We start from the raw sequence: 108191 nt of genomic DNA, 5'->3' as shown, positions 1-108191 counted from the left end.
CCTAAAACAATGGAATTATTCTGAAGTGAAACCAGTTTAAGTGTGAGGAAAAACAGCCCTTCGAAAAACAGAGGTTTCTAGTTTGGAAACAAACTTCTGCTGCATTAATTCAAAGGCCATTAAAACTGCATTTAATGCAATCTCTAAAGAGGCATCTGTTCTTGAAGATTCCCCAAGAGATAATACAATATGGTATACGGGAGAATTTGTAATTCCAGTTGTTGAACTCAGGAGAGTTTCCTTTCCTTGTTATACCTGAGCTGGCCTTCAAAAAGATCTTCCAGTGATTTATTCTGTTGGTTTCGTTTTGGAGCCTTTATAAGAAAACAGAATTAAATTACCCCCTCAAAACTGAAACCTAATAACCTTTCACCAAATTAAACAAGGTTGCCTGCAAAATCTTACACTTTTTTACTTCAGGGGGTAAACTATATTAATTATAACTTGGTTGTTCCAATTTCCCCATACATGTTGAATGGGGTTTAGAATCTTTTAACAAGCAGAAAAATGCATGCCACAAAAATATTCCAACAGCTGCTGCAATGAAGGAGGGTGCAACGTTAGTAATTTAAAAGAAAAACCCTCATGGGTGTAGAGAAAAGCTTAAAATGTGAACCCCAAAGGCTCAAAACCCAGAAGGCAAACAAAACAAAACAAAACTTATTTTTTAAATCTCATGATTTATTTTGGAGGCTTGACTTGTGATTTTTGCATCTTGTGGTTGGAAAACTAGAGAGGCTAGCACCATTGCTTCCTGCTACAGGACAGGAGTCTTCTTCATTTACAGGCCTCACCTTCCCCTTGGAAATCACAGGGCCATAATGGGAGGCAGCTAGATCAGCAGGCACTGCTGAGGGCAGGGAGCCTTTGCTTTCACAGGGCTCCTTGCCCTCTGCAAGCAGTGCCCTGGAGGCGATTACTGAGGGATGCTAGAGCAACACGCCCCAGCTGAGGGCCTTAAAAGGAGAAATCTCTCAATAGTGCATTGATCGGTTTATTTTTCATGAACAGTTCAACTATATTAGTGCAAGCTGATTTTCACTGAATTATGGCAGAATCTGCTCTCTACAAAACAATGGCATATGAAGGCTAATTCAATACCGCGGCAATTTGTGTGTGTGTTGATCCTATGACAATGGGCTTTTTTCCCCCTTCTGCTCTTCCATCTGGGGTATAGTTGTTGTTCCTCTTGTTCACTGGTGAAACTTTTAAATGTCTGTATACATTGTACAGCTAATATATGCTCTAGCAAAATTCCATGTGCAATAGGATCCCTGCCAATGGAAGCTTTTACTGCAAGCAGTAACCATAAATTCCATGTCCCTTTTGCTAGATTTTACCCCCCTGACAGATTAGACAAATAATGGGTGCAGGTTTTGTTACTCTTGAAAGATGTATGGGCAGCTCATTGCCCTGCCTGGGCCTGCTTAGTCCAGGACACAGACTGTTGGTTTTGCCTTTCTGGTATAACAAACAACCAAGGATTTTCCCGTGGCCTGTGTGCTCAGGAAAGGGTACTGGATAAAGTGACTTTTAGCAGTATAGGCACCTCGGTCTTCTTATGCAGCGCAGTATCAGTGCAGGGTTACATCACAGTGGTTTATTCACCAGCAACTTAATTCAGAACTTCTGATGAAGAGGTCTCTGCAATAATTGTATGATAAAAGGTTTAGATCAATTGGCTGCCTTCGCCAATCTTCTCAAATTTGAGCTCCAAAGTCACAATGACTACCTTGCTGCCTAGCATTTCTCTGAAGCAAAGAGCTTCAAACAATGCTCATCTGAACCAGAATCTCCATGACCCAAGGGCAGATGCAGATTGTGCAGATGGCCTACAATCAAACAAACAACCAAGTCAAGTCGGAGGATATGTCTACACTAGAAATGCTAGTGGCAAAGCTGTAGTGTAGACACCTCCTACAGCATCAGAAGGGGTTCTTCTGTTGTAGTAAATCCACCTCTCCAAGAGGCAGTAGCTAGGTCGAGGAAAGAATTCTTCTGTTCAAGAGGTGTCTAGACCAGGGCTTAGATCAGCTTAATTCCATCACGTAGGGGGTGAAATTTTTCACAGCCTTTAGTGAGGTAGTTAAGCCCACCTAACTTGGTAGCATGGACCAGCTCTGAGGAAGCAGTTTACAGTTCTCAAGCTCTTGACGTCCCACCTGTGCTCTGCGTGGGTACTGTACTGACATTGTCATAATCACTCAGGCCCAAGTAAGTCAAATGAAAAGGAATCTTCAGAGAGATCCCCGGCCCCGAGTCATCCCAGTGCATTTTCGTCTCTCTCCCTTCGACTGTATTTCATGTTCTGTTGCTGTTACTCTCACCCTGCCAAACTGGCTCTCCCAGCACTAGAAAAACCAGTCTCCACAAATGAATCCGCCACAGATGAAATCAGCGGATTGTTGTGTAAACGCAATCGGCAGAAAAACAGAGAGGGATGGCCAGCCTGGTCCGGATCAGCAACCCACCTCATCCAAGGCCAGCGGGAGAGGCAAGACCCCGCCCCCCCAAACCGGGCACGAAACGTTAAAAAGCCCTTGAAGTGGGTTGCACATTCCGCCCCCCAGGGCAGGGTCCGATGCGGGCGCCCGCCCGCGCTGAAGTGCGAGGAGTGGGGCTGTGGGAGCCCGGATAAAAGGACAGACACCCCCCATCCCCCGTGCTTCCCGCCCCGGGGATCGCTGCTCGCGGCCAGGCTCCGCAGTCGCGGCGGGGGGCAGCCGCGGCAGGCCCAGCGGCGGGGCGGGCCGGCCCCAGGGCCCGGCGGCGTTAGCGCGGCCCCAGGCCCGCTTCGCAGCCGGCGCGCCACCTGCCGGGCCTCGCCCCGCTGCGCCCCGCCCCAGCGCCCACGAAGCCGAACCGCGCAGCAGCCTCCCGCCCCGGGCAGCCGCCGCGGGGGGCGGCGCCTGGGTGCCCGGCCGACCAGCCCCACCCCCCCACCGCGCACGCTCGCGTAGGCGGAGAGGGGCCGCCCGGCCGCGGCCGTCTCCCGGTCTCCTCCCCGGCAGCCGTGCGGGCGGTGTGCGTGCGCCAGCCCGGCCCGGCCTCCGCTCTCCGCCATGACGAAGTGCTGCCTCTCCACGGTGGGGGTCCTGTCCATGACCCTGCTCATCGCCAGCGTCTCCTTGCTGGTGGCCCACGTCCTCCAGAGGGTGGTGGACCTGCAGGTGAAAGAGGTGAGAGTCCCCCGCCCGGAGCCCGCCGGGGCAGGGGGGAGACCTGGTGGCAAGCGCAGCCGTGACAGATCGTGCTTGGCAAGACGCCGGCGGCCTTTTTCCCTAGCTCTGAATATAGCTGGGGGGGGCGCTGGGGAGAGGCCGGGAATGGAGCTTGGTGGCTACCCTGGGGGCCTGGGTAACCTTCTGCGAAGCATCGCTGGATGCCAGGTAGGGTGGGGAGCGGGGGGCCGTGAAATCCGGCTCTGGAGGAGATCTCGAGAGGCTGCCCCTGAGCGGCCGTGAGAAAGCTCGAAATAAATGCGTTGAAAATAAAGGCTGGTTGTAAATGTCCTATTGAAAGGCAGCAAAAAATCCTTTGAGACTGCAAGGGCTGCCTTTAAAATAAAACAAAAAACATTCTGTATTAATAAGGCCTCCCCCCGGGGAAGCCTAAAAATGTGAGCTGTGTGATTTTAAAACAGTGTAAAATGTCATCAGATGCAAGTAGCTTTCATAACTGTAATTAAGGGACACGCTCCAAAGCAGCAGTAAGTAAGTGGTGAAAAGCATATAAAGCTTTAAGTACCTGCTGTCTTACAGTTCATGTTATATAGTCCTGGTGACATTTATCTTGAATAATTTTGCCTTTGTGTTTGCTGATAAATTTCTCTCCGCTTTTCCTGACTTTTGTATGCATCAGTGCTTTATTTGTTGTCAGGCTAGGATATTAATGGTGTGAGCCATGGCTTTCAGTATTTTTTTTAAACCTCATAACAACAGATGGCTATCAATTTTTTAAAAAAAGCATTTAAAATTAATTCCTGGGTGTTATTTATCATGTTTTTTTTTTTAAGCCATTTGTTCTCCTATCTGCCCTTTGTTTCTGAATGGTTGTTATCCAGAGTTTCTAGCCTGGAGTCAAGATGGGTCAATTCGATTAGCATTAATGGTTACTTTTAAAAAATGTTTATAGTAGGAATCATTATTTACTGATATCAGCCCTAATAGTAAGTGCAAACTCTTCATGCTAATCATTAATAATATTTGGTTATAATACAGTGCTGTTCAATTCTAGATCACAAAGCAGGGTGGGTATCATCATCCCTGCTTTTCAGATGGGGAAACTGAGGTGCAGAAAGATGAAATGGTTTGGCCATATCCATATGGCAGTGGCAGAGCAGGGAATAGAAACCAGGTCTTCTGAAGCTCAGACCAGGCTGCCTAGCGCTGCGTTGGTACTTTGTGTGTAGACCAGGCCATAGTCTCCTAGCATAAAGGGTTAATGGTGGGGAGGAAGAAGGAGAAAATCTGGCCTTGATCTTGCTAGTCCTTGTGCAGCACACAGGAAGGAGTGCAAAGAGATGCGAAACTGTGAGTAGAGGGTAAGCTTCGGCACAGGTAAAGTTTCAAATTTTCAAAAGCACCTAAGTGACTGGTGCACCTAAGTCCCATTGACTTTCAGTGAGAATTAGGGATCTAAGTCACATAGGAACTTTTGAAAATTATGACTGTATTCCTTTGTACTAAGCAGAAGTTGATTGCACCACCACTGCATGTATTCTCCCTCTTACCTCAAAGGGTGTGAGGTACAACAGAGCTTGGGATGGAGAATGGGAGTGTCTGCGGCAGACATGGGCTTAGTTGTGATTGTCCACATGCTGATGAAGCCCTTAGCTACACTCTCTCTTCTTTGGCCTTACTCCTGTATTAGGTAAGAATAAATTGGTACTGGCGCAATGGTGCTCTCACTAATGGATTGGGTTCCCTTGTGGTTCTCCTGCTCATCACTTTTTACTTTGTACTTACTATGCAGGGTCAGGTTCTCTCTATGCTTATCTAATGCACCCCTCATGGTCGGATCCAGGTGCCACATGCACAAACCGAAAAAAAAACCCAAAAGATTTTCCTTGCTATCATTCCATTGACTCTGCTATTTACTTAGTGGGGTTGTTCATACTTGTTTGCATGCTAGGGAAAAAGCTTCTGGCTATATGAGGTAGTCAGTGATATTTTAGGACATCATGTGCAAACAGATTAATCTTGCATTGCATTTGAAATGTGGCAAGATTTGGGCTTTCCCCCATCCCTGATGGGGAAGTTGCACTATTCAGTCTGTGCCAAAATCCCTTAGCTCCAAGTTCTCGAGTTTTATTCTGGTCTCCGGCAGCTGCAACAACCCCATCTGCTCACAGCCATTGAGGTAGGTTGCAGAGGGAGAAGCTGTCTTTGTGACAGATGGACCCTAATCCATTGAGGGCCTTACAGCAAAACTGGAATTGCAGCCAGGTATGATGATATGCTATGATGAGCTCTCATCAGTCTGAATTGTGCAGTAGGAGGAATGTCCAGACCTAGAACAATCACAATTGCTGTAGGTGATGAAGCTGTGGATCACTGGGGGTGATGAAGCTGTGGGTCACTATGGTCAATGCAGATAATAACATGCAGGGGTATAAGACTGAATGACCAGTTTAAATGTTACTTTAGAAGTGAGTATTCCCAAGAGGATGGGGAAAAATATAACTAGACTTGAGTCAAGGAGTCCTATTCAGGGTGGTTGAAGAAGTTTACTCTGCTGTTCAGTTGTACTCAATCCAGGAGTGTGGGCATCTTGAAAAATCACAGTGAAACCTTGCAGGAGGGGAACATAACTATTCCCAGGTGTTACAGGTTCTTTGGATCTTTGGCGCGCCTATGGGGAAACAATGAATATTTAATCCAATTCTAAGGAAGGATCAGTGGGGCTCCGCATGGGTACGGGAGTCCACCTGCATGGAATGAGTTGCAGGATCAGGGCCTAAGACATCAGGACCTACAGGAAACAAGATTTCAGAAATACTGGGAGTCCCCATGGAATTAAAAAAATAACTCCCCAAAACATTTCTAAAATAATATTTCTGTAATACGTGTGGCATATTCAGAATAGATTATTTGAAATCCTTTTATGAAAAGCACTCTGTAACTCCTGTGTATTACTATGGTTATGATGTAGTGTGCTACAAGGGGTTGATTTGTCACTCATTTGACACAATGGGCCAGATATCCTGTCTCAGGGCTGTATGCCACAGACTCTACATCCTTCATCTCTAGATGTCCACTCCCACCTCCTCTATATCCAGAGAGGACAGAAATCCACTTGCTTTGGTGAATCAGCAGAACCCATTTAATTTAGCATTCCTCTGCAGTGGAATCTCTCAGTTGGGTGTTCCATGCAAACACCGTCAGCCTGTTACAGGCCCTTAACCCTTTGTCCCAGATACCAGTGGGTTTGCCTAACTCCCATTGGTATCAGCGGGAGTTAGGTGCCCAAATACTTTGGAGGATCTGGGCCAGCTTACTTTCCCACTCAGAAATATTGTGGCCATCCCAAGCTCAATCTAACCACTCAAAAATCAAAATGTAAGTGGAAAGAAAACCGAATCTGAGGCTGGAGATCCAGAATGTGTCCGAGAAACAAATGGTATTGATGAAATTAAGACCCTATAAGCACCAACCAAGAATTGGCAGTTCTCTAGGCCTTTCTGCTTTTGAGCTTGTGTGTTTACAATATTTGATGTGTTTTCCAGAAAAATAAAAGGAGCGAATGGAGATGTGATCGATTTAGTTGCAAATTATTTCCCCCTCTTCTGCCTCCTGGTGATGTAGCATTGACGATACGGTTTTCTTTGTGCTTTTTCTCAAACAGTTTAACTTAGTGGGTCAGATTTATCCCTGAATTGACTGTAGTGGAGCTGAAACCATTTTCCCCAATATCGATTTATTTTCTCTTTTTATAGCACGGCTGCATCATTGTTGTAATGTCATTTTCAAAACAAAATGAGCACTTTGGGAATGAGACTTGTATATCATGTTTCTAGGGGACATGTAAAAAGGTGGCATTCTGACCTTGAGCCTGCAATTATAGATAAGTGATTCTGCAATAACAGGGATTTATGGACATTCTTATATAAACTTCTATAGAATGCAAGATGAGCTGATAGCAGATGGATTTGTGTGCATTTTGTGTTCTCATTTTTTTGTTAGGAAAATCTTTAATGGGGGTGGAAAAGGAACCCAGGCCCAGCCAGGGATTTTGCTAAAACAGCTGTTAAGTCCTGGTCCACGTAAATGTGAGGACCTCCAGTAACTTGCAGGATTGGAGCCTGAGACTAAGTGCTCTTGCCAGTGTGACCTAAAATAAATTTCACATGCTGCAGAGTCAAAACGTCACCCCTTTGCTGGAATTGGGTTTATTAGCAAAGAAATTAACAATAACACAAAGCTCAGCTTCTCTCCTAGTTTGAGCACTCCTAGGGTGCCTGCCTCAGGGCTGTTTGCCACACACTCTACATCCTCCATCTCTAGATGTCCACTCCCTCCTCCCCTATATTCACAGAGGCTAGAAATCCACTTGCCTGGGTGAATCAGCAGAACTCATTTAATTTAGCATTCCCTGGCAGGATCAACATCTCTTGGGGGGGGGGGGGGGTGTTCCATGTAAACACTGCCAGCCTGTTACAGGCCCTTCATCCTTTGTCCCTATTTTTACAAGTGCAATGCAGTCTTCAGAAATTGTTCCAAGTTAGACAAAGGGTTTGAAAAATCCCAATGCAGCTAGCTGTTTCCGTTCCTGCTCCCCCGCCTCCTGCTCCTGGTTTCTATGAATTAGAGAACCCAGGACCCCAGGGTGCATACTGGTGGGATCCTGTCAGGTTAAATCTGGTCATTTATAACAGGATAAAGCTTAAAGCACGTCACTACCGTATAACTACATCTGACTTATAATAAGATGACCGTCAAAGATAAACCTCCTGCAGTTTATGTAGATTCTAAGTTGTATTTATATGTATACAGACAGTTACATTCACCTCTGTGCAACACTCTATGCCCTACTTAAGCATAGTGGTCCCAATCCTGATCTTACTGAAGTTAATGCAACAAGGAATTTACAGTCTAAGCCCTTGATTTTCAGAGGGGCTGAGAAATGCCTAAGGGGTTCAGAAGTGTGGAGGGGTGCATTTCACCCAGAATTAATATAGGGACAGATTCTGATACCCTGACTCTGGTTTAGTAGCATCTTACACTGGAAGAAACCACTTGTGAAGTAAGGCCCAGATCTTCAAAGTTATATAGGTGCCTGAATACCTTTGAAGATCCAGGCCTAAATGATGATTCATTGTGAGTAAGGCATTGCTGTACCTCTGTAGCCAGTATTGGCTGGTATGGACATAGTTCATTGTGCTCTGGCTGGTAGGTCTACATGCCAGGGAATTTAAGACACAAACATTTGAGGGAAATAGAATGAGAATTTCTGGAGCGCTAGGCCCCGTCTTGCAAAGGCTAATGCACGCATTTGATTTCAGTGGGGCTACTCGTGCTTAAAGTTAAGCCCATAGGTAAGTATTTGCAGGGCCCAGGGCCTCATCAGCTTCAGTCCAAGGGCAACTCACGAGTCCGTTTCTTCTCTCTCATACAGTGACTCTTCACAGAATGCCCAGCAACCATGTGATTTCTTTTTTTGTTGTTGTTGTGTAGGGAACAGTATTAAAGAATGGCACAGAAACATTTGACCTCTGGGAAGACCCTCCTCCACCAGTCTACATGCAGTTCTACTTTTTTAACGTGACCAATCCTCTAGAAGTGGTCAATGGAGACACCCCTTCTGTGGAAGAAATAGGGCCGTACACTTACAGGTAAGTCTATATCACTCACTGTATTTGCAAAAATAAAACTTGGAAGCGTTGGTTGGGGCAACCATGACAGGTTTTTTAGCAAAAAAACCCTGTTGATATGTTATGTGCTGGAGAGTTTACTCAAGGGAGGAAGGATCTTTTAGTGACTAAGGCACTGGATTGGGACTTGGGAAACCTGGGTTCAGTTCGTCGCTCGGCTCCAGATTTCCTGTGTATGATTCCGGACAAGTCACATAAACTACCTTGTGCATCAGTTCCCCTTTGTAAAATGGAGGTAGTACTGTCCTACCTCTCAGCAGGGTGTTGTGAGGAAAAAATCTGTGCAAGGCAGTGAGATTTTCAGATATTATGGTGATGAGGGTCATATAAGTACCTACGATAGATAGAATGTGTCTTCACACTGGCTAGAGCAGTGGTTCCCAAAATTTTTCCATTGCACCCCCCTTACCCGTAATGGAACCCGCCCTGCCCCCCCGGATCCGCAGTCAGGAGCCACAGCCAGGAACGGTTCTGGACCATGGTTCTGAGCCAGGGCCAGGAGCAGGACTGCGTCGGGGCCAGGAGTCAAGAGCTGAGGCCAAGGCCAGGGTCAGGGCCAGCGCAGAGCTGGAAGCAGAGTGGGGCTGCGTGGTGCTCCCTCTCTGCCCTCTGTGGAGGCTGTTCCAGGCCCCTCTGCACTCCCCTTAACGTTCGTCTGCCCCACAGTTTGGGGACCACTGGGTAAAAGGGAATCAGACCCCTAGTGTTTGAAGGGATGCTAGAGAATTGAAGGGAGAGCCTGGTTTGTTCATGTTTCAAAGCCATATTGGTCTAGGCACACGCCTTTCCTACCCATGTTATTTCTCTCCCTCTGCCTTTCTCCTTCCCCACCTCAGCATCCTCGTTCCCTCACTGCCGTTCCTGCTATTCTCTCGTCTTCCTTTCCCCTCCTGTAGTCTCTGCCTCTCCTCCCTCCTTATTTCGTCACAGTGGCCAATCTGGTTCCTTCCACATATTCTCCCTCCAGCCCTTCTGGCCTCCATCCCATGGCATTGGAAGCTTTGCTCATACAACACCCGTGCCGCTTGGAACCACTGCTGCAGCATCTCTGTGTGAAGTGTTCTGGCAGAGCGTGGCACTTACAACTAATCAGAGGGGCTCTCCTGTGTGTCAGACAAACAGGGCTCCTAGTTTTTGTAGGCCCCTATGTGAAGTGACACAAGCAGAGTCCCCCACCTCATGGTACTCATGACACATCCCTGGGTGGCTCCTTCCTGTCATCCTTCTCAGGCTGTGATTCTTCCCCTCCCCCCCATACCCTTCCCCAACACACATTTGTGAGGCTGCACAAGTTAGAAAGCCAGCAGGTAGAAATGAGTGGAAACCTTCCAAGTGGGGAAAGGGTACTGCGAGAATTCAGTCTTTGCCAAGGCCCACTGGCCCCAGAGTCAGTTGGGATGGAAGAAAGAGAATCAGGGATGGGGCTGTGGCTGGTGGATCACGTGTATGAATGTGGCGAAATGTAGCATGAAAGGCTGGTGTGTAGATCCCTTGGCAAGAGCTCTCCCATGACATGTAATTTTGCAGTCAGCGTGCAGGAGGCGGGCTTGGTGGTGCAGGCTCGGTCTCAGTTACTTGTGTGTGACGTGAGTAAGCCAGGGCTGCATGTTTCAAAGGTCTGTGATTCTCTCTTTTGTTTGGTTTGCCCTATTTTGGCTGGTCTGTACAGGACAGGGTCTGTCTGATATAGAAACACTGGAAGCCGAAGTTCTGTTTTCCAACAGATTGATTGACATTTCCAGGGCTGTGTGTTGCTGACAGCACCAGCTGTGTCACATAGGGGCCATTTTAGGCTGCTGCCCACTGGGACGGAGGAGAAATATCAAGCTCCTTGCTCAGGCCACAAGCCAGCAAAGCACAGAAGTGCATGCTTATCTTTAAACACATGAGTGCTTAAACCATGCTTAAAACGAAGCGTGCGCTTGTGTTTTAAGGGGGGCAGTGCAGGCTGGCTTGGTAGCGGACATACTCTGAAATTGGGTGGGGGGAGAACAGTGTTGTGACTGACGTAAACAAGATTGGACAATACTAAAGGGCTATTTATAAACTCAGCATGCTGGACAGATGACGTAGCTTTAAACAAATCATGTTTTTGATCCACAGGCTGTAAACCCAGTAAACACCGGGACAGTCAATAGGACTGTTGTAATTGCAGAGATGGGCATAAGCTGCAAAATTCAGATCTAGCTAGAGCCAAAAATTGTATTAGTGCATGTCTCTCTAGTCACCTGAAGCCGTATTTACTGGTTTTACAGGATGGAGATCAAAAGAGTAATTTATTGTAAAGCACAGTCTGCTCTTCTGTCCAAACTTGCTGAGCTCAGAAACGCTCTTTAATTTTGTGTGGTTGTGCCATATTGAAGATTTTCCTCTTTCATCTTTGAGACTCAACCCTTGGAACCCTAAGGGGTGAGTTTTATTTTCTCCTCCAAGCCTTTTAGGAGTGGGAGATTTCTCAGACTGATTATGGCATAGAAATTGGGAGCCCTCTCCAAGTGCTTCTGCCCCCTCCCCTCCAATTCAATTCCTGGCTTCCAGGGGTGATTATTCCGTGATAGTCTGTTACCAAGTGAAATGGGAAGTGTTGCCATCCCAAAATGTTCCCCAATAGTGAGGATGCTGAAATGTGGTGGATCTGTCATTTATAAACATTTGGGGCAGAGGGAATGGCTGGTTTCTAACTGGAATATTTTCCATGGAACATAAGCATCTCTCTGAACAGCTTAGAGGTTGAACCAGTTTCTTGGGGAAAAAAAAAATTGAATGCAAATATAGCTGTCTGTTCATATGTGTGGATTAGAATGCTCTGAAGATTCTTGTATGCACTGTTCTTGTACCTGTATTGCTCCCAGGATACTGGAGAGACAAAGTGGGTGAGGTAATACCTTCTGTTGGACCAACTTCTGTTGGTGAGAGAGACGAGCTTATACAGAGCTCTTCTTGACCTGAACAGGAGCTCTAAGTAAGCTTGAAAGCTGGTCTCTCTCCAACAGATGTTGGTCCAATAAAAAATATGACTTTACCACCTTATCTTTCTGAAGATTCTTGTGCAGTTGGCATAGAACATGGAAGTTGAAATGTATGAAATACAGCATTGATTATGTTTGCTCAGGAAGCAACCCTTGAAAAAGGCAGCATATGATCCTTGTAACTCAGGAGCTGGTGTGGAGTTAATGAGATGTAACCAAATTCTTACACAGCTATAAAGAAATCCTGGCAAAGCATGTAACCTGACATTTATATCTGTCTCTTTTGCTTTTGTTTTGGAACAGTTCTAGGCACAGTTAATTTGGAAATTGGGCGAGCCAGCTCTGCAGAACTTAGTCTATATTTGTGAAATGGTGGCTGTTAAAGTTTGTACGAGGGTGGGGCATACACGTCGAAGTCATTGAAAACTGGAATTCTGATCAGATCAGCTGGCAGAATTCCACCCCTTATGCGTTAGGCTTGTTTATGAGCAATCCTGGGACATCTGCTGCTTGGGATGGTAAACAGTATTATAGAGGTGAAATCCTGGCCCCACTGAAGTCATTGGAAAAAATCCAGTGGACTTCAGTGGGGCCGGTGTTTCACCTGGCATATTCAAGAACCTAGGGTGAAATTCATCCCTGTGCAGAGAGCAGCATAAGGCCTGTTCCACAGTCTTGTCTCACATAAACCCATAGGACCTGATCTAAAGTGCACTGACATCAATGGAAAGACTCCCCTGTTGGTGTCAATTGGCCTTGGATCCGGGCGATGAGGCTTAAGTGGGGCATACACCTTGCACTGGCCTTCTGCACAGGAGGAGTGAATTTTTCCCACAGTGAAGAGGCAAAACTATAGTTTTCAATCCGTATTTCATGTGCAGAACCTTAGATTGGGCCTTTAAATCCTTTTGTGTTGTCTTGGGCTATAATCTTTCTTTTCCCATTGTCATTTATAAAGCAAAAAAGTAAACTTCACTAGACTGCATTAAGAACATTGGTGTGTGAACAGGATTTTAAAAAGTGCTCAGCATTGACCTAACTCTGCCCCTTTTGGACCCAAAGGTATCCAAACTTCAGTGAGAGCAGAGTTAAACCAGTGCTGAGTGCTCATGAAAATCCCCCCCTTTCTCTTTATGCACTTAAAGCAGGAGTTCTGTAGCCATAATAAATATTATTTGTATCATTGCAAATTTCCTTAAGACCCAAATTTTCTGTCTCCCAGAGAGTACAGGCCAAGAGTGAATGTTCATATTTTGGACAACGGCACCAGAGTCTCTTCTGTGAACCCAAAGACCTATGTATTTGAACGAGAGAAGTCTATTGGAGACCCTGAAGTTGATCTGATCAGGACAGTAAATATTCCTGCAGTGGTGAGTTCTGTTGTATTTGTGGCTGGAATACTACTGACATGTGGCTGGAATACTACTAACAAGTGGCTACTACTGACACATGGCTACAGCTTGTACTTATATGCATGGTATTTCTCATCTTCAAAGCGTGTTAATTGCCAACTCATTTCTTCTTATCCCAACTTCTTGGGATAGGTAAGAATTATCCCCATTAACGGACAGGGACTTGGCGACAGAGGTTAAAAGGCCATCAAGGCAGACCGTGTCAGAACAGAGATTGGAAATCAGGCATTTCTGGATCCCAACCCTGTGGTCAGACCACTGGACCATACCACTCTCAGTCCTTTCATAGGCTCTGTCTCATTTTAAAGGATGCATTACCCCATTTAAAAAAAAAGAAAACTTGATCTCTGAACTCCTCAGATACTTTTAAGTGAATTGAGCCTGATTCTCCGTCACCCTACACTTTGTGTAGTCATGTCCACCAGTTCAAATACGTGTAAAATGATCCCAGATCACAGTAGTAGCGTTTTACACCCCCTTTGCACTGACATAATTGACTGCACAAGGTGCTGGGTAGCAGAATAGGGTCCACTGTCTGATTCTGTTCTTCAGCTCTTGGCTATGCCCATAAAGGCAGGACTTGTACTAAAGAAATATGCAAAAGCCAGATACAGTGGTTAATATTTTAATGGTTTTTTGACTAAAGGTTGTGTTACAAAAATATTGTCTCTTGTCTTTGTGACAGATAGGGCAATTTCCTGTAATATCTTTAAAAGACCTTATTTTATTACGTGTATGTATAAATGTGGGCTGGGATTGTATATAAGTTGCCTCTGAGGAGGAGGTGTGGCGTATGCAAGACCTGGGAATACCAGAGATTACTGAAAATGTGCCAGACAAGTATGGACTTTGGGGACAATAAGTGTTAAGTGGATTTCCTGGGGAATCCATAGGAAGAGGTTAATGCAGATCCCCTGCTCCAGTTAGGCAAAACCACAGCCTTTTAAGCTATGCCCTGAGCAGAGGGTCATTGTCTGCTGATTGCCTGTTACGGAAGGCCAAGATCAAAGGCCCAAGCTGTATAAAGAAGTGGCTGATCAGCCCAGTCTCAGTTGTAGTTCTGGATTTAAGACAAATGAACTTGTAATCATGGGGAAAACCCAGGTGTAGGTTTTGACCAGAGCTCTAGGTTGGATCAGGACCTCTAAGCTTTTTAGCATGCATGTAGGTTCTTCTATGGTTTTAATGTTTTGTCTGTAGTACTTTTACCTTAAGAATAAATGTGCTTGCTTAGAAGGAGCTGTGTGGTAACTTACAATACTCTGGTCGTAGCCCTTGGAGAGAAAGCCAAGTGCAGGTGCTGGCCTGTTTAGGCAGTCTGGCTTGCTGGGGTATCACAGTGTAAGGTAGGAAGCTATGCAGCCTGGAAAACCCCACCAGGTTAAAGATGGAAACAAACCTCTAGAGACAGAATATGCAGAGAGCCTGAATTTATAATTTGTTGTTTGCAGTGTTGTAACCATGTCAGTCCCAGGACATTAGAGAGACAAGGTGGGTGAAGTAATATCTTTTACTGGATCAACTTCTGTACACCTAGCACTGTCTACACCAAGGATTAGGTTGGTGTAAATGCATTGCTCAGGGGTGTGGATTTTTCACATCCCTGAGCTATGTAGTTATACTGACCTAATTTCCTAGTGTAGACCACGCCTAAGCTAAAAAGCATGTCTCTCTCACCAGCCAAAGTCAGTCCAATAAGAGAGATTACCTCACCCACCTTGTCTCTAATATCCTGGGACCAACACGGGTACAACAACACTGCAAACAACAAATGATAAGTTGTGGCTCCCAGCTTGATTGGGCACCAGCTCCATCTTGTGGCTTTCTGCAGAGCCATATTCAAAGGTTTGTTTCAATCTTTAACCTGGTGGGCTACGTTCTGAAGACGAGGCTGTGTTGCACACCTAGAACTGTTCAGTGTGCACATAAGGGGGTGCTCACTTGCAGCGTAGGTACCTGAACATGTAATGCGTGACAAATTTGTTAATGAAACAGTGTCATGGCTAGCTTCTCTTAGCTGAAACCAGCCATCACAGATCTTTGGGGTTCTCTCTAAAACAATTTATACTGTGTGAGTGTGCTATCCAATCCCTATTTTGTGCGGTCCTAGTGTGCATACTCAGGCAAAATGTCCTATTGACCTCAATAGTAGTTTTGCAAAGTCAAGCATTTTTTCAATGTCAGTTACTTAAGACAAAGGGTGCCGTCTCCCTGACCCACCTGCGATAGATTGAACAGAGTGGCATGCCGTCTAAAAATAGCACTTTTAGACTAAACCATACTACTAATAATCCCTCGTAACTCAATCACTTGTTTTTATTTTTTGTTCAGTTTGTGGTTAAGAAGCTGGGTAAAAGCAAATTACGTGGGTGAGGGGTTGGCATAAAAAGTTTTTATTGTTAAAAATAAGATTTGAGGGTTTTGAAGTTTTCTCCTTGTTTTTTAATGTAAAAATTATTTTATGTAGAAGCGGATCATTTCTCTAAAAAACCAAACAACCCTCAAGTGAGTTCATTTGCACTTACATTCTGGCACATAAGCTGAAAGTCCAGCTGGAACTTCATTAGGTTAGACACTAATTCACAATACAGGGAACTTGGGTGACTGCTAGCAGCAGAAGCTCAGGCAGCAGTATTGTTGTGGTGGAGTTGGATGCTCAATGATTAGGGCCCTACCAAATTCACAGTCCATTATGGTCAATTTCACGGCCATAGGATTTGAAAATTGGTAAATTTCATGTTTTCAGATGTTTAAATCTGAAATTTCGCAGTGTTGTAACCATGGGGGTCCAACCCAAAAGAGGATTGTGGGCAGGTCGCAAACTTGTAGGGGGGTCATGGGATCACCCTTGCTTCTGTGCTGCTTTCAGAGCTGGATTTGGAAGGCAGCAACCGCAGAACTTCCTGCAGCCTCAGGAGGTTCCTGGAGTTGGAGGAGAGGTCTGATCTCCCTTTTCCCCCTTCCCCCCCGAGCAGCTGTGCAGGGGATGGACAAGTCCTGTGCTTCCCCAGCTGGGGCACTCCCAGCAACGCAGGGAAGATCGGACCCAGCTCCACAAGTCTCCTCCAGCTGCAGGAACCTCTGAGGCTGCTGCTCAGTCCCAGAGCATCCTGCAGCAGACGGAGGTGGGTCTGGTCTCTTCTTCCCCCACCCCCACCAAGCATCTGTACAGGGGATGGATAGTCCTGTCCCTCCCCAGCCCAGCCGGAGCTAGGATGCTGAGACGCTCCTAGGAACAAGGGGACATCGGATTTCATGGGGAAGGGCTTATTTCACGGTCTGTGACGCATTTTTCACTGCCATGAAATTGGTAGGGCCCTATCAATGATCATCTGAAGGCACTGATACATCAGTGTAAAACATACTGCCGCAGAGCTTCAGTGTAGACACTCATCACAGCAACAGGTGGGGTTCTCCCATTGCTGTAGTTAACCCACCTCCCTCAGAGGCAGTAGCTAGGTCGGCAGAAGAATTCTTTTAACAACCTAGAGATGTCTACCCGGGGGGTTAGGCTGGCTTAACTACATCACTCAGGGGTGTGGATTTTTTCATAACTTTTGACATAACTTTTCAGCGTTGACCAGCCCAGAGCCTTTCATTTAGAAGCTGGCTATCTGATGGCCAGCACTGAATATCTGAGCTGCTGGCTAGTGAGTGGCACAACATTATTTGCCAACTGCACAAGTAAGAGTGCAGCCCATCATGTGGTGAAACGTCTTAAAATTCGGGCTTGGGAGGAGTTTAACTCTAAGAATGAGAATTGGATTTGGAAAGGTAGAAATTGCATTGTTTTGGAGTATTTCTAGCCATAAAAACATAGTCTCTCATAACATTGAATGTGCAGCATTGTTGTAGCTGTGTTGGTCCCAGGATATTAGAGAGACAAGATGGATGAAGTGATATTTTTTATTGGACCAATTTCTGTTGGTGAAAAAGGCAAGCTTCCTACGGTCCACAGCGCCAAACCAGAAGTGCTCTGTGTAAGGTCAAAAGCTTGCCTCTCTCACCAACAGAAGTTGGTCCAATAGAAAAATATTACCTCACCCACCTTGTCTCTCTAATAACTTTGAATAATAGTTGCAAAGAGAAATAAAATGACAGGTTTATTACTATTTCTAACACTCAGCATTGCAGTCTGAGTCTGACCTGCAAACCCACTGCAGTAATCTCATTGACTTCGATCATGTGGGACACTCACTTCGTTTTGCAGCTGTATCAAGCATGGTAGAAGTAGGTTCTTGTATGCCTGGCTACATAACTGTGGTCTAATGAAGGCTCTGTAAAAAGTTAATTTAATCTGTGGTTGCAATTGTGTGCAATGCAATTGTTTCCCCTGTGTCTCCTTGCTACCACATGAGTGTTTTTAAACATTACCTCTTCTTAATGCTATCAGCTATGACAGATTGCCAGAAGTAATACTGCAAAGACTATAGCTAAGCTTGGAGGAAGGATAAGTATTTTATTGGCAAAGAGTCAATTTACCATACTCACACAAGCCAGCTTAAAAGGACTGCTGCTAATTGAGCATCCCCTCCCGACCAGGGGTATCTGGAGGCTCCCCGCCTCTGGCTTTTTTTTCTTCCCTCTTCCGGGTTCTCTGTGTATGTGGAAGAGAGCTTCTTCGCCTGGGTCGAGGGACTTGCATTAGAAGGGCATGCCCTAACGCTCTAAAATTAGCTGTGTTACAGCACTGGGAGGCTCGCTTCCGCAGGCTGTCTAGACCAGGGGTGGGCAAACTTTTTGGCCCTGAGGGCCACATCTGGGTTTGGAAATTGTATGGCAGGCCATGAATGCTCACAAAACTGGGAGTTGGCATGTGGGAGGGGGTGAGGGCTCCAGCTGGGGGTGCGGGCTTTGGGGTGGGGCCAGAAATGAGGAGTTCAGGGTGCTCCGGGTTGGGACCGAAGGGTTCAGAGGGGGATCAGGGCTGGGGCAAGGGTTTGGGGCGTGGGAGAGGGTCAGGGGTTCAGGATCCAGGCAGTGCTTACCTCAAGCAGCAGAGACTCGGCCAGGTGGCTCTGCGTGCTGGCCTATCCGCAGGCATCGCCCCTGCAACTCCCATTGGCTGCAGTTCCCGGCCAATGGGAGCTGCGGGGGCAGGGCTTGGGGCGGGGGCAGCGTGCCCCTACGGGTAGGAGCTGGAGGGGGGACATGCTGCTGCTTCTGGGAGCCGTGTGGAGTGGGGCAAGACCCTGACCCCGCTCCCCGGCTGGAGCTCAAGGGCCGGATTAAAATGTCTGGAGGACTGGATGCAGCCCCCGGGCCGTAGTTTGCCCACCCCTGATCTAGACATACCCTTTAAGAACTCACAGAGCCTTTCTGTGGTTAACAGTACCCCTGCCTGGGGGTAGCTTAATACCAGAACTAGTTTACAACAACCCAGAGTCCCAAACTAAAGCGCATACCAACAACACTAAGAAAAAGTCCATACTTAGCTCTGGCATTTTCTCTCACCCCTCAGGGCTCTTCTGTCTGAGTCTGATCTCCTAGCTCTCCCTCACTGGGGCTCTGACTTCCAGTCCCAAACAGAGTCAGGGTTTCCAGCTCCCTCGCCCAACAGCCCTGCCATACCCCAGCCTCCTGCACACTGGGCTTTACTCTCCAAGTTCCCTGGTGTCGTGATCCTGCAGGAGCCTTTTTTCCCCTGCAGCGTCTACTGACATTGCGACAGTTCTTTGGGCTTCCCCTTTTACTTTATAGGGAATTGCCCTATTCCCCTCAGTGGAACTCATTCCATAATCAGGGTTGGCTTAGCCCTATGCTCTCCAGATCGTGGGGCAAGCCACCCTCTTACCCCAACGAAAACGATTTCCATCGATAATCAAAATGTACAGCTAGGCAAAGTAAGGAAAACGCTGTGTGAGAACATATTGGAGTTTGATTTGAGGATCTTTACGATGTGCATTTTGACATGCGATGTAAAGCTTTAACTTTTAGAATCTCAGTGCCTGCTGTCATTCAGTAGTTATGGTCTGATCATGCACACAAGTTCCCACAACTGTGAAAATTTAAATTGATAAAAATTGAAGAAAATGTTTGAAAATAACCACTGACATTACCTGTCAAAATGATTAAAATAAAAATCAAATTCTGCCAAGCCTAACTCTAGCCCGGTCCACACAGGGGTCGTTCCTGTTAGTGCATTTAAATGCAGCTCTTGCAAGCATGGTTTCTCTGACCTGGATGAACTAAGGTTTCTTTTTCTGAGGACAATGGTACAAAAACCCTATTGTGGACTACCTAGGGAAGTAGTTTCTTGCGCTGTTTGACTAACACTGTTCCCTGAAAAGAATCCCTGCCCACACCTGTCTCGGAAATCAGGGTAGAAACTCACTGGGAACAACCAGGTTTCCATTCTGTTGTTGATGGCATGATTTTGATGCCATAAGTAATCATTAGCCCTGCCACGAGTGCAGGGGACTGGACTAGATGACTTCTCGAGGTCCCTTCCAGTTCTGTGAGTATTTGATTTGTACCAATCTGTTATGTCAGTTTTGCTCTTTTTTTTTTCACCTATCTGTTTAACTTCACTTCTTCTACTGAGCTGTAGAAAGTGCAATGTACCACAGGTTACAGGGAAAATAAATTCCATTCCGTTCAGCATGTGCTGTCTTCACGGAGTAGGTGATGCAGCCAGTCCATGCATTTTGGAGAAGCGGCCACCTTTTATAGCATTCAATCAGCACTTGGGTTCACAACTCTGAGCCACATCTCTTTTTAAACTAAATTTCAAACTCTTCTCTGGGTAACAGGCTTCTGTGCTTCAGCAAACCCCCTCTGTTTAGCAAAACGTTTTTGCATGTACTTTGGTTTAATGCCTCAGAGCCACAACGTCTTGAAACGTAAAATTCAGTCACTCAGGCCAATAGGTTACTGGGCTTAAGGACCATCTCGATTCAGCAAATCACTTACACGCATGTTTAACTTGATGTACATTCTTAAGGAGATGCTTAACTTAATGGAATGAAACTTAAGTGCTTTACTGAATAGGGATGGATTTAAGCAAGTGTTTAAATGTTTAGCTGAATTGGGGCCTGTGAAAGCAGATACTGATACGAACATATCAAAAGAATCCCAGTGACCAGTAAATTACCTGTTGTTAAGTCATAAGGTTGAAAATAAGCTTCATGCCTGTACCCTGTTCTGATGCTTATGTGTGTATAAGTACATTTTATTTTAATACTGTATCAACTTGTTCTTGATTCCTCTCTCATATCAGACTGCAATGGAATGGACCAAATCAACTTCTCTTCGGCTACCCACGGAGATTCTCCTAATATTATACCAAGAAAACTTGTTTATGACACACACTGTCCACGAATTACTGTGGGGCTACAAAGACAAACTTTTGTCAACCCTTCATATGCTTCATCCTAAGATTGATTCAGAGTTTGGCTTATTTAATAAGGTAACTTGTCGAGATTGCAGAGTTTCCTTAGTCAGATGTGGACCGTATCACTGTTGCTCATGCCTTACTCCCCCATAACGCACTGTTTGTGGGACTAGCCTTGAAAACCACTGGGAAAATTCAGCTGAGACAGAATGTGGCTGCCCACTTATTTAATAGCATTTCATTGCAGAAAATATCATAATATAAATATCTGGGCCCTAGAGAGACTGTATTGGCTGCCAGTTTGTTTCTGGTTGCAATTCAGGGTGTTGATTTAGTCTCTAAAGTTCTTTATGGCTTGGGCCTTAGATATCTTGGATACCCCTTCTCTCTCTCCTTGAAATCATCTGGAATACTTAGGTTGATGGTCCCTCTCTGTCAACAATTAGCTTGCAGCCCCCAGCTAAGTCCAACGCATGGTAACAGGGTGACACAACAGTAGACACCTTCCACCCTCTTCTAGTGCATCAGCCAGCTGCCCTAGGGAGTGACTGGCCCCGCACTGTGCAGACGAACTCTTCTGTGTTTCTAGATGAATGGAACAGATGACGGTGAATATGTTGTTCTCAGTGGGAAAATGAACTACCGTAACTTCTCGAAGATCGTGGAGTGGAGAGGAAAAGAGTAAGTTGTCGAACCGGACGGTGTGAAACTTCTCCCTTCCTTTGAGACCTTTCAGTCAGCAGAGACAACGCCTTTCATTTCTGACATTTTTACAAAGAAGCCAGTTTAGTGGCAGGCTCTCTACTCACCACAAATCCCACAGCAAGTTCGCCTTTGCCTGCAGAGGACAGAGGCAGGCAGAATGTGCTGAGGGAGCAAAACACCTTTACATGGGTTCCGCATCCACTCCCTCCACCATTGCCCACAGGCCACCAGCTAGTGCCAAAATGAGGCTGGGTTGTGGCCATGCCCCCACACAGACATATTGCACCCTCTTTGAGGGATGTCATTACTGCTGGCATTTCAGATGCTACAGGGATGGAAGCAGTATAAGTACCTAGGTGGATAGATGGGGGGAGAGAGAAACACTCCCACAACTTGCAATTGCTCAGGAGAATCCCCAGGATTTTAATAGCTGCCTGCATGAGCAAACCCGCACCCTGGGCAGCCAGAAGTGGGAGGGGTGGATGTTGGAGCCGATACAGTTTTAGTGAGTGTAACGTCTCAGCAAACAGGGCTGTTTCTATCACAAAAGGAGAGTTTAACAACTAGACCAAGTCCATTCTGTCTGGGCATTTGTCTTCCCTGGGAGAAAGGTGAGTTTTTAAACATGTGTTAAGCTGTCCTGTGTTCAGCTAGCTCATGTTACAGTCCTAGTAAAGAGGGAGAAGTTGTAGTTTTAACCAGTGTTATATGGCCAAGGAACATAGGTTAAAACTGCAATTGCCTCATTGTCACTAGAATTGTAGCAGGGGTTAGTTAAACAAATCATCTTAGACCATTTTGCGCAGTGAAGACATAACCTGTTTGTTCGTTGGTGCGGTTGTTGTAAAAGCCTAGTGGAGACAAGGCTCTATAGTTTTGACTGTGATGTAGCTAGACCAGGTCAACTGCAGGTGGGGTCCCCCCAAGGGCTTTCTTACTTGGTTAGCATGCATGGGTTTAGTTTGTGATTCTTTTGGCTTGATGTCAAAACTCCTACTGAAAAACTGGGGACTATAACTACAAACTCCATATAGGAACGGACGTATTTCTCTGCATACTGATTTTACAGAATCGGCTTGAACTTTTTAAAACTATTGCCAATTAACTGCTACATCATATTCACTGAGCATTTAGCAGTATTGTAGGCTACTACTTAATTTTCCCTTTGATTTTATTACGTATACAATAAATATTAAGGGTGGTGGAGCTTGCGTTAATGCATTCAAGCTGAAGATTCGCTCCATTTGTTTCCTGCTAGTCAACATCCATCCGTGTACTCTTGCAGATTTCTATAATACAAATGACATTTATCTTTATTTGGAGTGAACATACTTGGATCCTGCTTCCATTTGCTGTTTCCCTCTATTAAATTTTCTTGTTAGTTGCTGTTTTCTGGTGGGTTTCACGCAAAGGGGTAGATTAAGAATTTAAGGACAGCCATACTGAGTCAGACCAAAGGTACATCAAACCCAGTGTCCTGTCCTCTGACAGCGGCCAATGGCAGGTGCCCCAAAGGGAATGAACAGACAGGTTATCATCAAGTGATCCATGCCCTGTCACCCAATCCCAGCTTCTGGCAAACAGAGGCTAGGGACACCATTCCTGACCATCCTGGCTAATAGCCATTGATGGACCTATCCTCCATGAATCTATTTAGCTCCCTTTTGAACCCATTATAGTACTGGCCTTCACAACACCCTTTGGCAGGGAGTTCCAGAGGTTGACAGTGTGTTGCATGAAAAAATACTTTCTTGTGTTTGTTTTAAACCTGCTACCTATTAATTTCATTTGATGGCCCCTTGTTCTTGTATTATGAGAAGAAGTAAATAACACTTCCTTATTTACTTTCTCTACCACTCATGATTTTATAGACCTCTATCATATCCCCCTTTAGTCACCTCTTTTCCAAGTTGAAAAGTCCCAGTCTAATTAATCTCTCCTCATACAGAAGCCATTCTATACCCCTAATCCTTTTTGTTGCCCTTTTCTGAACCTTTTCCAATTCCAAGATATCTTTTTTTTGAGATGGAGCAACCACATCTGCACACAGTATTCAAGGTGTGGGCGTACCATGGATTTATATAGAGGCAATATATTTTCTCTTATTATCTATCCCTTTCTTAATGATTCCCAACATTCTGTTCGCTTTTTTGACTGTCGCTGCACATTGTGGATAGTTCTCTGAAATCATCCACTCAGTGACTCCAAGATCTTTCTTGAGTGGTAACAGCTAATTTAGACCCCATCATTGTATGTGTATAGTTAAGATTGTTTTCCAATGTGTTACTTTGCATTTATCAACATTAAATTTCATCTGCTATTTTGTTGCTCAGTCACCCAGATTGTGACTTTGTATACAGTAGTTAGCAAGGGATGGTGCATAAAACTGCCCCACCCAGGAGACATTGCATCTCCGATGAGTCACAGTCATCCCCTGCTTCCTTGCTCCTGGGGATAGCTCCCCACACCCTGCAGTTGGTCAGCTACTCTGGGTATCAAGTAGTGGGGTGGAGCCTCTAAGGCAAGGCTTGGACCATTCCCCACTGTTCCCAGCAAGTAGCCTTGCCTACTCCTACTCCTCTGCATCCAGACCCAAGGTTTGGGGAGCCTGTTGTTGGCACCAGGGGGCTACAACCCCTGAATGGATCTTTAATGGCTCCCAGTGGAGCAGATTACCATTATACCAATTAAAAAGGTCCACAGTAATTATCTTGCATACACATCAGTTTATTTGAGAAAGAATTGCACAAGCAGTAAAGGGCTACGTTTAAATACATAACTCCTATGTTAGACGTTAAAGAACTATACAGTAAGAGCTATACATTCCTCTTAGCAAGCCTCTCTTTCACAAACATACCCAAACAGGCCCTGTGCTAGTCTCACACAGTTCCTGCTTGGCAAACAGAGGTGGTGGTTACCAATTCTATGGATGACTTCTTCCCTCCAGGTCTGGTCTCCTCAGCCCTCTAGTCTCTCGGATTCCCTCAAGGCCAGGCCTTGGCTGCCTGGAAACCCCTCTGGTCACAGTCCTACTTGAGCCCCTGGAGCAGAGTTTTGGCTATTCGGTCTAGCAGCTTCTTCAAGCTAAGCATTCCAGTTAAGGAATTCCCCAACAGTAATTTAATTTGCTTGATTTTTATAGTCTTTCCTCAAAGGGGTCACATGTCTTAAAAGCGTGTCTAGTGGGCGTGTGATTACTAATTTCTACCTGGTTAGTACTTTCGGAGGAGACTGCAGAGCGATGCCAACTGAACATTACCCCACATTCACTCCCTTATCAATCATTCACTTCAGCCCCCTGCGTGATGTCCTTCAACAGGGTCGAGATGCCCCGGTCAGCCCGTGCTCCATTCAGGACATTCTACACATGTTGTTTGCTTTCAAGTGGACATATTTGCTGACCCAAAGATCAGTATTGATCCTACACGCAGCATGGAGCCAGTCAGTTTCACCTCTGGCATCTGCCTGATGCTAAGAGAAGGATTCTGCTCCCAGAATCCTCTTTTGAAGTTCACTCATGTCAAGCCATGTTCTCACACCATTCATTCAGTACGGCCATACCAATTGGGCACCATCCCAACACCTGTCTAGAAGCAGAAGAGGGTTCGAACACACTTTCTTGACATGTGGTCTGGCTCGTAAACAAGCCCAAAGTGAATAACCCAAAACGCTGTGCTGCTAATTAAAATGTTTGCCAGCAACTTCTTGCTTGGGAGCCAGATTCTCAGTTACACTACGGCCCCGATGTAAAGGGGATGTAAGTGTAATTTATGTGCATTTTCAGCCCCTTATACGCTGCCAGAGCTATTTCCATTGCACTATGGGTAGGTCTGCACTGCAAACAGAGGTCTGATTAAAGCGCAGGTAGACACAGTTGCACTAGCTTTAATCTAGCTAGCACAGCTAAAAATAGCAGTGAAGTCACAATGGCATAGACCCCAGTCTGGGTTGTACAAGTCCACCCAGAAACCTGGGTGTGTATTCACATTCCTAGCCCGCGCTGAAGCCTGTGCCACCGTGTCTTCAGTGCTATAGCCATGCACCGTTACCCAGCTACAGTCACACCTCTGACTGCAGTGTAGACATACTTTCGGTGTGAATGAGAGTCAGGCTGTCACGGTCCTTCCCACACCAACCAAGCGGTATTAACTCACCATTGCTCAATAATTCTTTGGCTCTTTTGTTCCCTCTCTCTGCTTCTTTTACTGCAGGTCACTTAACTGGTGGACTACAGAGTCATGTAATATGATCAATGGGACAGATGGAAGTGCTTTCCACCCATTGATAAGCACAGATGAAACAATTTATGTCTTTTCTTCTGATTTCTGCAGGTAAGGAGAATAATTCCAAACGTAACATATCAAACTGTTCACACTGGATCCTTCTGAGATTTCAAATCTTTTTCCCTAATGTTATGTTTTACAAGCTCTATTCCTTAAGTACATTTGTCCTTTATTAGGTTTCAGAGTAGCAGCCACGTTAGTCTGTATTCGCAAAAAGAAAAGGAGTACTTGTGGCACCTTAGAGACTAACCAGTTTATTTGAGCATGAGCTTTCGTGCGCATCCGATGAAGTGAGCTGTAGCTCACAAAAGCTTATGCTCAAATACATTGGTTAGTCTTTAACATTCTACCTAGTATCCTCCTTCCTCCTAGGTTTCTCTGCCATTTGAAAACAAAATTGACATGCCATTTTCTTTTTAAATCAGGAAAATAACCCCCCTTAGATGAATCCAGGCAATGTTGGGGGTTCAAGAATTGCCCTCTTTGGGGCCTGCTGGTACTGTCTCCCCCATCCATTCTTTTCATTGTCACTTTTGTGGTTGAGATCTGTGGCTTAAACAGCTGCAGCATCACTGAAATCTTATGGCTGAAAAGATAATCCTGAGGACTTGAGAAACCCTTCTGAGGCCAGGCATCTGTGCCCCAGACCTCCCTTTTTTTTTTTTTTTTTTTTTTTTTAAAAGGCTCACCCTTTTCATGCAACACCACAAGAAGGCGTATAGGACCTGATCCAGAGCTCATTGAAATTAGTGAAAAGGCTTCTGTTGATTTCAGTGGGCTTTGGAGCAGGCTTGTAGCGTACTGTAAATCCAAATGGGCATGTAGATGCCACTTTGAAGGCTGTACAGCATAGGCTAGTAAGTCCTTGTGTCTATAAATTCAGATTCTTGCTTTTCTTCCCCACAGATCTCTGTATATAACTTTTGATAGCTTTGTGAGTGTGTCTGGAATCCCTGCCTATCGGTTTGTGCCCCCTGAAAAGGTCTTTGCCAATACGTCAGTGAACCCGGACAATGCGGGATTCTGTGTGCCAGCAGGAAACTGCCACGGCTCAGGGGTCCTGAACGTCAGCATCTGCAAGCAAGGTATGTAGCCAGGGAGCGTGGGAAATACTTCTGGGGCAGCACATTTTGATGTTTAACTGAACCACGTTGGGGCAATTGGCTCGATCCTGTGGGGTGCTGAGCACTTTCAATTCTACATGAAATCATGGGGAGCTGAGAGAGTCCAGCATCTTGCCAAATCAAGCCTAGTATCACCCGTTATTAAAAGGCTACAGGAGTGAAGAAAACAGATCTGAAATAGCATTCCTGAAAGATGTCGTCTGCTCAAACTCTAGTTTTACATCTTATGAAGACTGGAGTCAGAAGCACATCCTAGGAGTGGGACTGTAAAGTTAAAAGCAGTCACAGCCAGCCATGCTCTACGCAACACAGTCACTTCTTAGTAGGCAAAATTCACTACTGGGGCCTATACACCACTTGACCCTGGTGCATAGGCCTCAGGCTGGCTGGCTGTACTGGGTGAATTTCCCCTCCATGAAGATGGGGCACCTCTGCCCAGGTGACCCCTTATGGCCTCAAGGCAGCCCTGCCAGCAGCTCCTCTCCTCCGGTTCCCCTTTTGGTTCCTCAGTAAACTCAAAAAGAGGCTTTTACAAATCCAACAACAGCTTTCCTCAGGTTCTGGTTTATTAACTTACATTTCAAAAACTGAACACAAGAGCCTTGCCTCCACCATTAAACTGGGCACAGCCCCAAACTCCTCTGGTGTTCAGGGTCTTCCCTGCTTTGGCAAGCTACTCCCAGCCCTTCCTAGCTGGAGCTGAGCCTTTCAGGCTCTGGCTTCCAGGCCCCAACCTTTCTCCCAGTTAGGGGCTCCTGCATTATTAACTTCACAACACATTCAAAATATAGTTTTCAAGACCATCCATTCTCCCAGGCCGTTCCTTGCCTGTTGCCTCGCTCATCCAGCTTCAGCTTCTCTGCTAGAGCCGAGTCGCTCCCAGCCACTTCTGTTCTCCTTGAGAACACCTGCTGCAGGGCCAGGTGTTTCCTGCTCAGGTATGCCTCCTTACTAATCAGGGTGGGCTGGCCTAGCGCAAGTTCTGCTTTGGTAAATGTCACTTCCCCAGTCAGCGTGTGAAAGTCGTGTTCTGTGCTGTCTTCAGTGCTTCATTGGCATGACATTTGTAATCACACCTCTTTAGAATGTCCTTAGACCCAGTCGGTGTTGGGAATACAATAGTCCTAGTAGAATTGCTTTTAATCAGTGCAATGAAAGTGCTCACATACTTAAAGTTACACAGGTGCCGAAGTGGCCAGACTGTAACATGAGCGACACCTCAGAAGTGCAGTGTGCTCACAGCATGGATGACACGAAGGGCTAGATCAGGGGTGGCCAACCTGAGCCTGAGAAGGAGCCAGAATTTACCAATGTACATTGCCAAGGAGCCACTGTAATACGTTCCCCAGCAGCCACCCATCCGCTAACCTGCCCCTCCCCCAGCACCTCCTGCCCACTGGCAGCCTCGCCAATCAGCACCTCCCCCTCCCTCTCCACACCTCCCGCCCGCCGCGGTTAGCTGTTTTGCGGTGCGCAGGAGGCTCTGGTGGGGATGGAGGAGGAGCAAGGGCATGGCAGGCTCAGGGGAAGGGGTGGAGTGGTGGCAGGACCTGGGGCAGAGCAGGAGGTTGAGCAGCGAGCACCCCACAGCACATTGGAAAGTTAGCATCTGTAGCTCCAGCCCCGGAGTCAGCGCCTAGGCAAGGAGCCGCATATTAACCTCTGAAGAGCCTCATGCAGCTCCGGAGCCACAAGTTGGCCACCCCTGGGCTAAATCCTCAGCTAGTGTCAATCAGCATAACTCTTTTGGCTTTAATGGGACTACCTGTATGCCCAAGTGCTTTGCTGGATGAGGGCCTAACCCTCGGGAGAGAATCAAACTACATGTGATAGATGTTAGTCACGTTGCTTAATGCCCTGCTGGAAGGCACTTGATGGCTGAAGTGATGAGAATGTAAGAACCTAAATAGTATACACCAGAGCTAGGTTGGAATCTGTTTGTTTGATGGACCATAAGACTATAATTAACAATACCCAGCTCTTACATAGCACTTTGCACCAGTGGATCTCTTAGCACTTCACAAGGAGCTTGTACATTAACCCCATTTTATATATGGGGAACTGGGGCAGGGAGAGATGAAGTGATTTGTCCAAGCTCAGCCAGCAGGGCCAGAAATAGAACCAAGGTCTCCTGAGTCCCAGTTCAGTGCCTTATCTACCAGGCCATGTTGCCTTCTGTAAAGTGCTTCCAGTGAAGTGAATGGGCCCCAGAAGAAATCAGTTTTCTTCAGTTATTTATTACTGGATTCTGGGAATTTTTGTTAGCAGTGATGTTGTATTGAAAGTTGTTTCATGGTGTGTGCGCGGTATCTTATTTCTGTTCCTGGCCACACTGATTGGCTGGCTGGGTGGGGATCTGATGCATTGTTCTCTTTAGAAAATAGTGACTTCGCCGTTTTAAAATTCCAGGAGTCCCCATCCTTTTATCAGCCCCACATTTTTACCAAGCAGATGAGCAGTATATTAAGGACATACAGGGCATGCATCCCAGGAAGGAGGATCATGAAACATTTCTGGACATCAATCCTGTAAGTATGTGCTTCCCTTTGAAATGACTTGCAGGGAATCTGATTCTCCCTCCACTAGATAAAGTGAATAAATGAAGGCAGCCACCTCCAGGTAGCAATCTGCCCCACAGTGAAATGGGGGCATCACACGATACCAGACCCTGGAGAGAGACAACCAAGCTCTACGCAGAAAAGCAATACAAGAGCCTCAGTATTGATCTCTGCACTTAGAGGGTTGCTTTTGTAGAGCCAAGACTTCACCAAAGATATGGGCTTGTAGAATACGCTTCCTAGGCAGGGAAGGAAGGAAGATGCTAAGGCCTGATCCAGCTCCCATTGACTCAGAATTGAGTCCTTAAACCTTATTCCCTTAGGCATCCAGTTTATATGGGATGTCATGAACGTGATGGCTTAGATAATGGCAGGCCAGAGGGTTTCACAGTGTTTATTCGGGCTTCTTCCCTGGTCTGGCAATCTCCTCTCTAAGCCCTGTTCACTAGCCCTCTCCACCTCTTCAGCAGTAGCCTGGTTCATATGATGAACCCCAAGACTGACCTTCCTCCAGAGAAGGAAGGCAGGGAGACACTCCCCCAGCAAGACCTCTTCAGAAAGGCACTTCCCACTCCAAGCCCCAGGACCAGTCTGTTCCAAATTCCACAGCTCTCAGTACCAGAAAGGATCAGTTTGCTGCTAGCAATATCTCAAGCTTTCCCACCAACCCACCCACACTAGGCAGCCTCATGAAGGGCAGGTTTTGACAGGAAGTTTTCCCTTTGTGTGGGACGGGATTTCTTTTTGCCCGAGAAGGGTGGAGACTGTTTCCATGCAGCTGGTGTTTTCCATCATAGCCACTTGATAGCATTCCAAGAAAACCCCCTCCCTCTTCACTTGGCTCTCTTCCTTCTCACTTCCTGGCTCATAGAGCGACGAGCAGTCTGCGGGCTCCAGGTTTTGTCTCACGTTCACCAAAGCCATCGCCCAGTTTCCCCTGAGAAAGTGAAATCTTCTCTGAGTCTACTTCAGGGCCAAAAAATCAGGAGACTGGAGACCAATCTTGAGCCTCAAGAGGCTAAATCCATTCAGAGTGCCCCAAAAGTTCAAGATGGAGGCTCTGCATTCATCCCTGGATGTCAATAAGCCCAAGTAGTTGCTGGCCTTGGTCAAAGAGCCGTTAGCTGGGTTTACAGCTATTTTGCATCTCAGGGGAGTCACAAGGTAGCTGGGAGTTGACCGCCGAATCTGGCACAGCATTTGTATTATTACTGTACCTATTGATCTGTGGCTTTAAAAATCTACTCTTCTGTAAATCCACACAACAGCGCAGTGGCCTGGAAGTGAAAATGTGAAGGCATACAGTGGAGAACAGAACAGTAAAAAAAACAGAATGAGGGGAAAGAATAAAGGAATGACCAACATAATGATAGGGGGAAAACAGTAATCTGACTCAGGATGCAGGAAGGTACAATTTCCTTCTGCTTCAGCAAGGGCAGCTCCTTTCTGAGCACTAGTGCACATGCTGTTTGGAATCCAAACTCTTGGTGCCAGCAAGTTCCTGATTGCCCAATCCCTTCTTACACAATTCTTTCTCAATGTGGGATTGACAGTCATATGAACTAACCGCTGCCCCGCCAAATAAATTAAAGCTAAATTTTACCACTTCTACACTTAAAAAAACTCCTTCCTCCAACACGCCAGACATTGCAGCATTTATGATGCTGTTGGTTGATTATTATTATTATTATTATTGCAACTCGCAGAAGACTATTTTGCATGGATCTTCTTGGTGGCAGTGCAGCCAGATTCATCAGTCTATCTTGGGCTGTAGTAGCAAGTTGTTTTATGGTTCAGGCACAAGGACTCTCGGTTCAATTCCCAGCTCCTCCACAGACTTCCTGTGTGACTTTGGCCCTATCAATTTAACCTCTCAGTGGCTCAGTTCTCCCATCTGTAAAATGGGGCTAATAGCACTTCCTTTCTTCCACCCTTTGCCTTTCTTATCTGTTTACATTGGGACAGAGACTGTCTCTTAACTGTGTTTGTACTGTGCCTTACAGAATGGTGCCCCAAGCTCAGTTGGAGCTTCCAGGGACCCCATTAGTACAGAGACTCTCAGGCTCTATAGTAATGAGGGTCATCTAAGTATGTGGATGGATGGATACAAATAAAAATAGTCCCCTTGCATGCATCTACCTAATTCTCCTGTAAAGAGATAGGAAACCCATCCAGTTCCATCTTAACTAGTAGATGTGGTGTTTTATCATCTTAAAAACAACTCCTTCCAACTGTAAAAATTGGGCTGAAATCATACTTTTTAAAAAAAAATTATAATTTTTTTACTCTAAAAGTTTCCCTTTCTTTCACAGCTGACTGGGATAGTTGTACGAGCAGCCAAGAGAATGCAGATCAATGTTCTTGTCAGAAAACTAGATGGATTTATGTAAGTCTTCTCCTCTAGCAGTGGGGATTTCAGGGTTGCTTGCTTGACTTCATATTTGAAGTGACTTTGTCTGCAGAGTCCTTGGAGAAAATATTATTTGTAGAGATAGTTCAATCCAATAGAATCTTACCTAGAATATGGCAGGGTAGTTCCTTCTTCTTGTTTCACATTCACAGTGGCAATTTGTAGTTATTTCAACAACCTGAAAACTCAGGTGTGAGCTGTCACAAGCTACGGTGGCCCTGCTATGTTTTCTGAACATATCTTTCAAACTGTGAAAGCCTAAATGTGAAACACGCTATGTGACAGAACCGAAACACATTGGTGGCATGATTTCTGTGAAGTCAATAAAATAGATTCACACTGACTGAGGATCTGGCTGACTGTCCTTATGTTAGTTATAAGAGAGACACTGTCACAGGAATACACGTGTACCCACACACAGCCATGATTTCTGCCACAGCAAATGCCAAACACAGTCCCAGCTGATGAGGCCAAATTGATGTCCTAATGGTAGCAGGAGCTAGTTAAAAACTTTACAGGAACTCCCATTCACTTTCAACTTGACACGTCAAAGTTCCCACACGAGTCTGTATGTACAAGGCACTTGAAAAATATATAAAGGGTGGCATCTTATCTGCCCAGATCCCTTTGGGGGACTGGATCCTAACATATCATTTCCTCATATCTACTGTACTGTACTTTCTAGTGGTTATGAGATCTCTCATTGAAATACCTTCTATCCCAGTATTGCTGGCACTATTAACATAACTCCACTCTAATACCAGGCATCACTTTAGCTGGTGTGCGTCTCTTATAACAGCATATGTATGTTTCACAAATACGTATAGCCTTCAACAACCACTCCGGTTGGTGTTCCCATTCCCTGGCACAAACTTTCCATGAGGTCAGCTATTAATAAGCCTCTCCTGGATTCCCCTCCACCCCCAGTCACTCCCCAGGAAACCCCAGTATATTTTATTGCTTTAAAAACAAAGACTACGTTCTAGTTTCTAGATCTTGATTCTTATCCTAATATAGGGGAGGGGAAGGTTAAAAGTTTAAATAAAGATAAGAAGGGTCTGGAGTTTTCACATGGGAAAGTTTTCCCCCTTGATTGCTGTGTTCTCATCTGTCTGGAGAAAGCTGAAATCATTGCCGAATCTGAGTGCTTTGTTGTCTTTTTACACAGTGAAACAGGCAGCGTCAGAACACTGGTTTTCCCCGTGGTGCATGTAAATGAGGTAAATATTGTAAATGGTCTCCATTGCAGTGTCTGCCTGTCCAGAAAGATGATACCACTGGGCCTGCAAAAAAGTGGGGAATGTGTCATGTTTCTCCTAATTTTACAGTAGCAGGGGGGTATGAAATAGTTCTTTGTATAAAATTTCTGGTTGATCTTTGTCCTAGGTCCCAGTCCTGCAAACTCCCCTTCACGTGGGTTCTCCTATTGACTTCAGTGATATCTTTCATGGGCGTAAGAGCGACTGAGGGGGAAGAAGTTTGATGGATTAGGCCTTTAGTTTGTCAGACTTCCAGGGAGGTTTCTTCACTGAAGATGGGTCCCTGAATTCCTTGGATTTGTGATACAGTCTTTGTAAAGTCCCCTTTATCTCTAGGAAGGAGCTTTATCTCACTGAGGATCTTCATTGTGGCCTGCAGCCAGGTCCCTTCATGCTCTGAACCTGAGAGGTCTCACAAATTAATGGCCAATCCTGCATATAGTTACAGCTGGGAGTAGTGCTTACTGTCTTGAGTCCCATTGACTTCAGTGAGACAACTCCTGGCAGCAAGCATGCCACCTGGCAACAACAGTTTGCAGGATCAGACTGTGAGTAAGGTCAAGCGAGGTCAGTACTTGAATGGGAGACCTCCAAGGAACATCTTAGCTATTGCAGGGAGTGTGCTGGTGATTCGTGAACCATTCCCTCTAGGGGGTGCTCGAGAGAAAGCATCTTCCCTCTGAAAATCCAGCCCTTTTTAAGGTGTCCCACAGTTGTGCACACAAAATCATCAGTCACTTTTGAAAATGCAGACCAGTGTATCCCTATAGCTTCTAAACTAGAGCTAGCAGTTCTAGTCCAAGGCAAGGCATATCAAACAGTCATCATGGCAGAGGGGATGCTGCTGTTTCCTCTTATGCTTATTCTAAATAAGAGAGAGGTATTGAAATGTATCATTTTACTTTCTCAATGCTCCCTGCTCCTCCAGAGTGTTCTGATTGACGAAGCATCTGCCAAAAAACTGAAGAGCGTTCTGTTTGAAGCCACAGTTGTAACCAGCATCCCCTTCATAATCATGGCATTAGGAATTATTTTGGGGATTTGTTTCATTGTGCTCGTATGCAGGCCCCCTGGAACAAAGGAAGAGGTTAGTAGCATCTGAAGTTGACCTTTCTTTCTCAGTGTTTATCTGTGTTTTATTTGCCTGTCATTGATTTTACCTTTTGGGTTCCCACAACATTTTTGCTTTTTGTTTTTGTTGCAAATGCTCTTTCCAGGTTAGAGAAGTGTTAATAGACCCAGAGTAAGTGCACCCAAACAAAGCTATGCAGCCAGTTTAAGATACATGGTAAGGTGGGTGAATATAAATATTTTGTTTTGTTCTTAATTCCTTTGCTAGCTACAAACACTAGTTGTAAAAAGAAGCCTGTCTAGTGAACTCTGAAGGGTAAGATCCAAAAAACCCACATATTTGATTGACATTTTGAGCCCTGTTCAATTTGACAGTTGCCTTTTGAGGAAAAAGTATTAAATTGATTTTCAGGTTCTCTTGTAATACTTTGGGCTGGTTCTAGGCCCAGTGTTCTTCCCAAACCAACTGAAGGCCAAATCAGCATCTAAACTAACAGCCCAATTCTGGACACCCAGAAACTACAGACTAATTCAGATTCTTATCCCAGCTTTGCCACTTGAGCCATTCAACAATACTGTCCCCCTCAGAGAACTGAAAATCACTCCATAATGCACAACCTTAACTTTGACCTTACCATATTTAATCCTTCAATGGCAATTATAATCTTACAACCTGAGCATCTCCACGTGTCAGTATACCTCATACAAAGTGGATCAACTCCTCCAAATTCCTTCTCAAATGCACAAACTATAAATGCACATTATGACTTTAAAAAAAAAACACCACAGTACCATACACAGATAATAGTGTTCCATATGTGTATTCTGATCTGTTATATTAAAAAATTGGCATTAAGGTTGTCAGTGCTGTCAAAGATTGTGAGCCAAAACTTCACCCTACTTCAGCAGTCCCATATGGATGCTAAACTATGGACATCTTTGTGATCCGAGACAGGGTACCCTAGTAGGCTTTTTCCACTTCTAGCTGCTGTTGCTCTAGGACAGTCTTGCTTTTTGTGTATTTTGCTTTCTAAACAGGTTCTTGCAACTGCACGAAAAAGCACACGCAACCTGCACCCTGAATTCACACCCAAACCGTGCGTGTGCTGTTTCTCAGTTTGTGAGGACCTGGGCATGCTTATTAGTTAGCCTTGTGATGGTTTGTTTTGTGGCAAGACCTCAAGAGAGACCTGTGTCATCTTTCTGCAGCCTGACAGACTTTCCTCAAATGTTGACTGCTCCCACTTGGAAACTTTTGCTTCTTCTTGCACCCTGCTCAGCTTTTTGGCAATGGATGTTTTAACGACTCTGGTCCTGGTTCCTTTATGGGAGAGGCAGATCCTGTTTCTCCTGAGCACCTGAGTTTCTTTTTCCCTTCCCTGTCTGGTTGGCAGGCTCCGCCTGAGAGCCTAGCAGCAGGCCTATGGGCTCCAGCCAAGGCCTCATCCCAACCCCAGCAAGATCAGTCACAGCCACGTTTCTCAGGCTTTCCTTGGCACCAGAGAAGGAACAAAAAACAGTGGAAAGTTTGAATTTCATGTTTCTCACAGACTATGCTCTTTCCTGCAAACAGTGAAATCGGTGATGGCCATGAAAATCATACAGCCCAAGTTATACCCCCTTGTATTGCACCAGTTCTTTTCCCTCCCTCGTGTTTATGGCCTTAAACTATTTGTAGACTATTATCATACTGCTGTCCTCACCCCTCAATTGTCATTTAGCAAAGCTCAATATATTTAACTCTTTAAATCTTTCCTCTAAATCTGTCTCTCCCTCCCCGTATCATTTTTGTTCCTCTCTGAACTCCCTCCAGTCTGTCATTAACATTCTAGGTGCCCAGAAGTGAGCACATACCTTCCAGAGGTGGTTCCAGCCACATGCAGAGGAACTCTCACCTCCCTGCTCTGTGACCCAATATTTTTGCAGACGCAGCCCAAGATTGGCCCTTAATTTTGCAGTTGTATTACCGTGCCCTCTGTCGCCCATAAGTCTCCAGCATTACCGCTTCCCAGGATTCTCCCTCCCTTTGAGTGTGATTATTTTTCCCAAGATGCATTATCTTGCATTTTTCCAAGATTTCCTGCCTTTGACCCTGCCCCTCCGTAGGTCCCTTTTTAATTATCTCTGTCCCCACTGGCGCAGATAACTCCTCCCAGTGTAATCTCGTCAATATGCTGTTCATGTCGCCTTCCAGCATCATGGAGGATGTTAAATAAGCCCTGCCCTAACACTGATCCCTGTGTCACCCCCTAAACATCTCTAAGGAATGCAGACAGCATGTGCCTGCTGCACATTCCCTAGGATGATGCAGCACGCTCCCCTCTTCATGGCTGCTCAGCAACACTTGCCCATGCAGAGAAGAGGGGGGCATGCCCTTTTCTCCTCTCCAGCCCCTTTGGGGCAGCTTTCCCAATGGGAGCCCTATGAGGAACAATCCATGTGCTCACAGTAGAGCATATGCTGCGGTTGTGCTGGTCCTGGCATAGGGGGAGCAAAACTGGGGTGGCTTCTTGCATCACCCCCCGTGAATATCTATGTAAAGACCACGCACAATCTGCCCTGTGGTGCTTTTTTACCTTAATAGTTGTTCCTGTATGGCACAAGGGATGGAATTTGGACTTAGGGGGTGATAAAAACCAGGATCACTCTTCTTTGGTGCTTTGAAACTCAGTCTTACATTTGCTGTCCTCCAGCTCCACATTGTCTAACACACTGCAGTTAACTTTTCTGCTTTGCCATTTTGTATTTCAGAGTACTGAAGAGGAAAGGGCTCCGCTCATCAGGACATCCTAATATTCTTTTTTTTCCCCTTCCCATGTGAGCTTGGTGAATAAACTATGCAAGTTGATCTAATACCGAATACTACCCGGCACTCAGCGCTGCCTGAAAACCCACCATGCTAATTATGATTATTTGTAGTACAGGGATAAAAAAAGCTAAAATGCTAATGAATGAGGAAACTGTTCTTCTCAGCTGCTAAGTAAGTTTTAAAGCCAGATATTAAAATGACTTGAGATCCTGCTTTATTAACTAGTGTTTAATATTCCCAGTGCTGTTGAAAGCCATAAAAGCTCAGAACCACTATATCAGTGAGAGTATAATACCCTGATTCATGTATTAGAATTACGTGGGGTAAACTTTGTAAAAGGACCGTAGTAATGTGGGCTCCTAAGTCCCTTTTGAAAATGGAACTTAGGCATGTTTGAAAATATTGCCCTGGGTCTAATTTTGTCTTTTGTGTAGAGTACACTTGGCTTCTTATTAACAGAGTATGAATGGATTGTTTTAGTAGTTACCCATCATGCCTTTTACCTCCAAAATTGTTTTGTGAATCTAAGCCAAATTGTAAGTGAGGCCTATTTAGTCATATCTAGTTTCCAGTTAAGAAGCCAAGTGCTTCATAGCACATTTTCGTACAGCACCTTGGTCTGCCCAGTATTGTTTGAAATCCCATTGTGTGGTATTAATAAAATGCCTGGCAAGTTTTTAATTTTTAATTATTTTTTAAACTGGAAAACACAGGGATGGTTAGCTGAGGGTACAATAGAGCGTTCTCCTTTTTCCTGTGTCAGTGTCTCACCAAATATCTAGTGTGTGGAGCACTGTAAAGGCAGACGTTGCAAGTGTATTTGTAACTGCATTCAACATTTAGGAAATTTACAGACCTTCTGTGTTGAGGTATGTTTGGAACATTAAGGAAAGCAGCATAAACCGGTTTTTTTTAAATACTGGTAGTTTAAAATATAAGGGTACCTTTTTTCCCTCAGTGAGGAAGAGCATTCTCACAAATATATTTCCATCAAATAGTCAGTGAAAAATTGAGACCTACTTTTTTGACTGGCTGAACACTCATGCATAGGGAGTTAGCCTATCAATTGTTCAGCAATCCAGAACATTTTGGGCTGTCCCAGTCAGAAAAGTTCATTATTATCACTATTATTATTTATTATCTGTATTACTGTAGCACCTAGGAGCCCTAGTCCTGGACCAGAGCCCCATTGTGCTATGGTCTATAGATTGTTACCAATTACAGAAGGCTAGAGGTACTGGCATTGCACCAGGCTGACTTCTTTAGCCGACAGGCTCCTCTTATGCAAGCCAGAACCAACCAAATAAGCATCCAAATTTAGGCATCTACCGCGCTGCAGATAAGGTAAGGGCTCCTGTACGTAATGGAGCTCCCAACCCTTTGTGATCTGCAAGTGTGTTCCCAGTGAGTGAGAGACTCAGACTAGCCAACTACAGCCATTCATCTCAAGGGATTTGCTCTGCAGTAATATCTCCATTTAACCTCATGAGAGGAAACTATCCAGCCTTTGATGTGCTAGGATGAAAGTAATGCCATGTGAAAACCCTTGTGGGTAAGGGGCTTTGGAACTCTGCCCTACCTTTACCCCAAATGTTGTTCTGTGGGAGGGGATAATCTTCCTTTGCCACATATGTAGATTCCAGTTGTAGATACCTCCTCCCCATCACCCCAGTCTTTGAGTCCCAGGGCCCCTTTATTTGTTTCCTTGGCTGACCTCTGGAATAAACCTGCCAGCTAAGGGAAACCCCAATAGCTTTGGCCCAGGGTCCCTTTTAAATTCTTTCTTGTATTTGGAAGGGGGCAGCTACAGAATGCCCAGTGCTGCTGGTGAAAGGCTACATCCCCCTCAGATTAAGTGCCAGCCTTCCTTAGCTGGGGAAACTGAGTCAGTAGCTGCAAAGCCTGTGTTCTGTTTGTGGGCCATTTGCTTATTGCAGTACGTTATGCTAAATCAGGAACTCCACATCACCTTTCTGTCTCAGTCTTTATGTTGTACAGTTCAGATCATTGTATGATCCACACTGAAATACAGCACCTTGTGTAAAAGAGTTATCTGTGCACAACAGTAGTAACCTACAAATCATCTACAAAGCCTTGGGTATTTTCTGAGGAAGTCATTTTGACAAGGCCTCACAGGGTGAAATTCATGCCAGCGCAAAGGACTAGCAGAGGGACTACACACTGCTTAAGCCCTGCTGCAAAATACCAATCCTCATGCCGCTGTCCAGACCAAGTATTCGTGGACTCAGCTGAGAAGTCAGGAACAAGTTTTGTCCCAAGGACTCAACTGATGTGCTGGATCCTCTGCACTGGGGTGAATTTAATCCCAACATATCAATTTTAAAATGTTACATTCTGCTTATTGGGTCAGATCCTCAGCTGATGTAAATCAATGGAGCGCCATCAAAGTCAGTGATGCTATGTCAATTTACACCTATTCAGGATCTGGCTCATTATTCCTTTCCATTTATTTATTTAGCTGAACTCTTCAAATGTCTGAATTACTGTGTCTAGATGTTTATGCATATATGGTACCGCAGATTAAGCTGCTGCTTGGTTTTGTTACTTCATTGCTCCAACGTTTCCATTCTCTACCTTGCCCTGAAGAATTTTCCCCCCAAGGAACATTTATTTCTTAAATCTCCACTAGACCATAGGGAAAAGGTCTTATCTGTTTAATATACAGGAAAGGTGGTTATTTTAATCAACGTTTCCACTTTATTTTTTTGCATGCTCCTGCTGTTACGTTCATTCCTGTACAGTTGTCCTGTTTAGCAGCACCTTCTAATTTCCAATGTGCAGCTGGAAATCTGTTAAATGTCGTGCAAAGTGACTTTCATCAGGTTTTAAGACACATGCATATCAGTTAGCGGTGAGCACTGTGGGCAAAATGCCAACAAAATCACATTGTTGTACCTTATAGACACAGGCTTTTAGTCCACAGAACTTCTAATTCTTCCTGGAACTTCTCAGCTTCTAACTCACATGTACGAAATATAGTATGTTCTGTATTATGAGCAGGATGTTCCAAAGCGCTCAGCCATGGCCTAACGTTGCTCCCACTGAAGTCAATGGGAGCAGGCTTAGGTCAACACCAAACACATTTTAAAATCCCATATGTTAGATACAAATAGACGCATAGATATTAAGCAGTTTGGAGAAGGGTGTGTGCATTTCTATGTAAGGCAAGAGCAAAAATGTCTACAGAGTTAAAAGCGAAAACCCCATTCAAGCAGGATGCATGATACAATTTTAGAGTTTTTTATTTCCTTTTAGTTTTGTGAAACCAGTACATTGCAGTTTGATGCCTCTTAATGGAGCATTTCACTCCCCCTCTCAATCCAGCACCTACAAAAGTCAAATATACCTGTGGGGGAGCCATTTCATTGGATGCCAGACCTTCCAGCTGTGTTTTATAAAGGGTTACTACCAGTATTTAGGAAAAAAAGACATTTATTCTGATTTCCTTTAATGTTCCAAACATACCTCAACACAGAAGGTCTGTAGATTTCCTAAATGTTTAATGCCATTATAAATACAGTATATTTGATATCCAGGGGCAGTTATCCTTGACAGGCCTTTGCATTGTTTCTTTGTAAACTGTGCCCTGGGTACCTTAAAAATCCAGAATCCCATTTGTTCATCTTTCTCAGCTGTTAACATTTAAAGAAACACTACAAAGAATATCATTCTCCTCTGGATGCCCACATGCAACTCACAATAGCAGCTCATTAACACTGAAAGGCAGCACAGTCTAGCGATTAGAGCCCAAGGCTGGTTGTCAGGACATCAGAGTTGTAATCTGTAGGGTTATTAACATTTACCCCACACACACACACACACACACCCCCATCCGAGGTGTTGTAGGGATGAATTAATATTTGTAAAGTGCCATGGTCTTGATTCTTCAAAGGACAGCTTACTTCACTGTAAGTCAGACACTCAGCATCTTGCAGGAGTGCTAAGATCACTGTATGATAGTTCGTTATATACCGTGACAGTTCCTTATATACCTGTTATTAATAAGAATTACTTGTGCCTGAATCCAGGGAAGATTTTCCATCTATAACCCTTCTGTTCAGCTGTTCTGTAAAGCATTGTTTGTTCCACACAGTGGAAGTGATTCCATGCAGCATTAGATACTTTTTTAATTATTGAAGACTCACGGGAGATAGTCAACTGTTTGTTGATGGATTTTGTATTTGTTTTCCTGAGGCTGACTGTTAAAGAGGAAAAAGAAAAGGAGTACTAGTGGCACCTTAGAGACTAACCAATTTATTTGAGCATAGGCTTTCGTGAGCTACAGCTCACTTCATTGGATGCATCTGATGAAGTGAGCTGTAGCTCACGAAAGCTTATGCTCAAATAAATTGGTTAGTCTCTAAGGTGCCACTAGTACTCCTTTTTCTTTTTGCGACTACAGACTAACACGGCTGCTACTCTGAAACCTGTTAAAGAGGAGACACTCATAGCGATGATCAGTATGTTTGCACACGTGATTCACTTTGTGACTCTAGCAATTTTTGTTTCCACTATTAATGCAGATCAGGTGTTGCATTAATAAAAGTTAATGTTTCTATAAAAAGTGTGATGAACTTGGTATTTTCTTTCACTATACAACTTCTGTGTTTATATCTGTGTATATCTGGTGCCTTTTGAAATAGAACAGTTCATAGCCAAAATTTTCAAACCTAGTTTTTGGCTCTGAAATCCATATTCAGGCACTTAAAAAAGTGACCTTATTTTGAAAAGTGCTGAGCATCCAGCAGCTCCCACTGAGTAGTGGACACTCGTCACTTTTAAAAGTCAGGACACTGATTTAGGTGCCTGAATATGGATTTAGGAACCTAACCGTAGGCATCTGAGGGGGATTGTTACCGGAATGCTCAGAATTGGTCCAACTCTGCTCTCTTTTTGAAGTCAAAATGGCCCCTAACCAATGTTCCCTCTAATTTTTGACAGACTGTGTACGCAAAAAATTGCTTCTGTGCAAATTTTTGTGCATGTGGTGTTTCGCCGTGTGTGGGGTTTAGGATCTGTGTGCACATGCACACAGCTTAGGGGGAACAGTGCCCCTAACTCTAATGAGAGAAGGGTTGGGATGGCACTGAAAGAGAAAAGTAAAGCTGCTTGTATCTCAGTGGGACATGGCTGTGAGACATTTATTACACCCAGAGAGTTGGGATTGTAAAATAAGGATTATGTAAATTTCCAGGAGGTGCTGTGATTTAGAATATTGATAGCTTTGCTGATAGTTTCTCACTATTTTGTTCCATAGAGAGGCAGATTCACAAAGAGCAATACATTGAGTTGGATGTCTGTAGTTAGTAGGAACCACCAGAAAGTGTCCACTGATTTTGGGTGCCTTGTTATTTGGTACCCAACTTGAGATGCCTGGGGTCCCCATTTCAAAGATACTGAGCCCCCACCATTCCGGTTGATCTCAATGGGGCTGGTAATGCTTGGCACCTCTGAAAAGTAGGCTGTAAGTGGCTCAAGCTGGGTACCCAAAAATTGAGGGTACTCAAATTAGTGGACACTTATGAAAATGTTGACTTTCCTCTGCTCTTTACTGAGTTATGGCTACATACTGGTGACTTGGGATGCTGTGTAGAGGGGAGTGAACCCCACTTCTCCCCCACCACCTGTATATCTGGAGCATTCCAGTGAGGCCTAATAAGTGTGTGGAGCAGCGTGTGGGATCTGGGGCTAGAAGACAAATAAGAAATTGCCCTCATATCATGCCTTTCTTTGAAAAACAGAGTAAATGCCTTCTGAATATAGGACTCCAGAGAAGTCTGTACCATTTTCTGCCGAGGAGTGGGTGAAAAATAATAGCCATTTTGTATGGAGAACTATTTCAACTGCAAGATAATTTTTAGGGAGTTACCAAGGACCTGATTTATTTTCCTTGAGGACCCAAACCTCATATTCTGTTCAGGAGCTGTGGATACTCAAGGAAAGGAGGATCAGGCCCCAAATGGTGACCTATTTGGAGTGGAAATTTCAGTAGAAAAGGTACAGTAAGTTTCCAGTATAGATTTGCCCATGGGCCTGATTCCCATCTTTGGTAGAGGCAGTGGAGTTACCCCAGCATAAATCTGGTGACAGTGAAAGGAGGGCCTAGCCTAATGGCTCAGATTATGATGGGTTAAGCTGGGGTGACCCTAGTGACTTCAACAGGGTTGCTCTGATGTAAAAGTGAAATTTGGCCCATCGTCTTTTAGCTGGCCTCATGGGACAGGTGTTAATCTAGGGCTAGGTAAAAATTATTTTAACCACTTGTGACCCTGTTGCAGTTTTCTTTTTAACAGCCGAGCATGCGAAGGCGTGTCTGTGGAAGGCAGTAACCCTGCTGGCTCCCTTGCAGTTTTAAATCTGTAACTCCCATCACCCGTCAGAGTGCAACGACTGAGCACGAAGCTGATTGAAAAGCAAGGGCCAGGTGGCTGTCAGTGGCAGGCTGGGGGTCTCTATATAACATGCAGTGGGACAGCGTGGGGGAACTGTCCTGTAGGCGAGGAGTCACCCACCAGCCCCCTACACCCTGCAGGGAAGCGGGCTCATGTTCACCCCACGCACCCATTGACATCAGTGGAAGCTAGGTGCCTGCGCTCCTTTGGGGATCTGGGCCCAGCTCCCCCACGCTGGCAGCACAGCCAGCCATGGAACCCAGGCGTCCTGGCTCCAGCCCACTGCTCTAACCACTCTGCCACAAGAAAGGGCACCTCCCCCTCCTAGGCCGCATGGTATGGCCCTGAGTCGGTGATTTCCGCCCTCCCCCCTCCATTAGCCTGATTGGTATGTTCCACAGCAAATGTTCTCTCTCCGCCCTCCCCTTCAGTCCCAGCTCTGATACTGAGAGGCGCGCGACACCCATACGTCACCGCTAAATCGTAACAGGGCGCGAGACCGCCCCCCCCCCCCGCCGTGCCACGTGATCCACCCATCCGTTGTAGGGGCTGGTCGTTCGTGCGGGTGACGAACCAGAGCATTTTATTACGTCATCATTCAGCGCCACCCTCTCGCGTGCAGACGCGGGTTGCCGGGGCTGTTAATGTTTCCGGGAGCGGGGCCATCACCCGGAACCATTCCCCTTGGGGTGACCGTTCCCAGCCGGACCCGGCGGCGGCTGCACTCCGCCAACCGCGCCGCCTCATGGCCTTCAACTTCGGGGCAGCTGCTGGCGCCGCCGCCGCGAACCCGACAGGTGCGTGCGGGGCGGCCGGGGCGCGGAGCCCGGCTGCAAGGGGGGTGGCGGGGCAGTGGGTGTGTCCGCTCCGTGCCTCCCCCCCCATGCCGCTCGCCCTAGCAACCGGAGCGGGGGGCGGTGCACCCCCCCCCCCCCCGCCAGCGCCGGAACGGGTCGGAGCCGGGGGGGGGGCGGTGTCTGGTCGGGACGGGAGCCGGGCGTCGCGGCTGGGCAGTGGGTGCGGCCGCTCCCCGCCCCCGTGGCGGTGACACCCCGGCCGTTCCCCCGGCTCGTTGCCCGCCTCGCTCTTCCCCCTCCGTCCCGATGAGTTACAAGCAAACCCAGCACGTTGGGCGGCGTAACCGCTGCGCTGAGCTCGCGCCCGTCGCGTGAGCTCGGGGCGCCGCTCCGGCCCCGCCCCCCCGGGCGCGAGTGATCGTTGCCCCCAGCCGCGCTGGTCTGTTTCTGCGCAGCAAATGCCTCCCTCTTAAAGCCTCATGCCATTGAAAGAAGGCTTGTGCGGGAGGGGCCCCGGGGTGAATTTTTGTAGCCGTCCCTCCAGGGTTCTTGCAGGCTGCTTCTGCAGATAGTGTCACGTTATGGTATAGTCCTTTCTCCGTAAAGCCAGCTGGAGGTTCCTTACCTTTGCACTAAAGAGAGGCACAGATGGCAGAGCAGTGTAAAAAAACAAACAAAAACCAAACAGGGTTTGTCTTGAATAGACCATTTTAATGTGATTATGAAAAGTTTAATCACTGTTAGCTGAGATGAGGCTGTACATGATGTGTACTAGTTGGCACTGATTAGTCAGTCATAATAATTGTTATCAGGTAACTCAAGTATTCACAAAAGTCTTCATGTTCAAGCACAATAGGGTGGTTGCTCTTTGCTTTTTAAGAGGCATCCTTAGATAGTTTATCATTTGTATGACATTTTCTAGTGTGTGGGGAGGAGGAAAGGATACATCTAACTTGAAATCAGAGGAGGGGAAAGTTCTTTTTAAGCTTTGTAAATGTTTTTGGCATGTCTAGGCATAGCTGTATTTGTGAACTAGACACCAGAGCTTTAAGAGGTTGTGCTAAGAGGCAAGTCATTTCCAGACCCTTCAGAGCATTAGACTTCCAATACTTTGTCTGCCCTGGCATTTATCCTCCCTACAGAGGTAACTCAGGCTCTTACTTGAGTGGTGCCCCTAGTCGGGCTCCCATCCATGCACAAAAACCTCTTGCCTGACTGCTGGTGGTGTTTACACCCAGGTTGGCTAGCTGGCCTAGGGTACAGGCTAAAGCCTGAGTGTTGCTTACACTGAGGCTGGTGACCCCCCCCCCCCCCCTTATTGCAGCGTAGATACAGGCTAAAATGCTCGGGTGCTGATAATTCTCCAATGCCTTCCCAAAAGTCCTCCTGTGTGCATAGAAATACAGTTTCTCCCACAGTTCACTGAGAGAGAATCGTAGAGTGATTCATCTTATTGCAGTGTTAAGAACGCTGGGATATAACCACGAAAGTCCTCGTGAGTATAGTACCAGTGTGGACACAGTATGGACACACTTGAATATGGCTTTGCAGTGTGCCGCTGATCACCCGAATTAACTCTGCAGTGAAGACATACCCCTGGAAAGTTGTACTGCTTTAGCTATACTGGCTGTACTAAGAGTTAAAATGCTACAACTCCCTAGTCTGGACTCTGTTACATTGTTGTAAAACTTTTCCCATATGGGAGAGGGAATAACTAGACCAGTATGTCACTTCTATACTGATATACCTGCATCCATGCTAGGGGTTGTACTGGTATAACCATAGCAGAAAAAATTGTGCCTCTGACACAGTTACATGACTGTAACTTTCATGTGTAGATCAGGCATAAGTGTGTATGTGGGGTGGGGGGGGGAGAAGTCTTACACTTTTTTATTTGTGCTTTAGCTTTGTATCTGCTAACAGCATAGGTTAAATAGCAGAAAACTTTGGACTACTCCGTTTGTGTTAAATAAATGAATCTCATTTGAAATGGAATAACTTCTCTCCTCTATGCTTTTTATTTCTTTAACTATTTGTTTTTCTTGTCCCTGGCTATGGAAAACACTATTTTTTTTTTTTGCTTCAAACTAATGCTGCGTGCTCTCTTTCTGCTTCCCACCTGTTAGGATTTGGTGGGCTTGAGACTGCAAACTCCACTGCCAGTGGGTTTAATTTTGGGGGTTTCGGATTAACTGCCAATCCTGCAGTGAATTTTAATATTGGGAATTTCGGTGTGTCCACTACCTCAGCGCCACCATTCAATTTTGGTAACAGTCTGGCAAGTGCAGGTAGATAACACACACACTTGTTTGTAATGAATGTTGATAGCAGGGGTCCAAGAATTCTTTTCAGATCTCTGGTATCTAAGTATAAAAAACTACTTCAGTACTTTTTGTATGGCCCAAATTAGGGAACGAAGTTTTTAATAACTTGTAGCAAAATCTCTAAATGTGATTTTTAAAACACTTCCACTAATTTCTGGGTTTTGTATGCAAATCCAGTGAAATAGCTGTTGAAAGAAAACTACTTGGTCTGTCAAATGCCCATTTTCTCTAAAAACAAAATAAACCATGGTGTCCTGCCAGTCTAAATCTAAGTCTTGATTATTTAGCAAATGGTCAGATTTACTGGCAAACTGTAATCTCAGTTCTTTGTTCGGATATTGGTAATATTGAATAATTACAGAGTAAATCTGTAAAGTCGCATTTCCTTACTTTAGATTCTTGGACTACTGTAGTCATGTTTTTCATCTTTCCTATGTCTCTTCATTGGACTTCAGTTGGTTATCATGAACACACCACACTTAACTAGTTTCTGTGGAGAAACAAATTTTATACGATCAGCACAAAATCAATCGCCCTTGCTTTTTGTTTCTGTTCAAGTACTGTTGTTCATCTGCTAAAATAATGCACAGATGCAAGGTTGTCTTTAAAAGATGCTCTAGCTTTTTTTGTTCTTCCTAGTGTGGACACTGGTTATTTGTTGCGAAGTGAATCAGCAATCCAGTGTAAATTAGTCAATTGAGTAATCACATTGATTTATTTTAAATTTAGTCTTATCTTTTTTTACGTGAAAATATTTGTGCCTTGTGTGGTGGTATACTATTTCATATGTTTCCATTTATGTAGGGTTAGCCCTGGGATCTTGTTCTTGCAGCTGCTCGTATAGGAATTACATGCATTCCACAGTCTTACCATATTTTTTTGTATTATAGCTTTATAATCTCATCTCACTTTCATGCACCTGATGAACAATGTAAATCTTATTTAACTGATTTTACTCTGGTACAAATTCTAATCAATTGTCTTTTTCTAATGGATATGGGCTAAATTAAAACCAAACCTGAGATGCATGTTTTCATTGTGTTAGCAGTTTAGTACTACAGTTAAACAATTTTCAAGCAAAGGTATCAAGTTGGCCAAAGTACAAAATAATAATAATAATAATTTAAAAAAATCCCATGATCTGATAGTGCTTCTCACACAGTTTGTCATTACACAGTGAGTTTGAAGCTCTGGGTTTATCATTGGAAACCTTTTTCATCCAGTTGCATAAAGCTGATGCTCTGAATGAGTAAAAATCAAGTCAGGTTGAAAATTAAGTCTGGTTTAAGTTTCATTCTGAGTGCACAGGGATGGTAAATATAATAGATTTATAACTAAAACATTATTTGTTTTGATTCAGATGTAAAATGTATTTTGATAAACTGACATTCATTTCCAATGACTATATCCATTTGTTGAATCATGTACACCATTCTGTTTGATATTTCTATATAAAGCTCTTGATTGAATATAATCTTGCGATTTTAACTAAGATTGTATAACTTTTCCACTCATAACTGCTTTCCTGCCATACATAACATGCCATTTCAAGCTGACTGTTTCATTACACTAAGTTTAAAAAAAAATTTTTTTTATTTTATTACATATAACTTACAAATGGCTTTACAACAGCTGGTCTACATAGTGGACTCTTTTTTCAGTTGGGGTCTGTGAGGTGCTGTCACTCCTCCTGCTCCATATGTGTATAGGAGGCCCTGGGGGAGACTGTAATAAGTTTGGGCTGTGATGCCATTGTTTTCATCTAACCTATATGATATAGTGTCTTTGCTTTTCTGCTGCCTGGCCAAGTTCAGGAGTAAGATCAGAGTGGACTGATGATCCGATTTGCTGAGTTAAAGAATCTAAAAGGTATAATGGGATGGCTTCTTTAGATTCTGTTTGAGGAGAATTTCTATCTTTTGTCTATGAGTACAGTTTAGAATTGCTTTTTGACCTCTTAATGCTCCAGGATACCCAAGTCTTGTCAGTGAAATAAAGTATATTTTTCATCTTTTGTCCTCTAATAAGGTGATGGTTACTTTCACACATGTCCGGATCAGGAATATGTGTCTGAGCAATTTTACATTGGATTATTGCAATGCACACCGCATGAAGTTACCCCTGAAAGCCCATCAATGTTTGCAGCTGGTGTAAAACACCACTGCTTGCCTGCAGGGAACAGTAGCTGCAAGAAGCTGCTTAGCCCCTTTTTTTGGATAAATGCACTGGCTTCCTTCTTGATTCCAGATTAAATTCAAGTTGCTGATTTCAATCTATAAAGCTGTATATGGTTTGAATCTTGGATATGTAGAAGGCTCTTGCTTTCCCCAGTACAGCCGCAGTAGTTGCGAGAAGCTAGAGCTCAAGAGGCTCAGCTACAAATGTCTGGGGCTGGAAACTGTTTTCTCGGGACAGGGCCCTGGACTCTGGAGTTTGCTCCCTTTGCCCCCCAAAAAGGATGGAGATGGCTGAGTTTGCTGCTCTTGAGCAAAGTGCAAGGCTCATATATATAATTTGTCTGGTTGGTTTGTTGGGTAACTTTGAGTGGCAGTCAATTATTATTATACATCTGCTTGAAATTATGTATTTAAAAGGAAATTTTGAGGAGGAAAAATGTGTCCATAATACTTAGCTGCACTATAATATCTCAGTAGAAATAAATGCTGTCCACTTGTGCCCACCACCAAACTATACACCCTAACTATAAAGGGGCGCTCACGTGGAGGCGTCTAAGCTCTTGCCAAAAGTAAAGCCAAAGAATAATCTAAACAAAACTTACAAACTAACTCTCCACCTCCACTTCTGTTCGCCACCCAAAAACTAAGAAAACCACTTACTCAGCCTTGTCTGGAATGAGACCAGTGAGGCATTCTGGTATATAAAAATGTGAGCATGTCTTAAAGTTACCAGGCCTCCTCTGCTGCCTATCTCTTGAGATTTTACCATGGGATCATCAGTAGATACAGCCTCATTGCTGTGATGGGAAAGCAGCTGATAGTCCCTCAGGCAGACTGGCCCTATATTGTACAAATTATAACACTTGGACATCTTAAGAGTGTCTTGCAGACCACCTCCTCTCCCATCTATGATCACATATCTCTGTGGCAGCTACCGTAATTGAAAAGTGAATCTCTCTTCTTGTGCTCTTCATTTCCCTACATGTGCTCCCTTCTGTTTGGTTCCCTTTTTCCCTGGATATGCTGCTCAGCCATATGGTCCTCTTTTTCCCTGTGCTCCCCTAGTACTTTGTTACTAGGACATGATTCTGCTGTTGGTGACTCCAAGTCCCGGGGGTTCTGTTCCTATTTTTAATACTGTGTAGCAGAGGCCCCTAGTAGAGGCATCTAGTCTGGTTTCTTCAGGTTTCCAGCTGCTCTTACAGACTCTTATCATGAAGAGCCTGAACACCTGTAGAAGTAGCAGGAAACAGAGGGGATCCAGCACCATATGACTAGTCAGCTGTTCACAGACCCCAGGTTTGGGAACTGCTGACTTAAATTTTTGGCTAATAAAAGTAAAACCTCAAGCATGTTTGCTGGACTGCATACAGCCAGTGAATCTTGGAGGGTGCAGGTGTTGCTAGCTCTTACAAATGCAGACCAAGGGACATCCCAAACCGTGTACATTGCAGTAATGTAAAGGGGGATCACAAAGGCATGGCTTACCACTGTGAAATCCACACCCAGAAGGAAAGTTTGCAATTTCCAAATATTTCAGAGATGGAAGAGGACCACTCTTTGCTGTTGATAAAAGATTGTGGGCTTATGTTTAGCTGGTTAAGAGTAATGATTCAAGGCACTGATTTTTTTTATTTTTTTTTAAAATGTGCCTGGGATTAATGTCAGGGTAAAGGTACCCATTGCATATATGAAATCCTGATAGCCCTTCATCTTATGGCAATAACTCAATCTCATCCAGTCAAGTCTTTTAAAGTACTGCCTTGTATTTGTTCTGCTGTCTTGGCCAGGCAGTGAGATGGCACAGTTGGAGTTAGAGATTTGAAGAGGTGGTATTCTAAAATCGGGGGTGCTGTCAATTTACTGAGGACATTTCAGCCCATGCGTCTGAACTGAGATATAGATATCTTACATATTTACATGTTAAAGAGGTTCTACTGTATGGCCCTTTGACTGTTCCTCTCAAGAACCGAGTACTTCCCTTTGCATTGTAAACTATTCCGACAAATCCATCCTCCTAACAACCTGTGTGCCACGCTGTGGACCTGATCCTGAAAACTGATCTCCACAGAGAGACAACACCAGGGGAACGTTACAAGACCGGTGTTCTGCTAGGTCACTCCAATCCTTGATTCTGGGAGCCAGCCTTACCAGGCTCTGCTGTGAGAACACCCACTCCTGGGCTGTTCACGCACAGCCTCTGCAATGTAAACTGCTCCTTGGATTGTGCAACCGAATGGCACTAGCCAGTATCTCTGGTCCCTGACACAACCCTAGGAACCTCCGTCTTGTAGTGTTCAGTTATGCCTGCTGGACGCTGCAAGCTTATGAGTTCATCAATTTAACGAAGAAATAATATGTACCAGGCTTGTTATCCCACGGGGAGTCTCTGACACGCTTCAAACCAAACGCACTGCTTCAGGTAGAATAAACACAGATTTATTAACTATAAAGATTTTTTTTTAAGTGATTATAAGTCAAAGCACAACAGGTCGGATTTGGTCAAATGAAATAAAAGCAAAATGTATTCTAAGCTGATCTTAACACTTTCAATGCCCGTACAAACTTCTCACCCCAGGCTGGCTGGTTGCCAGGCTCTCCCCTTTGATCAGCGCTTCAGTCACTTGATGGTGACGTCTGTAGATGGAGGTGGAAGAGAGAGGAAGCATGGCAAACGTCTCTCCCTTTTATCATGTTCTTTCTTCCCTCTTGGCTTTGTCCCCACCTCCCCCCTTCAGAATCAGGTGAGCATTAGCTCATCACAGTCCCAAACTGACCAAAGGGGGGGGGGCGCTGACTCACTCAAGAATCCAACAGATCCTTTTGTTGCTGCCTAAGCCAGCATCCTTTGTTCCTGTGAGGCTGGGTTGGGTTTGTCCCGTACATGCCCTAATGATATGTGAACTGCCTCTCTGCTCTTGGAGAGTTTTTGCCTGGGCTTATTTTAAGCCATGAAGACACATTTTCAGCCTCATCACTATATACATGAAATTACAATCTATAACACTACTGTGACAACCATTTCTGTAACATCACTATAACAACAATGCTCAGTGCATCATGAGCCTTCCAAAGACACCCAACACGACAAACTTTGCATTCGATACCACACAGTCATTTTACGAGGATGAACATGGGGGGTGTAGTGTGTTCCCACAAGGTACAGAACGTCACAGAGACCCATTCATCCATGCCCATGGAAGTCAGTGGAATTCCACAGGAGTCTACCCCCATAGATTTTCTTGCAGGATTGGGACATAGAATGTCATCCTTCTGCTGACATGAGGGACACTGGCTTTGCCACAGGGGTGTTGTAGTTATAAAAAAAAACAAACACAAACATAACTCCACAAAAAAGAGAATTCATACATTATTCCAGAGTTTTAAGCAAACTTTACTGTCTGTGTTCTTGCTCATATGCAACCATCGTATGTAAGATGCTTAGTTCTACCAAAGTGTTTGTAGTTCTTTTATATTTTTAATTAAATAGATTCATAGATACTAAGGTCAGAAGGGACCATTATGATCATCTAGTCCGACCTCCTGCACAATGCAGGCCACAGAATCTCACCCACCCACTCCTGCGAAAAACCTCACCTATGTCTGAGCTATTGAAGTCCTCAAATTGTGGTTTAAAGACTTCAAGGAGCAGAGAATCCTCCAGCAAGTGACCCGTGCCCCATGCTACAGAGGAAGGCAAAAAACCTCCAGGGCCTCTTCCAATCTGCCCTGGAGGAAAATTCCTTCCCGACCCCAAATATGGCGATCCGCTAAACCCTAAGCATATGGGCAAGATTCACCAGCCAGATACCCAGGGTCCTTTATATTAAAAACTTATCACCCCATCCCACAAAAATCCAGTTATTCTAGACTCTGGAGAATTAATCTGACAAATATTAGTACTAGCTATAATTTTCTGTAGATGGGGAGAGCACATCTGGGACTGAGCAACTTAAGTTAACTAAAGCCTAAGGGTGTGGTGTTTTTTTGTTTTTGGTTTTTTTTTTCATATCCATAGGTCACTTGTCACTATGTATTGCTTTCTTGGTCCCACTTTCTCTCCTGTTTACTTTATTGACAATAACGTAAATAACTATGATCAGAAAAATTTGCTTGTGTCACAACACATTCATCTGTCAGCATCTCCCTTCATAAAACTCATTGCGTTGGAATGTGCAGTTTACCATGACCTACAAGAGATTGAACCTTGTGGCAAAGCCACCTTTATTTGTACAATTTATTTACTAGGTGCTTTTGGAGGATTTGGGACAACTACCACCGCTCCTGGATCAGTATTTAGCTTTTCTGCTCCTACCAACACAGGCTCCGCTGGTGAGATACCATCATTCTGATTTAGAATTAAACTTAGCATCAGTCTTTTAGAAGTTTTATCTGTTTTTGCTTTTCATATGTAATTCTTCTATTTATCTTTGATTTTCTCCCCTCCTCTAAGGACTGTTTGGTGCTACCCAAAACAAAGGTTTTGGATTTGGTACTGGTTTTGGCGGAGCAGGAACTGGTACGGGCCTAGGTACTGGTTTAGGAACTGGGTTAGGCTTTGGAGGATTCAGTACCCAACAGCAGCAGCCCAGTAAGTACAAAGACTTCTTTATTTCTTTTAAAAGCTAATGTTAGTAAGCAAAATATCTCTTGTTCATCGCTCCTGAGTAATCAAAATATTAGCATGAGTTTACTTGAGTAATGGGCAAATAATAGAAAATTCTAGCAACCTAATATATTAAGCTGCTTTTTTGTGCCCCCAGAACCATCAGTGAAGGGTTTACAGATCTCTGCACCCTTCATAGTCTAAGCCTTTTACACAGAGCACCAGAATCTGAAGAGGGAGATGAGGCAACTAAACCTCACTCACAGCACTAAATTCACCTCCAAGCCCCATATCTCAGTAGTGGGGAAATTGCTCTGTTGTGGAAGAAAAAGACCAAATAGCCTTGACGTTTTAATGTGAATGCTTAATTCACCATTTGGCAGGCCCCTCACTTCAGGTGCCTCTTGCTCAAACTGCTACAGGTTTCTCCATGAGAATGAAAAACTTTGGCACATTCCCAGTAGTTTCAAGATGTACCAGTAGAGTGTCCATCCCCTTGGACCAAAAAAAGAGATGGATCACTTATCTTTTGAGTTATCTGCTACCTATCTTGCTGATGCTGTACAGTCTGTCTACAACAAGGGATCTCATGAAAAAGCTGGAGGAGCAAGGGTTCTATAGAGCGTCCTGGAGAGTGTTGTCCTTTTGCAGTTAGGGATGTAAAATAGTAAACAGTTAACCAGTAAGCATTAGTCTTCCCGGTTAACCCAGCTAACCATTAACCCCTGGCCTCGTGGGCGGGCCCCTCTCCCTTTAATCGGTTAACCGGGTAAATGATATAATTTAAATATCATTTAAAAAGTTAACGGATTAACATTCCTGTTTGCAGCATAATACCCAGGTACCTTCACAATGTGCCTCAGGATGGCCTTTGCTTTTCTGTTGGCAATGTAGCCATCCTTACTGCAGAGCAAGCTAAATCCTATGGTAAGGTAGTTCTTTTCCAAGTTTAATATTGCCCGCCCTTTCCAAGAGGGATATCTTTGGGAATAGCCTAGATCAGGGCATGGGTTCCATGTCTTAACAAGGAAAGACTCTGTATGAGTGTGGGCATGTCTTATCCAAGGGTCTCTATAAATCAAACAGAAATTTCAGCTCGTTTCTCTTTATCTACAGAACATGTAGGTTAAATTCTAATGGAACTTGGCCTTTCATTCCTTATTTGAAAGAGACCAAGAGAACCAGGCCAAACTCTTTGAGACATTGCCCAAAGGATCGGCCCATAGCAAGAGACTTGCTTGCAGTTCCTGGCTGCGTGGGGCAACATTGCTTCTGAACATAGCTCGCTTTTTATAGTGACTTTATAAACTGAATTATTTTCCTCCCCTGCCTCCTGAAGCAGTCACATCCCATCTTCCTTCCTTTCATGTAAAGAAGGAATCAGTTTAGAGCACCATCAACTGTCGATTTCAAATTCAGGCAGTGCTCCCTTTTGGCCCCAGCTTAAAAGGTTTACAGAAGTCTGTTCCATTTATTTTTTTGGTCTCCAAGAAGTCTGGGTTTGATCCAACAAATTCTGGATAGTGGAGCATAAATGTATCAAAAAGGAATCCAGCACATTGGTGATCGCTGTTGTCAGTCCAGGAGGCTTCTGAGCATCTTGGTTATAGCATGCATATCTGCACAGCCCCATTATAGGAGCCCTTAGAAATACCTACGCTTTACCTTGGGATCTCCATGTGTCATATTGGTCCCTTCTTTTGGTTTAGCATTGGCACCAAGAATCTTTACCAAGCTGATGGTGGCAGTAACAGCATCATGAGAAAGGAAGGAATTGATTACAGATTTGGTTTAAAGAAAAGTCAGGATATGTATAGATCTATGATCTGCTGACTGCTTTACTGTGTCACAATAACAGATGTACCGTTCAGATTTTAAAGCATCCAAGAATGTTTATCCAATCATGTCCCTCAAATGGGTAAATATAGACACCTCTTTTTAAAAGGTGTGCCTCTATGTAATTGAATGTCAGACAATTCCATCATCACTTTTAAGAAGGGTAGGGGGGTAATAATGTCATTCAAAAAATCAAACTTTGTGCTTTATTATTTACCCACAGACTTCTTGGTGTCCCCCCCCCCCCCCCCAATGCACAAGAAGCTCTAGTATGGTGTGCATTAATCAGTTAATCTTTCTTTCTTCCTCAAGAACTGTGTGTTTTCTGTATCTGATTTTAGCATTAGGTGGCTTGTTCAGTCAGCCCACGCAGGCACCTTCCCATTCCAACCAGCTGATAAACACAGCCAGTGCACTTTCTGCTCCCACTCTCTTGGGAGATGAGCGAGATGCTATTTTGGCAAAGTGGAACCAGTTGCAAGCCTTCTGGGGGGCAGGCAAAGGATATTTTAACAGCAACATTGCTCCGGTGGAATTCACGCAGGAAAACCCATTTTGCAGATTTAAGGTATGATACTTCTGGTATTTATCAGAGTACTTATTCTGAGACTATTTGCAGTCTTCTGTTTTAATCCTAAATGCATCGTGGGAGTTGCTTAGAACTAGCAATAGCTAAATTTATGTAACATAGTATGTTCTTCAAGGTAATGTGTCGCATTCTAATATGCCTGGGACAAAGCTCTGAGTGGCGTGGTTGCTGAAAATCTAGGCCCTGATGAAGTATTACAAATGACATGCATGCTCATGTGAGCAATATGACAAATAAAATATTCCAGGATAGTGTTAGGAGAATTAAGGTCACTAACCATCCAAGATGAGCACTAATCCATTAGAAATGCATTTCTTCTGGTGCAGATCACTTAAATAGTAACACTTAAAATTCTTTCAAATTTTTAAGCTTTAGAAGACCAGGATATTAGGGGTTTTTTTGAGATCCAGAACAGCAAACTTAATGTTGCTCCCTGCATCAACCTCAGCAACAGGAGAATGTTTTCTAAATTTGGCCTGCCCATATTCTCTTTTGCATCAGCAAATTCAGGCCAGCTTATTCTGATTTGAACTCATCTGCTTTTATCCGCAGGAGTCTTTAAGTTGTCCTTATGCCTTGTCCCAGTTTCCAGTTCTGCTGTGTCAGCAAAGAGTACAGGGTTCCTCATCCTCCACAGATCTGATGATGCTTACTCTAGCTCAGCTACAGATCAATTAATGGACATATCAAAGACAGTAATAAGCCTAGCTTTCTGTACACATTTGAGATACTTCCCTAAGAGAAGCAGTTTTTACTCTGAATATTGATGTAGTTCATTGTATAATTAAGGCTGGATTTGACCTACAAGTCACAGAATATTAGAAATGTTCTAAAACTGAACCTATGTATAGTAAATACATAAAGGGGTGTAAAACAAGATGGCAGGTATTTGTCTGTCTTCATAATGTATTTTATGGTGCAGTCTAGTAATAGGAGCTTCTTGTGGGAAACTTGTGAGCAATCACTTTAATGTAGGTATCAATTCTAAAAGTCTTACACCCACTTATAAGAGGACTGCTCTTAACAGAGAGCTACTAGTGCTTTCTGCAAATTATACAATACACTTAATCTTTCTCATAAATTTAGCTTTCCATTAATTCTGGGAAGTGCATTTCTGTGCTATATATTTAATCTTAGGGCCTTGAGTAGTGCCCTGGGTTGATTCAGGCTGATGGACTTTTTGCACTCAAGTGAAATTGCTTTGAGGGAACTCTTGCTGAATCTTGTTTGACTTTCTCTTCTAAGAATGTAGAGCGTACACTGACACAAGAGTTGTAAGTGCAACAATGCATCATATATTAAAGATCCATTTGTAGCCCCTCCATGCAATTCACTGTCTTTGCTATATTGTATCAGGAATCAGGAGATCTCAATGACTTGCCCCAGGTGTGCTAAGAAGCAATGCATTTGAACCTTAAAACACTACAACCCCTCAGTGCATGAAAACAGTTGCCTTAAAGCAAGTTGGATAATACTCACTAATTCATGACTGTTTTCAAACTGTCCTGCAGTCTTAGAAAATTACTGTTGCTATAATATGAACAACAGAGTTTCTTTGTGTTGGGATATTGAGTTGCATCAGCCAAAGAGTGTAATACTTAATCTTACTGCAAGTTTATCACAGAAAGAATAGAGAGGTTTTTAAAAGAAAAGAGAGAAGATAAGATTAGGGTGGTTTGCTTTTTATTGTGTTGTTGTTTTTTTTTAAATACAGGCATTCAAAACTCCATCACTACACATTTGAGATGGAAAAGTAACTGTCTTGGGGGTATTGGAGTTCTCAAATGTTCTATCTTGATCAAGATTGTTCTATTTCATTTAAGCCTTTATACCTATAGAAGCACTCAGTATGTACACCTTGAGTTGTGTTCCCCTGTATCTTCCTACTCCAGTCAATACTGCATAGAATGGAGGTTCCAGAAATCCCCAGAGGTTGGAAGTGATGCAGTTGTGAAAAAGGCTATAATTCTTTGGTATATTAATAGGAGTGTCCTGTGCAAGACATGGGAGGTATCTGTCCCACTCTAATCAGCATTGGTGAGGCCTCAGCTGGAGTAATGTGACCAGTTCTGGTCACCAGACTTTAAGAAAGTTGTGGACAAACTGGAGAAAATCCAGAGGAGAGCAACACAAATGAAAAAAGATTTAGAAGACTTGACCTATGTGAAAAGGTTAAAAAAGCTTGGGCATGTATAGTCTTGAGAAAAGAAGACTGAGAGGGACCTGATACAGTTTTTCAAATATATTAAGGGCTGTGGGGGATGGCGATCAATGGTTCTCCATGTCCACTGAAGGTAGGACAAGTCAGAAATGGGTTTAATCTTCAGCAAGGCAGATTTAGGTTGGATATTAAGAAAAGCTTTAACTATTTGGGTAGTTAAGCACTGGAATAGGCTTCCAAGGGACGTTGTGGAATCCCCACCATTGGAGGTTTTTAGGAACAGGTTAAACAAATACCTAGATTGGTCCTACCTCAGCACAGGGGGATGGACTACCTAGATGACCTCTTTAGGTCCCTATCAGCTCTAAATTTCTATGATTTTTATCTTCCTTTTTTCCTTATTTCTATATTACAAGGGGTTTTTAATACCATGCACAAGTCAAAATCCCCTCTCCTATGTTTACATTTGCATTTTAGAAAATGTATAAAATTCTGTTTTATGTTTAATTCAGCCCTGTTCCAAAACATTAACAAAATTTCTGTTGCCCAACAATATGGGGGGAGGGATAGCTCAGTGGTTTGAGCATTGGCCTGCTAAACCCAGGGTTGTGAGCTCAATCCCTGAGGGGGCCATTTAGGGATCAGGGGCAAAAATGGGGGATTGGTCCTGCTTTGAGCAGGGGGTTGGACTAGATGACCTCCTGAGGTCCCTTCCAGCCCTGATATTCTATGTTTCTAGAATCTTCCGAACAGGCCAAAATTTCTCAAAGGCAGAGAATGGACATTTCTGAAAATTTACCTTTTTAAAAACTTAAACTAAAAACATGCCTTAGAGTACAGTCTGTCATTTTAGAAGTTCTGTGAGTGTTCTCTCCTACACCCATGTCTTGATGTATCCCACTTTCAGGTGAACCTTTAACAACATCCAATTTGGCTTTTTCCACAGGCTGTGGGCTACAGTTGCATGCCCAACAACAAGGATGAAGATGGCCTGGTGGTCTTAGTCTTCAATAGAAAAGAAGCAGACATTCGAAACCAGCAGCAGCAGCTAGTAGAATCACTGCACAAAATTTTGGGAGGAAACCAGACCCTTACGGTCAACGTAGAAGGTGTTAAAACACTGCCAGATGACCAGTACGTGAATATCTTCTTGTGCAATTTTGCCCCCTTCTCTATCTGGTTTTCTCTGCATGTATCATGTGTTGGCTCTCTTAAGGTCAATCTGCTTCAGTACAAAGCTTCTGCTGAAACTCCTTTTAAGAGTCTTATAGGGATATTCAAATATATGTTTGTTTGTATTCTCAATATAGTATCATCTGTGTTCTTCAACGGTATCCATTTTTGTGTACAGGTTTTGGCCTATTCTTTTTTTTTTTTTTTTTTCCTTCTCCCCCTTTCGTTTCTTTCCACTGTTTCTGTTGGATCACTAAATCCAATTTCCTTGGTTTATTTGGCATTTGCATCACCAGTGAGGCCAGTAAAGTTCTGGCAATAGAATAATCTTGTGATTCCTCTGCTCCGCAGCAGTGCAGGAAAAATCAGGGATATGCGTAGTGGTTACTGCAACTGGGTTAAATGCACTAAATATTTTAGAAAGCGGAGGGCATTCCCCACCAGTAAGATACTTAAGGTAGACAGTGGTGGTGTTTGTTTTTGTTTTTTTGGGGACCAGTGCTGACAAGGTATTCTAGCATTTGAGCCAAGAAATATTTGCTTCGGAATTAAGTCTGCTTACTGACTGTTACTGGCTACTTCTGCCTGTGGTGTGCCAGAGGACTGTTTACACTGGACTACCTTAAGTATTTCTAACATCCCCGTGACAGTAGGCACCTTTTGGCTGTTACCATCCACACACTTGCTAAACTTAGAGCAAAGACTCCACTTTATCCTGACATATAGACTGATTTGATGTATGAAAAGACACGAGATGTGATACTCCAGTATCCAGTTCTTTTTCCTCCAGTGATAGAATTTGGGCTGGTTCTAGGAATGGGTGAGCAGGGTCATCACCCTGAGCACCAACTTACTGGCTGCTTTTCTTCTTCTTTGCTTTGATTAGGCACACTTCCCACTCTCCTCTACTCCTTCCTCCTCTCCCCCTGATTGGTTGGCTGTCCTTTTCTTTTGCTTGGCCACTGTGGAGGGGCATGCTGATGTTTTCTGCCCTGGGTGGGCTAGGCTAATGTAATTTAGGAAGATACGTGCATGATATCCTGTTCATTTTCCTTTGTTCCCAAAATGTGAACCCTAGTGGTTTCTAATACGTGCTGACAACACATCTGTGTGTAGATATTTTTAAAGCTGTATAATTTTGTAGTTCAGTTATGTTTCATTAAACAAGTATTTGACTTCTGAACAATTGATTAATATTTGTGGTTGTAATTCCGAATGTGATGCTCACTTTTTTGTTTGCTATATTAGTCACCAGTAAATATTTTCAGCTTTTTTTTTTAATTGACTGGAATGTATTAATTTAAAATAATGATGCTGTTCTGTTCGTCGGTTGGCTCCAGGCTTATAATTGTATTTCAGTTGTTGTTTCTGTAAACCATTAACTGATCTAGGGTACTTGTATTCTTATAATTTTCTTTTCTGTTGCATATGCTTGTTCAGGACTGAAGTTGTCATTTATGTTGTTGAGCGGTCACCAAATGGGACTTCAAGGAGAGTTCCAGCCACAACCCTGTACGCTCATTTTGAACAAGTTAACATAAAAACATCACTGCAGCAGCTTGGAGTTACCCTTTCCATGGCCAGAACAGAACTTTCTCCAGCACAAATCAAACAGCTTCTACAGAATCCTCCTGCTGGTATGTACTGGAGTGTTGCATTAGTTGGTAAACAAGCCCTTCCACGTTCTCCAGGTGTCCGAGAGTAAGTGACTGGAAAAAATGACATTTTTAATCAAAGGAGTTTTTAAGCTGACCTTACGTACTAACATGTCTGTTCCAAATATTTCTAACCCTTCCAACAGAGTAACTTTATTTTTCTCAGTTGATGAGATACAAAGTTATGCAAATAAATAATACAGGGGTAGACAATATTGTAAACCAAACTGTAAGAGTCTTAAACTAGTTCAGTTCATCTTATTAACTGCTTCATTGAGTCCAGCAAAAGTGATATGCCAGGACAGTAACTTTTGCAGGTAAAATAAACACCATAGGGTCCTGTATTCACTCCTCCCAACTTTCTGAGTCACTCGGCCAATACACATCAGTACATGTGCACAGACGGTAATTGTATCCCTTTGGACGAGTGCAGTGACCTTTTTGATTCCTCATTTGTTCACTTGCAATAACATAGATACTTGGCTTCTGTTTGCTGGTCTGTGGCCTAAAGCGAATAGTTTATAGGATCTTCTCACACTTAAATATGTGTACATTTGGAATAACTCTTTGCCTACTCTCCAGGTTCAAAAATCTCAAATTGTCTGTTTTTGGCTTAGATAAGTTGCCTGTGTTCTGGATGTGTGGGGTTGTGTGTGGGGTGTGTAATTTTTCTTTTTTTTTGTGGTGGTTTTTAAAGGCCAAAAATAACATTAAAGATTGAAGTCTATTTTAATCTTTCATTCCATAGCTGGAAATCAAGCTCTTTGGTAGCAAAACTAGGATAAAAAATTTTTAACTAAGGGAATCGATTTGAAATCTAATCCAATTTCAAAAAATGAATTCAGAATAGTGTTATGTACTATACCTGTGGTTCTGCTATCACGTTCTGCCATTTTTAAACGATTTTTCTCTCCCCTATTGCTATGTGAAAGACTCACAAAAAAGGGGAAACTGACTATATGGGGACAAAGTCTGTTCAATGCACAAAGTAACAACTTCTGCCCCATCTTTTTCAGATATAGTAACTTTAGGTGTAACTAACTACTGATCTGTGTTTTGGAATACATTTTGTTTTTTAGAACTGCTTCTTTATTTTGTGCAGCTAACGAAGCTTTAGCATAATTGAATCATTGGCACTTTGTGCTTCTCCCATCTGTTTACCTTATGCGTAGACTCTAAGCTCTTTGGACATGAACAGTCTTTTGTGTAGGAGCCCAGCACAACAGGCCCCTTACTGGAACACCTGTGCGTTACTGGAATACAGGGAAAATCAGCTGCCTTGCTGGTCAGGTCAGGTGCCATGTCTCTGTCTCTGTTCTCCCCCCCGCCATGTGCTGCTCCTGCCCTCTGCCTTGGAGCTGCTCCTGGGAGCCACCTGCTTGCTGTGCAGGGGGTGGGGGGCGAAGAGGGGTGCTGATGTCAGGGTGTCCCCCCTGCTTCTGTACCCCGTCTCCACAGAGAAGGGGGGACAGGACAGGGCTCAGGATGGAGGGAGCTTGCTGGCAGCAGCTGCTGTCTCAACTTGCTGATCTACTTAAAAAGGCAGCATACTTAGAGTGGTGTCGGCATACTTAAAGGGGCAATGTGCATGTCTGTCTGTCTCTCACACACATGCACCCCCCGGCACTTTGGAAAGTGGAGGGAGTAGTGTGCTCCAGTGGGATAGCGTGGGTTCATCATAGTCAGTTTCCGCAGGGAATGTTTGCAGCCATTGCCATGCATCTGGTGTGTCTCCTCCCTCCGTTCATGCTACCTTGTAGAGTGTGAAGCTACACTAACAACATGTTAACCCTTGAGGGCTCAGCCGAGTGCTAGTTCATCATTTAGCAGTATGGTATTCCCTGGGAAATATCCCACCCTCTTCCACCCTCGGACTTCATCACCTCAACCAAGGTTCACAATCATCATGGCTGTGTACAATATTCAGTTGTTTAAAACTTACACTGTGTGTGTGTATAATATCTTTTGTCTGACAAAAAAAATTTCCACCTAACCCCCATTAATTCTTATGGGGAAATTGAATTTGTTTAACATTGTTTTGCTGAAAGTAGCATTTTTCAGGAATGTAACTACAATGTTCAGTGAAGTTACTGTACTTGTATGAAGTGAATAGAAATACTATTTTTGGAATAAATATTAAGTGAGCACTGTACACGTTGTATTCTGTGTAATAGAAATCAGTATTTGAAAATGTAGAAAAACATCCAAACATATTTAATTTCAGTTGGTATTGTTTAACAGTGCGATTCATTTTTTAATCACAATTAATTTTTCTGAGTTAATATATGAATTAACTGTGATTAATCGACAGCCCTAAAATATTTAATGGCTAGATCTTTCTTTGATTTCCCGTTTGCCAGCTCAGCAGCAATGATGGAGACAAATGAAGTCTTTCCATCGCTTTGTCTTATACCAGATTTGCAGCTTATTTAATCATAAAATTGCTATATAAATATTCATTAATATACTGGTAATAATGGCAAAATAAGTGACATCCTGACTGAACTGATAAGAGGTTTCCAAAGGTTTCAGAGTAACAGCCGTGTTAGTCTGTATTCGTAAAAAGAAAAGGAGTACTTGTGGCACCTTAGAGACTAACCAGTTTATTTGAGCATGAGCTTTCGTGAGCTACAGCTCACTTCATCGGATGCATAGCATATCGTGGAAACTGCAGAAGACATTATATACACACAGAGACCATGAAACAAAACTTCCTCCCACCCCACTCCCCCGCTGGCAACAGCTTATCTAAAGTGATCATCAAGTAGAGCCATTTCCAGCACAAATCCAGGTTTTCTCACCCTTTCCCCCCCCGCCCCCCAACACACATACAAACTCACTCTCCTGCTGGCAACAGCCCATCCCCCTTTGAAACCCCTCTTTATAATGCGCATGATAATCAAGGTGGGTCACCTCCAAAGACGTCTTGTGTGTTTGATTTTGATGTTGTCATTTGTTTAACACACAATGTAGTTGCTTGTACTACTATTTTTATCTTCCTTTTGGACCAGATTTTGGAGGTCTCCTGACAGCTTTAAGGAACCTTTCTTTCTGATGCTTAATTTTTTTTTTAATCACCATTTTCACTTTCCTTTCATGTCTGTCTACCAGTGAGACAGCTTGACAACTGTTCTTTGGCCCGGATATTTCCACAAAACCTGGGCCCAAGCCTTTTTAATAAGCTGAATTAATAGCTTGAAGATTCAGTTTCACAGCTGATTTTAGTGTGGCTCTTTCACATGCATTATTAAATCTGATCACTTACTAGCCATGTGATGTGAAAACTATTGAAGCACTGTTGAGATTGTCCTTATGGAAAGAATTTCCATTTTCTCTTGTAGGCGTTGATCCTATTATCTGGGAACAGGCCAAAGTGGATAATCCTGATCCTGAAAAGTAAGTCTGGTTCTTTTTTGTGTTTTGTTTTTTTGTAAACATGGATATATGGTGTGAATTTAGCCTTAAAAACCAAACACTTTCTAAAATAACTTTCAGGTAACTTTAGGAGATATTTTAGGGGTACAGCTGTATAATGTGATAACTACAAGGTAGGTAATGAGAGGGTTGCCACAGAATCACAAACAAAATCTCCCTCACAAAAATGCCACTTTAGTAAATCTGCCTCTAGGACCCAGGGGAAGGAAAGACACTCACTCAGCTCCCTCTGCGATTCCTTCCTTCCCTCCCTCTCTCCAGGGGTGGCAGGTTTGTATAACTTTTGGTGGTGCCTAGAACAGGTCCAAGTCGTGTGTGTCGTATTGTTCCCGCCGCGCCCCCCCCCCCCCCCCCCATACCTGCCTTGTAAGCCAATATACAGTAACTCCTCACTTAAAGTAGTCTCGGTTTACGTTGTTGATTTTTTGAGGGGGTTGCAAATGGCAGAAGGCTGTAAGTTCTTGCTCTAGGGTATATGTTAATTGTTTGGAGTTGTTAGCTCGCTATATCTGTGAACTTCAAACCAGCACATTTCTTGGGGTCAACCCTACCCTGCTAGTCCTGCAACTCTAAATAAACGTCATTGCCTACACTGTGGGGATGAGTGGTGAGGACTTTTGAATGTAACACCCATAATTACAGTGACTTCTCATTCTTGTAATGAACAGAGTCTGCAATTCAGGAATATATTGTTAAATATAGCTGTAAATCTTGAGTTGTTTAATAACTAAACACTTCTGTTCCTGTAGGCTTATCCCTGTACCAATGGTAGGTTTCAAAGAGCTGTTGAGAAGATTAAAGGTCCAAGACCAGATGACTAAGCAGCATCAGACCAGATTAGATGTAAGTGTTAACTTGACACCATTTGTTTTGAACATGGTTGCAGACAATAGATTTAGCACTCGAAAAGTGTGACTCTTGTGGCCTTGTAAATCCTGATTTCCGACTGCTGAGAACTAATCTGGGAAGTATTAACACCGAGCAATAGTTCTAAACTGCTGCTACTCTAGAGAAACACAGGATATGTCTACACCGTAATTGAACACCCATGGCTGGCCTGGGTCAGCTGACTCCGGCTCATGGACTGTAGAGCTGTAAAATTGCTGTTTAGATGTTTGGGTCTGAGCTTTGGGACCCCACAAGGAGGGAGGGTCCCAGACTCCAACCTGAGCCTGAATGTCTACACAGCAATTTTTAGCCCTGCAGCCTGAGTCTTGAGAGTCAGTCAGCTGACTTGGGCCAGCTGTGGCCATGTCCTGCATCTTTTATTCTGAGGTAGACAAACCCATAGACACTTGCATCTGTGCAGTTATGAGCATTTATGAATTTAGAATAATGTCTTCAGAGTAGGTGACTTGCAGTTCCTGTTTCAGCTTCAGTTAAGACTACCCTTATGGAAGCTGTTAAGACTTTTGTATATGATTAACAGAGATTTCACACCATGCTACCTTGGAGCGGAAGGCTTATGCAATAGCTGTTCTCTGGTTTGTATGAATATCTTCTCTCTCATCTGCTCACTTGCAAGAGGAGAATTATCAGCTTTTTGGCTAAGACAGTCTAAATCTACTCTTTTTTAGTTCAGGCATTTTCAAAAAAGTCTCCAAATTAGGCACCCTATTTGACCTGACTTCCAATGAGTGGGGTGCTTGAAAATTCAAGCTGTAGCACCTGACACTGCCTCAGTTTGGGGAGCATATATTAGGCACCGATCCCCTAGTGATGGATATGACTAGAACGGATACTTCACTTTTTGAAGGGACACGAGTGGGAAGGGGATAAGGATACTGACAGAATAAAGCCCCCTCAGCTGCTCTCCTGCTCAGGATAAATATTTAAAACTTTCAGTTAATTACATACAAAACAGAATGATGGTAAGGGCAGAGATGGGCTGTAATAGACCCACTTATTAAACAAGGGGGTATGACAGCATTCTTACATTATGAACTACTCATCCTCTGATTCTCTCTACAGGTGTTTTCAAATATGGCCCCTTTTCCTTTAGGACTGATCATTGTTTTGAAACTCTGATGGCAGGGGAAACGAATCCTGCTGCTGCTAGTACATGCTTACAAGCAGGAAAATCTTTTTTTGTTTTTTTTATAAAAAGATTAAATTAAATTTTTGGATGGCCACCAGCTGCAACCATGTTTTTTTCTTTCAGATAATATCAGAAGATATTAGTGAGCTGCAGAAAAATCAGACCACAACTATGGCAAAAATCGCACAGTACAAGAGGAAACTAATGGACCTTTCTCATAGAACCTTACAGGTAACACTTGGATGCAGTGAGTAATCTGATGCATGTTCCACGGGCAACAGAGTAGACTTTTTTTTTTTTTTTTTTAACAGCTCTATTTCCCATTCCTGTTTCTTTTTCAATTTGTGTGCAAGTCTCCCTCTCATGAACATAAGAATGGCCCTACTGGGTCAGACCAAAGGTCCATCCAGCCCAGTATCCTGTCTACCGGCAGTGGCCAATGCCAGGTGCCCCAGAGGGAGTGAACCTAACAGGTAATGATCAAGTGATCTCTCTCCTGCCATCCATCTCCACCCTCTGACAAACAGAGGCTAGGGACACCATTCCTTACCCATGCTGGCTTATAGTCATTAGTGGACTTGACCTCCATGAATTTATCCAGTTCTCTTTTAAACCCTGTCACAGTCAAGATCAGAGACTTACCAGAAAAGCTGCCTAACTTTGTGGGAAAGTTGTCCTATTGGAACGAGTCAGGTTGTGTTGTTTTTAAATCCAATTTTAAGTAGTTTCAGATCCTGTATCTGCCCCAACTCCTATCAATTCATGACTCTCTTTATAAACTCCTTTCCCTAGTAGGCTCATGAAACTGAGTGTACGCTGTGCAGACAGAAGCACAAATTAATCTGAAATGGCTTTTTTTTTTTTTTTTTTTTTTTAACAATCCCAGTTAATATGGTTACGGTGATAGTGGCTTGCTGGTTGATTGGATTTATTATTCTCTTGTTCGTGTGGTTGGTTAGCTATATGGCAGTTCTAAACTTCCTTCTGTAAGAAATCCCTAATCTCCATTTGAGTAAAATGGACAAATTAGTTTTCTATTTTGCGTTTTCTTTAATACCTGTAACTTGCTTTAAGATAGATCTGGCAGATTATCTTAAACATTTTTTGCTCTAAAGACAAATACAAGGCAAGAGGGGGAAGTGGAAGGATTGAGTGGAAGGAAGGAGGGTTTGAAGAAAGTGAGAGAGAATTTTGTCTGGTGGATGTATTTCAGATCTGTGGGGCAGCAGAGTAGACGACAATCTGAGTGGGGAAAGCGGAATAGATGTACATGGAAGTGTGGGGAGGGAGACCTCATGGAAAACATTTCCCCTGTATCTAATGTGCCACACGTGAAGTAGATGACTGTGGTTTTAAACCCCAGAAACAAATGTACAGGTAGAACATTGTGACTCTGATTTGTATTTTACTAGAAATGGTAAATCCATTTCTCTTTTACTATAGGATATAAATTGAGACACAGCATACAAGAGACACAAGGTAGGTGAGGTAATATCTTTGGACTTCTGTTAGTCCACTAGAAGATATTACTTCACCTACCTTGTCTCTCTGATAGCATGGGAGTGACAACACTGCATACAACATACAAGGCAGCCTTTAGACACGCCACTCTTCTGTCTGAGACATCTGCAGGAGAATCTTGACATTTGGAGTTTATGCACATAAAACAAGTCATTCCAAAGATCATAACTTCAGTGGTTCCTTTTGCAGGTGTTAATTAAACAAGAGATACAAAGGAAAAGTGGCTATGCCATTCAGGCTGATGAGGAACAACTTCGTGTACAGTTAGACACCATTCAATGTGAACTCAATGCACCTACTCAGTTCAAGGTGAGTGAGTTATATATAAGCTCTTGCAACAGAAAAGGGCTCTTGGTGTACTTACAATAAAGCTGTAAAATAACCTCCCCAAAGCTCAGTTAAAACCATTTGTAGTTAATGTTTTCTTTCATAGGAAGAATATTGACATTTTCCCTGTTGATTTGAGTCCGCAGACTTGCAAGTCCTAAACCCAATCTTGAAAAAACCCCTTACAAGGTCCAAAAACTACACAGCGAGTACTGAAGCAATTTTTATGAACAGTATCAGACTGTTTATTTACTGTATTGTATCCCCCACCCCACCCCACCCCACCCCACCCTTTTTTTTTTTAATTAAAAAAAGGAAAAAATGCAAGAAGCTGAGTCAAAACCTTCACGCTGATGGTACATTTTTCTCTCAGGACTACGGATGTCAGGGGGAAACTGCTTTTCTATCCTAATACATGTGATTCCCATCTATTTTTAGGGTCGCCTAAATGAACTGATGTCTCAGATCAGGATGCAAAATCATTTTGGAGCAGTTAGGGCAGAAGAAAGGTACTACATTGATGCAGATCTCTTACAAGAAATCAAGCAAGTAAGTATTCCTTGTGGAGAAATGCATGCAGAATTCTACAACAGCCTGCTTGGGTGGAGGGTGCACAGCTTATAAAAAGATGGAAAACAGTGGTGTTGGAATTGAAGTTTCAGCATGCCTCTTGCCTCTCAAGTGGACTTAGTATTTGCTTGATGCTGTTGCTGAATTTCCTCTAGACTAAGAGCTCTGTTCATTGCAATCCTGTGCAGTGAAGTTGTTTTCCTGTGGTACCCCAAGCAGTCCTCATGCAGGGCTACCCAGAAGTGCAGATTTTGGAAAACCAGTCCTAAGACTTCAGGCTCCCTGGTCCACCAGAGAGCCAATGGGGAGCTGTGGGTGTTCTGCATGATGGGGCTGGGTCTTCCATGCTCTCTTCAGCAGTGCTGTCAACCCTGGAACTCGCTATGTTTTGGCAAAAGTTTAATTGAATCTGCATTTTTCCAACCAGCTCTAATCTTGAGTGAACTCATAGTTTAGGTTTCAGAGTGGCAGCCATGTAAGTCTGTATCAGCAAAAACAATGAGGAGGACTTGTGGCACCTCAGAGCCTAACAAATTTATTTGAGCATAAGCTTTCGATGAAGTGGGTTTTAGCCCACGAAAGCTTATGCTCAAAGGTGCCACAAGTACTCCAAATTCAAATAGTTGAGTGTTTTTTGGTAAGGCACTTATAGGCCTTCAGGCATGACAGTGGTAAAAATGTATTCTGTTTTGCACAAGTCATGTAGTTTCGCTTTTAAAAAATAAACTTATAGCTGTTATAGTAACTTAGTTATTTTAGAGAGGTTCTGATCTTTTAACCATCAAGGACTGAGCTATAGTTTTGTGTGATAAATGCTACACCTGAAGTGTTTCTTACATTCTTTAATTATTCTAGCATTTGAAGCAGCAACAAGAAGGCCTGAGTCATTTGATTAGCATAATAAAAGATGACCTGGAAGATCTAAAACTAACAGAACATGGATTGAATGAGAGCATCCCTATCAGAGGAGGAATCTTCAGTTGACTTGTCATAAGCCATTGGTTAGGGGTGTATCAAATGCATTATTTTGTTTCAGGGTTCACTTTCAAAGGCTGAAACTGACTGGGTTTAAAAAAAAATGCATATCTTAGTATAGGATTTTCATAAATTTGGTATTGGCTGTAATCTTTTGGACTAGCAAAGCCTCTTCCATGCTTTTCAAACTTGATGACCTTTGGAAGGTTTAGACTTATAAAGCTGTATATGCTTTCTTAAGAGAAACTGAATCTGTTCAGATACTGTTCTACTACAAAAGTTATGTACTATTGTACATTTTTACAACAGCATTGTTCTTCCATGCAATGCTAAGGGGATCTTGTCTTTCAAGTTTTCATTTTTGCAGTGAGTAAAAACATGAAAGGAATCTACATCACAAAATTATGCATACAAAAACAACTAGGCTGTTGCAAACTTGTACATCACCCTGTAAACATGTTTAATATTATTCATTTATCTGCTGGGGAAGTTGTGGATTTAGTGTTTGTGTAATGTGACTTTTTTTGGACTGCAAGGCTATATTTTTATATCATTTTGCTTATTCAGGAAATAGAATAAAATGTCTACTTTAAACTGTGTCCTTTATCATGTTGCCTTTTTATTTCTAAAAAGGCATACTTACAGCATTGTTCATTCTTTGGAAAGATAGCTACTTGGAGATTTGTCAAATATTGTAAAAGGCACTTGTGACTAACAAATCCTGAAATACAGCAGACTTGTGCTATGAAAAAAATCTACCAAGCATCATACTGTAAAGAAATTAAGTTTGCCTGACTTCTTCCCATGCATTATACTAGCATTACTCTAGATACAGCATTTGGAATATTTTTTTTATAATATGACAGATGTCTGTCTTGGGTTCCCAAACAAGGTGAAAATTCCTTGGTAAATACCATTACTCTCTGCAAATTCAGGGTCAAATATTGCCTCCATTATTCAGCAAATCCTAGTGAGGTACTACATTTTGTGAAGCTTGGGTGAATCTAGCCCTTGATTTTGTTCCAACTGTATCAGATAACAGTACTTCCAGTGCATTGTTCAAATGTTTTCACTTTCTTCTTCTGCAGCACTAGTTAATGGTGATGGGTCAATTACCTGAAGCTGTATAGCAGCTCTTAAAGTATCTATTTCAGGGGTAGGCAACCAATGGCCCACATGCCAAAGGCAGCACGGGAGCTGATTTTCAGTGGCACTCACACTGCCCATCCTTAAACATTTTAAAAACCTTATTTACTTTACATACAACAATAGTTTAACATTTTTAGTTCTAAGTCTATAATATATAACTAATGTATTACAGGCATGCAAAACCTTAAATTAGAGTGAATAAATGAAGACTCAGCACACCACTTCTGAAAGGTTGCCAACTCCTCTTGTAAAACTCTGTCTAGGAGAAAGAGATCCACTAGCTAAAGCACATTTTAGCAAGGTGATTAAACAACTGGAGTGTCTTACCCTAGGGATGTGGCAGATTCTTCATCACTTGAAGTCTTTAAAGCAAGACTGGATTTAAAAAAAGAGAGAGAGGCTTCATGTAGAAGTTAGAACTTCACATGATGGCCTGACTTTATACAAGTCAGACTCTAGCTCATCATCAGTGGTTGCTTCTGGGCTTTGAGTCTCTTTAAAAAACAAAATTCCTGCACCCTGTTTTTAGGTTTGTACTTTAACACTTCAGCTACTGCAGATGTTCGTAATAATTCCACTTCACAAACGTTAATGATCCTGTAATAGTTTACAGAAATGTCAGTAAATGGGAGTAACAGGCTACACTATACCCTTGCAGAGTGTTAGAATAAATATCTACTTGAGCAACACATTCCCTCCATTTCCTTTTAAAATACTACTAATTTGGCCAATTATCATACCAAAAAATGGAACAGGGGCAGTAACTCCTAACACTGAGAGGTCTAAAATGTAACTCGGTTCTACTTCCCCACAAGTCGTCATAGCTGCTGGCATGGCCTTTGTTTGTGAAGGATTGCTGCGGCTTAGGAGATCATCCAAAGGCATTGCAGACTTTGTGGCTGCCCCACTAGCTAACAGCCATCTCTGCTGGGTGGAGTGCTTTATCATCACCATGAGTGTGTTCAATGAGGCGGAAGGCCTCTAGGAACTCGTTGAAGTCTATGTTTCCATCCTTGTTGAAATCTAGGCTGCGGGCCAGGTCACTGATGCCATCAGCTGTGAGCTCCATGTTCATAGGGGAGCTGAACAGCTTCCAGGTCTGGTGGAATTCCTCAAATGAAATAAGCCCTGCAGGGAAGAAACTGGCAATTCAGTTTAGTGACAGTCCTGCCCTCAAATGTGTACAAGAGGCCATGCAGCCCTCCTCTGAGCCTGCCCCTTCAGCAGCACACGGGGGTAGGCAATGGTGCAGTCCTACACAGAACTGGCAGCAGTCAGGAAAGCCACGTTCCTCACTCAATGATGTTGAAATCATTTACTGCATATGCCTCATTTTTCCATGTATAAACTAGTGACAATACTCCGTATCTCCATTGAGTGTAGAGGCTAAATTACTCTTTTCCAGCACTTTCTAAACATGTATTAAAGTATTGTTATAACTACTAACGCAGAGATGACAGGCAAAAATGAAGCAAAGGTTTAATGCATTGTGGCAGGAAGGGAGTTCTAAACAGCTGAGATGCACCAGGAATGAGGGGAGAAGATACGGTGCCCTCTTACAGATAATTTTTTAGCAGCATAAAAAATGGCTGTTTACTGGGGTGTTGGGGATAATGGGATAGATACTGCAGGGGAATCTTCACCCATTATTGTTGATGCTGGCTAGCTGGCCACTCCCCCCAAGGGATTAACTAATGGGATAGATCAAATGTAACCTCAAACAGTTACACATACCTTATTCTTTTCTAGTGATCTTATCCAGGATAACTTCATATTACTCTACATGCCTACCACATTTTTCATCTGATGCTTTCAGTGTATTACAATCATTTACTGAATTAAGTTTCAGAAGATCCTGTCAGGTAGTAACCCCATTTTACAGATGGGAAACTGATGCACAGACTGGTTTAAGGTCTCGATCCTACACTCCTGGAAATCATTGACAAAACTACCGTTGTCTTTAATGGTGCATAAGTAATTTGCCATTACAGAAGGTAGCTGTAGCACAACTGGGAACAAAACCCAGATCTCGTGGGTCCCCATAGGGTACCTTAACTACAGAGTCATCCTCAGAGGTAATATCACTTTTGCACTGAGGTCCTACATGAGCCCATTTTCACAGCACAAAGAAGTGATTCATCCACAGTTAGAGTAAACTAGACCCATCCTCAGCTGAACCACAGGGCCATTGTGGTTCCCAAGGACCTTGTTCTAACCATTGAGGAAACTGCCTCCCGTTTCTGAGATTTAACATACAATGAGTGTGAGCCCAAAAGTGAGATGGAACAAAACAGAGAGGCAGGAGGGAAGAAAACACATCCTTACCTGAATGATCGCTATCTATGATCCTGAAGATGGTCTCCAGGTTGGATCTGTTTCGATAAATGGCTTCTAGCAAGCTTGACTGTATGTGCTGGAAGATATAACACGTTTCCTTTTATGATAAAACTTACTACCCAGTCCTAGCATAGGCTGGGATTTCAGGCTTTTGTATAGTGATTCGAGTTGTATTGCATAAATAAAAGCAATTCATCTACACCCGAAAAGAATCGCCCTTTCACATTACCTTGTGCTGCAAACTGAAACACCTAGAAACCCTTACTAAATACTTTAACTGTAGACAGATCTAAATCTTTTGGAGTTGTCTTGACATTTTGATCCTCCTGGGTATGACTCTGCATCCCAGTGTGACCCCCATCTGCAAGCACTTAACAGTATTGTAAGGTGCAAGTGGGTTTGCGTTGAGATATCTGATTACACTACAGTTACGACCTTAGTAATTGGAGGTGAGCCCATTCCTAAATCCAGCAGCATGTAAACGCAATGTCTCAGAGCCACATCACTACAACTGGGATCTGAAAAGCCCTGAACTTCAGCAACTCTAAATCCAAACCGGGATCCAGGCCTGAATTTCGCAAGGGGCTGGGTTTCCACACCTCTAATTTTATGGCTTATTCCAAATCTGGATCTATATATGCCAGTTGGGTCCCCAGTTCCAGTGCTGTTTTTCTTTTCTAATTTTAGGCCCCCTAAGTGGCTTCCTGTGGCATGAAAAGAACCCTAACAAAAAAAAAAAAGCTAATAAAAGGAACACAAATCCGCTCCTACCCTGAACAAAAAGGTTTGGTCCCTACCTACCTCACAGGATTGTTGTGAGGATTAAGGGATTAACTTGCTGGTGTTTAAGGAATAGAAATAAATATATAATTATTAACTACTTGAATAAAATGCTCATTGGCCTGATCTAATGCCCATCGATTTCAGTGGGGTTTGGATGAGGGCCTACAGGAAGAATTTCTCCTAGGCTTTCCTAGCATATTCATGCACTCATCAGCATGGGATCTGCAGGCCCTGTCAGTTTGGTGGTCAAGTGGGCTTCATTGTCCAAGCCTTCTACCGTGCTTTGAGGAATGGCTGCACTGTTAGTTACCTCTTTGCTCCGTTGTTCCACAGCTAAGTCATCCAGCCAGGATCTGTACTCCAGCAGGCCCCCTGCAGTGCTGCGCACCAGCTGTGGCCTCAGCATCCGCCAGGGCAGTCCGAAATGCAAGACTGACTCTACTGCAGTTGCCCAGTCACTCAGTGTGATGGTTCCTGTTTGAAAGGGACACTCATGAAAGCACCTTGGGAACCGGAGGCTGAAATTGCACTTAGGAAAGAATGGCGTTGCTTATTTAGTAATCCTGTTGGTTAGATCGTCCACGGGCTACATGGGACCTCAATGAGCCTTATTTTCACCCCTACAGCTCTGCACTGGAGTGACATTCCTCCAGTCAAGGTGCAGCTAGATCAGCTGATCTGGGGCTGAGAGGATGTCACTACAGGCAGAGATATGGTATCTTTCCCTGTCCTAAGAGCAAAGTTTCCAAAGGTCACAGGCAGCAGCAACCTGGACACCAAGGCCCAAGTTTTCCCACTCTTGCTTTATGCCCCTTTGAGCCCATTGCCAACCAGTGCTGTACAGCTGCCATAGACAGTCTGCTCCATTACACCAGGGAAACCCGCCTGGTGCCCTGTCCGCTGCCTACCAGTGCACAGGAAGCTCTTTCTTTGCTTAGTCTTACCAGTTCCATCCTGGTCGTAGCCCTTAAATGCACAGATGAGGTCTGATGTGTGAGCAAAGAGCTTTTCCCTGAGCGCGCGAAAGGCTGACTCCTCCACTCTGCTGATCCTAGAAGAAGCAGAAGAGAGCCAGACATTTTAAAAAAGCTCATCACTTGAGAGCGAGATAAAGAGCATCTGCCCCTGCCGGACCATTCACACATGCCCTGGACAAACCCGTGTCTCACATGAGTGTAGAGCATTTGTTGTAGGCAAGTTAAAACCAAACTGCAACACCAGATTACACAAGATACCCTGCCACGTAGCTTTGGTGTAACTCATCCCAACACGAATCACAGCACTATGACCAGTGCTACAAAACTCCCCACCACCATCCCACATAACTAGTTCAGGACCCTGCTAAAATCAGTTCAGAAGCCTCGCTTGGTCCCAGGAATAGACACACGTGTTATTCCTAATTCACCGACAAAGGTTTGGTTTGTCTGCATTTGTTTCGGTTGTTCAGATGAGATCAGCCACTTATAACATGCTGGATGATCAGCTTCTGAAGTGATCGAGTCAAACTTCTAGATAGTTTGTAAATGGCAAGAGTTACACTTTATATTGAAAAGGGAAGACTGGAAATGGACCCAAGATTAAGAGTTTATGATCATCTTCTGCATAACACATAGAACCTCACCCAGTAATTCCTGTACCAAGCACATAACTTCTGTTTGTATTAAAGCACATCTTTTAGAAAGACACCCAGTCTTGATTAATCAAGATCCAAACTTTCTCAAAACGTCAAGAATGTTCATATCTGGGGTTTGGGATTAATCAATCTCAATTCTGGTTTAATCCTAAAGCAGAATTTGATGATCCAAAGTGCATCTCTTAATAGGATGGCTAACACTATAATAGCCTTGTATTTTTATGCCATTTCTAACACTAAACTAGCAAGTCTTGCCTTTGTCTCATAGTTAATGTATGGGCTGTCTTGTTAGCTTGATACTGCACAAAATGAGGGATCAGGTCTGGCCCCAGTTTCACATAGGCTCCTCGGTTACTGCCAATCTCGTAATAGTTTGAAGCGGAAAATATGGTCAGTACCTAAATGAAAAAAAAGGACAGTCATTTACAATACACACAGATAATCCACATTTACCAATCAGAGCTCGGATCAAGGAGTATAACTTGTTTGGGGAAAGGAAATTCTAGGAGAATGTTTGGGAAGGGAAGAATGAAAACGATACATGTTCTCTGTGTGCATGGCTAAAGTCACTGGACACCATCCCCAGACTTTTGTCATTTTACTGCATTCTCTTGGCAACATTCTCCTCTCATACATCTATGAATCCCGACTAACTCTGCTGAAGTCAGTGAAGTCACTCTGGATTTACACTTGTGTATCTCAGAGCAGAATTTGGTCCTGTGTCTGCTCGTTAAACACAGTTGTGGTTTTCAAACCTGGCATCATTGCAAGCAGTTTTGAACAGAACATCTGTTTGGAAGCCCCAGGGGTAATTATGCAACGAAGGAGATAGGATTCCATTTTGCTAAGTACAGCACCTTTCAATGCCTGGTCTGTGTGCAGGGGCAGCGTCTGCGGGTCAGATCCATCTGGAGTGTAATTTAGTTCAAGATTCCCAGGCCAGAAAGTGACTTAAGGTGGAAAGCACGTATCAGTGACTTCACAGTAAAAACCATACAGGCATTTTGTCCAGTAGTTATCAACAACAGCTATCAACATTAGACTCCAAGAAATTCAGAGTTAAAGCAAAACTCAAAAGAAGCCCAAAGTGATAGTACGGAAATGCACTCCAATACTCTGAACTCTGACCCGTTAGCATTGGCCTATCCAGCTACCTTTCGATTGTGGCAGAACTCATAGCCTTCCTGTTTGCACTCATGAGAGCGGATCAGGAACTGCAGACTGTGCTTCTGGAGAATCTTCTCTGTCACATCAGGCCCAAAGTAGCAGCCGCCTCCTCGCACCGTATTCATTTTACAGCCCTCCTGAGGCATAGGGTCACTCCACAATATATCTACAATCTGAGAGATCAAACACACATGACGACTCTGTACAGGGGTTGCCGCTGCAATGTCAACATTTACCACCACTGCACACACCAGAGCATCTGATATTCCACAGGTGTCATTTCCTCTAAGCACTGGGGAATACTGAGATATTTCCAATACCATGGTGCGGCAACACACAACCATGCTCTGTATTCTTATTATAGCCATAAGACCTAGGAGCCCATGATGAACCAGAACTCCACTGTGCCAGGCATTGTACATACACAGAACAAGAAGATGGTCTCTGCCCCAAAGAGACAAATAAACTAGCGACAACGTATTAAAAAGAGAAGAAGAGTTCCCAGGACTTTAATTTCCCTCAAAAGTTACATTATTCTTAGTGCGGTCTTCTCTAAGACAAACGAAACAAGCTCGAACTCACCTGCTTCCACTCTTCTTGGCTAGACTCGCTTGTTTCACAGGACTCCAGCTCTGACTCGGTCATGGTGACGGAGCTGACACAGGTGAGCTCCTTGTCCCCTGGAGTCTTACTGAACCCCACCTGCTTGCGGCACTTCTCCAGCTCCTCTTGGACCGTCTGCCGGACCCACTGGGAGAGCTCCGTCCTGCTGGCTGTGCTCGCAGCGCTAGCTAGCTCAGGCCGGAGGCATGAGCCAGGGAACGAACTGCTCCTCGGAGGATCAACGCCCACAGGGCTCTCGCCATTTACCGCTTTGGAGTCCATGTGTCTACTCTTCTCTTTTCTCTTTTTGCCCCTTAACACAGAAACAAACTGAAAGAAAAGAGAGAGCGGGGTGGGTCTGGGCACCAGGCTGGGGGCCAGGAGCTCCCAAGTTCTGACCTTGGCTCCAACACGAACACCACCTTTGTGGCTTTGGCCAAGTCATGCAACACTCCTGGCCTCAGTTTCCCCCTCTGTCAAATTGGGATTAATCATACTCTCTTACTGGTCTGGCCCTAGCTGTTGTGGAGTCCTGCACAAAGTAGGATGTAACCAAGCTAGCGCTGCTGGGAAGGATGGTCTAGTGGAGACAGGATTCTATTCCCAGCTTTGCCACTGCCTGCTGGGTGACCTTGGGCAAGTCACCCCACCCCCCTGTGCCTCAGTTTCCCCATCTGTAAAATGAGGGCAGTGCCTCACTGTTGAACAGGGGTGATGTGACGATAAAATCCTTACATGCTTATGAGGTACTCAGATCCTATGATCAAGAGACCCATGTCAGTACCTGGACAGAAATCGAACTAGCTGAAAGTGGAAAGGGCTGGCAGCAGGACAAGCAAAAGATACTTGATTTTAGGAAGGTAAGAGGAGAGTTTAGTGATTAAAGGAGGCGGGGGATCAGGGATTCCTGTCATTCCTGGAGGGGATGTGGAAAGCTACAAGGGAGCTTACAGAGAGTTTCAGCAGCTGAGAGTGGGTTGGCTGGGCGTGGGAGAGATCTTGTGGGTGTTATCACAGCAGGATCCCTCAGAAGAAAATGTGCCCTCCCCAAACCCCTGCACAATAGGGAAGTGTGGTGAAGCGTGGCACACAGAGAGAAAGTAACTCGCATAAGGTCACTCCAGAATCTGCCTAGGGCAGAGCCAGGACTAGAACCCCCATTTCCTGAGTCACGCTGTAGTGCCTTACCCACACCAGACCATCCTCAAGCCCAGTGTTGAAAAAGAAATTACAAGCCAGGGGGTGCAGAGCAAGGGGACCAGTGCTACCGAGGGAAACAATCCATGAGCAAGGGGACAGAATCCTAACCCTTATTACTGACTCCCTTTGGATCACAGAGCCTGCCTCAGCCAATCCATTTAACTACATCAAAATCCATCACAACCCAGGACCGAAACTACGTTCTTCCCAGTGAAAAGAAACCCAGAAGCTATTCTATTCTCCTCCCCTTTACACCTAGTGCACACGCTCAGTTAAGTCAAATCAGTCCGTTTCAAGCTGGGATCTAAACATGCTTCCACTACAAAGCCATTCTCTGGGTTTTTATTCTCTCTGGCCAGGATACCAAAGATAAACAAGCTCTCGCAATCACAAACCAGCGGTGCCTTTGTATTTCAAGGAGTCCACAAAGAAGATGTACCTTGTGCCTTTGGATTTTGGCCAGCAGCACCAGGTCAGTCACGTCAGACACCCCGCCGTGTAGAATCAGGACTTTCTGATCGATTAAGGTGGCCAGTGGCAGCCAGCAAAAGACATTCTGGAGCATCTTGAGAATTTTCTTCCCATGCACCTAGAAAGACAAGGGCAGGAAGGAGGAGGTGAAGCACCAGGAAGTGTGTGCCAGACACAGAAAAGAACGTGTGAGATTTCAAAGCAAACCTACCTTGTATTTTTGCATGACCTCCTTGGTGAAACCATAGCTAGATGGAAACGGAAGAGATGATTTTGAGTAGCCATTTAGTAACAAGCACATTGCACTCCAATACCCCGCCGCAGTCCACGCCCATACCGTAAGTTGACCATGTGGTCCTCGTGGTTTCCGCGGTTCAGATGAACCTCTTTCGGGTACACCAAGAGAAAAGCAAAGAGAATGATCAAGATCTCAATGGACTGTTTGCCTCGGTCCACAAAGTCCCCGTTGAACACATAGGACTTCTCCGGGGAGGGAAGGCCGTTCTACACAAACAAGAAATACAGTCAAATGCCACAGGGTGAGAAGGGGACAGACGGCAAATCCCGCCCCCCCTGCGTCCTCCGCACCGCCACCCATACATATATCCGTGTTCCAGCTCCTCTGATTCACAGCATCTTTATCATACACAGGTTTCAGAGTAGCAGCCATGTTAGTCTGTATTCGCAAAAAGAGAAGGAGTACTTGTGGCACCTTAGAGACTAACCAATTTATTTGAGCATAAGCTTTCGTGAGCAGTGAGCTGTAGCTCCCGAAAGCTTACGCTCAAATAAATTTATTAGTCTCTAAGGTGCCACAGGTCCTCCTGTTCTTTTTATCATACACGTCAGCAACTGAAAAGAATCAGTACTGTCATCTAGTCATTGTGCCCTATGGTGAAATTCCGGCCCCACTGATGTTAATGACAAAACTCCCCTTGACTTTTCTGAGGCCAGGATTTCACCCAGTATAATGCTAACTGTACTGTAAAGGATTAGGCAGAAGGAAGCTGGTGATTCGATTGGCTGACTCCTCTGGTGATCCAAATGGCTGCAGTTCCATTGACTTCCACAACCATTTACCCCACCTGAGCGTCTTGGCCAGTATCTGCTCTGCAGCCTCCTATCACTTTACATGTAGGGATACAAACAAGTGGTAAGAAAACAGTCAGGTGTTGTCTTCTAGCTTTCAAAAATTGACTATTAACCCTTGGAAAAAATGTACAACTAGAACAATAGCTGTACTAACAGATTTAAACAACAACCAGGGATAAGCTTTTGTTTAGGGAAGCCATTTCCAAACCAACTGAGCTGAACGTGAGAAGGCAGCTTTGAGAGCTTGATGCTGGAGAATACTCCCCACTGCAATCGGTGGGACTGCTCCCGTGAGTAAAGGCCGCAGGATGGGCCAGTGTGACTCTTAGCAAAGCACAGTACATACCTTGTAAAATATCAGAAACAAGTCATCCAGCCGGCCATGCAAGTCTCCTAACACATGAAAAGACATTCAGTTCAGGGCATACTTTCCTCCTCCCTGACATTTAACAAAGCAAAGCTGTTCATGCTGTCGCTTAACAAAAGGGACGGCCATTAAATTGCTTTCCATAAATCAAAGCTGCTTTCCGTGTCCCCGGACCCACTAGATGTTGTCGTCAGAAAAAGGGGTCCAAAAGAGGTCAAATCATTAAAAAAATAAAATCTCCTCCTAGTGCCACAGAAGCATCTATTACTGTTTGCTGCTACTTACCATGCATTGCACTCCCATCCACATATGCAAGTCTCCCATGGGCAATTCCTGTGCCCAGTTACACTAACTACAGACACTAATGGCAAAACTGGGTCTATTCAATAAAGCAGCTAATTCTTAAGGATGCATCACAAGCCTTGTTCATTCTCTTTAATGATTAACTGGGTTTTATGGTTTGGATTCCCCTGAACTGCTCTCGTGAGCACCCCCACCCAAGCCCCCTTCCCTTCCACAACTTCTCCTGTTACAGCAGAGCTATAGCAGCCTGAATACTAGCATCACTAGATTCACTGACCACAATATGCATGGCCAAGTCTCAGGGCAATTCTATTTATATTCCAGCGGCTGAACTGATCTAAAATAGGGAAAGAATACAACGGACAAAGCTCCCAACTCTGAGCAAAGCCTAGTCAGTATGGAGACTCAGGCCCTCTAACGGTCAGGTTTGATTTGACTTGAATGCAGCAGGTAAAGGTGAGCTTTGACATCCAACCTGATTTCCCACTGTATACAGAGACACAGCTATACCATTTTGAAGCTACACCACCACAAGTAACAGCACCAGATCCTGCTCTGTTATACACATACTGGGGTTACACACCTATTACAGAGCAGGATTTGGCCTACACTGTTTTGCATTTAAGAACAATCACCATCCACATGCATGGCTGCTAGTTCTGGGTGTTCGAGGGGGTTTCCTTTCGAGCGCTCTTACCGCAGACAGTGATCTCCTCGCTGTAGCAGGTGGAGACATGGTTGATGTTTGGCAGCTGCATGAGATGTCTCCTGGTCTCGTGCAGGAGCTTTAAGACATAATGAGCGTGGAGCTGCTACTGGGAGAAATCAAGGGAATTAGAGTGGGAAGTTCACCACATGACAGTGTTCAGGGAGCAGAAGCAAACGGACTTGGGCAAGCTGTTAGCATGGTACTTCCAAATGGAAAGGGCCACCTAACATGCTACTGCTGGTAACGAGGTGTCCAGGAGAGGTCCGGGGGAAAGGAGACCTGGACTGTGTACATGGGCCAGCCCAGCTGAGATAGCAGTAGCCCAGTTAGGAAGGACTATCTGCAATTCTTCTATGTGGGAGTATGCTAGGGGCCAGATTTTGAACAGCGCCTTTCACTGAGAGCAATGGGAGCCGCTGCGGCCTGCACGTGTTTGAAAATCTGGCCTGCCGAGAGACAGCGAGAGTTAGCGTGTTGTGGCACAGGACCAGGGCAGCTGTTTTAGTGGTTACCTGTTACCACCTACACGCTCCAACAGAGATCAGGACCCTGTCGTGCTAGCACGGTACATACACAGAAGAGACACTCCCTGCCAGGAAGAACTTACAAACTAAACAGATGAGACAGACACAGGCTGCGATAGGAAACAGCAACAGAGAAGGGTAGTGACTCGCCCAAGGTCACGTGCCAATCTGGTGACAGAGCTGGCGATAGAACTCAGGACTCCTGGCTCCCAGTCCAGTGCACTATCCACTAGACCTGGCTGCCTCTCTTCCAGACAGCCACAGCCCAGATATTCCAGGTAGGAAAAGAGTCTCCTCCAGGCGTTTCTTATTTTTAGTCTTCCCCTCAGAAAGTGCGACTTTGTGTTGCCTTGTGTCCAGGTGAAGCACACGTACCTAGGATTTCTTTAATGCTGCTGAACTAAGGGCGCATCTTGACGAACAATTAGTGCGTGGCAAGCTGGGTTGTAAATCCACCTCACACTGCCCTGCTGCGCACTAATTGTCCAAGTGAACCCTGCCTGCTCACCTAGTGAGCACTGACCTACCCCTGTTCCAAAGTGGAGGAGATCAAAGTTCATTATGGGACTTTGAACATACAGCAGCAGGCACCACGTGGATATTTAGTGCACAGTTAGTTTGTCTAGCCAAGCCTTTGTGGAGACACCAGAGGTCGGTCTCTCTCTCTTTTTTTTTTTTTTAACAGCACTGTTCTTGAAGGAGAACGTCTCAGAGAACTGCTATTATGCAATGAGCCACCACCTTGTTAACTGAGCTGGTCGGGAACTGGACTTTCTGTATTACAGGAAATTTGGGGGGTTTTAAATTTGTTTTCATTCTGACTCAGAATGAAAACAAAGCCAGTTAGACATTCTCAAAGATACCCTAAGAGAAGCTAAAATAAAAGAGAAGGGATTATCGGAACAGCTAGAGGAAAAAGAGAAAATACAAAAAGAGAATCAGGTTTTACAGGGAATGGTAAAGAAACTAACTTCAGAACAAGGTAGGGCCTCTGCCAATCACAACCGCTGAGAATGTATTATTAAATGTCTCCAAACAAAATTGGGATTTGCCACCCGCCAAAGCAACAGCTGTGATGGCAGGAGAATGGGACCAAGCCCAATACGGCGAGATCCCCGAGTGGGAGAGAGAATGGGACCCTAGTGAAGCTTGGAATGGAGATATATGGGATGAGCCCCAGGGATTGGAACCTATCGAACAAAACCCTATTGCAGCCATACGACGAACTACAGTCACAACCCCCGCAGAGGGAGGGGGAAATACAACTATCACCACTGTCCCTGTATCAGTTGCTGACCTAAAAGCCATGGCTGATCGTTTGGGACCCGTAAAAAAGGACAGTTTCTCCAGATGCTGTTCTAATGCTTTTTTGCTTGCCATAAGGGAAGAGCTGAACGCCACTGAAGTCTGCCACTTGGTGGGCGGCTGCACGGCTTCAGAGATTCGGAGGGTCCTAGACAGGATTAGAATCGACGAGAACAGCAGCATATTGATTGTAATGGGACTTTTTGGAGAGCAAACAGGCAGGCACAACTTCATAGCACAAGCCGTAGCCAGAACCCAAAAGCCCCTTGAAGACCCCCAGAATTATTTAACCCGATGGGGTCTGATGCAGATAATGGCTGGCTTAACACCGTTGGGCAACGCCACAGCACTGGATACAGTGGCATTCAGTGTACAATCCTTAAGAGACTGCTGCTTCCCTAACCCCCTACTACTCCGGGAGACTTGGAATTTGGCAAGAGGGTGGCCCAGCTACCCTAGGGGAACTAAGAGGCTTGGTCCAACAAATAACTACCCATTCGGGACCACAGCCCACTATAAAAAAAAGAAAGAGCTGCCTAGGTAGCTGCATTAGAACCAGCAGTTACATACACCAATGAGCGCGGCACAAAGGGAATCACGGGGTCCTGAGGAGGATATACTAGAGGACAATCCCGTGGATGGGGAAACCGGGGGCGACAAGGAGATCGGTTATATCCAGACCTGCGGTAATATCAGACAGCCTCCTCCCAGCAATCAAATGAAGGAGGTGGGCACACGGAAAATGAGGTTCGCCGGACAGGGCAAACCGAGAACAGTGGAACGGGGCCCCTACACTAGAACTAGTCATGGAAGCCATGAGGTTGAAAACCCCACCAAAAGAGGTGGCTAGCGTAACTCGGAGTGCACCACCCCCTCCTTCCTCACTGTAATGCTTCCCGGACCCACTCCCTTTTCCGGGGCAAGAATAGAGGGGCCCTCTGAATGAGGAAACCCCCACCCCCCATAGGGGCACAGAGATGGAGGTTCATAGGCACGGTCTCCTGGGATCCCAGGGGATGACCATATCCACCTATGTTCAGCAGGGTGGATATACCCCTACACTAGCTGTAATAGATACAGGAGTCGCTGTATCCTTAATCAAAAAACCCCAAAAGCAGAAAAAAAAGATTAAAACAGGTAGCTTTGAAATCCTTTCAAGGGAAACCTAGTCTCGGGTGGGAATGGACCCAAGTCTCCTTTTCGGTGCAAGGGTTTGAGACATTAGGGGATTTGATCCAAACTCCCGATATGGTTGATGAAATTATTCTGGGATCTGACTGGTTGTTCAAAAACAATGGGGTGATTAATACGCCTAGAGGTACTCTTTGGAAGTTAGAAATTCCCCTCAGTATGGACTCAAAAGAAAACAGATTGCAGTAAAATTAATGCTTGTGTTAAGATTGTTGGGGAACGTGTGCCTCCCCAAAAACAAAACTCCTATCCGAGAGAGGCAGAGGCGCAATTGGTGCAAACCATCCAAGAATTAGAACAACAGGGGGTCATTCGAAAAATGAATTCACGCTTTAACTCCCCTGTGTGGCCGTTGCTAAAGGTCAATCCTGGCGTCTAACAATTGATTATGGAAGAATCAATAAGGGAACCATTCCTATTGTCCCTATTGTGCCTGATATGACACAGGTCAAGCAAAAAGTGCAAGCCACATCTAAATATTTCTCAGTTATTGATCTGGCCAACTGTTTCTTTGCCATACCCCTACACCCAGACTCACAAGATCGGTTTGTCTTTACAATAAAGGAGCAACAATGGACCTTTTGTCGGTTGCCCCAGCGATATCACAACAGCCTGGCTATTGCCCATTGGCATGTTGTGGCTATGCTAGACCAGTTGAGTCCACAAGAAAGGTCTTTTGTGTTTTCATATGTAGATGATATTTTGATATTTGGGGAAACTGAGGTGCAAACTCAAACACTAATGGAAAAAGTTTTGGCACTAATTCAGGAAACAAGTTCAAAGTATCCTCAGACAAGGCTCGCTCAGTTGGTGCCACCTCAGGTTACATATCTGGGCATAGTCGTTGAACAAGAAGGGAGACAAGTAGATCAGAGGAAGGTAAGGGCACTGGTAGAAATGCCAGCCCCTACCGACACCCGCTCTTTAAGAGTTCTGCTAGGAAGATTCAATTTTCTTAGACCACACATTTATAAATATGCTGAAATAACTCACCCATTGTGGAAACTGCTAAAGAAAAAGACAAAATGGGAATGGGGAAAAGAGCAGGACTCCGCTTTGAGCCTGCTAAAACCGAAGGCTCTCTCAGCCCCAGCCCTGCGTTTCCCTGATGAATCACAGCCTTCTGTTATTCGTTTGGCAGCCAATAACATGCCCTTGGCTGCCGCACTATTACAAAACAACGAAGAGGGAAAGCTAGTGCCGGTAGCATATGAATCCTGGAAATTACAAGGAGCAGAAATAAATTTTGACCCCTGTGAATGAGAGTGTCTAGCAGCCGTCAGAGCAGTACAATCTTTTGAGCCCCTCACAGGAACGGCCCCTATTACTATCTAAAGCACCCACACTCCTCTCAAGTACATTTTGTCATGGAGATTGATGGGAGGTAAAGTCTCAAACACCCAAATGGCCCAGTGGACGCTTATTTTAGTTAATAGAGGGGTGATCACAGAAATGGTATCCAAGCCAGACATGCTAACACATGCCCTAATTGAAAAACGGAACCGATATGAATGTCCAGAGGTCACTCTGGAGCAAAGAATTGCCTTGGTAGAGGCACCCACACTGGAAGAATTAGATCCCGTGGGTAAAGAAAAGCACGTCTGGTTTACTGATGGGAATGCAATGGTAGTAAAAGGGAAAAGATGTGTAAAATACTCTGCCATTAAGTTAGAAGAGGAATCAGAGTAGCAGCCGTGTTAGTCTGTATCCGCAAAAAGAAAAGGAGTACTTGTGGCACCTTAGAGACTAACAAATTTATTTGAGCTTTCGTGAGCTACAGCTCACTTCATCGGATGCATTCAGTGGAAAATACAGTGGGGAGATTTATATACACAGAGAACATGAAACATTGGGTGTTACCATACACACTGTAACAAGAGTGATCAGGTAAGGTGAGCTATCAGGGACATTTAGACAATGGATTGTTTCAGCATACCGAGCTCCACGCAATTTATCAGGTTTTAAGGCAATATGAAAATTCCCCACGGCCCGTGTATATTTATGCTGACAGTGATTTTTGAATGAAGGGGTTACAGTTCTGGATACATGATTGGTATAGGAACGGGTGGAAAGCAGCAGATGGAAAGGATATTGCATATTCAGAGGAATGGAAATGGATTTACCAGTGGGTAACAAAGAACCCTAAACAGTTAAAGGTGCGACATGTAAAGGCACACAGTAAAGGAACGGGTATGGAGGCCACCTGGAGTAATAGGGTAGATATAATAGCCCGACAACACGACACAGCAGTTGTAACCAAAGGTCAGAAAAGGAATGTCTGTGCTGACACATCTGAGCCAACAGATGGCATTACAGACCGCCCTAACTGAGTTCCAGGAAAAATAGAAAGACAGGAGTTACTTAATGTAACCCATCAGTTCATGCATGAAGGAGTGGAAGGGACTTTCAGAAGGCTAAAGCAAGCAGCAGAATGGGAGTGTGTGGAAGATGATGTTAAAACATGGGTGCGAAATTGTGTGCGGTGTGCTCAGGACAAGGCTCATCCTCTGCACTGGCAACCCAGGATGCAGCAACGAAGGCTCGGGCCGTGGCACAGGGTTCAAATTGATTTTATTGACAAATTGCCAAGGAGTAAGGAAGGATTCTAGTACTTATTGGTAATAACAGATTCCTTTTCAGGATGGGTGGAGGCATTTCCCACTAAAAATAACAGCACCAGGGTGGTGGCCAAAAAGTTGTTTAATGAGGTAGTATGTAGATATGGCACCCCTGAAATGATAGATTCTGACAGTGGGGGAGCCTTTGTAGGAGAAATACAAGCCTTGGGAACTAAACAAAAGCTCCATATACCATACTGGCCTCAGTCCTCAGGCCAAGTCGAGCGCATGAACCGCACCGCACTATTAAGGAAGGTTTCAGAGTAGCAGCCGTGTTAGTCTGTATCCCCCCCAAAAAAGAAAAGGAGGACTTGTGGCACCTTAGAGACTAACAAATTTATTTGAGCATAAGCTTTCATGAGCTTATGTAGCTGTAGCTCACGAAAGCTTATGCTCAAATAAATTTGTTAGTCTCTAAGGTGCCACAAGTCCTCCTTTTCTTTTCTTTTTTTTTTTTTTACTATTAAGGAAGCGCTGCAGAAGGTAGTAAATCACACAGGAAAAGACTGGCCAGACAAACAGCCTCTGATTTTGGCTGCCATCGCAGCAGTAATAGATTAAGGACAAAAATTCAACCCTTTCAAATTCTGTTTGGACATCCAATGGGCCTAATGATTGATCCTAGTTACCCAGTACAAGGTCAAGAAGAGAGCTCTAATATAACTCAGCATGATTATTTTCAATGGCTCAAACAGTTACAAGAAGATAAAACCACCCTCCAGTATAGGGTTAATCAGGCCATCAAACACATGAACAACAAAATTCAGAAACAGAGGCCCACAAAGGCAGCCCTGTGGGAAACGGGACCAAGTCATGTACCTTAAAATGGGGAAAAGGGGTCACTCACTGGAATGAGAATGGATAGGCCCTTACTCCATAGTGGACTGCCTTAGCCCATTGGTATACCACATTGAAAAAGATGGAAAACTGAAATGGGTCCATGTTTCACAAATTAAACTGTTTACATAAATAATTATGTTTGAATTCTTTGCAGAAAAGAACATCCCGGAACCTTAGCACGAGGTGCTGCTTAACCAACAGAATTTTAATCCACAGAAAATGAGACTCCAGTGTAAGGTCTGGCTTTACCTGCTTCTGGGAACTTTTAGTGCCCAGATAATTAGAACGATCATGGGAGAAGATGCAGCCCTGCTCATAAGCCAATCTTTAAGGAATAATTCACTCCCTGCCAACCAATCATGGATTCCTACCTGTGATCCTCAAGGAATGGTATGATAAAAACACTAGCCAACTCTTAAAACCCTAAGGAAATACCTATGTATAATCTCTGGGAAGGGGAAGTTGGATTTAAGGTTTACCTTATAAACACCACAGGAATACCAAATCACTGGGAAATAGGGATTAAAATAGAAGGTCCTTATGTGGATAACAACTGGCATTCCAGCTACCCACGATTACCATATCAATGAGATAAGCCTGTTAAGACAGGGACAATACTAAGAGTTATTGTGGGATACTGTCCAATACTCCGTAGTAAACTGAGCCTATGGTTCCCGGACACATGCATCAGAACCTGGACCAGGGACTATGCTTTTGAAAGAGGTACCCCAATTAAGATAAAGAAACCAGAATTGTTTGTGACTCAGTGTGATCCAGTAAAAGTCTTGTTAAATCCACAATTAGTAAAAATGAAAATTGGTATGGATTGGACTCAGCTGAACGTGTCTAAATTGGAACCCAAATGTTCACCCTACTCCCTTCCTATTCTAAAGGCCTGGATAAAAACACATCAACACCCCAATGGCTGAGCAAAATGAGATGTCGTAGACACCATATTAGGAGGAGCTGGTTTTGGAGCAGGAATTATTAATACTGTAGACCTGGAGGTAACTAAGAATAAGTTAAGTTCCTTGCCACAACTGCAAGATAGTCTCATTCACAAGCAGGCAGATATGACTGTGGACTTGGTACAAATAGGCCTGGGAAACCTAAAAGCAACATGGAATATGTGGGGGTGGTTGACCACCACCTCCTGGCTGCTATATAAACAACAAATAGAAGTAGGGAATAAAACTGCCTTGGCCATAGGATGTACTGAGATGCAAATTCTTAGTTTAGCATCACTTGAACACGAACTATTTTGGGTAATATCTGGGAATATACAGGTATTAACGCATCTTTTAAAACAATGGAAGAGGTCCTTGTTTGACACCTACAAACATGAATGGATGCAATATGTTTCCAGCATGGTTAAGTCTGATTTGTTATTAGGTGAAATTATTGTAAAAATTGCTTACCCACAGTCTGTGGAGACAGAAATATGGAAAGTGAGCCCGCTCCCAAAATTGACAATGGGATCCTTTTGGCTACCCCAGGTTATGGGTCAGTGGGCTGGGAAAGAGAAGTAATTATTGGACACCCGAGGGTGTACGGAGTGGAGCCCTCAGAAATGGGTGTGCTTGTCCCTACCTGTCACCACAGAACCATGCAGCAAGGACACATCCTTGGGAACATGCGTATGGGACAAACTAGAAAATGTGACACGTGTTTTATACAACAAATAATGTGTATGTGTTACATCCTGGGAAACAGTATTCTGGGAGAATGCAAGTATTACCCAACCCTCAATGAATGAATGTAGATGTAATGCCCGTGTATTATATACTAGCAATCATATGTACTATTTACCAAAGATAGAAGAAGCACAGAGCACTATAACCACCGCTCCGGTTAATTTCTCTGTTACCCTTGGCCTGGATTGGCACCATCTAACTGATCGCTTGTTGTCAGAAACAAAGGTGACTCCGTTTTTACAATAAACACAGAGGGATATAGGGAAGCGTGTCATTCAAATATTACATGCAAATGGAGAAATGCTAAAAATTGCTAGGTCTGAAAAAGAACTGACAGGCTATCACCGGTAAAATGTTTTTACTGGCTGGTCCCTGACCTCTAAGGGCATATTGTCTGTTTCACTCATTACTAGTTGTGTTAATATTGTCCTATGTTTGCTTGCTAGGAATATGTTGTATGTGCTGTTGGACAAAAAGAATGTTTGTTAAATTACAACCACAAGCTCAAATTGCCTCTCAGTATATTGCTATGAAACAGTTGTATAAAATATGACTCACTCAAGAATTGTTCCTGAGAGGTCAAAAGGGGGACATGTAGTAGTAGGATTTTATGTTTGTATTTTGTATAATTTAGAATGAAGGATAAAGATTAATAATGTAGTATGTATTAAATGTACGATTTGACCATATCCTGCCAGCCAGCTTTTTGACTAGCAGAAAAGAATGGCCTAATGGGCCATTGGTAGAGATGCATCAGCCAGAATCAGTGTCTGGGCTGATTTCAAGGCAGTAACTGACCTTTGAGGGTCACCAATTTGTTGTAAGTTTAGCATTTTAAAATAAGTAAAAGAATGCAATGATTGTTTTTCTTTTGCATTGCAACTTGATGTTCGTGTTCAAACTGTTCTGTGTAAATCAATTCTGTGTTGAGTGTGAATGAGGAATGGGTGTTAAGAGAGAAATGTGAAGGCCATCACCGAACCAGATATTCTAGGGAGGAACCGAAGACAGATGCAAGGGCGCCAGGAGGCTGCAACACACCCCGATTGAAATGTCAGAGGAGGGCAGATTGACAACTCTAAAGATAAGACAGGCACCTATCAATGGTGACAATATAGCTGTGATCAAAACCAGCAAGGGGTAACTCCCTGAGAGACTTGATGAAAGAACAAGACAAAGGATGAGACGGACAATTTAGGAAAATGAGCACTCGTTAAACAACAATTTATTACAGCATGACGGTGCAAAACTCATTGGTCCCAATGAAAAAAAATCACTATATAATAGGGGGCCTTGCCATGAAACTTTGGGTTTGTCCTGCTAAGACTTCCCCAGAGCATTGTATCACGACCAACGGAACCCAGCTCCTCCCTATCAGTGATCAGCGAAGCTGGCCACTAGATTGATCCGGACTGGTAACTATAACATCGACTGGCGGGACAGTGTGTGTGTGTGTGTGGGGGGGGGGGGGGGGGGCGTGTGTGATTGAACGCATATGCTAATTCTTGTATCTTCAATAAACACGGCGTATTGCCTTTCCCCCTGAAAAAGATCCTGTGTGCTTCTTATAAGCATAACAGCTTCCATCTTCCAGCCAAGGAGAATGGATTTCCCTTCAAAGCTGCTCCTAGATCAGTTGACAAAGAGGGCTTCGCTGGTAAACAGATGCTCACCTCCCCGTTCAAACAGGGATAAATATGTAAGGCCAAAGTCTCTACAGGTGTCAATGGATCCAACTCTATTGATTTTAACTGAGCAGTGCCCATTTACATTCGCCAAAAAATTGAACGTAAGAATATAAGGATGACCATACTGGGTCAGACCAATGGTCCATCTAGCCCAGTATCATACCTATGATAGTGGCCAGCATCAGGGCTTCGGGGGAGGGTAAACAACAGAGCAATTTTGGAGAGATCCACCCAGTCTTTTCCCACCTTCTGGCAGTCAGAGGTTTCGGGTCACCCTGAGCATGGGGTTACATCTTTGTCTATCTTGGCTAATAGCCACTGATGATCCATGAACTTAGACTGATTATTTTTTTATCCCAGTTATACTTTTGGCCATCACAACCTCCCATGGCAACGGGTTCTACACTTGAATGCGCTGTGAAAAAGTAATTCTTCTTGTTTGTATTATATCGGCTGCCTATTAATTTCATTGGGTACCCCCTGGTTTCTGTACTCTGTGAAAGGGTAAATAACACTTATTATTTTTCCACACCAATCATGATTTTATAGACCTCTAACATATCCCCCGTTAGCCGTCTCTTTTCCAAGCTGAGCGGCTCTAATCTATTTAATCTCTCCTTAATTGAAAGCTGCTCCATACCCCTAATCATTTTTGTTGCCCTTCTCTGAACCTTTCAGTTCCACTACATCCTTTTTGAGCTGGGGTGACCAAAACTGGACACAGTACTCCAGAAGTCGGTGCACCATGGATTTATATAGTGGCAATGTGATATTTTCTGTCTGATTTTCTATTCCTTTCCTAATAGTTCCTAACATTCTGTTCACCTTTTTGGTCAGTAGCCTCCAGAATAATCAAATGTAGATTCTGTGGGCCCGTGAAGCAAAAGAAGGTGATGTTCTCAAAAATTTCCTCTTCATATTCCTGACCACGTGTTTGGAAAAAAAGAGGCAGATAACCCCCTAGAATTATCCTTCTACCACCTCACCTCCATGGCAGTGCAATGAGAGGGAACCACTACAATCCCCCTTTGGGAGTACTTACTTGTTTCTGTTTGAAAGCTTCGAGTAAGGCAGTTGCATGATCAGGCAGCAGGGGGAAGGAGAGACGGGGTCCAGTGTAGGAATCTGGCACCTCTACCGATTCATAGTCGCAGAGTTTTTCCAGCTCTGTGTCTTTGTAGCTTTCTTCCTCCGTCAACATGCGGCTAATGAAGTCCCCTGGGTGGAGTTTAAAAAAAAAGGGTAATCGGGCCCAATGTGTAATTTCAATGACTTGCTAAAGATCATCAGGCTGAAGGGGTATTCGAGAAAAACCCTGCAGTAGGCTCCTCTTAACGTTTTAGTCTTGATTCCAAAGCACATAATCAGGTTAGAAACTAGATTGTGTCTGCATTAGGAGGAGAGGAGGGAACTCAACCTGGTCAAAACTCAGAATTTGCTGCATGGAGGAAATTTTGACATTTTGAAATTTCTTTTCATTCCGATGCAGAACGAAAACAACTATTTTTGAAATTTCCCATAAAACAGACATTCTGAAAACTTTGAGGTTTTGGAAACTTTTCGTTTTGAAATTCCAAAATGAAATTCAGACATCTGAAAGGAAACTCGGTCATTTTCCAAAATGAAATTATTTTCAAATTTTGAAAAATAAAAATAAAAAAATTCTCTCCACAGGAATTTTCACTGAAATCAACATGTTTTTTTAAAATGTTTCAATCTTGACAAAAATGGGATTTCCCACAGAAAAAAAATATTTCAACAAAACATTTCCATGCAGCTCTAGATATGACTCTGACTAGATGTAGGCAAGGCCCAGTATGCTCTGTGGCAAGCATTTCTAAAAGCCCTCCTGATTTCTGCAGCATTTTGGTGCAGCCAGTCTGTGGTGAATTTTTTGTGTTTCTTCTCCCCAGAATTAAATGTGAAAATGAATGGTATAACAAGGGCAGAGTCTCTTGTGTTATTTATTTTGATATAATAGTCAATGTATTTTACTCTTCTGTATCCAGATCTTCAGTGTAGCCCGAATATATTATGTATTGACAATACAGAATCATGTTGTAGGATTTGTTGAGGGAGAAAAAGGTGGGGCACCCCGTTAAGCGAGAGAAGCACTTTGAGATGATGGGATGAGCACATCAGCTGGATGTATTTGCTAAAGTAATCAGCAGTGAAATAGTTAATGCTGACATGTTACCTGTAGAGTTAGAGGTAACACACCACTGGGGGAAACTGGGGAGTCCATACCCCTTAGAGCTACTGCTTTCAGGCTGTCTATCAACTCAGGAAGGCAGCACTGCACTGGTTTGCAGTCATATTTTTACGGTTCTCGCCACAACCATGAGGGCTAGAAACTTAATATTTTAAAAGAAAATTAATATTCTGGAGCAAGTTCTCCAAGGGTGGAGTCTGCAGCTGCAAAATCATGGAATCCACAGGACCCTGATTATTATCGTTAGGGAACATCTGACAATGACAAGCTCTTTTATAACAATAATATTATGGATGTGTACTTTTATTCCCCCTTCCAACTCCTAGAGGGATAGTGGCTGTTCCAGATCCCCCATGGGATCTCCCTATTTGACTCCTGACCCCACTTCAAACTCCTGAGGCCTGCGTTATAATCATGGTCTGTCTAACGCATGCACTGTAGTCATGGGTCCATCTGACATCTAGACAGGTCTCCCTTCAGATCCCTGTAAGGTCACTCCTTAATCAGCTAGAAGTATCAGCATTGAGCCCTGTGAGTCCACCTCCGTCTCCACACCCTGCACTGAGCGTGCAGCCTTCAGTGCCGCAAGTACCATATCTACGTATGGAATACACAGGCTTACTCTCGTTGCTGCTGCTTGGTGTGAAGTGGTCCATAAGGTAGCTGAAGAAGTTGTGAAGCTGCAGAAGACAAGAAGGAGCGCCATGTTATTCACCCTAAGTTATGAGCTAAAGCTTTGAAAGCTCTACCGCGAAACGTTCTTCAGAACACAGCTCCTCTTTTCACCTGAGCCTCCACAACCTCCTTTGCATATTGCACTCTATATACAGCAAATCCGGCCACAGCTGTTCTCATTGTGGAGCAGAACAGTGGTTTATATAGACCAGTATCCACTCTCCCAAAGAAGCCAATGTAAAATAATTCCATGGAAGATGTAAAACCCACAAAATGTAGCCAATTGTGCAGTATTACACCCTGGGAGGGGAAATTCTCCATGAGCTCTAGGTGGCTATTAATTGATACTGTGACACCTGTGGATTGACAGTCCTGCTCATTTCTACCCTGGGCAATGAAACTACCAATGTACTCTTATTCCTATAAAAGACCCATCTTTTTTTTTTACTCTTGCTGAGCCGTTTGCCTCAAAATATCCGGCTGCAGAGAGATCCACTAATTAATTATACATTGTGTCAAGTGATATTTAAGTAACCATCTTTCCAATTTAATGCTAATTGTTAACAGCCAGATTTTCAGATGAGTTCATCCCACTGGAAGCATGTTGGGTATTGAACAGTAAAAAAAATCTGGCCCTGGGAGACCAAGAATAAAGGGCTTCATCCAACGCCCAGTGAAGACAGTGCAAATCTTTCCACTGATGTCAATGGGCTTTGGATCAGGCTGAAGATGAGCATTACCTTATAACTGCTTCTGGAGTGCACGCAAAGACTCCCTTTGCTTCACTCCACCCTGTTTTATTTCAAGGGATTTGCAGGTGGGGGTATGGAAAATAAGAAATCATAGCATCCCTCTCTGAGGGTCTGTCCAGATTTCAATTTTCCCTTCAGCTACTGTTTCTCTGATCTAAAATATCTCACCTGCTGAAACAAAAGATGCAAACTTCTGCTTAAGGCATTCAGGTGAGAAAATGCTGAGCCAAGTTAAGCAGTAAGCGCTCATGTGGCTTCCCTCCTAGGTGTTCATAAACCCCCGGAGAGGAGCTGTGACCTGAGGCTGGGTTACCAAATTACGCCCAATCCTGTCCCATTTCATTTGCTCCCCATGGCTTCACAATTAAGTATTTCTGGCTTCCATCATATACAAGTGAATGGGGACTAACAGGCAAAAGAAAGTCAACGTGAAAAGAGCCAGAAGGGGGCTAGGAAGCCATCCGGACGTCAACACCTTACCAGAAAACAGACATCAACTAATACCAAGTATGAAATATAAATAAAGGAGGCAGCAAATCAGGAGCTGCTATTTCATTGCAGGAGACAACTTTTCCTGCCAAGCAGCCACAGAAACAGCCTTCAGATGTCTACCACAAAAGCCTCGAGATGCCACCCACTCATTGGCAGGAAGTGTCACGCAGCTCATGCCTGCTCAGGCAGAACAGAAAACACACATAAGAAAGGGGAACAGAGAAGCTTGCGAAAAAAATTCCTCTATATTTAAAACCCAATTGTGGAAGTCGCTAAATATGCATATTACTCACTTACCTACCACATGATCTTACAGTCACCCTTCTCCTCCCCTCGCCTCATCCATTCCCCTCCGCTCACACACATACAGTGGATCTTGAATTTTGTCTTCATCACTGATCAATTTTTATTGCAGTTGTTCCTAAAGGCCTCAACCCAATCGGGGCCCACTGGATTTAGATGAAATGCTAAAAGATGGCATGTGCAAGGCCCTGTACATGCACATAGTTTCTGCTCTTAAAAGATTCCAATTTAAACAGACAACAGGAATTGTATTATCCCCATTGTACAGATAGGGAACAGAGGCACAGAGGATAAGTAAGTGACTTGCCCAAGGCCGCCCAGAAAGTCTGCTGCACAATTGGGAACTGAACCCAGGTCTCCAAAGTCTCATCCCAGGGCCTTCCTCTCCGGGAAAGGATTGTGTGGGTCTGCAAAGCACTATGCACATCCATGGCCCGATAAGAATTATGAAGACAACAACGACAAAGGGCACATTCTTCCATTGTCTCCTTCTCTTTAGCACCATACCTTGATCTGATCCTGCTCACAGGAGTACTCTATGGATTGGAAAATTCTCCACGTGCACCTTCGGCGCATCTCTAGCCGGGCAACATAGCGTCGATACCATCTTTGGATCAGGACAGCGGCCTTGAAGGCTGTGACACAAAGAACAGAACCAGAGAGCTGAGCTGCAGTATCTCAGCACCAGGGCGAGTGCTCTTCTCCCTCCCAGCTATGCAGGGAAAGAAGGGAGTTTTCTCCTTCACAAGTGAATCGTAGGAAAGAATTAACTCAGGCTGGCCAGAAAAAGAGAATTCCATTTTGGCATTTGGTTTCGTATCAGGATGAAACTAAGATTGTTTCCCATTTAAAAATGAGAGAACGAGACAGACCTGAGACTAGCCAACAGCCCACTGGTTACGGCACTCACCTGAGATGCAGGATGCCAGGTTCAAGACCCTGCCCCAAATCACAGAGAGCAGGGTCTTGAACCTGGTCTCCCACATCCCAGGTGAGTGCCCAAACCACCAGGCTCTTGGCTGTTATGGGGTCTCTCTCTCTCTCAGTTCCCTCCCGGACTCGGGAAACCTTCCCAGAGAAAGTTTAGTTGAAACAGACAGGTTTTTACGTCAACAAATGGGTATTTTCCAAACAAAATCGTTTTGCTGAAAATTTCCCAGCCAGCTCAGATGTTAACATGACATTATCAGTTGTTCTTCTCGGTAAATCCTAACTAAGAAACACTTTCTCCACTGTCATGAAAGAAAAGTCTGATCCCATAGACCTCTGTCTATTGTCAGAGACTCCCAAGACACTTCTAGCTCTACCTGGTGGCTCCTCATGGCACGGTTATTATTTAACCAAATCCTGCCTCAAAAAGCTTAACTCTAAACGACAATTTCCACTTGACTCTCAAGTATCATTATTCTCATTTTACAGATGGGAGCTGGGCCATAGGGATATTAAGGGATTTGCCCAAGGTCACAGAGTCTGTGGCAGAGCCAGGATTTGAACCCAGGCCTGACCTCTGTCCAGTACCTTAATAAAGCTGGGCTTTGCCTGCTCTAAGTCAAATAAATACAGGGCCTGATTCATCACTGCTACTCTAGTTTTACACAGCTGTCACTACACTGATTTCAGAAGGGTTACACTGGCACAGAACTGGCCTAACACAGTGATGAAGCAGACCTGAAATCTCTACCTCTGCTTTAACCTAGCTCTCAGCACATTTCTGTAGGCGACTCTTGCCCATCCACTCTGAGGTGAGCCTCCAACCCATGCACTCCTGTATAGGAAACAAGCATCTACTCCCCAGAACCACTGGGAACACACAAAAGCCACCGCCTGGGTTTGAAACATGCTTCCGGCCAATGAACCGTGCTAATACTTAGCACGCATATATCAGTAGTGCTTTGCATTTTATTCATTCATTAAGCAATCCCTGAATTTACAGCTATTCCCTGCGCTAATAAAAAACTGAACACAAAGGCAACATCCTGAACAACCCTAAAAACAAGGGCACCCATCGTAAGTACAGTAGAACCTCAGGAATGGAGGTTGTTCCTAACTCTGAACAAAACATTGTGGTGGTTCTTTCAAAAGTTTACAACTGAACATTGACTTAATACAGCTTTGAAACTTTACTACGCAGAAGAAAAATGCTGATTTCCCTTGATATCTTTAGTAGTTTACATTTAACATAGTCCTGTACTGTATTTCCTTTTTTTTGTTTTTGGTCTCTGCTGCTGCCTGATTGTGTACTTCCTGGTTCCCAGTGAAGTGTGTGGTTGACTGGTCAGATTGTAACTCCAAGATTCTACTGTAATCCATCACAGTCAAAAGCAACAATGAACACATACACTTTGCACACTGCCCTATAAATGGCTGCAAACGTATGTGACCTCAGACTAGTGGGTTAGCGTGAATTTGAGGCTACCAACCTCAACTGTTCAAATCTAAGGACTGTTAGTAACAGCACCTCAGCTGATCTCATCACGGCAATGGGACATGAGTGGAGGCAGATAGCTCAGGTTTAGGTCCTCGCAACCTGAGCTAAGATTTCAAGATCAAAATGAACACCTGAAATTGCACCTGGGGACAAACAGGAAGCTAGTGCAGCCTTTGGACTGTTATTGTAATGTCCTCTCTATGGCCAACCTGCAGGCAACCATGTTCTGCAGCAGTTGCAGTGTCCCAGCGGTCTGCAAGGTTAGCCCGGCATGGAGCACACTGCAGTAATCCAAGCTGGAAGTGACAGATTACACACAGGAGAGATGAGGTCTCAGTCCTCACACTCGGCAGATTCATCGCTTCCAAGGCCAACACTATGCTCATCTAGTCTGACCTCCTGTCTGACACATGCCACAGAACTTCCCCAAAAGATTTCCTAGAACAGATCTTTCAGAAAAACATCACCTCTTGATTTTAAAATTGCCAGCGACAGAGACTCCCCCCCACAACCCTTGCTAAATCGTTCCAATGGCTAATTATCCTCGCTGTTAAAAAACGTACACGTTATATCTGGTCTGAATTTGTGTAGCTTCAACCTCTAGCCACTGGACATTGCCCAACCTTCATCTGTGAGATTAAAGAGCCCATTGCCACGTATTTGTCCCCAGTTGGGAATATGCACTTCCACCCAGTGAAGCCAGCTGGGAAAGCAGGATCAATAAAGGGTCCAGAATCAGGGGTCAGCACCACCATGTTGCATGACGGACACTTGACAAAATTACCATACTTAGTGACGGACACTGGGGGGGGGGCTATGTCATTCAATTTTTTGAAAAATTACCACGGACCTCAACATTTTTCCCATGGACACATTGCTGACCCCTGTCCAGCATTCCCCCTAAACTATGGGCCCCAGGAATGGGTGTATGCACACAATGACAGGACAGGCATCATCCCGACCAACCTCTCAAACTCCGAGTCTTTCCCTAGTCAGCCAGCACTCATCCAGCCAGCTCACTCTCACAGAAGTCCCTACATTGGTCTGGCACTGGGAAAGCAAGGACACCACCCTGTACAAATCAGATACAAAGGAGACACAGATTGACACCATCAGCATATTAATGGTGCTTGCAGCCCTAATCAGTTCACTATCTCCTGAACAATGAATAGGAGAGCAGGCAGACCAGAACTCTGTGGGGCACTGGAAAAGATTTGGGGTGGGGGCCTTCTGGGGTGCCAGCCTCAGAGGCTCTGTAGGGAAGGAATGGAACCACTCGCCAGCTGGCCTGCCAACTCCATAGATGAGTGAACAAAGCCCTGAGTTCAAAGCACTGTACACACATTAACTAGTTAATGCTCGTAGCACCCTGAGAGTAAAATGAAGACAATACTACACATGTGGTCAGGTGACTTGCACAAGGTCACACTGCAATTTACTGGCAGGGCTGGGATACAAACCCCAGAAATTCCTGGTTCCCTGCCCCATGCTCAGTCCACCGTCCGACACTGTAAATCTCTCTCCTCCTGTGCCTAGTTACTGCAGGTGTCTAAGATCAGGGCAGTATGTTACCTATCCTGGGTATTTAAAACCTAGTCACACCTTGGAAAATCCTAGCTTTTAGTGGCCTGCATCGAAAGTTAATTTAAGTGGGGAGGGGGGTAATTATTTTATATATATATAAAAATACACACACACAAATTTGCCAGTTTGATTTCCTGATCTGATTTACCCTGTGGGACTATTTGGGGAAAATCCATGCCATCTCAGCAGCCGCCTCCATCATCTGACACCTACTTCTTTGTTATGCGCAATGACTTTCTCATTATTTTTAGGCCCTACTCCAGACCTTGAGGCTTAAAGCATATTTTAACACTGTTCCTCACTGACAGCTTGGGTTGCGGGACAGGCAGCTGCTTCATAAATCTACCAGCTGGGCCAAAAATAAACCCACCCCCAGACAAGTGCATTAGGGTGTGTCTACATTGCAACAAAACACCCGCAGCTGGCTCGCGTCAGCTGACGGGGGCTCACAGGGCTATAAAAGAGCAGTATGGATGTTCAGGCATGGGCTGGAGCCCAGGCTCTGGGACCCCACAAGGGGTCAAGTCTCCACTGCCTCACTCAGGAATTCATACGCCCACTTTAAGGCCCTTATCTGCCCTCCACACAGTCCGCAAAGCAAGCAAAAGAGACTCATAAATCATGGTCCAGATCCTCAGCTGGTGTAAATCAGGGCCTATTCTGACTATACTCCAGCTGAAGATCTGGCCCCATGATTCATCTGACTTACCACAAAATCGGCCTGGGAAAATTATATCAACAATTTGTTCGTGCTAGGCCATGGTTTCAGATCACAGAGAGAAAGGACCTTGAACAAATTGGCAAACTGCAGACAGAATTATCGGCAACAGAAACTGCCTAATATACAGGTGCAATTAGATAATATGATGCCTGCATGACCTCATGTGCAGTACTATATGTATTATATAGCTGGACCACCTAAAAGAGAAGTGCCCAAGGTCACAGAGTAAATCAGTGGCACAGATGGGACCAGACTCAAGAGCGAAAGCCTGACTCCACTGAAGTCAATGGGACTTTCACTATTGACATCAATGGGGCCAGGAAAATCCCTTGGTAACAATCCCTCCCTCGGGAGACAGGATCTACCCATGTTCCACACTGATATCCAAAGACATTCTGCTTAAATACTTGGGGCAAAATATTCCAGGTACTTTATCTTAAATTGAATCCATGGACTGAAATTTAAACCCAGTCCCCCTACGTAAAGCAGTACTTCCCTCTTTCTCTAAAGCCACTGCACATTAGAAACAGCAAAGACAGCCCTCAGAAAGTTGAGTTACCAGTCATTTACATTTAAAACCAGACCTTCTAAGTCCACAAAAGATTCAATAGTGACCATACACTGAGCATCTAACATCACATGTGCATTATTTAGTACTGCTAATGTATCAAAAGGTAAGTGACTGTTTTGTTGAGCTGCTTTATACATTATTACAATTGAACAACTGAAAAAGCCATGTGTTCTAATCAACCAACTTACCTGGGTGAGCTGCATCTGGCAGTGTTTGAACTGATTTAAAAAAAGAAAGAAGAAGAAAATAAAGATTTTCTCACATTTTATTGGGATCTGAGTAATAAATTGAACAGCAGACACACACAAACACGTAATTATTCACTAGAGGATATAACTCTGCTTGTTCAGCAAACCCAAACAGAGGTAATCAGAAACTAAAATATGCCCATTCATTGTAGCAAATACAATTCAATAAAACCCAAATCAATGGTGAATAAAATATTGCCCTTTTCACCTTGTCTGAAATCATTAATAACCAAATCTGGTCACTCAAATGAGACTTCTCCAGGAGTATCCCTTAAACAAACTTCCCTGGAAGAATGTCAACCTGTCTAGATACTACAGGGATGAGCACATTAGAAATACAAATAGATAGTTGAATAAACTGTCTGATTTTAATTTAATGCCTGTGTAATTAAGGAAACCCTACTTTCAAACCTCTACACCGTATCAAAAGTAGATCAATCAACAGCGTAGGTTCCCTACCCTAAGTGAAGATTTATGATTCTTAGCAACTTTAAGATAGATCAACAAAAATATGAAGTAAGGTGCATTATTTTGGCAAATTTTCAACTTAATGTTTTAAATTTTAAACATTAAGGTTACGTGCCTAAACATAACAAAAGTCAAGAAATAACAACATTAAGACCATACACATCTTCACCACTGCCCCTTTGTGCACATGCATTGCAAAGCAGTCTTCACCGACAGTCACATACTACCATATTTCCCAAATAATACAATTACCATACTAAAAGAAAATAGACCCTTGCACAAGTGACATTTTTGCTGAGGATTGTCCTGGATTCTCCAGGAATTGAAGATTAATCTTTAATTAAAGACTATGTCATGTGATGAAACCTCCAGGAACTTGTCCAACCAAAACTGGCAGCCCTAGATAACTGTCTAGCAGTCTGGAGTCCCCTTCATGTTCCCGCTCGTATGCCTCATTGATCTCCAATGCCTCTGGCCCTACTGTGTATAGCAAGATGGAAGATTTCACCCTCTCCAGGTTGACCACAATGTCATTCACTTTAAGGAAAACGTGAAAGCACCTCAATGTCTTATTTTCTGCCTGGTTCCTAGTGTTTCAAGTGGCTTGGTTCGCTCCATTCCCACCTCACACCCTGAAGATTAAATTTTCTACTGACACCCTGTAATAAGTACCTTCTGGGCAGAGACTGGAGTTTAGTTCTGACTTCAGTCAGTGGAGGGGTCAGAGCTACAAAAGGTTATACCCCCATTCAGTGGCTACTTAACAGGCACCTCTCACAATCCATAATTTCAAACATTCAGGAAAGTTGGGGTGCTCAGGAGAACAAGTTCAAGCAAGCAACAACACCCTTGCTTCCCAATGTGGACAAATGGACAAAACCATTCTGTCCTTTGGGAGATGTGCCACAGGGTTTACACATTGCTCAGCAAAACGTCCCATTGGAGCGTAAGGCAACATACAAAAAGCAGATGAGACATAGGATTAGTTTGAGGCCAAGTCAACCGACCAGCAGCAGGTAGGATGCGAGAGAGAAGGCAGCTCCCTGGTGGCCTGTTGTAGCATTAATAAAACAAATGGGGTTACATTTTACTCAGACATATGCAGGGACTCTGGCTGCAGTGGGAAACTCTCAGATGAATTAAAAATGGAGAAAGCCCCAAATGGTTAAAAAAGAACCAGCTTCAAAAGGGCAGATGTTAGATCCTGATCCAAAGTCCACCAGGAAAGACTTTCATTAACTTCAGAGAGCTTTGGATCAGCTTACGCAATGATCTCAAGCCTGAAAAGAAGGGAAAGAGACTCAAACTGCACGTATGGATTCCTCACTGAAAATTGGTCTAACAGATCTTGTCCATATTAAATAAAGGAAAATCAAGTATTAAAATGGGAACTGGAGTTGGTGAAGAACTCCAGAGAGCCAGATCCACAGCTGGTGTATCTCAGCGAAGCTCCTTGGCCTCAGTCTACACCAATTTACCCCAGCTGAGGATCTGGTCTTCTTGTTCATTATAACAGCATCAGAAGTGGGAATTTCACACTAAAGCTACAAGGGGAGGCTGTAGGGTTTTGGTTTTATAGTGGTGCTTTCCCCATCTTAGAGACTCAGAGGTTAGAAGTGGAAAATGATCTAGTACATTGAAATGACATTTTGAAGTTTCTCTTGTGGAGCTTCCTCTCCACAGTTCCAGAGAGATCAGAGATCGCCTCGCTGGGAAATGGACAGGGGCTTGGTCCCAGTGGATCCTCTGAGATGTGTGTGTAGTCCTGGCCCTCTGCACTCTTTCTTGGGCTCCCTGTCCAGGCTGCCCCCTTCTTGGTTCCACTGCAGCATGAGTCTAATGGAGTCATGCTGCTAGGGTTTCTGCAGCCCATGTCTTCCAACAGAAACATTCCCAGGTGATTCTACAGAATGCAGGGTTATTGCCGGTAGAATGGCCATGGGGCTGGTGGAAGATGATACATGTCCATCTGGCTCTGCCCCTAATCCCTCTCCACACAGCTCTGTAGCAGTGCTTCTGAAAGGTCCAGGAAAAGCCAGTAATGCAGCTGCAGAGGCAGGGATTTTGTGGACACAGGACAATTTGGACCAAATAACAGATCCAGTTGCACATGCATAGCTTAAAACTCAGATTCTTTGTCTGAAGAAAAGCTGAAGATTATGTTCAGTTTGTTATAGACAAGCCCCTGTATACGCTGCAGCAAGCTGGGTCTGAACCACACAGCAACACCTTTGGTTCTGTAGTACTCTGATGTGGCAGACACATTCTGTGACAGTCTCATTAAATAACAGACAGTTCTTAAATGAATGAAATCTGAAAATGAATATTACACTCAGACCAGTTTCCTCTGTTTTACTTATTTTAAACTAAATTCCATTGTATGTTCTAGTTTTCAGAATCTCGTTTTTAACTGACAAGCGCAGCTGCATGGGAAGTCAGCAGGAGGAAGCTGATTATTTTGACCGCAGGGTACAAGGCACATGAGACTTTTGGCAGTTGGGGATGCAGTTTCGGATTGCGGAATAAACATTAACTGGATGTTTCTGGTAAAATGATCAGCAATGAAATTAGTAATGATCTTATTTAAAGTGCCATCTGTAGGTTTCAGAGTTAACAGACATTTGAAATGAATGAAGCCGTTGTCGCCACTCAGAGCTAGCATTTCAGGTTGTCTATGGACTCAGGAAGACAGTACTGAACAGGTGTACACTCAGCTACCCTTTCAAAGTGGTTGTCACAACCATAAGGGCTGGAAACAATTACAGTTAAAACAAAGATTCTGAAGCGTGATTCCAGGGTTTGTGATAGACTCAGCAACAAGTACCATGGCTGCACAGTGGACAGGGCCTTGATTATAGGTTTAAGATGTAAAGATGCTCTGTTAGGGGTACCTCGGCACATGGAACATACAAGGTATCTATTGTGTCTGTGCTACCAGCACCACCCTGTGTGACATGGAGCTCTTTAACCGAACCCTAATGTTCAGAAAATACTTATTAGACAGATAAGGTGGGTGAGGCAATCTCATTTACTGGTGAGTGAGACAAGCTTTCAAGCTCACACAGCTCTGAAGGAGAGCTCTGTGTAAGTTTGAAAGCTCGTCTCTCTCACCAACAGAAGTTGCTCCAATAAAAGATATTACCTCGCCCACCTTGTCTCTCTCATACCCTGGGACTGACATGGATACAACAACACTGCAAACAAAATACTCATGTAAGATACCGGCTGCATTTACCGAGATTACTTGGGAATGTGGAGGAACGCATAGGGACATACAGAACATGGTTAACAATATGTATGGACTTCGCTGAATTTAGATACCATGGCTATCAATATCTAGATGCCTTATTGTATTTCCAGCTGGGCAAGGTTTTTTGACCGAAACTTTTTTGGGCAATAAATGCAGATTCGGTGCCACCAAAACAGTGCAGTAATTTGTGTTTGTTTTGCTGAATGGTTTCAGGTTAAAAAAAAAATCAAAACACTGTTTTTTTTTTTCAAAATGATTCCAACCCTGTTACAGTCTTAGGCAACTGATGTATTCTGTTGAGAAACTGATTTTTTATTTCATTTATATCCAAAATAAACAAAAAACCAGTTTATACTATAGTGGAGCTACAAATACACATCAGTTTCATGATGCCAGCTATGTGACGGCAATATCTGCGAAAACTGAAATAGAGAAAAATAAAAAACCTCAAACAATAACCATTGACGTGATCCATTTTAATTAGAAAAATTAAAAATCGAACTCTGTCAAACCCAATCACCAGTGACGAGACAAGAAGATCATTGCATTAACACAATTTAATATAGACACTGTCAACCTGCTTAACCCCAAAATCTAACCTCTAAAAGAGCCAAAGCAGTTAATTCTCCATCATCCCAGTTTAGTTTAGCAAACCCACTGCACAAACCAGCCCTCGTTTTGGTTTCAATTTCAAAGTTGGTAGAAAGTAGTGTTCATGCCAGCACAGCTCTCACTATCAGAGCATGAGAGCACAATACGTGCATGTTTACCAGTAACTGACAAATTAACGTGGGCAACGACTGCAACAGATTTGCTTTGCTTTACAGCTTTGCCTCTGCTGCCTTTAATCTCAGCCTCACCTAAAAGCTATTTACTATTATCTTCTTTGGGAACTGAATGTCTGTTTTTATGGGACACAACTATACAACTGGGCCACACAATGTCATCAGGCAATACAGCTGATGCATCTCTATGCTGAATATTTGTGACTTTCTAGCAGGACCTTTATAATCCACCAGGAAAGACTGAAATATTTTATGAGACACACTCACCTTTTTCCGATTTCCGCAGGAAGTAATAGGCATTTGTGGAACTACCACATCCCATGATGGCCGAACAACGTTTCTATGGGGTTGCAAATAAATACAGTACCATCAAAATCAAGCAAGCAAGCACTGGAAAGAGCATTCAATCAGAATCAGGATGAGTGCCCTGTGTCCCACGCTGCTGGGAGACAACCATGAATATATTAATACTCAGTAAGGTTTAGAAGACACAGCTTTACAGGTGATCTATCTTGATTCAAGTATAACCCTGACATCTAATTTTCCCAACATAATGTACATCTGCGCGCAACCTGGGATGGACTCTTTTGGCATGGTCACCAGTTTGATTGTTCCAAGCTTCACGTCAGATATATGAAAGGAAATTTTGCAAGTTTTTTGTTTTTCAATTAAACAGAGATGTTTTAGAACGTTAGGTGCCTACATGCCACGACTGCATTATGTGCCTAAAACAGGTACAGTATTTAGGTTTCAATATATTGATGTAGATGTCTAATTTTAGGCTCCCATGTCTGAAGAGTAGGTAACCCACAAGACTAACTAGTCTGAACCTTGATTTGATTTATAAAAAGTGAAAGGTTGTTAGACAAATATTTATGCACCCTAGACCATATTTTATGATTTGCCCAAGAAATTCAGGCCAAATAGCTTCATCTGAGGCCAGTCAGAACCATAAACAGTCCATACAATTAGATCATTTTCACCTGGAAACAATGCATATTACAGGGGTCCATTCAGAAATTCAACCTGAATGGCAGGGTCACACTAATCAGAGGTTGCAGAGGTGCAGATAAATGATAGGAAGTCCAAGACAAGACTGGAAGCAGGAAAGACGTATTGAGAAGGTGGCTGGAGGCAGGCATTTCCCGCGTTTGCATGGGGTGGAGTGGAGTGGAGCGATCAGGTAGTTCACCAAAAGTTTAACGCCACAATAAAGTTAGTCAGAACAGGGCAATTAAAGGAATGCATTCCCCTTGCACTGAACACGTTTAGTCATTTCTAAATACGGGATGACAACCGTATGAAATTATACATGGGACTTTTCCTTGGGAGTTTGGGGATGACATAGCATGAGAATGATGCAAAGCGAGCCCCAAGCACATATGACATATTAAAATAAATAACTCTGGGGTGCACTACATCATTCGTTCCATTGGGTGTCTGTGTTTGCGCACACACATAAGCATGCCCTCTCCCTAGGGTATATCCCTAATTATAAGGAATGAAAGGACAGGGATGGCATTTAAATCTATTTGCTATATCACAGCTGGAGTAGAGACTGGTCTAAAATAAACAACTAGCTGTCGTAAGAAAATAATCAGCTTTGTTAAATAAATACCGCTTTTCTTCACCTTCTGGTTTTACTCCTGGGGGTATTACACCATCAATGAATTGCTTCGATCCCAGCCACTCTCTTTAATTCTCACCATTGCCAAGGGTGCATATTGACAGCACCCAGCCAGCAACACATTTCAGGAATCAGCCAAATTCTGAAATCTCTTCCTCTGGGGAACAATAATAAAACGAAGCCAGTGGGATTCCTTTTTCATCACCCAACCTGCCATTCGTTTCGGAGCCCACAGACACATGAGCTCATACTCCTTCTCGGTACAGAAGAAACTAGAATGAGCAGAGGAGTCCCGAAGGCTAACACAGCTAAGGTGTTCCTGTCCGTTCCTTCCGAGACTGGAGTGGATGGAAGGTGCACTGCTTTGGTTTGCGACGGAAGGCGGCAAGTGTCGTACAAAAGCTTGTGGGACAGAAGCCTTTTTAGGAATCTGCCATGAAAGGAACATGCAGCATTTCGGTCAGCAATATTCCTGGCAACATCTCAGCCACCCACACTCAACTGATGGTGAAGCATTGGTCACAGACAGCGCAATGTGAAAGCTATGGGGTTTACTTCCAGTAGGATTCTTGAGGGACAGAAAGATGGTCAGGAAGGAGACGCAGGGGGTGGCAGGGAAGGACCTGACTGAGGGGTGAAGAGGGGAGAGATTCATGGTGGGAGTGGCAGACCAGAACTCAACTAGCTTTGAAGGACACAGAATCCTAGCTCTGGAGGAAGGGGGCCCCTCACCTCTCCCTCTCCATGCCCTCTGCACCTGCCTCCCCAAACTGGCCACGTGCATTCACAAACACTAAGTAACAATGCCTACAAGGCATTACAATAAGAGGGCATTTGCACAGCTTATTCTCACCTACATAGGAAAATCCAGTTCCGTTTTGGTGCCATTAAAGGTGCGAAACCACTGAAGTGAGAGCTGTGCAAACAGCAGCTGTAAACCCAGCATTAAATCCCCACCACCATGGGGCCTTGGGGAAAAACTGCGGAGAAGTGCCAGCC

At 43.9% G+C, this 108191-nt stretch overlaps 3 protein-coding genes across 8 annotated transcripts; 2 read left to right on the top strand and 1 right to left on the bottom strand.

Moving 5' to 3' along the window:
* Positions 1–2854: 2854 nt before the first annotated feature.
* Positions 2855–41390, top strand: SCARB2 (scavenger receptor class B member 2). 3 transcript variants are annotated; one of them, XM_037896718.2, is made up of 13 exons: positions 2889–3179; positions 8676–8833; positions 13064–13211; positions 20473–20661; positions 21176–21267; positions 25503–25622; positions 26481–26659; positions 29108–29226; positions 31569–31642; positions 32835–32886; positions 33854–34012; positions 34143–34213; positions 36748–36856. In XM_037896718.2, exons 1-12 carry the CDS (start codon positions 3063–3065, stop codon positions 34170–34172), a joined length of 1437 nt encoding a protein of 478 aa, XP_037752646.1. In that variant the 5' UTR covers positions 2889–3062; the 3' UTR covers positions 34173–34213; positions 36748–36856. The 3 variants fall into 3 exon arrangements, with proteins under 3 accessions (XP_037752645.1, XP_037752646.1, XP_037752647.1); XM_037896719.2 differs by having other exon boundaries at positions 34143–34218; XM_037896717.2 differs by lacking the exon at positions 34143–34213 and having other exon boundaries at positions 2855–3179; positions 36748–41390.
* Positions 41391–43743: 2353 nt separating this feature from the next.
* On the top strand, positions 43744–82031 carry NUP54 (nucleoporin 54). Of its 3 annotated transcripts, none has more exons than XM_037896715.2 (12): positions 43744–44015; positions 52765–52848; positions 52970–53107; positions 55300–55526; positions 58655–58842; positions 60322–60518; positions 63878–63932; positions 64721–64814; positions 66133–66240; positions 67720–67839; positions 68296–68406; positions 69283–70001. In XM_037896715.2, the coding sequence occupies exons 1-12, from the start codon at positions 43964–43966 to the stop codon at positions 69409–69411; spliced, it is 1503 nt and encodes a 500-aa protein (XP_037752643.1). In that variant the 5' UTR covers positions 43744–43963; the 3' UTR covers positions 69412–70001. The 3 variants fall into 3 exon arrangements, with proteins under 3 accessions (XP_037752643.1, XP_043400719.1, XP_043400720.1); XM_043544784.1 differs by lacking the exon at positions 69283–70001 and adding an exon at positions 82019–82031 and having other exon boundaries at positions 43813–44015; positions 68296–68500; XM_043544785.1 differs by lacking the exons at positions 43744–44015; positions 52765–52848 and adding an exon at positions 57386–57479.
* On the bottom strand, positions 66857–106347 carry PPEF2 (protein phosphatase with EF-hand domain 2). Of its 2 annotated transcripts, none has more exons than XM_043544782.1 (17): positions 105833–106347; positions 101003–101032; positions 96018–96145; positions 93911–93968; positions 92119–92294; positions 81205–81319; positions 80184–80230; positions 79083–79249; positions 78957–78993; positions 78714–78863; positions 77054–77404; positions 76459–76644; positions 75560–75702; positions 74616–74722; positions 73982–74145; positions 72877–72964; positions 66857–71679 (listed from the first exon to the last, which is right to left on the bottom strand). In XM_043544782.1, the coding sequence occupies exons 1-17, from the start codon at positions 105885–105887 to the stop codon at positions 71459–71461; spliced, it is 2223 nt and encodes a 740-aa protein (XP_043400717.1). In that variant the 5' UTR covers positions 105888–106347; the 3' UTR covers positions 66857–71458. The 2 variants fall into 2 exon arrangements, with proteins under 2 accessions (XP_043400717.1, XP_043400718.1); XM_043544783.1 differs by having other exon boundaries at positions 70002–71679; positions 81205–81292.
* Between the last annotated feature and the right edge of the window lie 1844 nt (positions 106348–108191).

Source organism: Chelonia mydas, chromosome 4, assembly GCF_015237465.2.
Source record: "Chelonia mydas isolate rCheMyd1 chromosome 4, rCheMyd1.pri.v2, whole genome shotgun sequence".
In the NCBI taxonomy this organism is placed as follows: Eukaryota; Metazoa; Chordata; order Testudines; family Cheloniidae; genus Chelonia; species Chelonia mydas.
The sequence above is the reverse complement of the archived record's forward strand: the minus strand, read 5'-3'. Positions and strand labels throughout refer to the sequence as shown.

Coding starts and splice junctions, on each gene's coding strand:
- SCARB2 (XM_037896717.2), top strand. CDS start 3,063: ATGACGAAGTGCTGCCTCTCCACGGTGGGGGTCCTGTCCATGACCCTG. Junction 21,268..25,502: donor GTGGAGTGGAGAGGAAAAGA/GTAAGTTGTCGA, acceptor CTTTTACTGCAG/GTCACTTAACTGGTGGACTA. Junction 29,227..31,568: donor CATTTCTGGACATCAATCCT/GTAAGTATGTGC, acceptor TTTCTTTCACAG/CTGACTGGGATAGTTGTACG.
- PPEF2 (XM_043544782.1), bottom strand. CDS start 105,887: ATGGGATGTGGTAGTTCCACAAATGCCTATTACTTCCTGCGGAAATCG. Junction 78,994..79,082: donor GACCACATGGTCAACTTACG/GTATGGGCGTGG, acceptor GTTTCCATCTAG/CTATGGTTTCACCAAGGAGG. Junction 76,645..77,053: donor GCCAAGAAGAGTGGAAGCAG/GTGAGTTCGAGC, acceptor TTGATCTCTCAG/ATTGTAGATATATTGTGGAG.
- NUP54 (XM_037896715.2), top strand. CDS start 43,964: ATGGCCTTCAACTTCGGGGCAGCTGCTGGCGCCGCCGCCGCGAACCCG. Junction 60,519..63,877: donor TCTACAGAATCCTCCTGCTG/GTATGTACTGGA, acceptor TTTCTCTTGTAG/GCGTTGATCCTATTATCTGG. Junction 63,933..64,720: donor GATAATCCTGATCCTGAAAA/GTAAGTCTGGTT, acceptor CTGTTCCTGTAG/GCTTATCCCTGTACCAATGG.